General features: G+C 51.7%; 2 protein-coding genes across 2 annotated transcripts; one reads left to right on the forward strand and one right to left on the reverse strand.

Annotated features, from left to right (window-relative positions):
• Positions 1–12089: 12089 nt before the first annotated feature.
• Positions 12090–13373, reverse strand: LOC105855668 (transcription initiation factor TFIID subunit 13). The gene has a single exon (XM_012736718.3). It carries the CDS (start codon positions 13350–13352, stop codon positions 12978–12980), a length of 375 nt encoding a protein of 124 aa, XP_012592172.1. The 5' UTR covers positions 13353–13373; the 3' UTR covers positions 12090–12977.
• Positions 13374–16602: 3229 nt separating this feature from the next.
• LOC105882838 (NACHT, LRR and PYD domains-containing protein 5) lies at positions 16603–112405 on the forward strand. Its single transcript, XM_075993455.1, has 13 exons — positions 16603–16630; positions 16809–17201; positions 29936–29992; positions 32138–32194; positions 36370–37960; positions 48115–48285; positions 49544–49711; positions 52442–52603; positions 57669–57839; positions 60154–60324; positions 62867–63037; positions 71213–71383; positions 112006–112405. The coding sequence occupies exons 1-13, from the start codon at positions 16603–16605 to the stop codon at positions 112136–112138; spliced, it is 3444 nt and encodes a 1147-aa protein (XP_075849570.1). The 3' UTR covers positions 112139–112405.
• The last annotated feature ends 6406 nt before the right edge of the window (positions 112406–118811 follow it).

Genomic DNA, 118811 nt, shown 5'->3' on the forward strand with positions numbered 1-118811 from the left:
TGTTCTGGACTTGAAGAAATGAGTAACCACGTTGAAGAGTATTGAGAGCCAGCCTTCCCACTATCGGGGAATGGAATTACAAAGGCGGAAAGGAGGTTGAGTAGAAGGCACCCTGTGGTGGGTTGAGATCGAAGAAACTGGGCCAGTGTGGTGGCTCACACCTATAATTCTGGCACTTGGGGAGGCTGAGATGGGAGGATCACTTGAGGCCAGTAGTTCAAGACTGCATGTGTGGACTCATGATGGTAGACAGAGGGACATGAATGTGTGTACAGATGCACACACGTATTTCCTAGCTCTTTGTGCTACCTCTAGAAGCAATGGCATCATAGAAACAATAAGCACACTGGGCACCCCTGTATTGTTTTCTAAATATTAATATCATTCTTCACTAAAATGAACCGAAAATCTTTAGAAAAAGGATTGATTCCCAGTTGGTGCTGGGCATGTACAACATGAGACTGGAACATCTTGTGCCAGAAAGTAGCAAAGTGCTTAAAGAATGATGGGACCAGCACTGGGGACAAGGAGACTGAAGAATCGGCCCCCGCTCACCAAACCTAGGACGATCTAGCCATCAGAACAATGGTATGAATGGATTACCCTCAAATGAAAACCCATGAGTCTACAGTGACATAAATAATTTATATATTTAATTGTAGTTGAAATGGAAACGGATAAAGCTCTCCTTTATAATGGATTACCAACAACAAATGATACAAGTGAACAAATAAATGAACAAATGATGGAGTTAGAGAAGCCATCAGTAGGTGCTAAAACTGGGAGGTGGAAACTTCATGTACTTGTATAAATCTTTAAGTACCTCATCGAAGACTATGTATGAATTACAAAGGTAAAAATAGTGGAGAAACAGGGAAGATATTACCTTAAACAAGTAACGAAGTTAACATCACCAATAATGAGACAAAATGGTACCATGCACCTCCTGATATGTTGTGCTGAGAAAAACACATCACATCAGTAATACAAAAGATCAAGAACACAAGGAAAGTTGGAAGAACTATTCCAGACTGAGGGAGACCAAGCCAGGGGATGCGAAAAAATATTTGATAAAATTCAACATCAATTTGTAATTTTTAAAAACCTTTAGCAAACATATAACAGATGGCAACTTCCTTAATTTGAGAAAGAGCTTCTAAAAAATAACTGCTCACATCATATTTATTGGAGAATAGTAAAAACTCACCCCCTAAACTAAAAAGTGAGTCAAGGCAACTCACTGTCATGACTTCTATATAACATCATACTGAAAGTCCTAGTCAGTGCAACAAGGCATGAAAAGGAAATTATAAATATAAGATTGTAAAGATGGAAATAAAACTATCATTTTTACAAACAATGTGATTGCACACATAGTACCAGCAAAGAATAGACAAACATAGAATTAAGAAGTGAATTTAATAAGGTCCTCATGCACACATCAACTCTACACAAAGATAAAAGTTATTACTGTATGCTATTAGGAAGCAGTTTTTAAAAGGTTAACAAAAGTCCTCTTACACTAGTATTAAAAAACTCAAATAAGAATAAATTTAATAGAAGTGCAAGCTCTCTACACAAAGGACCCATGAATAACATTTTTAAAAATTAAAAATATCTAATAAATGAATACCAACTTCATGAATAATTAAGACTTAGTCAAAGATGATAATTTCCCTCAATTGTATCCATAGACTTACTGCAATCATCATAAAAATTCCCAAAGTACTTTCATGGAAATTTAGAAGCTAATTCTAAAATACACGTAGAAGTAAAAAGAGTTAAGAATAGCTAGCACAGTATGATATTTTCCATACATTTAAATAAAGCATAGAGAAATATATTAATGGAACAGAACAGAGTCCAGAAACAACTTCATAAATGTGATCACTTGATTTATGACAATCTGACATTGCAGAAGACTAGGGAAAAGAGGGTATTTTCAACAAATGGTGTTAAGTTGATTGGACATCCATATAAAAAAACGAAATCTTAATCCCTACTTCACACCATGTGCAAAATTAATTCCAAGTATCTTATAAATATAAATATGAAAGGACAGACGCTATGCCTCCTAAAAGTTAACTTATCAGAAGACCTTAATGATCATAGATTTCTCAAATAGAATTTTTAAATCAATTCACCATAAAAGCATAAAAAATTGATACACTGAACTTCATCAAAAGTATAAACTTCTGTTTCTCAAAAGACACCATTAATGAAGTGAAAAGGCAAGTGGAAGATTAGGAGAAAATATCTGCAATGTACACATCTGATACAGAAATTGTATCCAGAATAAATATATCGAACATCTAGAAATTAAGAAGCAGACAACTCAATTTTTAAAAATAGACGGAAGGCTTAAACAGATACTTCATGTATCTGTGAAGTATCTGTTTATCTACTGAAATATCTGCAGGGCCAATAAACCCATAAAAAGGTACTACACTGATCATTGGCAAAAGCAAATTGAAACCAAAGTAAGATACCATTGCAAAACCACTGAAATAACTGACATTAGAAAGACTGACAATGTCAAATGATGGCAAGGACATGAAGCAATTGGAACACTCATATATTGCTCTTCAAGTGTCAATTGATACAGCCACCTGACAGTCTGTTAGAATGTAATAAATAAGTTGAAGATATCAATGATGGACCCACTAACAATTCATCTCCTAAGTATGTATGTAACAAATATACATACATACATACATTCAACAAAAGACACATAGAAGAATGTGTATCAGAGCCTTATTCTTATTATACAAAAGTGGAAACACTCCAAATGCCCAATATACAATGTATAAATAGGGATGCATTCAAATACTACACAGCAGTGAAAATGAATGAAGTGCTGCAACTGCATCAGCAGAATCCATTTCACAGAGAGATGTGCAGTAAAAGAAGACAGACACCAAAGACTCTGTGATTGTTTTTATCTACATCCAAAAGCAGGTAAAACTATTGTGTGGTGGAGAAATCAGGACAGGGGTTACATTTTCAGGTGGAGGTAGGGACATGAGATTGTGAGGGGCCATGACCACAATCCTCTATTTCCTGACCTTGATGGTCACTTTAAATTCAACAAGCCATAAAAAAGTTATGATTTGCACACTTTTCTGATGTATTTATATGGACATAAAAGATTACCTTAAAATGTTAAATTGTTAATTGCAGAGTGATGAGGTTTTAAGTATGTTTTTTCTGCATTCTCCAATTTATCTGCAATGAACATAAAATCCTTTATTTTTAATGGTGCAAAACACACAAAATTTACTATCTTAACCACTTTTAAGTGCACAGTCCAGCAGTGTCACGTGCATTCCATTGTTGTGCCGTCATCACCACCATCTATCTCCAGAACTTTTTCATCCTGAAAACCTAAAACTCTATACCAATTAAACACTAACTCCCTAGTTCCTTCTTCCTCTAGCCCCTAGCAAGAACCATCTACTTTCTGTCTCTGTGAATTTGATTTTTTTTCCCAAATACCTCATGTAAGTTGACTCATACAGTATTTTTTTGTGAGTGACAATTCATTTAGCATAACGTTATCAAGATTCATCCATGCTGTAATGTGTGTCAGAATTTCCTTCCTTTTCAAGGCTGAATACTATTCCATTGTATGTGTATACCACATTTTGTTTATCTGTTCTTCCATCAATGGACATTTAGGCTGCCTCCACCATTTTGCTACCTTAAATGATGCTTCTATGAACACGGGTGTGCAAATTACTTTTATAATAGAAAAATCTGTTTTTGAACCAGCAAGTACATTTGTATATCTTCCACATAATTGCATAAAGGCATGAAGGAAATATATCAAAATGTTTACAGTTGACACAGGAAGAGTTCTTAAAAAATAAAAAAAAAAAAATGTTTACAGCGATTTTCTCCAAGCTAAGAAATTGAAGTGACTTTTTTTCTTGTTTATACTGATTTTATATAAATTTTTCAAAAAAATTATATGGTACTTTTATAGTAGAAAAATACATTTTTCTTGTTTCACACCATTTGATCTATTAATCAATCCCTGTCTAAGTACTTATCTTGTGGAAGTATGACTAAAAGGAGACATTCCTTCAACTTTATTTAAAATAATGACAAATTTAAATTAATCTAAACATACAATAGGAAGATAATTAGGTCAAATAGTAGATCCATATGATAAAGTATTATGCATCATTAAAAATAATTTTCAATGGTAAAAGTTCTTATAATATGAAAAAACCTGATTCCAATGATATAAGTATAGATATAAAGACAGATATAGATTATATGTACACTTATTAAATTTTACATGCACATATATACACACATGTAAGATAAGGGGTACATATATGTATATGTTATGCATATACTGAAATGGGTGGTTTTGATTTCTTACGTGTATGTTTTTTATTTCTTCAGTTTTCAATACTAATCATGAACTAGTAATCAAAATATTTAAAGTGACAGCAAACATACTTAGACAAAACAACCGACAAAGCTCTGCGGCGGATCACAACGGATGGCGTCAGCGAAGCTCTGCGAGGTCCCCAGGTCCCCGCGGGCGCTGGAGGCGCGGGGCGCGCTGCTGCTGTTCGCGCCCGGAGAGGGTCGCAGGGAAAGGCCGGGGAAGATTCCTTTGGTGACAAACAGGAAGGCTCCCTGCCTGCCGGGCCCACGCTGGTGTCAGGACACGAGACTCGGAATCGCACGTGTCCATTCTCACGCGCGGGGGGAGGGGGCACAGCCGCAGGTGCGTCGGGGTGGCTGAAGGTGGGATCTGGAGGGAAGGGGGAGGTTTGCTGTTAGTCGCCGGGAAGCCGATGAAAGACGGAGCAGTCAAGGCAGCTCCATGAGGCACGTTGACATGAGGGATGGGAGGCATAAAAGCAGCCCATACAAAAGACCAAGAAATAAAATCCAGCATTGAGAAGGGGCTGGGGGTTAGTTCATAGGGAATCGAGGCAAGGGAGTTTTATGGAGAAAGAAGATGGAAAAACAGCAGCAGCAACGTCAAACAGCGGTCAACAGATGCCAAGTGCCGAGGATGTGGAGAAAAGGGAACCATCGTACACGGTTGGTGGGAATGTGAGTTGGTACAGCCATTATGGAAAACTGCATGGAGATTCCTCAAAAAACTAAACATAGAATTATCGTATGATCCCAGCAATCCTACCTATACCCAAAGGCCCTTTCCATAGATCATAATGATTCTCCCAGATGACTTCCTGACTCTGGGTAGAAATAGAGCCACTAACCCAGTCAGTGCCTCCAAGCAATGGGGAAGGGGTTTGAAAGTGAGTGGGAAGGCAGTGAGGATCAGCCCACATGCGGATCAAAAACATCTCCCCATACCTTCTATGGCAAACATTCAAATTCCAGGCCCCACCCTGCTACTTTCCCCCACTAGGCCATAGGTCAAACAAAATTTAACACAATGAAACACCTCATTTAGAAATCAAAGAAAATTTAAGTCAGGGTGAGGCAATATTAGTGACTAGGCAAGAGCTGGGTAACATGACCTCTAATAACTCCATGGATAGAAAATACGAACGTGTGCCCTTTTATTTACTAATGTAAGCAAAGTTTAATGAAAAATGTACCTTATATAAAGCATTGTACTAGACACTGTAGAAAATAAAAGATTGTCAAAGACAAAAAAAATAAAAATAAAATTGTTATGTTCCAGGCATGATGGCTCATGCCTGTAATCTCACCACTTTGGAAGGCTGAAGTGGGAGGATCACTTGAGGCCAGGAGTTCAACACCAGGGCAACATAGTGAGACCCCATCTCTACAAACAATTTTAAAATTAGTGAGGCATGGTGGCATGCACCTGTAGTTCTACCTACTTGGAAAGCTGAGGCAGTAAGATCCCTTGAATCCAGGAATCCAAGGCTGTAGTGAGCTTTAATTGCACCACTGCACTCCAGCCTGAGTGACAGAGGAAGACCCTGTCTCTAAAAGAAAAAAAAAGAAAGTAATCAGTATGTCAAAGAGGTATCTACAGTCCCACATTCATTGCAGCATTATTCACAATAGCCAAGATATGGAAACAACGTAAGTGTCCACCAACAAATGAATGGATAAAGAAAACGTGGTATAGATTCACAATGGAATACTATTCAGCCTTTAAAAGGAAGGGAATCCCATCGTTTCTGACAACACAGATGAACCTGGAGGACATTGTGCTAAACGAAATAAGCAAGAGACAGAAGGATAAATGCTACATGATCTCACTTATATGTGAAATCTAAAACAATTGAATGTAAAGAAGAAGAGAGTAGAATGGTGGTTACCAGAGGCTGGGAGATGGGGAAGGAGGGGGTGGGGGGTGCCCAGTCAGAGGGTGCCCAGTCTCAGACAGGAGAAATACGTTTTGAGATCCATCGCACACCAGGGTGACTATAGTTAAAAACAATGTATTGTGTATTTCAAAATTGCTAAGAGAGTAACTTCCAAATGTTCTCACCACAAAAAAAAAAAAGTGTTCAAGGTGATGGATGGGTTAATTAGTTTGATTCAATCATCCCACATTGTGTAGATATGACATCGCATTGTACCCTATCAATATATACAATCATAATTTGTTAATTTACAATAAAATAAATTTTTTAAAATGTCAAGTACAACTTCCAGGTTGCATAATTTAAGGACATACGCACACACTCTGCTCCAGGACCACCAGGTGAATGTGGTCGCCATCCCAGGGGTCTGGTCACAGGTGTGTGAAGGGTAAGTGAGGAGTCTCCACCAGGAGCAGCAGGAGCAGCACCTGCCAGTGGTGCCTACAGGGGCAGAAAGCACCTGTTCCTCTTCTACCCAGGCCTGGCCACTCAGAGCCCGTTGCAGCCAATGGGCAGCAACAACGTCACCGGCTCCGCTCTCCCCATAGGCCACCAGCACGTGGGCGTGGAGCCGGGCAGAGCCTTTTTATGTTTCTATTGTTGCCAGTTGGTCTGGGAGTGGGATCTGATCTTGGAGGTGAGACGCGGGTCGGTATTTCTCCTGCCTCGTTCCTGCTCTCTCTCCTTTCTTTCTCTGTTGGGGATCAGAACCTATCTGCTGGGCCCCATGTTCCCCCACCCTCTCCCTTTGGGCTAGCCAGGGATCTGCTGTGCCCCATGTTCCCCCACCCTCTCCCTTTGGGCTAGCCAGGGGCCAAAGGATCCCTTCGAAGAGCAAAGTCCAATTGCCACATTTTCCTGAAAAGGCCCATCTCCAAAACCTGTTCATCTGGGTGTTTAGGTAAATCCCTCACCCTTTCCAGACTTTAGGTCTAAAACAGAGGACAGGACAGGTGCAGTAGCTGACACCTGTAATCCTAGCCCTCTGGGAAGCTGAGGAGGGAGGATCACTTGAGCTCAGGAGTTCGAGACCAGCCTGAGCCCTGAGCAAGAGTGAGACCTGGTCTCTACTAAAAATAGAAAAATTAGCCAGGCATGGTAGCATGTGCCTGTGGTCTCAGCTACTCAGGAGGCAGGAGGACCTCTTGAGCGCAGGAGTTCGAGGTTGCAGTGAGCTACAGCAACACCATTGCACTCTAGCTGGGGCAACAGAGCCAGACTGTCTCAAAATAAAAAAATAATAAAAAGGTAAAAAATAGGGGACAAAGCAGGGGGTACTGTGACTCAAATGTCAGGATCAGCTAATGCCTAGTCCATGTTTGGTGGGAGTCTAGGCTGTTACTATGTTAATTGTGTCAATAATGTTAACTATGACTCACTGAAATGTTTGTCCTGGCAAAGTGAAGAAACTGAGCCACAGGTAAGTTAAATGGCTTGTCTAGGATGGCAAGCGGCGAATCGGTATTCAAACTGGGTCTAATTGACTTCGAGCCCTATAATCTTTTTTTTATATTATGGGGGTACAGATATTGTTAGGGTTACATATATTGCCCTTGCCACCCCTCCCCCCCCCGTGCCAGAGCTTCAAGCATGTCCAGCCCCCAGGTGGTGCACACCGCACCCATTATGTAAGTACACACCCTTCCCCTCCCCCCCGCGCCCCCCACCCACCACTCAATAAAAGTTTGTTTCTTTTTTTCTTTTTTTTTGGTATTTTGGTTACCTTGTATCTTTGCCTCTTCCTAAGAAGGGTTAGAGGCATTCCCTTCCCCCCCACAATGCTCGCCACATCTCTAGGATGTGGGTCTCCCCCCACCCTGAATCCCTGGTGAGTACTACCATCATTTGAACACCATAGTTTTAATCAGTCAGTACCAATTTGATGGCGAGTACATGTAGAGCCCATTTTCCTGGTCTTGTGTTGCCTCACTTTGGATAATGCGCTTAAGCTTAATCCAGGATAGCATAAACCGTGCTAGCTCGCTGTTGTTTCTTAGAATTGAGTAGTATCCCATTGTGAGCATATACCAAATTTTAATTATCCACTCATGAATTGACGGGCACTTGGGTTGTTTCCATGACCTTGCAATAGTGAATTGTGCTGCGATAATCGTGCGGGTGCAGATGTCTTTATAATAGAATGTCTTATGCTTTTTTGGGTAGATGCCCAATAGTTCTATTGTAGGATCGAAATGGTATTTCTATATCTAGCTATTTGAGGTATCTCCAAATTCTTTCCCACAAAGGTTGCACTAATTTGCAGTCCCACCAGCAGTGTAAGAGTGTTCCTGTTTCTCCACATCCACACCAGCATTTGTTGTTTTGGGATTTTTTGATACAGGCCATTCTCACTGGGGTTAGGTGGTATCTCATTGTGGTTTCTAATCATCTCTGATGATTAGAGATGTTGAGCATTTTTTAAATATGTTTTTAGGCCATTATTCTGTCTTCTTTAGAGAAGTTTCTGTTCATTTCCATTGCTCATTTCTCGATGGGGTTGTTTGATTTTTTTTCTTGTTAATTCTTTTAAGTTCTAGATAGATTCTTGTTATTAGACCTTTATCAGAAGTGTAGAGAGCAAATATTTTCTCCCATTCTGTGGGTTGTCTATTTGCTCTAATGATAGTTTCCTTGGCTGTGCAGAAACTTTTTAATTTGATCGGATCCCATTTGTTTATTTTTGCTGCTGCGGTGATTGCCTTGGGGGGGGTCTTCCTCAAAAATTCTTTGCCAAGACCAATGTCTGATAGGGTTTTCCCAACAACTTCTAGGATTCTTAAAGTTTCATGCCTTTGGTTTAAGTCTGTTATCCATCTTGAGTGAATTTTTGTGAGAGGTAGGGAATCCTGGTTCAATCTTCTGCATGTAGTTAACCAGTTTTCCCAGCACCATTTATTGAAGAGGGATTCTTTTCCCCATTGTATGTTTTTGTCTGCTTTATCAAAGATTAGGTTACCGTATACTGAAGGTTTCATCTCTGATATCTCAGATCTATTCCAGATATCGATGCTTCTGTTCCTATGCCAGTGCCAGGCTGATTTAACTATTATTGCTTTATAGTACAGCTTGAAGTCAGGAAGACCGATGCCTCCCAGTTTGTTCTTTTTACTTAAGATTGCTTTGGCTATACGAGGTGTTTTATGGTTCCATACAAAGTGAAGAATTATTTTTTCTAGATCTGTAAAGAATGTTGGTGGTATTTTGATGGGGATTGCATTAATTCTGTAGATCACTTTAGGTAATATTGACTAAAATGTCAATATTAAAATATAAAATATTGATTCTACTGATCCATGAACAAGGTAGAATTTTCCATCTGTTTAAATCATCTGCAATTTCTTTTTCTAGTGTTTTGTAGTTCTCCTTGTATAAATCTTTCATATCTTTCATTAAGTATACTCCTAAATATTTAATTTTCTTTGGGGCTATAGTAAAGGGTATTGTTTTTGATTTGAGTTTCTGCTTGATGGTTCTTGGCATATATGCATGCTTCTGACTTGTGTATGTTGATTTTATAATCTTAACTGCTTCTTTCAAATTGTTCAAGACACTGTGGAGGCAGGTATGGCAGGAGCGGCAGGGATATAGAAGAAGCTTAGAGACAAAACAAAAGTTTAGATACGTTGTTCGTGCTCAGAAAATAACCTTAACCACCAGGCTTAATTTATGGCCCCTCGTCCTGCCTGGATTGGAATAATCTCTTTACATTCTCCCCAACCTCTCCTCCCCGCGTAGTTTTACAAGAGAAAGTGCCTATCCCAAGTTAATCCTTCCACCTGAGCTATATATAGCCCCATCCATTTGTCTTTCCTGTTTGATTTACCAGTTCCCACCACTCTGTTTGGGGGGAAAAGAAAGATGGGGCATTATAACCAGGTGTGTGGTAAAGTACTTTTTCCCCAAATGGCAACCTATTCAACTTCACGGGACCTCAGCTTTTGGACTATGAAGTAAGACCAGCAACACACTTTAAACACTGATGTGCTTACATAAAGTTTAGATGAGTTGCTGTGAGTCACCTAAGGACTGAGAAAAGAGCTTGCATTCACTGTCTCTTCTCTTTGTTTCTTCTACCTTTATTTATTCTTAGCTCTGAGAATATGAACTGGCTCATTCATCTCATCCTAAAAACAATGTTCCCTGACCATGCCGATCTTTTTTTTTTTTTTTTTAACCTACTTCTGAGGGTTTTGTGGCTTTTTACAGCCATGTTGTTTCTCTAACTCCTACAGTGGACGGTTTGGTGCAGCGAGGCAAATGTTTAATTCAAACCATGCTTATAAAAATGTTTAGATATGAGTCTCATTCTCGTTTAAATAACCTCCCCTTAATTTAGTCGATTAACCCAATATTTGGCTCTATTTGTAATCTCCATGTATCCAGGTGTTTTTAGTTAAATTTGGAGTGAGAACTACAAAATCACTTTGTGGTGAGGATGTAACCTTTTTAACATGTTCTCAATCATAAGTATTTTTCCCTTTACCAATGTTTTTTTTTTTCTAAGTATTCATAAGAATGTGTGGGAAAGCTTATTTTCTTGCTACAGTTCTGTTTTGAGCAACCAGCACATAAACCTCAATGTTCTATGGTCAATAATGTTCATCCACACATGCTTTTTTGGTCTTTGCTGGATGGGTAATGGTGAGACTATCTCAGCTGTTTTAGTGAGGTGCGTCTATGTCTATTGGTTTCTACTAGTGTTTTTTTTTTTTTCCTTTTTTTTAATGGGAAGTGCCTCTTAGTGTTAATGTGAAAAAGCAAACAATATGAGAAGGTATAAAGTGAAATGTCCTTTCCTTGTCCCCACTTAATTCCTGCTCCCCAAGATCAGTACTCATTTTCCACCCATCACCCAAGGATACCCTACACATGTGTGTGTAGCATTAAGCATCTTATGGACTGAGTCACATTCTTGGGCTGTTGAGGGTTTTTACAGATGCAGAGTACTTCATTTTTTAAATTTGCCCAGCTGTTATTGGTCAATTCTTAATCGTCTTCAGTCTCTCTGTTTAAACAAGGCTGTATCTAATGATATTTGCATTTAACACATTGGCACACTAGAAAAAATTTTTTCCTTGGGGCCACGGAGTTTTATTATGAAAATAGAATAAAAACTTCAAAAACAAAACAATCCTTACTAATTTAATGAAAAAGTTATTTTTTATTTTCTATGAGTTATATACAGCTTGAAAAACAGATCTTGCAGCTCCCTGGGTGAAGGGAAGGGATGTGTGAGTTACATATGCTTCATAAGGCTCTGGGCTCAAAACTAGTGTGAGTTAAATACAACTCACATGGCAATTAATGTGTTAAAGTGGATTAATTTTGCCAAATTGTCCTCCAAAGAGATAGCACCAGTTTGTTTCCACTGATACATGAGCATCTTCTCCTACACCCATAACAAAACAGATATAATCAAGCATTATGGACATTATGTCAAACATGTCAAACACATTTTTATTCTTATGGTATCAATTTTTTTTCCTGTTTAATTTTTCATACTTTATTCCTTGTATTAATAGGTTAAAAAAGTAAAATTTTCCCAAGCACTGACTTATAGGTAATGTTTATAAGTGGCACACAAAAAGTTCAGTTTCACAAAGAGTTAACATTCAGTGATCTATTTAAATACAATTTTAATCCTAATTTTAAGAGTAGTGCTATAATAATTTAATACAATAAGCTACATACACACAAAACCTGTATATCCTGCACTACAAAAGTAGTTTCCATCTAGTTCTGCTTCTGTGATTGGTAAAATAAAAAAAAAAAAAGACAAAAGTAGTTTCCATAGACACATATGATTTTCATCAAGTACACATTTCCAAAATGAACAATTACAAATATGTTAATAAAACACTATCCTAAATGCTTATCTTGCCATGAATGCCATTCAATTTTTAAGCAATGTCATTCTTGCTACTGAAAGCATTTATTTTTAGAAGCTTTAATCTGATCTGGGAAAATGAGTTATCCCAAAACTTAACAAATAGTATGTTATAAGCCCCAAAAAGTTTTAAATCAAAAAAGCCTTCTAACACAGAACCATTCACATGAAACTTTGTTTCTCCAAAAAAATAAAATCATTCTTGTTACCTGAAAAAAAGAATATTAAAACAAATTATCTTTTAAAACATTCTTACAAAAAACCTTTATTTTCCTGTATCTCCTTAAAAGAAACACAAAAAAGTTCACTATAATAACCTCTCAGACTAATTTTGTATAAAAACTTCAGAGTACATAAACCACGTTTCAGCTACCATAGAGTCAAAGATGCCATTTAAATTTCACATATTAGACAGCTACAGTACAGCTTACAAAGACACAAATACACAACACATAAATACTATTTCATCCTTTAGATAGTCAAAAGTCAGAAGAAATTGCATGGTTTGCAAGGTACTTTAACTTATGTGTGGTCATTAAAACCAAATAAGTAATTCAAGTATGGTCATATAAAGGCAGGCAATTAATCCAATATCACTCTAAAATCTAAGGCATGAAAATAAAGGCAGAAAACTGTGTTTCTCCACCTTTCATTTACATAGGTAGGTATCAAGACCTTACTATAGAAAATATACAATTATTATATACATTTTCCCTAGAACATAATGGGAGTTTCAGTTACTACAAAAGGTGTCAAGATCCATAGTTTGCTTCATCAAATGCTTTTCTAGCTCGTTTCAATTCTTCATTCATAGTAAGTAAGTCTTTAACCCTAGCAAACTTCCTTGGGTCCTTTCGAATCAAGAAGACGATATCTTCAACTTGTACTCGACCTTGTCTTCCAATTGACATTGCCTTGTGAGTCATTTCAGTGATGAACTCTATGACAAGGTCTTCAAGAATATCTACTGACTCAGTATAAGGATTCTGGTCATCTCCAAAGCCATACATCATACATCTCAATTCTTTAGAAAAAAGTCTCTTTCTTTTACCCTGTCCACCTTCTGCACCTCCTCCAATTTCTTCATTTTCTTCCTCAAAGGCGGGGTCTTCTTCCTCATCCGCCATCCCACCAGTCCGCAAGCCTCTATAGTATCAATTTTGACTTCAAGTACATTTAAAGGCCATATACAGGTTTTTTTGAACTTTTGAAATCCTTTTAATAAACTGAGCATTTTCATGGATTGGAAGAGCTCTTTATATAATTTCTTTGTCATATACTTCAAATTTATTTATACCAGTTGTTTTTTCTAGGGAAACTTTAAAGTTTTTTTTTTTGAATGGAGAGAGAATATGTTGAAATAATTTATTATCTTTGTCTTGTTTATACTACTAGGTTGAGACATTCTGTTCCATCTGCTAATTGGGGATTAAATATAAAGTAGGAATTCATGAGCACAAATACAAATATTTGAAAATTTAGCACATCCACTATGTTGGACCCTAAAGGTGACTTATTATAGATGTGGAAGTCTAGCTTAGTTATCAATGAAGTAAATTTCAGTTTCTTTTTCAGAATTTGGGGGTCTATTTTTGGCTTTTTATAAGAATGTTAATGAGCTGCTTGTCCCAATAAAAATACCAGCAGGACTTCTTGAATGACATACTGATTACTTTAAGGATAATTATGTTGAAAATATACTTTGTCTTAAGGTTTTTCTCTAACAGAAGTGTTTTAAAGCTTTTAAAACACATCTTTACAAACATGTTTATCTCTGTGGTGGCTATTAACCTTACATTATATTTTCTAACTGGTTATCAGAATTAGGGTGAGATTTTAGTCACATCTGTTCATAACCCCATTTAATGACTTCAAATGATTTATACTAGTTTAAGTAATTTCCTTGGCTTTATTAGCCACACACACCTACAAATGTTAATTTTTTTAAATCTACCTTTTCTACTTTTATACCTCTCATTTATCTGATTGCTTTCCTACCAGATATAAATAATGTAAATATAATAGTGGAATACAGAATATAAATACTAGTGAAGACAGTATAAGCCTGTATCAAAGCATCACATATACTTTATAAAGACATACAGCTATTATGTACTCATAATAATTAAACTTTTAAAAATGTTTAAACAACTTTTTTTTACAAAAAACCTGAACAGAAATGCTGACAGCTAGCATTCTTGTCTGATTCCCTCTGGGGGATCAGCAAACTGCGGCTTATGGGTCCAATCCAGCTCATTGCCTGTTTTTATAAATAAAGCTTTATTGGAAACAGCTTCCCTCATTTGTATATCATCTGACTGCTCTCAGCCCACCAGAGCAGAAGTGGTGGAAACTAAACAGCCCACACAGCCTAAAATACTCGGCTCCTTTAGGGAAGTTTGCTGATCCCTGCCTTTTATCCAAAACAAAAAGTTTCCCCACTAAGTATACTTGCTGCAGTTTTTTCCTTTTATTTTAGTTGATACATAATTGTATGTATTTATGGAATAAAGTGAAATTTCAGATATTTCGATATATGTACACAATATATAATGATCAAATCGGGATAATTTGCATATTTATCACCTCAAACATCATTTCTTGTGTTGTAAACATTCAAAATCCTCTTCTAGCTTTTTTAGAATATACAATAAGTTAACAATATTCACCCTACCTTGCCATAGAACACCAGACGCACTCCTATCTGGCTGTAATTTTGCATCCATTAACCATCCTCTCCCATCCTCCTCAGCCTCTAATACCCATAATTCTACTCTCTACTTCCATGAGCTCAATTTTTTTTTTTAACTTCCACATATCAGTGGGAACATACAGTATTTAACTTTCTGTGTCCAACTTATTTCACTTAACATAATATCCTCCAGGCTCATCCATGTTGCCTCAGATGATAGGATTTCCTTCCTTTTTAAATGACTGACTAGTATGCCATTGTGTATATACCACATTTTCTGTATCCATTTGTCTACTGAGGACACTTAGGTCTACTCCATATCTTGGCTACTGGGAATAGTGCAATAAAATGGGAGTGCAGGTGTCTCTTTGACGTACTGATTTCTTTTCCTTTGTATAAATACCCAGCAGTGGGATTGCTGGATCATATGATTCTATTTTTAGTTTTCTGAGAACCCTCATGCTGTTTTCCAGAATGGCTGTACTAATTTACGTTCCCACCAACAGTGTATGAGAGTTCCTTTTTCTCTGCATCCTTGCCAGTATTTATTTCTTGTCTTTTTTGCATTAGCCATTCTAACTGGGGAGAGATTATGTCTCATTGTGGTTTTAATTTGCATTTCCCTGATGATTAGTGATGCTAAGCATTTTTTATATACTTGGCCATTTTTATGTCTTTTGAAAAATGTCTATTCAAATCCTTTGTCCACTTTTTAATTACATTATTTGGTATTTTGCTATTAAGTTGTTTGAGTTCCTTGTATATTCTGGATATTAGTCCTTGTCACGTGAGTAGTTTGCAAATTTTTTCTCCTGTTCAGCAGGTTGTTTCGTCACTCTGTTGGTTGTTTTCTTTGCTGTGCAGAAGCTTTTTAGTTTGACATAATCTCATTTGTCTATTTTTGCTTTGTTGCCTATGCTTTTGAAGTCTGAGCCATAAAATCTTTGCCTAGACCAATGACCTGAAGCATTTTTCCCATGTTTCCTTCTAATGGCTTTCTAGTTTCAGGTATTAGATTTATCTTTGTTGTGAGTAGGTTTTTGTATATAGGGAGAGTTAGAGGTCCAGTTTCATTCGTCTGCATATGGATATTTGGTTTTAGCAGCACCATTTATTAAAGCAATGTGTTTCCCCCCAGCATAGATTCTCTGTGCCCCAAATCAGTTGGCTGTAAATACGTGAATTTGGGGTTCTCTATTCTGTTCCGTTGGTCTATTTGTCTGTTTGGATGCCAGTACCTTAGTGTTTGGGTTACTATATCTTTGAGTATACTTTGAAGTCAGGTAGTAGGATGCCTCCAGATTTTATTTTTTTTCCTCAGAATTGCTTTGGCTATTTTGGGTCTTTTGTGGTTACAAATTAAACAAATTTTAAGATAGTTTTTTTCTATTCACAGAATGCCATTGGTATTTTGATAGAGATTGCACTGAATCTGTAGATTGCTTTGGGCAGAATGGCCATTTTAACAATATAATTCTTCCAATCCATGTAAATTCATCATCAGATAACTTGTAAATATTAGTTTAGTCTATACCAAAATTGTTTCTTGTATTTATATAAATAATATTAGCAGGCATAATGTAAATCAACTAATCTAAAAATTAAAAGCTGGCTCTTAGTCAGTGGTGGGAACCTGCTCTCCAGCATCCTTGAGTACGATGTCCTAGCCAAGAGGATTTCACGACATGTATATGGAATCTTATTCCATGCCAGGTACTGTTTTGGCAACTAAGCATACAGACAACAAAATATCCCAGAACTTATATTCTGGTAACAGGATAGATAAGGCAACTGTGGTTTTGTCCATGAAGAATTGAAAAAGAGCAGAGAATGTTACTCATCTATCAAGTTCATTGAGGTTCACGGTATGAGCTTGAAAATTTTCTGCAAGATTCTATTCAGTGTCTTGTCACTCTTCCCACAGGTCCTGTTCGTTCCACATTACCAAAGAATCCACTTTTCCACCAAAACCTGAGCTTTCAACCTTGCATAAAGATGGTAGAAGACAAGTTACCCTCCTTTTCTATTGATGGACTGCAAACGTGTCTCAAGGAGCTAGACATGGAAGAGTTTCAGACATTTAAGGAATTACTGAAGAAAAAGTCTTCAGAATTGACAATGAGGTCTATTCCATTGGTTGAAGTAGATAACGCCGATGTGGAACGTCTAGCCTTCCTCTTGCATGAGTATTACGTAGGACCTCGTGCCTGGGAAATGTTCATTAACATCTTTGAAGAGATGAACCTGCCAACGCTCTCTGAGAAAGCAAAGGATGAGATGAAAAGTGAGTAATAATTTGGGGCAGGAGAGAAAACGGATGATCCCAAGTTCTCACGGGAATGGGGAAGGTGTCATTGTTGTGTAATTTTGCCCACCTCTGCAGCGAGAGTCTGCACTGTGAGAAGTACCTCCTTGGTCATCCTCACTGGCTGGAAATTAGTGTAGTCTCCAGCCTGTGAAATGATGCAGAAGGAGAAACAGGAAGATGATTCCTCTACACAGATGGAATTCAGTTGAAGTTAATAGGATTTGGAGCGTGAGCAGCAAGCTTGAGTTCTGGAACTGTCACTTGTTACTCCTGGCTTTGGGCCCATCTCCTCTTATTCTGACCCTCGGATTCCACATCTTGGAACAGGAGCTGTGATATCATATGTACCGTTGTAAAGGTTCGATGGGATAACATATAGAAAGTGGGTGATAAAGCTTTGTTCACTTATTGAGAACACTGATAGTTCAGTGGGGTGGCAGATGGATCTGTCACTCAGCCCTGGGCTGAAGAACTGAGGTTCAAGGCACGGATTGAAGGGCTGGCCTTGCTTAGACTGTTGGTCCCCATATTGCAGCAGTAGACTCGGACCAGATTGTGTGATAATCTTAGGGTATTTTGGAGAAAGTCCATTTAAAAAAAAAAAGCTCTAAGTAAAGTATCTAAAGAATGGGAAAATACCACATGTACTCACTATTAAGTTGGAACTAACTGATGAGCACACATGTGCATAGAGGGAAGTAAAACTCAGTGGAAATCAAGCAAGGTAGGTTTTTGCCCATCCTCCCAACAGGTATGATGAACACTACCTGGGTGACAGGCCATGTAACCAAAAACATTTTTGCCTCCACAATACTTTTAAATAAAAATAAATAAAATTTAAACATTAAAGTTATCCTTTATCAGGAGAAAGTCTCTCTTCAGCCACAGACTGAAAACTTAAAGCTTCCAATGACTGAGCGGGCAAGTCGGTCCTTAAGGCCACAGGTGTTACACACCTGCACATCAGCGGTTCAGACAGAGCTTGTGGCTTCAGCTGCGGAGGACTTGAAGGGATATTTCTTCCAAACCTTGGAGATGCCCTGTGTGGAAGGCGTGTTGGTAGTGGTCACAGGGAATGAGGGCATAAACATTGCGGTGCTAGCTCACGCTCACTGAGTCGGCGCTACTCTGAGACTCTCGCGTGCCCTGCCCCTGGTGCCAAACCCACCCAATGGAACAGGCCCCCCAGGGCAGAAGCTAAAGTAGGGGATGTTGACCAAGTCCATGAGCTAATAAGTGACAAAGATGAGATTCTTCTTTAACACTTATTTAGCATATATTTAAATGCTCATGTGTCAAATGCTGGAGACTTAAAATGGGGAATTTTAAAAATGGATATGGAGAAAAAATGTAAGGGACATTCCTATGCCAGACTAGAGGGAAGTGAAGCCCAGAATCATTTCCTAGAAGTTTGCCTTAGGCTTGGAGAGAAAAACATTTAACTTGCCAAGCTAACTGGGCACTTTGGAGTAGAAGCTTCCAAGCGTAAGGCACCGTGAAGCTTTTAAGAAGGGTTTGGCCAGACCATGGGGAATGAGCATGGGGTGAGGATGGAGGCATGGACCAAGCCCGGCACCTTGAAAGTAATCATAATAGCTAGTGTAAGCAGTTAGTAGTTTTAAAGGAGCAGAGGTAAAAATAATCAAATCCGTATTTTAGCCCTATTGGTAAAGTGTTGAGGGACCCAGAGGGAGTCTCAGATAGATGTGGGGAGACTACTTGGGGGCCACTCTAGTGTCCCATGAGGGAAATAAGGGTGGCCTGGAATAGAATGGTGATAGCAGTTAGCGAAAGAAGTAGAAATGGGATGGGAGATGGTTCAGAAGCAGACAAAACACAACCTGGTATCGAGGCTGATACCCAGGTTTCTGGAATAAGAAATGGGGTGCATGGGGTCCCTGATCTCGTCCCAGGAAACACTGGGAGAGATCTTTTGCAACAAGTCGATCATAAGCGTAGTCAGTGTTGGGCCTTGTGAATCGAAGGCATCTCGTGAGTAGTTGACTGACTAGGTCTGAACTCCGAGGTGTTGAAGATGACTCCTGACATTTAATAGCTGTAACCCACTACCTCATTACGTGACTTACCCAAGGCCACTTGGCAAAACTGTGGCTGAAAAGTACAATTACAAGTTCAAAATGAGATGTTCTCGTCCCTGGCTTGGGTAATTGCTATGACTTTGAAACCATTCTCCCTTTTTCTTTGTTGCAGAACATTCACTGGCTGAAACACCAGGAGATTCTGAGCCAATACAGACTGACCAAGGACCAAGCAAGGAAGAAGGATCGGGTGAGAATAGGCATAGTGGAAAAATGGCGAGCAGTGTACCCCTGGGAGCAGAACAGTGATTTCTGACAGTCTGGTGTTCTTTCTAGTCTAGACTCCCTGTCGTTAGCTGACTGTGTGGGTTCTGAGCGTCTAGTAATTTTGGTCTTGTTCCAAGTTCAAGAGGGTTCTGTGGTCCTTAAGGCTTTCTTACAACTCATGGGGTTCTTGTCATCGTCAGTTTCAGCAACTTTATGACCCTACTAGGATAAGCTCCTCCTAATAACCTGTTTTGGGGTTTTGGGGGGGGGAACAGATAGCATGAAACCAGATTCAATACAGTTCCCCCACAACTGAGCGGTGACCACGTGCAAGGCAGTGTTCTGTGCACTCACAATACGTCCGCGGCCAAAGTCTGTGTGAACCCCCTGCATTCCTGAAGGTCACACTCCATGGGGGCAGGAAAGGCAAAACCAATAAAAGATCAAACCAGCGAAGGCAAAACATACAGGGAGAAATGCAGGCTTGTGTAGACAACACACATTCCCCTCCGTTACCCACACTGCCACTATCTCAATAGTCTCCCAACAACCAGTGTCGACTGTGAGATCTAACACTTAGAAGGAATCTAAACCGCCTCCATTTTGACAGTTTTTTCAGGCTCTGGATAGGAAAGCACCATTCAAGGCTAAAGTCTGAGTAATTGACATCTAAGTCAGAGTCTCAGAATCATAAAGGTTATACCTTGCTGAAAGTACGATGTAAATCTAGGCTTAACAAGGTGAATGCTGGATACGAGATAAAATTGTATTTCACAGGTTTTATACGTTATTACATGGCTGCTTAGGAATGGCATGAAACGAACATACTTACAGACTGACCTTGGCAGAATTTGGGGGGGGGAGTGAAGAAAATGTTTTATTGTGAGGGTTGCACAAATCTGAATATTCTCAAAACCATGACATTGTACACTTTCGATGGGTGAATTGAGTGAGTCGCAAATTTTATTTCAGTAAAACTATTACCAAAAGAAAATTAAACATTGAGATCCATCAGAATTGAAGTCACCATTGTAACATGGATCTGACGCCCAGAGAGCCTGGTTTGCCCAAGGTGCGTCAGCCAATAGAAAGCCTGGTTTGTCATCTTTCTGTTAGATCTTCCAAATTATACGTAACTGCAGATCCTTTCATCTTACTTGACATACTAATTTAGAATCTGATATACTGAAGGTATTGTGTTGCCTAAGCCATAGCTCCTGATGTACCTCACCCCAACAAAAGCTCTCTTGCAGAGCTGTTTATATTTTTAATAGCTTTGAGGTTTAATTTACATATCATTAAAATCTTAAGGATATAATTCAATGATTTTTAATAAGTTTATAGGCGTATGAAACTGTCACCACAATCCAGTTTTAGGACACTTCTATCACCCAGAAAATATCCCTCAGGCCCATTTTATTCTTTGCATAATTTGAAATAATCATGTGGGTTTTGTCCTCGAATTTGTTAATGGAATGAATGGCATTTATAGATTGTTTTCCAGTGTTAAACCATTCTCACGTTCCCGGAATACATATGACTTAACATCATAAAACACATTTTTATACACTTCTAGATAGTTTGCTAACTTTTCGTTTAGAATTTGGCATCTGTGTTTGAGTGAATTGGCCTATAATCTTTTCTGATACTTGTCTTGATTTTTATTAAGACATAGTTACTGTTTAACTTCTTGAAGAATTGCCAAATTATTTTTCCTAAATGACTGTACCATTTTTCATCCCCACCAACAACTAATGAGACCTCCAATAACATTTGCTACTCTCTGTATCTTTTTATTATAGCCACACTAGTGGTCAAAAAGTAGTATCTCCTTGTAATGTTGTTCTTTTTTTCTCATGAAATATTTTATTGAAACATTTAACATTTATTGAGTATTTACTGTGTGCTGGTCATCATGCTGAGCCCTTGACATGTACTGTATCACTTGGTTGTAATTTTTTTTTTTTATTTTTTTTTTTTACAGCCATCACAAGATTCAACTTGGTTGTAATTTTGATTTGAATTTCCTTGATCACATTCAGAATCTTCATGTGCTTACTGGCCATTTTAAAATCTTCTTCAGAGAAAGTATATTAAAATCATTTGCCCATTTTTATTATATTATTGAGTTGTAATACTACTTTATGCTGAATGCTAGACCCTTAGCAGATACATAATTTGAAAATATATTCTCCCATTCTCTTGGTTGTCTTTTCACTTTTTTGATAGTGTTCTTTGAAGCACAAAAAGTTTTAATTTTTACAAAGCCAAATTTATTTACTTGATTTCTTGTGCTCTTGGTGCCATATCTAAAAAAGCCCCACTCAAGATCAGGTTTACACCAATATTTTTTTTAATTCAGGATCTTATAGGGGTACAAACATTTTGGTTACATGAAATGCATTTGCCTCACTCAAGCCAGGGCCACAAGTGTGTCCTTCCCCCATACAGTGAGCCCCGTCTCCATTAGCTGTGGGTTTACCCACCCCACCTGCTCTATCCGCCAGCCCCCAACCCCCTTCCTGACTGGCACCCAGTGAGTATTACCACCATGTGAGCACCTTAGTGTTGATTAGTTAGTACCAATTTGATGGAGAGTGCATGTGGTACATGTTTTTCCATCCTTGTGATATCTCATTTCAAAAGATGGGCTCAATCGGTATCCAGGATAATAGGTGCTAGATCACCATTGTTTTTTGTAGTTGAGTAGTATTCCATGGTGTACATAGACCACATTTTATTCATCCACTCATATATTGATGGGCAATTTGGGTTGTTTCCAAACCTTTGCAATTGTAAATTGTGTTGCTATAAACATTTGAGTGCAGATGTCTTTATTATAGAATGTCTTTTTTACCCTTTAGATGGATGCCCAGTAGTGGGATTGATGGATCAAATGGTATTTCTATTTTAAGCTCTTTGAGGCATCTCCAAATTACTTTCCACGGGGGTTGTACTAATTTGCAGTCCCACCAGCAGTGGATGAGTGATTCAATCTCTCCTCATCCATGCCGGCATTTGTTATTTTGGGACTTTTTGATAGAGGCCATTCTCACTGGAGTTAGGTGATATTTCATTGTGGTTTTGATTCACATTTCCCTAATGATTAGAGATGTTGAGCACTTTTTTATGTGTTTGCTGGCCATTATTCTCTCTTCTTTTGAGAAGTTTCTGTTTCTGTCCTTTGCCCATTTATTGGTGAGGTCGTGTGATTTTTTTCTTGTTGATTTTCTTAAGTCCTATATAGACTCTCGTTATCAGCCCTTTGTTGGGTGTGTAGAAAGCAAATATTTTCTCCCATTCTGTAGGTTGTCTATTTGTTCTAAGGACAGTTTCCTTAGAGCATGTGCAGAAGCTTTTTAATTTGATCAGGTCCAATTTGTTTATTTTTATTGCTGCACTGATTGCTTTGGGGGTCTTCTTCATAAATTCTTTACCTAGGCAGATGTCTAGAAGAGCCTTCCCCACATTTTCTTTGAGAATTCTTAAGGTTTCACAGCTTAGGTGTAAGTCTGTTATCTAACGTGAGTTGATTTCTGTGAGAGGTAGGGATCCAATTTTAGTCTTCCACATGTGGATATTCAGGTTTCCCAGCACCACTTATTGAATAGAGATTCTTTTCCCCCAATGTATACTTTTGTCTGCTGTGTGGAAGATTAGATGATAATATCAGAATGGTTTTACTTCTGAGATCTGCGTCCTATTCCAAAGGTCTGTATCTCTGTTCTTCTGCCAGTGCAATGCTGTTTTGATTACTATAGCCTTATAGTAAAGATTGAAGTCTGGCAGACTGATGCCTCCCAATTTTTTCTTTTTGCTTAAGATTGCTTTGGCTATATGAGATCTTCTCTGGTTTCAGATGAAGTGTAGAATTATTTTTTCTAAATCTGTAAAGAATGATGGTGGAATTTCAATAGAGATTGTATTAATTCTGTAGATCACTTTAGGTAGAATGGACATTTTAACAATATTCTGCCAATCCGTGAGCAAGGTAGGGATTTCCATCTGTGCACATCGTCTACAATTTCTTTTCTCAGTGATTCATAGTTCTCCCTATAAATATCTCTCACCTCCTTTGTTAAATATATTCCTAAATATTTAAGTTTCTTTGATGCTGTTGTGAAAGGTGTTGTGTCTTTCGTTTGATTTTAAGCCTGTTATTGGTGTATATGAATGCCACTGGTTTGTGTGTGTTTATTTTATATCCTGAAACTTTACTGAATGTATCAATTCCAAGAGTCTCTTGGCTGAATCTTGGGATTTTCAAGGTATAATAGCATATCATCAGCAAAGAGTGAGAGTTTGATCTCTTCTGCCCTCATTCAGACACCCTTAATTCCCTTCTCTTGTCTGATTGCTCTAGCAAGGATTTCCAGCACTATGTTGAATAGAAGTGGGGATGGTGGGCGACCTTGTCTGGTTCCAGTTCTAAGTGGGAATGCTTTCAATTTTTCCCCATTCAATATGATATTGGCTGTAGGTTTGTCATCTATGGCCTTAATAATTTTAAGGAATGTCCTATCTATACCTATTTTGATGAGGGTTTTTATTATAAAAGTGTGGTGGATTTTATCAAATGCTTTTTCTTCATCTATTGAGAGAATCATATGGTCTTTGTTCTTTTATTTATGTAGTAAATTACATTTATAGATTTACATATTTTGAACCAGCCTTGCATCCCTGGGATAAAGCCTACCTGGTCATGGTGAATTATTTTTTTGATGTGCTCTTGGATTCAGTTTGCTAAAATTTTGTTGAGAATTTTTGCATCTATATTCATAGGGGATATTGGTCTATAGTTTTCTTTTTTTTTCCTACATCCTTTCCTGGCTTTGGTATCAAGGTGATATTGGCTTCATAGAATGGGCTGGGGAGGATATCATCTTTCTCAGTGTTTTGCAATAATTTCTGCAGTATAGGTATGGGTGGTCCTTTGTATATTTGGTAAATTCGGGTGTGAACCCATCTCCAGGACTTTTTTTTTTTTTTTTTGGAAGGATTTTTTATTGCTGCTTCAATTTCTGTGTTTGATATTGGTATGTTCAGTTCTATTTCCTCCTGATTGAGCTTAGGGAGGTTTTGTGTTTCCAACAATTTTTCTATTTCCTCCACATTTTATAGCTTTGGGGCATATACATTTTTATAGTATTAAATGATAATGTTTTATATTTCCATGATGTCTGTAGTGACTTCTCCTTTTTCATTTCTGATTGAATTTATTAAGGTCCTTTCCTTGCTAGTGCCTGTCAATCTAGCAAGAGAGCTATCAATTTTGTTCATCTTTTTGAAAAACCAGCTTTTGGTTTTATTGATCTTCTGTATAGTTCTTTTGTTCTCAATTTCATTTAGTTTTGCTCTAATCTTAGTTATTGCCTTTCTTCTGGTAGGTTTAGAATTAATTTGATCTTCCTTTTCCAGTTCTTTGAGACAATTTATTAGTTTATTGATTTGTGAGCTTTCTGTCTTTTGGATGTGAGCATTTAATGCTATTAGTTTTCTTCTCAGGAATGCTTTTTCTGCATCCCACAGGTTTTGATAGCTTGTGTCCCCATTATCATTAAATTCAAAGAATTTTTGATCTCCATCTGAATCTTTCTTCACCCAGCAGTCATTTAGCAATACATTGTTTAATTTCCATGACTTTGTGAAGCAGCAAGTGTTTCTGTTGGAATTGATCTCTAGTTTTAGACCACTGTGGTCTGAGAAGATACATGGCACAATTTCTATTTTTTTAATTTGTTGAAGTCTGATTTGTGGCCTGGGATGTGGTCTATTTTAGAGAAAGTTCCATGAGGTGATGAGAAGAATGTATATTCCACTTTATTTGGATGGAATGTTCTGTAGATGTCTGTTAGACCCATTTGTTCTAGAGCTCTGTTTAAGTCTATTATTTTTGCTTATTTTTTGTTTGGAGGATCTGTCCATTTCAGACAATAGGATGCTGAAATCCCCTGCTACTATGGCATTACTGTTTATCATGCTATTTAGTTCATACAGAGTTTGTTTTCTATATCTAGGTGCTCCTGTTTTGGGTGCATAGATATTAAGAATTGTTAAGTCTTCTTGTTGGATTTTTTTCTTTCACCATTATATAGTAACCATCTTTGTCTTTCTTTACTTTTGCTATTTTAAAATTTATGCTGTCTGAAATCAGAATCACTACCCCCACTCTGTTTTCCATTTGCCTGAAAGTTTGTTTTCCAACTCTTGATCTTGAATCTGAAAGCATCTTTGTCGGTTAGATGCATTTCCTGGAGACAGAAGATACTCAGCTTATAACATTTTATCCATTCAGCCAGTCTATGTCTCTTCAAAGGGCAATTCAAGCCATTCACATTTATTGAGAGGATTGATATTTGGGGTAGATTTCTGTTCATATTGTTGGGTAAATTCTTATTATTTTACCTCTTGAGCCATTGTGGAATTCAGGTTCTGGTCTTTAACTCTTAAGTGTTTTTAATTTGATGGGTGTCTGTTGTGCTGTTCAGTGTATAATGCACGTCTGAGTATTTCCTACAGAGCAGGTCTGGTCTTTTCAAATTCCATCAGTGATTGCTTGTCTGAGACAGTCTTTTTTTCTCCCACATAGTTGAAGCTCAGTTTTGCCAGGTAAAGAATTCTAGGTTGACAGTGTTCTATTTAAGAAGATTGAGGATGGGTCTCCAGTCCCTTCTGAGGTTTCATTTGAGAAGTCTGCAGTTAGTCTGACTAAGTTTTCCTTTGTAGGTTATCTGTTTGTCTTACTGTGTGAAGGATTGCCTTTTTTGTGTTTACTTTGGCCAGTCTAATAATTATGTGACATGTTGTTTGCCTCTTCACATTGAGTCTCTTTAGAGTTCTTTGTGCTTCTTCTATCTGGATATCTGGGTTTCTGGCCAGGCCAGGCATATTTTCCTCCAGTATTTAAAGAAATATATTTTCCAGCCCTTGTGTATTTTCTTCTTTCTTAGGGATGCCTATAATTCTTATATTTTGTTTCTTTACTTAATCTCACATTTCTTGTATGTTCTTCTCTTGTCTCTTCTGTGTTTGTTTCTTCATCTGATTTGTTTAGCACATAGGCATTATCTTCAAGCTCTGAGATTCTTTCCTCTGTGTGATGGGATCCAGTCTATTTTTAAGGCTTTCCACTGTGTTTTGAAGTCCCTTGAATGCCTCCTTCATTTCCAAGATATGTTTGTTTTTTTCATAATATTTTAATTTCTTTAGAGAATTTTTCATTTATTTCCTGTATTGTTCTTGTGGATTCTTTGAGTTTGTATTTTCTCTTCAATTCCATTGAATTACCTGGCAATCCATATTTGAAATTCTTCCTCCATCAATTTGATTATTTCATTTAAATTAGTATCTGATTTTGAGGGTCTCATGATTTCTTTTTGGGGTGACTTTTCTCTCTGATTTTTTATATTCCCTGTGTTCTCTCTCTGGTTCTTTCTCATCAGGGTAATTGAGAACTGGGAGTACTAGAACTGGTTTGTGCCCTTAACTTGAAGCTTCCAAGGGACGTTCCTTAACAGTGGTGGGAGGAGGTGCTCTGGTCTTATATTGCCTTAGAGATATTTTGGCAAGTTGGGTTACCTCTGACCTGTTGTCTTCATCTCTTGCTGGTGGATATTAGTGAGTTTGGTCTCCCAGCTTAAGCTTCCATGTGGTGAATTGCACTTGTGTGTATAACTTCACTGACCCTATAATAGCTTGAGATGGAGGACACTGTGTTGAGCTGTGGGGTTACCCTCTCTGTCATTGGTTGTAGATTGTGTGGAGGAGCCAGTTATTGAGGTAATCTGATGCTTCTGTGTTGGTTTCTAGTCCCCAGGTGAGGAATACTAGTGCCCCAATCTTTAGGAAGGCTCTTGCCACTCCTGAGGGTTACTGGGACCCTCTTCCCTCTTAAAATGGTGGCAGGAGCAAGGCAGATTGCAGCTGCTGCCTACCAGCCTGGATGTGTGTGCTTCTATTGTTGCTTGATATGCTGCTAGGGAGAGCCACTAATATGTTATATAGGGTTCTTCCACCACACTTGGGAGGCTTCTTATGATGGGAGGCATTACTTGGTGCACCTGCCGTGGCCTCTGGCCAGGATTTTCCTTCCCTGACCATGAACTCCATGTTGGCATCCACCTGGATGTGTAGATCATGCCCTAGGGTTATGATCCTACTGGATGACCTAAGCTGGTCTGACAGGCAGAGTCACTGCACTGTCAACTATTGATCTGCACCAAAGCCCCACAGAGTCTTGCCAGTTGCACAGGGAAAGTGGCTTTTCTTGCCTCTCTCTACCTCCAGGGCTGGAACCTACCACTTTTGGTGTGAAAGTCGCTGCACTAAGGGGAAGGGTGATGCCTGAGTCTCCACCCAGTGCCCCAGCACCTGTGAATCCCATGGGTGTTAGCCTCCCACAAATGGGAAAGTACTCAAAATTCACCCATCAAAACGGGCCTGGCTAGTTGACAATAGGTCACGGAAGGGTGGAGCCTGTTGTGAGAGTCCCCAGGCTGGAGGAAGGGTGCTGCCCCAAACCATAGCACACCACAGCATCTGGTTTGTGGACCCTAAAAATGATGGCCAGCCACCCACCCACTGAACTCTAGCGCTAGGGGCTACTGTTCAGGAGTTGGTGGATGCTGGATTGGGGAGATGAGTCAACAGGACGACCTCCTTGTCATCTCTTGTGTGTCACTCTCTGACAATCTTTTGCCTGTGTGGTAGGAGGTCTTATACTTTCTGACCTGCCCATAGCCATCCTAATCACCCACAGTGGTCTCCAGAATAGAGTCCCCTTTTCAGTGTTCATCTATGTTGTTCTGGTCCCGCTGACTGCCAGAGGCAAGGTGCCTGTCTCCTAACTCCCTTGAGCAGTAGCTCAGACCAGTCCATCCCTTGCCCAGTGCAGTCCTAGCACAGAGCTCTGGGGAATTCAAGATGCTTCCTGCTATTGTCTCCTCTCCACAGAGCCCAACATCTCCTGCCATGATTTTGCACCAACTTCAGGCAGGTCCCTGTATGAATGGGTGTGGATGTCAGTGGGGAAGCAGGATGTTCTCCTGTGGGTCAAATCACACTGCACTCATTGGCTAGATGGCTGGAGCCATCCCATGCTCTATTCTCTATTGTTTATCTCACACTCTCTAGACTTTGCGATCCTATCTCCCATTCACCATTTCTTTTTCTGTGTTGTGTGTCCCATGCTGTTTCTCTGCAATGAGGGGAGCAATCCACTCATGCATAGAAGTCCTAGTTCTTCACCTTTCTCTGGGAGCAGGACACCAGGAGGTCACTTTTAGTCTACCATTTTTCCTCCTCCTCCTGCACCAGTATTTTTAAGGGTTTTATAGTCATATCTCTTAAAATCATTTAGGTCTTTGATCCATTTTGAGTTAACTTTTCTGTACGGCCTGAGGTAGAGGATCCATTTTCATTGTTTTGCATGTGGATATTCAATTGTTCCAGCAACATGTATTGAAAGGACTATTCTGTCCCATTAAATTTCCTAGGTACTCTTATGTGAAATCATAGATTATTTTCAACTCTCAATTATCTACCATTGATTTGTATGTATATTCTTATGCCAATACCACACTGACTTAATTACTGTTGCATTATAGTAAGTTTTGAAATCAGAAAGTATTATTTTCTACCTTCAACACTTTTTTTCTTTCCGTTCTTGGTCCTTTGGATTTCCATATGAATTTTACAATGATCTTGACAATAGTCTTCCAAGCCATGAACACAGGATGGTCTTTGCATTTATTTAGGATGTTCTCAATTTTTTCAATTATATTTTGTTGTCAACATACATTTCATTTTTAAATTTGTTCCTAAATATTTTCATCCTAATGTAAATGGAATTATTTTTTGTTTTTTGAGACAGTCTTGCTCTGTTGCCCTGGCTAGAGTGCAGTGGTGTCATCGTAATGCACTGCAACTTCAAACTCTTGGGCTCAAGAGATACTCCTGCCTCACCTCCTGGGTAGCTGGGACTACAGGCATGCACCATTGTGCTCTGCTAATTTTTCTATTTTTTGTAGAGAGAGGGTCTTACTCTTGCTCAGGCTAGTCTCGAACTCCCAACCTCAAGCAATCCTCCTGCCTCAGCCTCCCAGAATGCTAGGATTACAGGCGTGAGCCACCATGCCTGGCTTGGAATTGTTTTATTAATGTCATTTGTTTATCGCTAGTATATAGAGATGATTTTGATTGTGAATCCTCTGATTTTGAATCTCATGCTTGGTGTACTAGTTCACTCCTCCTTGTTGAGTTGATGGTTGCCATGTTCCAAAATGGTCAGAAGACGAAATATAACATGACAAAGCTTATCTCAGGGTTTTGTGGTGTGTCTGACATCTCTGATTAGAATAAGAAATGTAAATATGTTGAAGATTATTCTCCTCCCCTCTTTTCCAGAAATTTCACAAGCTATAAAAATAGATGATGCCACAGAGGCAGAAACAGAAAAACATGGTGAATAAAATTTATTCACTCACTTGTTGCCTTCCTGGAGGGAAGTTGAGTGAAGGAAGCCCGTGTAGTTTAGGTGGCAGGGGGTCCACTTTCCCTTTCCTCATCCTCATTCATCTCTGTCCATCCCTTCCCTAAGCGCTCTTGATTTCAGCACCATGGACAGAGCCATGCCTTCCATTGTGATTACCTAGTTTTTTACAGCTAAATTTTCAATTGGCAAATAATCGCATATATTTACAATGTGATGTTTCTATTTGTGTATACATTATACAATTATCAAATCAAGTTTATTATCACACCTATCGCCTCAAATATTTGTCATTTCTTTGTAGTGAGAATATCCAAAATCCTTTCAGCTATTTTGAAATATACATTATTAACTGTAGCCACTTTGCTGTGCACTAGACCAGAATCTATTCCTCGTAACTATAGCTTTTTACCTGTTGTCTGTCTCCCCACCCTCCCCCAGCCCTGTGTAACCACCATCCTACTCTCTGCTTCTGAGTTCTACTTTTTTAGACCCCATATATAAGTGAGATCACACAGTATTTGGTTCTCTACACCCCTCTTATTTAACTTACCATGATGTCTTCTAAGGTTCACCTGTGTTGTCACAAATGATAGAATTTTCTGGGGTTTTTTAGGCTGAATAGTATTCCACTGGGTGTATATATACCACTTTTTTAAAATAGAGCCATTGATGAATGCTTACACTGTTTCCATATTTTGGCTATTGTGAATAATGCCACAATGAACATGGAAGTGAAGACATCTCTCCCACATCCTGATTTCAGTTCCTTTCAGATACAGCCATAGTGGAATTGCTGGGTCATATGGTGATGTTTTTTAGCTTTTTGAGTAACCTCCATACTATATTCCAAAATGGTGATATGAATTTACAATACCACCAATAGTGTATAAGAGTTGTTTAATGAAAACAAATTCTAAGATCCATAATTCTAGTGCAGTAATGCACCAAGCACAAGCTTGTTTGACCACTCCTAAACATGGAGTGAAAGAAGGCAAGTGTTCAAAATTAGATTTTTTTCTTAACTCCTTCTATTAACAAGTATTTAGTGAATAACTACCACTTAAAGAACTGTGATGAAAATATACAATGAGAAAACTATTTCTTGTCTCCATCTTATAGATACTCTAGAGTTCTATATTAAGTAAACAAAAATATAAAATGATGGCATGATCCAAGGTGCTATGGCTGTATGAAATGGGATTTGAATAGTCAAGGAAGTATTAATAAGATCAGACTTCCCTGAGAAAACTTTGCTTGAGGTTTTTTAAATTGAGATATAACTCCCATACCATAAAATCTACTCTTTTAAAGTATAAAACTTGATGGATTTTGGAATATTTGTGGAGTTATCCAACCATCACCACACCTAATTTCAGAACATTTTCCTCTCCCAAAGAGAAAACTCAGACCCATTAGCAGTCACTCCCATTCCCTCTCCCACCGAGCCCTAGATGACCACTAATCTGTCATATATCTTTATGAATTAGCCTATTCTGGATATTTCATATGAATAGCATCATAACTATGTGGCCTTTTGTGACTAGCTTCTTTCATTTAGCATGTTTTCAAAGTTCATCTGTGTGAAAGCATGTCTCAGCATTTCCATTGTCGTTGCTGAGTAATATGACAGAATTCACATTTGAATCTGGTGTCTGATTCAAGATCCTTAATTTTTTTATTTTTAAGAGGGTGTCTCTGTCACCCAGGCTAGAGGGCAGTGGCTATTCACAGGCACCATCATAGCTCACTGCAGCCTCAAACTCCTGGGCTTAAGTGATCCTCCTGCCTCAGCCTCCCAAGTAGCTGGAAATACTGCATGCATCACCACACCAAGCTCTAAGATATCCTAAGATCTAAGATCTTAGGAATGTTTCCCATTCCTAAGAGTAAAGAGGATAAATAAGGCTAGAACCCATACCCTCAATGTTGAATTTTTGCCTGTTGTACTAGTACACTTTGTCCCATTTGCTGAGGCAGTGGTTGCCTTGTTCCAAACTAGCAGAAGATTAAGTATGGCATGACTAGGCTTATCTGAGAGGTTTTATGGGTGTCTGACATTTCTGGTTTAGATAATAAACTTAAGTATGTTTATTCTTCTCCTTTCTCTTTCCCAGAAACTTCCCAAGCTATAGCACAAGGTGGTGCCACAGCAGCAGAGACAAAAGAACAAGGTAAAGAAAATAGATTTTTTCATTTGTTGCCAGGAAGCTGGGTGAAAGAAATCCATGTAGTTTAGGTGGCAGGGTGGGGGTTCCACTTTCCCTGTCTTCCTCATTTGTCTCTGTCAGTTCTTTCCCTAAGAGCTCTTGATAAGTACCATGGAAAGAGCTATGTATGTTCCTTGTATTATCTCCGGCCAGATTTTATGAAATCAAATTCCAAAGAACCCATGATTCTAGTGGATTTGAGCATCAAGCACAAGCTTATTTGACTGACAGGTGCTAACCTCATAGCCAAGAGTAATCAAGTGATTTGTTCAAAGTTACTTGAGTACTAGTAGTAATTATTTTCTTAATTCTGTCTATCAACCAATGTTTAGTGAATACCTACCACCAAAGAACTGTGATAGAATCATATGGGCAAGAAAAATATATTTCTTGCCTTCATGATGTTTATAGCCCAGATTTATGTTAATTAAGCCAAAGATAAGAAATGAAGGTGCTGTGGCTGTGTGGGATGGGAGTTGAAAGGTCGAGGAAGTCGAAGCAGCCTGCCTTGAGGAAATGCTGCTTGAGGCTTTTTTTTTTTTTTTTTTTTTTTTTTTTTTTTTTTTTTTTTTTTTTTTTTTGAGACAGGGTCTCGCTTTGTTGCCTAGGCTAGAGTGATTGCTGTGGCATCATCCTAGCTCACAGCAACCTCCAACTCCTGGGCTCAAGCGATCCTCCTCCCTCAGCCTCCCGAGTAGCTGGGACTACAGGCATGCGCCACCATGCCCGGCTAAGTTTTTCTACATATATTAGTTGGCCAATTAATTTCTTTCTATTTATAGTAGAGACGGGGTCTCAATCTTGTTCAGGCTAGTTTCGAACTCCTGACCTCGAGCAATCCACCAGCCTTGGCCTCCCAAAGTGCTGGGATTACAGGTGTGAGCCACCACACCTGGCCTGAGGCTTTTTTATTGAGAGAGAATTCACATGCTGTGAAGTTCACCCTTTCGAAGTATACAATTCAGTGACTTCTAGCATATTCAGTTTTCCAACTGTTGCTACTAATTCTGAAGCATTTCTTTCTGCCAAAGAGAACCCCCATACCCACTAGCAGTCACTCCCAATTTTCTCCCTACCCCTTGAACCCTAGATAATCACTAACCTATTTTCCATCTCTAAAACTTTACCTATTCTGGACCTTTTGTGTAAATGGAATCATACGATATGTGGCTCTTTGTGACTGGCTTCCTGCACATAGCATGTTTTCAAAGTTCACTCATGGAGCAGTATGTATCGGCACCTCATTTACGTTGCTGAATAATATTCCAATGCATGGGCATCCCACATTCTCTTTATCCATTCTTCAGTTGATGGAAATTTGGGTTCTTTCTACTTTTTGGCTATGGTGAAAGATGCTGTTCTCCATGTTCATATAATTCAATTGATTTGATTTGTGTGAGATATTCAAAATATAAAACCAGGTGATGGGGTTCTGAGAAAAAGGCCTCAGGAACTGCTCCAAGACTAGTATAACTAAGTGATGGGGTTCTGAGAAAAAGGCCTCAGGAACTGCTCCCACATTTCTGCTTAAGCAATCTCTGATGGATGGTGATGCTAAAATTTCAAGCTCGGAAGTCACTTCAAGCTGGGCTTTCATTCTACCTGTACAACATGTGTTGACCTTGTGTGGGTTACTTAATCACTCATTCAACCAATATTTGAAAAACTAATAGTTTAAATTGGTATTAATAATAATAAATACAAATATTGGTGGCATTTCTAGAATACTTACCATGGGCCAGGCGCTGTTCTCCATGTCTTATGATTATGTCATAACACCTTCACACCAACCTTGTAAAAAGAGGTATTAATATCCCCATTTGATATTATGAACAAACTACCATAGAGGATTAATATGAACTAATATTAGGTTATGTAAAAAGAAATGAGCTCAACATCTCTTCCAAAGTAAGTTCATGAACATAAGCTTTCCTCTAGTTGTCATTTATAAAATCCTTAAGAAATATGTTTTTTGATGGAGATAAAAGAAACAAGTTTTTAAAGCTTTGAATTTGAGGTCCCTGTGGCCCCTTAAGGTGGTGACTTAGACATATGAGCCTGGAATTTTAGAAAAGAAGTCATCATTAGGGAGAGGTTTGGAATGCTTAAGCACCGACATAATACTTGAATCCATAGAAGAAAAAGAGGTGACTGAGGAAGGAACAAAAAACCCCAGGTTCAACTGCAGACCACCTCTCTGGGTTTCCCTCCATCTTTAAAAACCAAGTCCAAAAGAGTCCACCCCAAAAAAACCTGCAGTCCAGTCATTTAGCCAGTTGTCTGTCTGAGGGTAGCATGTCAGTCTGAGCTCAGCAAATAGAGGTTTATCTCAAGGTGTGCTCCTTGCGGCTTTAATACAGGTCTGTTCATGGCTTCCCTCTGATTTTGTTGGTTCTACACCCATGATTCAACCGACTTCAGGTTGAAAATATCTTGGGGGAAAACATTTCCACAAAGTTTAAAAAAGCAAAATTTGAATTTGCCACATGCCGAGTAGTACTACATTGAATTCGCATGAATGATCTACAGGTGTTGTGTTAGGTATTATAGGTAATCTAGATATGACTTAAAGTATATGGGAAGATTACAAATACTGCTTTATTTTATAATAAAGCATTCATGGGTTTGAACGTTTTCGGGGATCCTGGAACTAACCTCCCACATATACTGAGGATACGGTAATGAAGTATAAAGTTTAGAACTCTTACATAGAAATTTTGTATACAGTTAATAATTACACATTAGTGCAGGGAGAGTCCTACTGTCTTTTTTTTTTTTTTAATAGAGACAGGGTCTCACTATGTTGCCCAGGCTGGTCTCGAACTCCTGGGCTCAAGTAATCCACCCGCCTCAGCCTCCCAAACAGCTGGGACAACAGGTGTGTACTACCACATCTGACCACTGTCTTTTAAAAGAAAAAATAAAAGATATTGGTAGTACCAGGAAATTTAAGGTCCCAGGACATGAATCATTTTCATGCTCATTGAGAGCCTATTGGATATCAGAGACAGTTGAAGAGGCTGAAGCTACTTTTCTCATGGAGCTAATGTTGTATTCTAGGGGCTAGACAATAATTACATGCATGAAAGAATTGTGTGTGATAAATGTTGGGATAAAAGTAAAACAGGTAATGTGAAAGAATTATGGTTGTGATAATAGGCACCACTTATCATGTTTGCCAAGGTGGCAAATGTGGTTAATGAATGTTGGATGCACATTCTTAAATATTCCTCAGGCGGGGACTCTGACAGCAGCTCATCCGGGATCACACAGATACCCTAGGGTAGAGCTTGGATCCGGGCAGGGTCTGTCTGACTCGGAGGCACATGCTCCCTTTCTTTTTTCCAGACAGAGTCTTGCTCTGTTACCCAGGCTAGAGTGCAACAGTGTCATCACAGCTCTCTGTAACCTCAAACTCCTGAGCTCAAGGATCCTGCTGCCTCAGCCTCCCGAGTAGCTGGGACTACAGGCATGCGCCACCATGCCCGGCTAATTTTTTACTTTTTGTAGAGTCAGGTCTCACCATTGTCCAGGCTGGTCCTGAACTCCTAGACCCCAGTGATCCTCCTCCCTTGGCCTCCCAAGTGATAGTATCGCAGGTGTGCCCCGCGCACCCAGCCTCCCCCTCTTACGTAGCGCGGGCATCTCCCCAGTGCAGCCTGGGGAGGAGAGCGGTGCGTGCTGTGTGCCGGGCCTTCAGGCGTCTGACTGGGGCCATGGCGCACACATTCTCAGCTGCCCGGGCTTCTGTCTCTGAGACTACATACAAGTGTTCAGCATAGATTATTCATTTAATAAATACAGGAGTTCGCACAGGGTGCTCCAGGCACTGTCATAAATACTGATGATCTGCCATGAGCAAAGAAAGTCTGTGCTTAGTGTCCATTGGAGACAATAAGCTAGCAAGTATGCAGTGCGTCAGGTTGAAGGGACAGCAGACGCTCTTGAGGAAGTGGCCTTTGAGAGGGGGACGAGGCTGGGAAGTAATGAGAGACCCGTGCACAGGGCCTGTCTGGCTCGGCACACCCACTGACTCTGGGTCGGGTTTTGTCTTGTCCTATTTTTACTAAAATCCAGACTTCCTTCAAATTCTTTCCTGCTGTTTTCCTCTACCCTCTCTGGTCCAACTTTGGACCAAGGAGGTGACAGGTGGGACTACAAGCGCCACGTGATGACCAAATTCTCCATGAAGATGGATGTTGACCATGGCCCTGAAGAATCTGCTGCTGACTGCTCGGAAACGCACCGGGTGCTGGCTGGCGCGTTCGGCCCAGACCACAGGGGCCTCCGGCCCCACACCGTGGTTCTGCACGGAAGACCGGGAACTGGGAAGTCGGCTTTGGCGAGGAGGATCATGCTACGCTGGGCACAAGGCGACCTCTACGAGAGCATGTTCTCCTACGCCTTCTTTCTCCACACCAGAGATCTGCTGCGGAGGAGGGAGAGCAGTTTTGCGGAGCTGATTTCCAAGGAGTGGCCGGACTCCCAGGCCCCGGTGACGGAGATCATGTCCCGCCCCGATCGGCTCTTGTTTGTTGTTGACAGTTTCGATGCCCTGGGCTCTGACCTCAATGACGACACAAGGCTCTGTAGAGACTGGGCGGAGAGGCGGCCCCCGGCCGTCCTGATACACAGTCTGCTGAGGAAGGCCCTGCTGCCTGCGTCCTCCCTGGTGATCACCGCCGGCAGCGCGGGTGTGGACAAGCTCAAGTCGGCGGCCCTGGCTGCCCGCTACCTGCTGGTTGGCGGGATCTCGGCGGAAAAACGGTTTCAGTTATTCCTTGAGCACGTCGCGAGCGAGCACGAAAGGGCGGAGATCTTGCGTGTGATGGACAGCTGCGACCTGCGGGGCGAGTGCCAGGACGTCGCCGCGCGCTCGCTGGTGTGCGCGGCCCTGCAGCGCGGGAAGGCGGGCGGGGGGCGCGCCGCCCCCATTTCCCAGACTTTCACCGGGCTGTACGCCACCTTCGTGTTCTACCAGCTCACTCCGCGGGAGGCGGCCCCGCGCTGCCTCAACCGGGAAGAAAGGGCCGTGCTGGCCAGCCTGTGCCGCATGGCCGCGGAGGGCGTGTGGGACATGAGGTCCGCCTTCCACGGCCACGACCTCGCGGCCCACGGCCTGCGGGAGTCCGAGCTGGCCGCCGTGTTCCACATGGACGTGCTGCTCCGCGACGGCCACTGCGAGGGCTACCACTCCTTCTTCCACCTCGGCCTCCAGGAGTTCTGCGCCGCCTTGCACTACGTGCTGGAGGGGCTGGAAAGGGAGCCCGGCCTCTGCCCCGAGCCTCTGTTCGCTGAGAGGGTCGGGAGTTTGATGGAGCTTAAGCAGACGGGCGCCAACCCCCAGCTGCTCCAGACGAAGCGTTTCTTGTTTGGCCTCGTGAGCAAGGAAGCGCTGCGGGCCCTGGAGGCGCTGCTGGGCCGCCCCGTCCCCCTGGCCATAAAGCAGAGACTCCTGTACGGGGTCTCCCTGTTAGGGCTGTGGGGCCAGTATGCCGCCCCGGTGGACGTCCTGGACGCCTTCCACTGTCTGTTCGAGACACAAGATGAAGAATTCGTTCACTCGGCCTTGAGAAGCTTCCAAGATGTGTGGCTTCCCATTCACCAGAAAATGGACTTAGTAGTGTCTTCTTTCTGTCTCCAGCGTTGTTGCTATTTACGGAAACTCCGGGTGGACATCAGAAAGAGAACCTCAAAGGACGAGAAGGCCTGGCCTGTGATTCCCCGATGGTAGGTGCCCTGCGGTTTTATTCTGTACCGTCTGCCGAGCCTGTTGCTAGGGTTTGACAAGACTCCCAGAAACGTCAGGGTCCCAGGTAATTCTTTCAGGATGCATGACCCAGATGTGGTCCGGGTGGCTAGAACGACGGGCCGACTTCGGCTCCTTGTGAGCGGCCAGTAAGCTCTTTCAAACTGCCAGGCTTCGCCCACGGCTGTGCAAGGGAAGGCTCTGGGCTGGGAACCCAGGAGTATGTGGGTTTTTTTAAGGCTGCTCCTGTCAGCACGATCGTTCGTATGTCTGAACTGCTGTGCCCTGTGGGCCCAGAGCAGGGCTGTCCCACACAGCTTTCTGCGAGGAGAGAATGTTTCCTGCTCCTGTCCAGTAGCTAGCCCCCAGCCCACGCGTGCCTGCTGAGCATTCGAAATGTGACACTGAGGAGGTGAAGCCGTAATTGTATTCCCTTTCAACTTTATTTTTTTATTTTGGCCTATTATTGGGGTACAGATTTTAAGGTTTCAATAAATGCCCATTCCCACCCTCCCCCCACAAGTCTGAGTCTTCAGCATGACCATCCCCCAGATGGTGCACATCTCACTCATTATGTATGTATATACCCGCCCCCTCCCCCTCCCACCGCCCAATACCCTATTATTGTAGTACCTATGTGTCCACTTAGGTGCTGCTCAGTTAATACCAATTTGCTGGTGAGTATATGTGGTGCTTGATTTTCCATTCTTGGGAAACTTAATAGTATGGGTTCCACCTCTAACCAGGAAAATATAAGATGTGCTATATCACCATTGTTTCTTAGAGCTGAATAGTACTCCATGGTATACATATACCACATTTTATTAATCCATTCTTGGATTGATGGGCACTTGGGCTGTTTCCACAGCCTTGCAATTACGAATTGTGCTGCTATAAACATTCGAGTGCAGGGGTCTTTTTTATAGAGTGTCATTGGATCTTTTGGGTAGATGCCCAGCAGTGGGATTGCTGGATCAAATGTTAGATCCACTTGTATCGCTTTAAGGTATCTCCATATTGCTTTCCACAGAGGTTGAACTAGTTTGCAGTCCCACCAGCAGTGTAGGAGTGTTCCTCTCTCTCTGCATCCATGTCAGCATTTATTGTTTGGAGACTTTTTGATAAAGGCCATTCTCACTGGAGTTAAGTGATATCTCATTGTGGTTTCGATTTGCATTTCCCTGATGATTAGAGATGATGAGCATTTTTTCATATGTTTGTTGGCCATTCTTCTGTATTCTTTAGAAAAGTTTCTGTTCAAATCCTTTGCCCACTTTTTAATAGGGTTATTTGATTTTTTTTTCTTGCTGATTTTCGTGAGTTCTAAGTATATTCTAGTTATCAGCCCCTTATTGGATGTGTAGGATGCAAAAATTTTCTTCCATTCTGTAGGTTGTCTGTTTACTTTCATGACTATTTCTTTGGCTGTGCAGAAGCTTTTTAGTTTGATCATGTCCCATTTATTTTTGTTGCTGCTGTGATTGCCTTTGGGGACTTCTTCATAAACTCTTTGCCTAGGCCGATGTCTAGGAAACTGTTTCCAACTTTTTCCTCTAGAATTCTAATAGTTTCATACCTTAGGTTTAAGTCTGTTATCCAGCGTGAGTTGGTTTTTGTGAGAGGTGAAAGGTGTGGGTCCTGTTTTAGCCTTCTACAGGTGGCTATCCAGGTTTCCCAGCACCATTTATTGAAAAGGGATTCTTTTCCCCAGCGTATGTTTTTGTTTGCTTTGTCAAAGATTAGATGGCTATATGAGGATAGTTTTATATCAGGATTCTCACATCTCTTCCACTGGTCAATATTCCTGTTTTTGTGCCAATACCAAATTGTTTTAATTACTACAGCTTTGTAGTATAGTTTGATATCTGGCATATTAATGCCTCCCATTTTGTCTTTGTTGCCTAGAATTGCTTTTGATATTCAGGGTCTTCTTTGGTTCCATACGAAGCGTAAAATTATTTTTTCTATATCTGTGAAGAATGCTCATGGATTTTAATAGGTATTGCATTGAATCTGTAAATCAGTTTGGGTAGTATAGACATTTTAATGATGTTGAGTCTGCCAATCCACGAGCATGGAATGGATTTCCATCTGTTTACATCCTCTGCTATTTCCTTCCTCAGTGTTTCATAGTTCTCCCTGTAGAGGTCTTTTACCTCCTTGGTTAAGTATATTCCTAAGTACTTTAATTTCTTTGTTGCTATTGTGAAGGGAATTGAGTCTTTGATTTGGTTCTCAATTAGATTGTTGTTGGCATATATGAATGCCTCTGATTTCTGTGTATTGATTTTGTATCCTGAGACTTTACTAAATTCATTGATCAGTTCCAGGAGTTCTTGGTTGAATCTTTGGGGTTTTCTAGATATAATATCATATCATCAGCAAACTGAAAGTTTGATCTCTTCTGCCCCTATTTGGATACCTTTAATTCCACTTTCCTGTCTGATTGTTGTAGCCAGGACTTCCAGCACTATGTTTAACAGAAGTGAAGATAGTGGGCAGCCTTGTCTGGTTCCAGTTCCAAGTGGGAATGATTTCAATTTTCCCCATTCAGTATGATGTTGGCTATGGGTCTGTCATATATGGCTTGTATCATTTTTAGGGATGTCCCTTCTATGCCTATTTTCTTAAGTGTTCGTATCATGAAAAGGTGTTGAATTTTGTCAAAAGCTTTTTCTGCATCTATTAAAAAGAATCATGTGGTCTTTGTTTTTGCTTCTGTTTATGTGGTGAATTGCATTTATAGATTTACGTATGTTGAACCATCCCTGCATCCCTGGATGAAGCCCACTTGGTCGTGATGGATTATTTTTTTGATAAGCGTCTGGATTCGATTAGCTAAGATTTTGTTGAAAATTTTTGCATCTATATTCATTAGGGATATTGATCTGTAGTTTTCTTTTTTTGTTGCATCCTTTCCTGGTTTTGGTATCAGAGTAATATTCGCTTCATAAAATGTGTCGGGGAGGTTTCCATTCTTCTCGATGTTGTGGAATAGCTTCTGCAAGATAGGTACTAGTTCTTCTTTGTAAATGTGGTAAAATTCGGGTGTGAAACCATCTGGACCGGGACTTTTCTTTTTAGGGAGATTTTTAATTGCTGTTTTTATTTCAGCTCTTGAGATTAGTCTGTTCAGGGAATCTATTTCTACCTGGTTGAGCCTAGGGAAGCTGTGTGTTTCTAGAAATTTGTCCATTTCCTCCAAATTTTCCAGTTTGTGTGCATAAAGATTTTTGTAATCTTCATAAATTATATCTTGTATCTCTTTGGTATCAGTTGTGATATCTCCTTTTTTGTTCCTGATGGAGCTTATTAGAGATTTCTTTTTTCTGCTTTTCGTTAGCTTAGCCAGTGGCGTGTCAATTGTGTTTATTTTTTCAAAGAACCAACTTTTTGTTTTATTCATCTCCTGAATAGCTTCCCTGTTTTCAATTTCATTTAGTTCTGATTTGATCTTGTTGATTTCACTTCTGCTGGGTTTGGGGTTGGTCTGTTCTTCTTTTTCCAGCTCTTTGAGTGGTTTCATGAGATTGTCTATTTGTGATCTTTTTGACTTTTGGTTATAGGCATTTATGGAGATAAACTTTCCTCTCAGAACTGCTTTAGCTGTGTCCCAGAGGAGTTGATAACTTGTCTCTCCACTGTCATTTTCTTCATAGAATTTTCTTATTTCCATCTTGATTTCTTCATTGATGAAGTAATCATTTAGTAGGAGGTTGTTTAATTTCCATGTTTTTGTGTAGAAATGTGTGTTTCTGTTAGGGTTGATTTCTACTTTTATTCCACTGTGATCTGAGAAGGTACATAGTATGATTTCTATTTTTTAAAATTTCTTGAGATTTACTTTGTGTCCTAGGATATGGTCAATCTTAGAGAGTGTCCCTCGAGCTGATGAGAAGAACGTATATTCTGTGGATTTTGGGTAGAATGTCCTGTAAATGTCAGTCAGACCCAATTGTTCAAGAGTTTTGTTTAAGCCCATTATTTCTTTATTAATTTTCTGTTTGGAGGATCTGTCTTGTGCCATCAGTAGGGTGTTGAAATCTCCGGTGATTATGGAGTTGCTATTAATCCATTTGCTTAGATCCAGTAAGGTTTGCTTTATGAAACTGGGTGCACCTAAGTTGGGTACATATATATTTAAAATTGTTATCTCTTCTTGTTGAAGTGTGCCCTTCACCATTATATAATGACCCTCTTTGTCTTTCACTCCTTTTGTTGCTTTAAAAACTAAATCGTCTGAAATTAGAACTGCCACGCCAGCCTTCTTTTGGCTTCCACTTGCCTGGAATACTGATCTCCACCCTTTTACTTTTCATCTCTATGCATCCTTGCAGGTTAGATGTGTTTCCTGAAGACAGCATATACTTGGCCTATATTTTCTTATCCATTCAGCCAGCCTATGTCTCTTGAGTGGAGAGTTTAAGCCATTCACATTTATTGAGAGAACTGATAGGTAAGGTAGATTATTGTTCATTCTGTTGGGTTGGATGTTGTTGCTTTGATTTCTCTCTTAAGCCATTGTATTATCTGGCCTTTAATCTTTGGGTTTTGGTTGTTTTTATATTCGTGAGTTTTTATTATGGCGTTCTGTGCGTAACACTGTTTTGAGTACTTCTTGTAGGGCTGGTCTTGTCTTGGTGAATTCTCTGAGCCTTTATTGTCTGGGAATGTCTTTATTTCTCCTTCATATATGAAGCTTAGTTTTGCAGGGAATAAGATTCTCGGCTGGGCATTGTTTTGTTTCAGAAGAGTGAGAATGGGGCCTCATTCTCTCCTTGCTTGTAAAGTCTCATTAGAGAAGTCTGGTGTTATTCGAATTGGCTTTCCCTTGTATGTTACTTGCTTCTTCCGTGTTACAGGTGTTAGAAGGGCCTCTTTAGTTGATATTTTGATCAGTCTGATGACTGCATGTCGTGATGTCTTCCTGTTTGCATTGAATCTCCCAAGGGTCCTCTGAGCTTCTTAAACTTGTATATCGAGATTGTGAGCAAGGCCTGGGAAATTTTCCTCTATTATATCTTCAAATAGCTTGTCCAACCCGTGAGTGTTGTCTTCTTCCCCTTCTGGTAATCCTATGACCCTCACATTAGGTTTCTTCACATAATCCCACATCTCTTGTAGGCTTTGCTCTTTTCTCTTGTTTCTCTGCTCTATTTCTGTGACTGATTTGCTTAATTGGGGGTGTTACCTTCAAGCTCTGAGATTCTTTCTTCTGTTTGATCTACCCTATTCTTGAGACTTTCCACTGTATTTTGTAGTTCCCTGAATTGATTCTTCATTTCCAGGTGTTCGGTTAAACTTTTCTTCATTGTGTCTATTCCTTTAGTGAACTTTTTTCCCCGATCCTGGAGGCTTTTTGTGGTTTCTTTGTGTTGGTTATTGAGTTGTTCTTGCAGGTCAGTGAGTGTTCTTATGATCCATGTACGACATTCCTCTTCTGTCATTTTGGTTGCCTGATTTTTGTTGGTGTCCGTTTCTAGGGGGCTGGTGCTCCTCTTTAGGGGTGTCGTTTCCGTTTGGTTCTTCATATTTCCTGAGTTCCTTCGCTGATTTCTTCCCATGTTGATCAGTTGTGTCTTTTCTTTAGGTTTTTGTTTGGGTATTCACATGCCTTGTTTAGTTTCTGAGCTGGTAGGTGGTGTCTGTGGGTGAGATTCGACCACTCCCTGTATGAGTCAGTAGGTGCCGTGAAAAGGGTGTGCAGGATGTCCTCCCTGTCAGTAGGTGGTGCTTGCTTGGAGGAACAGGCTACGCTGTTTTTGTGTCCTGTTATCAGCTCTTGTTCCTGTAGGGAGGCACTCTAGTGCCTCAGGTGGTGGGTGGGGCCCTGGGACTTCCAGGTGTGTCCTTTTCTCCCCCTCAGTGAGGGCTGGTCTAGGAGAGAGTCTGGGCGGAGCTGGGTTGAGTAAGACTGCCCTCAGGCACCACTAATGCCGTTAGCAGGGGTCAAAGTTCTGTTCTCTGCTTCCAGGAAAAGCTGTCAGGGCGTGGCTGGAATGGTCCTGCTCAGCCAGAGAGTCTGCGTGTGGGGGTGGGGTTGTCTGAGACCCGCAGTCTGGAGTGGGCTTCGCTTCTTTCCACCCTCCCCAACTCCGCAGCTACTCCTGGGCCTCTGCCAGCAGGCCAGACCTCACGTCACCGGGCCTCCCCGGACTGTGATGCAGGCGGGGAGGTTCCCTGCGCAGGTATGCCACCTGGGCTGGGCGTACAGCCTCCTTTTGGGAGGAGGGTTGCCCTCTAGGACGCTGATCTGCCCCTGAAGGCATACACACCTCAGTAGGCTGTTCACGTATATCCCTTCTGTGCCCTGGGCAATGCTAGACCTCGCTGCATGGGATCTGGTCTGCAGGTCTGACCTCTGGGTCCCAGAGTTCAAACTGTATCCCCACCAGGGAGAGGAGTCCCAGTCCCAATTCACCCACAGGGAGCCCAAGCTGGGTCTATGTCTGTCAGCCTCAGGGTCTGCCCCGTTCTCCTGGGATCACCGTGCCAGCAGCACCTGGGAGGGCTGGTGGGTAGGGAGCTCACCGTCTGAGTTCCCCTTAGTCAGCTGTAGGGTCCCAAAAGGGAAGGTCCTGTTCCCTGTAGGTGCCTCCGGTTTGTGGCTGTATTGTCTCTCTGGGCAGCCTCGGGTAGGGTCGGGGGAGGGAAGAAGGAGACAATATGGCACCTGCTGTGCGGCTCTCGGGTCTGTGCCCACGGAGGTGCCCGAGGGAGTTGGGAGCCTGGTGCCGCGTCCGCTACTGGCTTACCGATCATTGGCAGTGGCCGTCTCTGGGCTGGTGTCTGCATGTCTCTCCACCCCCTGGGGAGCCCACCCGCAGTCCCAAATGCAGGGGAGGAGAATTGGCCAAGACACTTACCCTTCCCGCTGGTCTCCAGGCTGCTCCGGCGGTCTCAGCTTCCAGTTCTCCTCTGTGACCTCCTCCCGTGGAGTCTGCCGGGGTCTCAGGTACCCCTCCTTCCGGCCCTCGTCCGCTGTATGCTCGTCTTCTTGCTTCTTTTTTCTAATTTCTGCTAGAATCTCTTTTCTGCAGAGACTCTCTGTCTGGCGGTGTTTCTCGTCCGCCTCTTGATCTTTTTTCCCCTTTCAACTTATATATATCTAAATAGCCCCACGTAGCTGGTGCACACTAAAGAGTGCAGGTCTGGAAAATGCCCTCCCCGGGGCTGCCTGAACGCCCGTCATTTCCCGCCATAGCACACCAGCCAAGAATGTGAGCTAGCCCCGAGCAGTGGCACGGACCTATAGCTCAAGCTTCTTGGGAGACTGAGACAGGAGGATGGCTCGAGCCCAGGAGTTCGAGGCTGCAGTGCATTATGATCCTGTCTGTGAATAGCCACCGTACCCCAGCCTCCTGGGCAACATGGTGAAAACCTCATCTCTTGAAAAAAACAAACAAAAAAATAACAACAAAAAAATAAAACAGAACAACTTAGCCAGGTGTGGTGGCATGCACTGGTAGTCCCAGCTACTTGGGAGGCTGAGAATCACTTTAGCCCTGGAGCTGGAGTCCAGCCTGGGCAACATAGCAAGACCCCAGTCTCAAATATATATATATACACATACATATATGGATATTGCTACCCCTCTATCAGTATCTAAATCCCAGGCCTGCTACTTCTAAGCAGTGAGACCTCAGGATAGTTGCTTAACTGTTCTGTGCCTCAGTTTCTTCATCTGTAAAACAGCAGTAATGGCATCTCCCTACCAGGTTGTCAGGAGCTAAAGCACGTAGGAGGCACGCCTGGCACTTAACACAGAGAGTGGCTGAAGATGCCATCATAGCTAAACCAGCTGCCAGTATGCATTGGCAAAGGACACTGGAAAAACCCGATTTGTAATTTTAGCTCTGCTGCCTACAAGCCTTGTGGCCATCTAAAATAAGGGGGAAATGGCGCCACCCTCGGGTTTAAAACAGCATCAAATTCTACACAGATGGAGTCGGCACAGCAAGAGTGAAACAGAACAGCTTAGCAGGTGTGGCGGCATGCAGTGGCGGTCCCAGCTACTTGGGGGGCTGAGAGTCACTTGAGCTGGGAGCTGGAGTCCAGCCTGGGCAGGGAGAGGCCACTGCTGCTCCCTGGTAGGGGGCAGGGGTCTTGCTATGTTGCCCAGGCTGGACTCCAGCTCCTGGGCTCAAGTGATTCTCAGCCTGGTATGCGCCAAGGCCTTGGTAAAACGACAGTGACTCTTGGTCAGAAAACAGTTACACGCTGAAGCCCTCTCTGTTAGAGGAGGAGCTTATGTCAGTGCAGAAAGAAAACACCTGCCTGTCGCGTTGTTCTGTCCTGTCCATAGCCAGGGGAGGCCACAACCTGGCCATTTTCCTGTAGATTGGCCGAAAATGTGCACAAATACAGGCTAAACCCTGAGCTGGCTATATTTGCATACAATCACAAAAATCACGGCCACTGTGTGTTAATGAGCACTGTTACACACTTACCACTGTTTTCTTTTTTGTTTTTAATTGACAAATATATTTATTTATGGGGTACTCGCCTTTGCAGAAGATTTTTGTTATGAGAACATTTTTAAACTGCCCTTTTAGCGATTTTAAGATAATACACTGTTACATTGCACAGCACACTGGTCCTACCATGTTTCCCCCAAAATAAGCCCTACCCATACAATAAGCCCTAGCAGGATTTCTAAGCATTTGCACAATAGAAGCCCCACCCTGAAAATAAGCCCCAGTGACGGGCGTGGCCACGCGGCGCATCTGCACAGCCCATGCATTTCTTTGCCGAGCAGTAAAGACCAGCAGCCCTTCTCATCTGCCCCATCGTGACAGCTGCTGTCCCAGAGGTGACCCGAAAGGTGCAGGCAGCCCCACCAACAAGGTCGGCTCCCCCTGTCAGGTCCCGGCCATCCTGTGCGTGCTGCAAGCTGAGGCTTTGAGGGGAAAATAACACATCCCCTGAAAATAAGCCCTAGGGTGTCTTCTTGAGGAAAAATAAATATAAGACTCTGTCTTATTTTCTGGGAAACACGGTAGCTAATATCACTAAAACTTGTTCCTCCTAGCTGAAACTCTGTACACTTCAACCAGTATCTCCCCACTCTGCCCTTCCCAGCCTCTGGCAACTGCTGTCCACTCTCTGCTTCTGAGAGTTTGACACTTTTAGATTCTACATATAAATGAGATCGTGCAATGTTGGTTTCTCTGCGTACCTGGTTGAGTTCACTTGGCCTGCTGTACTCTAGTTTCATTTTGATTTATTCTCAGGGCAAACCTGTGAGACAGGTCAGCACTGTTCGCAGACGTGGGAACGCGCACGCTCAGGTGGCGTGGCAGCCGGCGAGCAGGAGCCCGACGCTCGCGTGTGCAGCACGGCACTGACCCCGGTGCCGCGTGCGGAGAGCTCTGCAGCTGTCCCGCCCTGCGCCACCGAAACCCTGTGCCCACTGAACGTGACTGAGCCCCCTCCCCCCTGGAAACCCACATTCTACTTTCTGCCTCTATGAGTTTGACCATTTCAGACATTTCACATAAAGAGAATCATGCAGTATTTGCCCTTCGATGACTGGCTGGTGTCACTGAGCATGGCGTCCTCCAGACTGGATCGTGTTGTCAGAAATGGAGGCCTTCCCTCGTTAAGGCTGAGTAACGTTCCACTGTGGCGCCCCATTTTCCTCCTCCATTCATGCGCCGGCGGACCTTGGGTTGCTTCCACGTCTGAGCTGTTGTGAATATCACGCAACGGACGTGGCAGAGCAATATCCCTTTAGCCTTCTGATTTCAGTTCTTTGGGGTTTATGCACAGAAGTGGGGTCGCTGGGTCCTGTGGTAGTTCTGTTTTAAATTACCTGAGGAAGCGCCATACTGTCTCCCATAGTGGTCGCACCACTTTACATTCAGGGGTGAGCTAGAGTTTAAGCAAGAAACTGATTCAAGAGCTGGCAGCCCCTAGCGTGCTAGTGCACCTCCTGGGGCATCAGGACGTTCACGATGTAGGGTGGCTGCAGAGCCAGCCATGTGGGGCGCAGCGTGGTGCCCACCAGATGGGCCTCAGAGCCGCTAAAGCATCTGTGTGTGTCTTCTGTAGGCTGGTCCCCCCCTAACACGGAAGCAGCTCGTGTTACAGTCCCCTCCACGGAAGCACACGTTTGTTTCTCTCCCTGACGCAGGGTGTCGGGTAAGGTCTTCGCCGATCAGCAGTGGGAAATTTTCTGCCGTGTGCTCTGCAACCACCCAAGCCTGCAGCAACTGGACCTGGGCACCAGCGTCCTGAGTGAGTGGACCATGAAGAAACTCTGCGCCATGCTGAAGAGTCCAACCTGTGCAATACAGAATCTAATGTAAGAAAATCCCTTCCTGTCATTCACCCCTCCCCCACAGCCCCTCCCCACCTATTGAGGGAAGACCCATCTACACCCCCTCAAACATGTTCTATGAAAGATACAGGAATAAAGTTTCCAAAAGCACAGAATGGAAAGTGACTAAAGACCCTGTGAAGGGATAACGGAAGCAGGTTCATTGACTCAGGGTTTTAAAGGATGAGTAGGAGTTGGCTGGTAGGGAAAAGGTGAGGGAAGTTCATCTCAGGCAAACAGTAGAACATGAGGCAATAACAAGATCAAAATGCATGATCCGTGTGATGCTTTTAGGCTAATTAATAAGGTAGCAAATATATGAACCCAGGACACTGCGCCAGGCCCCTGGAGCAGGAGGTATGGCGTGCTGGTTCTACTTCATGCAAAAGTTCTACTCTTTACTTCTCCCTCCAAGACCAAGTGAAGTCCATGTGATGCCCAAGAGTAGAGCAAGTCAAGTTCTTGGTTACAAACACCTTCCCCTCCTTGCCCTTCTTTCTCTAAGCAGTTTCCTTAAGCTGAGATGTACCAAGAAACTTGGTGATCCCAGGGTAACAACTCCCTGTCCGCCTTAAATCTTACACCAAACGTAATTTCTCTTTGTCATCTTAAATGTTTTCCCCTACCCGACAGCTTCCACTCCATTAGCTGTCCGGTTTTAGCTCCTATTGTACACTGTGATTTGCCTTAATCTGTGTCTTCCCTGTATTTGATACAATAGTATTAATAATTAATACATGATAATGGTCAAAATAGTCAGAAAGTACAAAGGGATTTAAGTCATTCATCTCATAATGACTTTTTGGTCAATGATGGACATAAGACTGCAGTGGTCACGTAAGCTTATCGTACGGCATTTGTACTGCAGCTTTTGTATGTTTGGACACACGAGCGCCGCCGTGGTAGGCTTGCCTGCGGCACTCAATGCGGTCACTGACTGTGTCTCTGTGGTTCTGCCCCATTCTCAATGGACTCTCTATCTCATGCTCACACATAATTCTTTTGTTCTCCTTATCAAATGTCTCTCCCACTAGATTAGGCTCCACAAAGGCAGGGAGTGGTTGTTCGTATTGTCCAATAGTCTGTTCTCAGTGCCTTGCACGTCCTAGGTGCCCAAACATTTGTTGCTTTAAGATTCAATACAAATAATTGGAAACTTGAAAAGAACGAAAAGGAACGATAAGGATGCAACTAGCTGTCACCACCAGTAAGGCGTCTCCTCGGTGCCCTGCGCCTCCCACAGATTCAGACACACCCAGGTCACAGCCGGCCTCCAGCACCTCTGGCCCGCTCTTACCAGCAACTGCCACATAAAGTGCCTCAGCTTGGGCAGCGCCCACCTGAGCGACAGAGCTGTGAAAGAAGCATGTGAGACGTTAAAACACCCGAATTGTTTCCTGGAGTCTTTGAGGTGAGTCTTGGGTAGGGTTTATGCTTTTTGTTCATTTGCTTGTTTTTACTTTTTATTTCGAAATAATTACAGAAAGTTGTGAAAACACTAGAGTTGGGAAGGCGGAAAAGCTCTGGTGGTGATGGTTGCATGACAGTGAGTTCAATGCCACTGGACTGTAGACTTAAAAATAGTTAAAACAGTAAATTTTGTTGTGAGTGTTTTATCACCATAAATAACTTGCAACATTTCGTAAAAATTAAAATATTTCAGAGAGGTCACATGTACCCTCCGGGCAGTTCCTCCCAATGGCCACATCTTGCATAACTACCACACAAGCTACAAACCAGGCCATGGACACTGGCACAGTGCCTGTACTTCATTCTGTGCCATTTTATCATGTGCGTAGACTTGTGTAATGTGCACAGTATCACAAGATACCGTGATGTCACCCTCATGCTGTCTCTTTGTAGTCGCACCATTCCTAATCCCGGCCACCTCGCATGTTTTCCATCTCTGCGATTTTGTCATTTTGACAATGCTATAAAAATAGAGTCAATACAGTGCATCACTACTCTAGACTGGCTTCGTGCAATCAGCCCTTGGATCCATCCGAGCTGTGCATGTGTCGGTTCGTTCCTTTCCATACTGAGAGCTATTCCAGAGTATGGATACGCCACAGTTAGTCTAACAATTCGCCTATCCAGGGAGATTTTGGTAGGTTGTTTCCAGTCTGGGGTTCTTACTGCAGTTTGCAAACCCTGGGCATGCGCTTGGTCAATTAGATTAGCTTGGTCTAAAGACACTTCTCCTCAATGTTTATGGTAATCCAAGACAAGCAGGGACCCCTGCTTGGAGCTTCCTTAGCTGACACGTCAACTGTTGAGGAATACTTTGCTTTGCACCATGTGTGCTTTTGCCTGGTGACTGGGAAACTGCACTTCCAGAAATGTAACTCGAGGGAGTGAGCCAAAGCATAGGTGTCCCTGAAGGATGGAAACACACGTTTGCACAACCTCATGAGGGTTTTACGTCTTCCCTGGGAACAAACAGGATGGCTGCCACCCCCTCCCTGTCTCCCACTCTCTCCCTGCTTCACAAATAGAATAACTGAAAGTTGTATTCAAAGAATAAAGAAGACACACGTGTCAGAAGAGAGAGAGGGGCTATTTGGGGCCAAGAAGGGGAGTGAGTGCAGGGTCACCTGGTGGGAGGTGCCTGCCAGTGTCCCAGAGTGTGTGTTTAACTTCTAATGATTCATAAGGGTAAGAGTATCGGTCTATTTCCCTCATTACTACGTTCCTAGGACCTAGAACTGCTCTTGGCTGGAGGGATGGAATAATTGGCTAACCCTCCAAATGGGAGATGGCTTTGAAAGATAGATCTGGCCACATGGTGGGGGGTTTCAACTGAGTATCACATTGGGGAGTTGGCATTTTCTTTCATTCAGCAAGTGCAGGGATCTATAATGTTCATAGCACTCTAACAGGTTCCAGGGATGTGCTAGCCAATGAGTCAGGGTTCCTGCTCTCTTGGGCTCACAGGCCACACCGGGAGATAAAACAAATTCTTGCCTGTGCATACACACACACACACACCATGAGCATGTATGTTTGGAGGACCCTAAAGGTTCTGTCTGGAATGCAACACAGCAAATTACATTGTTTCCATGTGCTAGCATATTATTAGTTGGGTCCTGCAACAAACACAGCTGATGACGTATGACGGTTCTGAAGCAAGAGAAGTTTTTCTCGCCTATGTAAGAAGATGGTTTGAGGCCAGTGGGGCTGGGGCTGGTCCTATGCTCAGGCTAGCGGGGGTTCTAGTGTTAACACACAGCTTCCAGATCCTGCATGTTAGAGGTTCAGCTCAAAAGAGCAGAGTTTTATGAGCCTGGCATGGAGGTAGCAAATCCCTCACTCGGATTCCCTTCACATTCTCTTAGCTGGCACTGGGTCATGTGACCATGCCCACTGCAAGGCAGGCTGGACAACGTAGTCCAGCTCTGTGTCCCGGCGGAAGCAAACACAGGCTCACACTGTCAGCCTCTGCCCCTCCCCCCATGGCGGCGTTGCCCGAGTGCCTGGTGGGAGTTCTAATGTTCCCGTCCTCACAAGCAGCACTGAGGTCGGTAGCAGCGCTAGCCCCATCTTCCAGATGGCAAGCTGAGTCTCAGAGATGTTAACCTACTTGCTTCATAGAAGCTTAAGGCTTAAGGGTAGAATTGCTGGCTCGTGAGGTGCATCCACACTCAGCTCTTATACACACTGCCAGTTGCTGCAGGAGGTTGTGCCCGTCAGCAAATGCTGAGTGCCTGCTGTGTACCGGCACTGCCGTGGCTGCTAAAGCTGCAGCAGGCGCCAGGCCAGCCGGGCCTCCCCCTCGCAGAGGTGCCGTGTTCTAGGCGGGAAGACGGGCAGTGAACAAGCGTAAATATAGACGAGTGTTAGCTGGTGATCGGGCTATGAACGTAGTAATGTTGAATAAGGATGGAGTGAGGCAGGTGGGCACCGTTCAAGGCAGTAAGTCCAGCTTACTCCATAAAGGTGACAGTTGACAAACCTGAATGTGGAAATGAACGGCATGAAGACGGGGGCGGGTAGGCCGGCGCCGGTGGGGGAAGCTCAGGCCCTGAGGCAGCGGGTGGTGTGGCCTGGAGGCCCGGGAGGAGGCGGCACAGCTGGGCGCGGAGCGGAGCGGGCTGCTCTGGCCGGGCGGGCGGGGCTGGCGTCACGCTGCCTGTCTCCGCAGGTTGGATCACTGTGAACTGCACCACGCAGGTTACCTGATGCTCTCCCAAGTCCTCACCAGCCTAAACTACCTCGGCCTGTCGGGGAACAAGGTGACGGACGAGGGTGTGAAGCCTCTCTTCCAGGCCTTGGAGGACTCGGAGTGCGCCCTGGAGAAGCTGACGTGAGTCCCACTCTGCCGCTGGGCTGTCTCGGCTGAGGCCCGCGAGCCGTGAGGGAGGGGGGATTGGCAGGTGTGTATGCCAGGGCAGGAGTTGGGCTGGCGGGGGCCGGTGCTGAGAGCAGGATACCCACAGAACTCAGCTGTCCTCGCTGCTGAACTCTGAGTGTAAAGCTGGGAGCAGGAGGCAGTGACCGGAAATCAAACGGTGACCTTCCAAGATGAAGCTGTCTTGGAGTACAAGGCCGGCACGTGTGGCCACGCAGACTACTGAGTGCTCCACCCCACCATCGCACAGGCTGGGGTGCTCCACCCCACCATCAGACAGGCTGGAGTGCTCCACCCCACCATCATTGCACAGGCTGGGGTGCTCCACCCCACCATCGCACAGGCTGGAGTGCTCCACCCCACCATCATTGCACAGGCTGGGGTGCTCCACCCCACCATCATTGCACAGGCTGGGGTGCTCCACCCCACCATCGCACAGGCTGGGGTCTCCACCCCACCATAGGACAGGCTGGGGTGCTCCACCCCACCATCGGACGGGCTGGGGTGCTCCACCCCACCATCGCACGGGCTGGAGTGCTCCACCCCACCATCGGACGGGCTGGGGTGCTCCGCCCCACCATCGCACAGGCCGGAGTGCTCCACCCCACCGTCGGACAGGCCGGAGTGCTCCACCCCACCGTCGGACAGGCCGGGGTGCTCCGCCCCACCGTCGCACAGGCCGGGGTGCTCCGCCCCACCGTCGCACAGGCCGGAGTGCTCCGCCCCACCATCAGACAGGCCGGAGTGCTCCGCCCCACCATCGGACAGGCCGGAGTGCTCCGCCCCACCATCGGACAGGCCGGGGTGCTCCGCCCCACCATCGCACAGGCCGGGGTGCTCCGCCCCACCGTCGCACAGGCCGGGGTGCTCCGCCCCACCGTCGCACAGGCCGGGGTGCTCCGCCCCACCGTCGCACAGGCCGGGGTGCTCCGCCCCACCGTCGCACAGGCCGGGGTGCTCCGCCCCACCGTCGCACAGGCCGGGGTGCTCCACCCCACCGTCGCACAGGCCGGGGTGCTCCACCCCACCATCGGACAGGCCGGGGTGCTCCACCCCACCATCGCACAGGCTGGGGTGCTCCACCCCACCGTCGCACAGGCTGGGGTGCTCCGCCCCACCGTCGCACAGGCTGGGGTGCTCCGCCCCACCGTCGGACAGGCTGGGGTGCTCCACCCCACCATCGCACAGGCTGGGGTGCTCCGCCCCACCATCGCACAGGCTTGCCCACCCGGTCACTCGGAGAACTCAGTGGCAAAGCCAAGTTCTGCCCAGCAAAGTGCAGACCGGAGCAGGTGCGTTCTGGTCCTCTGGGCGCAGACTGGCCACCAAGGAGGGTCTGAGCAGAGCCTCACCCAGAAAGCGGATCAGAAAACTCCTACCTGCTCCTGCGGAGAAGGGGCAGCCGGGCGGGACAGCCCCAGGCTCCTCATCTGGCTCCTCATCTGGCTCTGCGTCTCTACACCTGGCAGTTCGGGAGGATGTCACTTTCTCACTGATAGCCCAGATGGAGGCGGGGAGGAAGAAGCAGCCACTGCGGAGCCCTGTAACCGATGCTCCTGAGCCCGGCCCACTGCGTGGCCCGCCTGCGACCCCACTCAGGAGAGCTGCCCACAGGGCCCGTCGGGAGCCCCGCGACACAGGGGACGTGCCAGAGAGCCTCACTCCTGCACAGGGCGGTCGTAGGTGGTGTGGACGTGGGAGAGAGCGAGTCACTGGGGACAGGGAGGTCGCAGGTGGCCCACGGGACTCGCAGCACGGCCCCGTCGCTGAGCTGGGTCGCATTGCCGCCCCGTCGGGCTGGCTGTGGAGACGTGAACTCCTGCTCAGCGTCTGGATCCCGCCGGCCGACGCCGGTGACCAGCTGAGGGAGCAGCCTGTCCGCACGCGCAGCCCCGGCCGACTTTGACCTTGGCCCCACACCAGAGTGCTGGTGTCACTAAAGCATTTTAAGAAGGCAGCCGTCACTTTGCTCCAGGAGATCGGGCTTTTCTTTAAGTGTCCCTTGGAATTTGGGTTATTTGGGTGAGTTTTCTGGCATTTTAAGTATTTCCCCGTAACTGAAACATTTTTTTGAGAATACTTCACGACTCAAAATATATGTGACGCTGTCTGGGAAGTGCCCAGCCATGGGTCATATAAAGAGGATGGGTGGCTGGCTGGCTACTTTCCGGTGGCCCTCGTGACCCTGAGCGTGGCTTAGCCCGTGGCTCCAGTTCTCACCTGGCTGAATGTGGTTGACGTTTAATGCTGGCGCCACCAGCCACGTGTGGCTGTTTAGATGTCAAGGTAAGGAGATGCATGAAATTAGAACTTCCTTCATTGCCTTAGCCGTATGCCATTTGCTCAGTAGCCTTGTGGCTAGTGGCTGCCATAGTGGACAGCATAGATCATCTAGAATATTCCATCACCACTAGACGTTCTGTTGGAAGCACCGTGTCTGTCTAACTCGGGCTCTAGGTGTTTTGGAGCCCAGTAGTTGGGGTCAGTAACTCACATGTGGTAGGACATAAGGCACAACACGACGTTCTTTCAGGGAAGAGCGAGTTCACTCCGTGTTCTTATCACAACAAAACATATGTCATTCACGTCACCAACTATGAGTGTTTGAAACCCTCTCAAAGCTGCATAACAAACTGTCTAAAGGACCCAGAGTCGGCTCCATACACTGGGCGAGACCATTCCATACCCTATTTGGGTCATTAATGAATACGTTTTCATACATGTTTCTGTCTTCCATCCTTTTTCTATTCTCACCTGTTTGGACCCAGTATCTACATGGTTTTGGTCTCCCTTAATTTCTTGAAGCCAGTGCTGAAATCCCAGAGTCATAGCTTGCGATTCGGCATCCTTGCGCCCCGGGCTCTGCCGAGTGCTCTAATCCCATCAACGCCGACGCCACAAGCCACCTGCCAGGTGCGCCTTTGCTCAGCCCATTTGCGGAAGAGGAAAGCCCAGTGCAGAGGAAGGAAGTCTGTTGTCTGAGGTCCCACAGTGAGAAAAAGGGGAGCTAAAGGCGAGCTGCAGTGTGCTACCCGAGGGACTGAGCCGTCACCTGCGAACTTCCCTCCTGACGCCCCCGGTCCGGGCAAAGCTGCTCTCCCACGCTCCGGGGCATGCTGTGGCAGGCGCATGTCTCATTAGTTCTGAAGTCATGGCAACAGTTGAAAAACAAGGACTGGTTGAGCATCCCTCATCTGAAAATCTGAAATGCTCCAAAACAGGAGACTTTTTGAGCACTGACGTGACGCTCAATGGACGTGATTTTCAGACGAGGGATGCTCAGCCAGTGAATATAGCACAAATATTACAACCCCCCCCAAAAAAAAAAAGCCTGAAATCTAAAATGCTTCTGGTCCCAAGCATTTCAGACAGGGAATGCTCAACCTGCAGCACAAATTACCCTTTAAAGGAGGGCGGTGGTGGCAGCGGGAATCTCTCTAGAAGTCAGCTCGCCTTTCTCTCCGTCTGGCCCGGCCAGCGCGTCCTCATCGGAAGAAATCGCTGCCGCGGCGCCAACCGTGCTGCGTGTGCTGTTTGCAGCGTGTTGTGCTGAGGCTTCACCTGTGCTGATGCGTTCAACGTTGCCGCGACCCTGGCAGAGGCTCGCTCGACCTGTTTTCAAGTACATAGCTCTGTTTTGTGTGCCTACAAGAGGGAGACGATCAAAGTATGATTCCACAAGTCAGTCGATTGCCACACAAAGAATTTTTTCCCTTAGGCTCGCAATGCTTAAAGGGAGGAGGAGGACCAGAACAAACTCCCCGGAACACACTCGATGGGCGTGGTATTAGCCCCACACGGCGAGTGAGCTCAAAAACCATTAAAGTCGAGTCGCTCAACCGGGGTGTGAGCGCACTGCGGAGCGCGCCGTCTAACGCAGCCGCACGGTGGGCGCGGGCGGCTCTCGGAGAAACTGGCTCGCCTGACGCGGTGGAGACCCGTGACGACCCTGGGGTCCCCGCACACCGGAGTGGGGCCCTGGTGTTGGCCGTGAGGCTTCTGAGCGGAGCGGCAACGGCGTTCGGCCTGGCCCGTCCCGGCCTGGTGTCCTCCTCGGAGCGGCCGACAGCGCGGCCCGCCGCGGCCCGAGCCCCCGCGGTTGTCGAGCTCAGGCCTGTGTGTGTTTTGGAGTCCTGGTCACGTTCTCACGGCAGGAGGGGTCGCCGGGGAGAGTTCGCTCCAAGTTCTTGTCGCAGCAAATGTCACTCGTGCAGCAAACTGTGTGAGTGCTTGGATCGTTTCGAGCTGCGTAAAAAGCTTCTCAAGCTTTGGCGAAACAGTGGAGCTTATGTCTGGCGTATGTCCAAGGGTCGTGATGTGTTAAATGTCATTCTTTTATTTTTTATTTTGTTTCCTTTTCTTTTTTCTTTTTTGAGACAGAGTCTCACTCTGTTGCCCAGGCTAGAGTGAGTGCCGTGGCCTCAGCCTAGCTCGCAGCAACCTCAATCTCCTGGGCTCAAGCGATCCTCCTGCCTCAGCCTCCTGAGTAGCTGGGACTACAGGCATGTGCCACCATGCCCGGCTAATTTTTTCCTATATATATTAGTTGGCCAATTAATTTCTTTCTATTTATAGTAGAGATGGGGTCTGGCTCTTGCTCAGGCTGGTTTCAAACTTCTGACCTCGAGCAATCCACCCGCCTCGGCCTCCCAGAGTGCTAGGATTACAGCCCTGAGCCACTGTGCCCAGCCGAATGTCATACTTTTAAATAGGAAACTCACTCTTTTGGGCAAAGCCCGCCATCACCGGCCATGTGGGTGGCAGAAGCAGCGGAGAGCAGGTGCACGCCGCCCACCGTCCCCCGCGTGACTGGCAGACGCCAGCACCCAGGATACGACTTAGGGTATTTGGGGGCTGGAGCTCTGGAGCTGTTTGCAAGTTAGAGGCAGACATGCTGTGACCGCGCCATCCATCTGCAAGGACGGGTCAGCGTGGGTGATGTTTCTTCCCCTCCTGGCAGAGGAGGGGGGGTGAGACCCCCCTCATTTCCTCATTTCCCCTCGGGGCTCTCTTCCTGCAGGTTGGAGAGCTGCAGCCTCACAGGTGTGGGCTGCCGTGCCCTGTCCACAGCCCTGGCCAGAAACCGGAGCCTGACGCACCTGTGCCTGTCCAACAACCACCTGGGGGACGAGGCCGTGGCCCTGCTGTGCCAGTCCATAAGGCTGCCCAGCTGCGGTCTGCGGAAGCTGATGTGAGTCACGCTTGCTTCACGGGGAGGGGGGGGGGGGGCTTCGTCACTTTCCAGCAAATAGCATGGTCTTGTGCTAAAGCTCAAAGCGGGGGAGCGTGGAAATCACCTGGAGGGACTGGGTGTGTGCTGGACCCTGTCCTGGTGATCAGCTCCCAGATCTCATCCTACCTTGGAAATTCCACCTCTGCCTTTATGTTTCCCTGTTTGTTTTTTATTTTTAGTTTTTCTTTTTTTGAGATGGAGTCTCTCTCTGTTGCCCTAGGTAGAATGTCATGGCATCATCATAACTCACTGCAACCTCCAACTTCTAGGCTCAAGTGATCCTCCTGCCTCAGCCTCCTGAGTAGCTGGGATTGCAGGGGTGTGTCACCACGCCCGGCTAATTTTTTATATTTTTTGTAGAGATGAGGGTCTCACTTTTGCACAGGCTGGTCTGAAAGGATCCTCCCACCTTGGCCTCCCAGAGTGCTCCCAGGATTACAGGTGTGAGCCACCGCACCCAACCTGCATTTGTGTTTTCTTACAGTGGGAAGTTGTCATTCGAACAACCAATTCTCGTAATTTGAGGATATCGTGTTCTGTAAAGTCTCCCCAAACACTGAATTAGCCGACACTGAGCCGCTGCCCTGGGTGATGTGGGGTTAGGTTTCCGTGAGCCTCCGGTCACGTTGTCATCGACTGATCAAATACTTCACACTTGTCACGGTGTGAGCCGAACAAGCTCAGCCCCAGCCGGAACACGAGAGACTGGAGACTGCCTGCTCTGCGCTCGGGCGTGTCGGAAGGCCCGGAGTGCCACCAGTGGCGACTTTGGGGGGTTACCAATAAAGTTTAGCAAGTAGGAAAACTCCCCAACACAGAGTCCGTGGACAACGAGGACCGGACGTATTTCCTGAGCACCTGCTGTGGGTACACACTGAGCCGCCAGTGACGCGGAGGCGAAAGACTGACGCGGTTCCTATTTCTACGTAGCTTAAATCCTGGGGTGGGGGGATAGTAAATGAGACTTTTGGGTGACGGCGGTGGCCCAGGCCACAGCCACAGACTGTGCGTGACTCCAAGGGGCGCCCCCCACACACACACAGACGACGTGACCCGCGTCCTCCTGCTGCTGTAAAACAAGGCGCCCGCGTAGCTGCTGCAGATCTGCCTCTGTGTGCTGCCAAGTCGCTTTTATCGTGAATCTTTGGCTTGTGAGACAGACTTTTGTTCCTGTTCAATGCAGTTTTCCCTCTTTATCTGTGAGGGTTGATTCCAGGACGCCCCACGGTACCAGATCCCTCCACGGACGCTCACGCCCCTCGTGTGAGGTGTCTGCACGCGACCACGCGCGTCCTCCCGTGCACCGTGAGCCGGCTCTGGATCGCTGCTGCTGCCACCTGGGGCAGTGTCGGCGCTGAGCAAATGGCTACACTGTGCTTTTGCTTGTGCTGTCTTTACTGTCATATTTTGGGGTTTTTAAAAAATACTCTTGATGCACAGTTGGGTGAACCTGCAGATGCAGAGGGCCAGCTAGCCCGCCCACTTACTCCGCCTGGGCTCACTTCGCTTTCTTGAGCAGTGACATGCTAATGTGTGGCCAGAAATTGCGTTAAAGACCTAACCCGAGTGTGTGTGGCTCCCCGACAATCAGCTCCAGGGTCCCCAGTGAGGGCAGGGCAGGGAGATGCTGGGTTTTTATGGGGAGAACAGTGACGCGCCCCCAAGACAGGTCCATGTCCTGATGCCCCAATCTGTAACTGTGATCCGACACGGCAGAAGGGCCGAGTGGATGTGGTTAAGCGTGCCGAGGGGCAGTTACCCTGGCGGATTCTCTGGGTGGCCAGTGCAGTCACCGGGTCCTCCTAGGGAAAGCAAAGCGGCAGGGGACGTGGCCGTGGAGCTCGGCGAGGCCCTGCAGGCTGGGGCCAGGCGTCAGGGCTGCGGGGCCCCTCGAGGCTGGAGAGGGCAGGAAACAGTCCCCAGAGGAAGGCGGCCCTGCGACGCCGTGACTCACCTCTGACCTCCGGAACCGCAAGATAACAAATACCTGTTGTGAGCAACTGGGTTTGTGGCCATTTGTTATGGCAGCCGTAGGAACGTTGTCGTGGGGACAAGAAGGTCCGAGGACCTTGACGAGCATCCAGCCGGGTCTCATGCCAGTCACCGTGCCAGGTGCTTTGTGACCGGCCCGTTGTCTGAGCCCATAGCACCTTAAACACACGCGACCCCCCCCTCCCCCAGCCCGGGAGCAGCCTGGCCGGGAGAAGTCGAGCGTCTGCCCAGGTCGCCCTGGGGAGCTGGCGTGACCCTCTCCTCCCCCGTGTGCCCACAGACTGAACCAGTGCCACCTGGACGTGGACAGCTGCGACTTTGTCGCGGTCACGGTGTTGGAGAGCCCACGCCTGACGCACCTGACCCTGAACTGGAACCCGCTGCAGGACGAGGGCGTGAGCCTGCTGTGCAAGGCCATGCTGGAGCCGCGGTGCCCGCTGCAGGACCTGGAGTGAGTTCCCCGTGGGGCTGGGGCTTCCGCACCGGGCCGGGGGGCCTGGAAGGTCAACAGGATGGAACCAAAAGCTAGTCCCAGGGTCCGTGGGTGGCGGCATGCCAGGGGACGCTGTGGGTGAGCTGACGTGCTGGCGTTGCCACGGGCGTGGGGAAGGAACCCTGAGTTCCGAATCACCCTTGGTGCCCAAGCCTGCCGGTTGTCGGGGGAGGTCTTGCTGCCGCTGACCGCCAGCTGCTCCTCTGCACGTGGAATGGGGCCCTTGTCTCGCTCTTCACCTCTTTCCCTCTGGGCTCAAATTTCTTCACCCCTCTTTGGAATTCGTCTGTCCAATAGGAGTGTCCCACCCTCCCACAGACCACAGAAAAGCTGGACGATCTCAATGAGCAGGACATGTCGCTAGCCTCTCAGTCATCGCTGTCTGTAGGCTGGGTGTCCCCTGGGGTTGTTCCTAGATGTACACGTGCATTTAATGTTTTACGAAGGAGCCACGGTGGGCGACGGGCAGGTCAACTTGCCGTGTGGCAGGCACAGGGCTCTGAACAGTGCGTGTGTGATCTCCTGTGGTCACCCCACCACCAGTCGTACCTAGCAGGGAACTAGGACTCCCAGAGACCAAAGCCTTGGCTTCAATATCGCATTCCGTCTGAGGATGCGCAGATTATACTAAATGAAACACAGATGGTGTTCCACAAAATGGTGTTCCATGATGCCAAACACCTCCAGCCGGACGCTCGGCGGGCGTCCAGTGTGCTAGTCACGTGTGCCTTGGCACCCCTTGTGTGCTCGGTAGTCCTCTTATCAGTCACAAAGACAGGCTTGACGGACCGAAGCATGGGGCCGTTCTGAGATCGCTCCCTTCCCAGTAATACAGGAGTTGAATGTCGATCGCAGTCCAGACTTGCGAGTGCCCCCAGGGACTGACTCCCCTTTGTTCTAACTACTCTGGCATTCCCCGCCCTGTTCCGCATGGCCGAGAAGCAGTCTGTCAGTCGGGTGTCCTTTCTTTGGGGTTGCATTCAAACGTGAGACTCTTTCCCTCAGGAAAGGGCTGAGCGTGGAGGTGGGGGATGTTGGGTGTGACCGGCGGTGTCTTTGGAGAAAGAAAGGAGCACCCAGAGCCTGTGTTCCGCCTGGCTTTGCGCCGTGGCCTCGTGACGGGTGGGAAGAGGGACATGCTCTGAGACTGCTCCGCCCCGGGACACGGGGCTTGCCACCCCGCCCCGCCTGGGAGGAGAGCGGAGACCCCCGCCGTCAGCCCCAGGCCCCTCTGTGTCTCGGGGCTCCCCGGCGCCGCTCTCCCGTCGGCTCTGCCGCTTGGCCAGGGCCGAGCAGCTTCCACTCGCTCACGCTGCGTTCCTCTCTTCCTCCCGTCGGAGATCTTGGCGCAAACTCCAGGCGGGAAACAAACTCTGGGGGCTCGTTTCTTTGTCTGAAGATACTATCCATCACATCTAACATTTCCCCGCCCTCCACCACCACCCTTTCCTGACCCAATAGATACCACGCAGTCTGAGACTCACAGGGAGGGCCAGGGATGTCCTCGGTCAGGGAGGGACAGGGGTGTCCTCGGTCAGGGAGGGCCAGGGGAGTCCCCCGGTCAGGGAGGGCCAGGGGAGTCCCCCGGTCAGGGAGGGACAGGGGTGTCCCCCGGTCAGGGAGGGCCAGGGGAGTCCCCCGGTCAGGGAGGGACAGGGGTGTCCCCCGGTCAGGGAGGGCCAGGGGAGTCCCCCGGTCAGGGAGGGCCAGGGGAGTCCCCGGTCAGGGAGGGACGGGTGTCCCCCGGTCAGGGAGGGCCAGGGGAGTCCCCCGGTCAGGGAGGGCCAGGGGAGTCCCCGGTCAGGGAGGGCCAGGGGAGTCCCCCGGTCAGGGAGGGACAGGGGAGTCCCCGGTCAGGGAGGGACAGGGGTGTCCCCCGGTCAGGGAGGGCCAGGGGAGTCCCCCGGTCAGGGAGGGCCAGGGGAGTCCCCGGTCAGGGAGGGACGGGTGTCCCCCGGTCAGGGAGGGCCAGGGGAGTCCCCCGGTCAGGGAGGGCCAGGGGAGTCCCCCGGTCAGGGAGGGCCAGGGGAGTCCCCCGGTCAGGGAGGGCCAGGGGAGTCCCCGGTCAGGGAGGGCCAGGGGAGTCCCCCGGTCAGGGAGGGCCAGGGGTGTCCCCTTGTCAGGGAGGGCCAGGGGAGTCCCCCCGGTCAGGGAGGGACAGGGGTGTCCCCCGGTCAGGGAGGGACAGGGGTGTCCCCCCGGTCAGGGAGGGACAGGGGTGCCCCCCCGTCAGGGAGGGCCAGGGGAGTCCCCCCGTCAGGGAGGGCCAGGGGAGTCCCCCCGTCAGGGAGGGCCAGGGGAGTCCCCCCGTCAGGGAGGGCCAGGGGTGTCCCCCCGTCAGGGAGGGCCAGGGGTGCCCCCCCGTCAGGGAGGGCCAGGGGAGTCCCCCGGTCAGGGAGGGACAGGGATGTCCCCCGGTCAGGGAGGGACAGGGGAGTCCCCGTCAGCGGTCCTGGCGTGCCCCACTGCAGCACATGCCTCACAGGTGCCGTGTGCGCAGGTTGGTGGGGTGCCGCCTCACCGCCGCCTGCTGCAGGGACCTGTCCTGCGTGGTCGCGAGAAGCAAACACCTGAAGAGTCTGGACCTGGCCGTCAACGCCGTGGGCGACAGTGGGGTTGCGGCGCTCTGCGAAGGACTGAGGCCCGGGACGGGCGCTCTGAGGAGACTCGGGTAACCGCGGGGTCACCTGCGAGGGCTGGGCGGGGCGGGGTCCCGAGCGTGAAGCTGCCTGGACAAGGTCGACGTTCTGGAGACTCCCTCACGCTAGGCGGGACACGCCCTGGCAGAGCCGGGTCTGGGCACGAGTCCCAGCTCCACGCCTGCGTGTGACGGGAGCGGGACAGCAGGTGCCCGGGCGGGAGCGAGGTCTGGAGTAGAGAGCCCTCAGGTCCTCGTCGCACAGCCCGTGTGCTGGGCGTGGTGCTGGCTGGCACAGCGTGGTGAGGGTGGCATGTTCGGCCCGTGGGGGGAGGGGCAGAAGCAGCGATTGCACAGACGGTTCTCGAGCCGCACTGAGCGTCAGAATCACCCGGCCCGTACGCTGGGCTGTGGCTCAGCCACAAAGAGGAATGGCGCGAGCACACGCGACAACACGGCCGACCCTTGAAAATGCGGTGCTAAGGGGAAGAAGCCAGACACAGAGTCACATAGTGCGTGACTCCGTTTCTGTGAAAACATCCAGAATGGTCCAATCCATGGAGACAGTAGATGAGGGGTTGCCAGGGCCGGAGGAGGGACAGCTTAAGGGGTATGGGCTTCCTTTCGGGGTGACAGAATGTTCTGGAACTAGACAGAGGCGGTGGCTGCGCAGTGTTGTGAACTACTCTAGAAGGCGACGCTCGCTGCCACGCGCCGAGTGCTGCCCCTGCACCCCGCGTGCGCGGCCTGTGCACCCCGAGTGCTGCCCGTGCACCCCGCGTGCTGCCCCTGCACCCCAAGTGCTGCCCCTGCACCCCAAGTGCTGCCCCTGCACCCCGCGTGCGCGGCTCGTGCGCCTCCCGACACCCGGGAAGGTCGTGGGCGCAGGGCCTGCTCTGAGGACCATTTCCTTCTGAGTCGCACGTGGTCCAAGCTCCCGGCCACGTTCCGTGTCCCCCACATCTCTCCACGGGCCACGTCCCGTCCCTAGCTTCTGTCTGTTTCTCTTGCTTCGTGCTCTGCTATCTCTACCAGTCTTGTAGGTGCCGTCTGCTCTCAGCGCTCTGCCCGGCGCCACCCACGAGTCCTCCAAGGCCGGAGCGCCGCCTCCCCCTCCCTCCTAGGCGGCTGAGGGGCCGGGCACAACTACGCAGGTGCGGTGGCTCGCGCGGTCAGCCCTCACTGACGTACGGCTGCTTCCCCGGCGCCACGTCCTCCCAGCTTGTTTCCACTCCCTGAAACCATGGCTTCAAACGGCCACACCCTCTGGAGACGTTCGGGGCCCACCTTCTTCTTCCTGGCACGTACGAGTGGCCCTGCCCCTTTGAATTAATCTGAAGCCATTTACAGGAAAGCCCTACGCTTTCCATCACGAAGCCGACTGTCATCTGCGCCAGCATGCCCCTCTGCACCACGGAAGCGTCCCTGCCGCCATAACGTCACCCCTCTGGACTCCCACAGCCCCTGTCTGCGCAGCACCTTGTACTGTCCCTGCCGTCACTAACGTCACCCCTCTGGACTCCCACTGCCCCTGTCTGCATAGCACCTTGTACTGTCCCTGCCGTCACTAACGTCACCCCTCTGGTCTCCCACTGCCTGTCTGCACAGCACCTTGTACTGTCCCTGCCGTCACTAACGTCACCCCTCTGGACTCCCACAGCCCTTGTCTGTGCAGCACCTAGTACTGTCCCTGCATCACTAACGTCACCCCTCTGGACTCCCACTGCCCCTGTCTGCGCAGCACCTTGTACTGTCCCTGCATCACTAACGTCACCCCTCTGGTCTCCCACTGCCCCTGTCTGCGCAGCACCTTGTACTGTCCCTGCATCACTAACGTCACCCCTCTGGACTCCCACTGCCCCTGTCTGCGCAGCACCTAGTACTGTCCCTGCATCACTAACGTCACCCCTCTGGTCTCCCACTGCCCCTGTCTGCGCAGCACCTTGTACTGTCCCTGCCGTCACTAACGTCACCCCTCTGGACTCCCACAGCCTGTCTGTGTAGCACCTTGTACTGTCCCTGCCGTCACTAACGTCACCCCTCTGGACTCCCACTGCCCCCTGTCTGCGCAGCACCTTGTACTGTCCCTGCCATCACTAACGTCACCCCTCTGGTCTCCCACTGCCCCCTGTCTGCGCAGCACCTTGTACTGTCCCTGCCGTCACTAACGTCACCCCTCTGGACTCCCACAGCCTGTCTGTGTAGCACCTAGTACTGTCCCTGCCGTCACTAACGTCACCCCTCTGGACTCCCACAGCCTGTCTGTGTAGCACCTTGTACTGTCCCTGCCGTCATAACGTCACCCCTCTGGACTCCCACAGCCTGTCTGTGCAGCACCTAGTACTGTCCCTGCCGTCACTAACGTCACCCCTCTGGACTCCCACAGCCTGTCTGTGCAGCACCTAGTACTGTCCCTGCCGTCACTAACGTCACCCCTCTGGACTCCCACAGCCCCTGTCTGCCCAGCACCTAGTACTGTCCCTGCCGTCACTAACGTCACCCCTCTGGACTCCCACAGCCTGCCTGCGCAGCACCTTGTACTGTCCCTGCCGTCACTAACGTCACCCCTCTGGACTCCCACAGCTTGTCTGTGTAGCACCTTGTACTGTCCCTGCCGTCACTAACGTCACCCCTCTGGACTCCCACAGCTTGTCTGTGTAGCACCTTGTACTGTCCCTGCCGTCACTAACGTCACCCCTCTGGACTCCCACAGCTTATCTGTGCAGCACCTTGTACTGTCCCTGCCGTCACTAACGTCACCCCTCTGGACTCCCACAGCCCCTGTCTGCCCAGCACCTTGTACTGTCCCTGCCGTCACTAACGTCACCCCTCTGGACTCCCCCGGCCCTGTCTGTGCAGCAACTTGTACTGTCCCTGCCGTCACTAACGTCACCCCTCTGGACTCACAGCCCCTGTCTGCGCAGCACCTTGTACTGTCCCTACCGTCACTAACGTCACCCATCTGGACTCTCACAGCCCCTGTCTGCGCAGCAACTTGTACTGTCCCTGCCGTCACTAACGTCACCCCTCTGGACTCCCACTGCCCCTGTCTGTGCAGCACCTTGTACTGTCCCTGCCGTCATAACGTCACCCCTCTGGACTCCCACAGCCCTGACTGCGCAGCACCTTGTACTGTCCCTGCCGTCACTAACGTCACCCCTCTGGACTCCCACAGCCTGTCTGTGTAGCACCTTGTACTGTCCCTGCCGTCACTAACGTCACCCCTCTGGACTCCCACAGCCTGTCTGTGTAGCACCTTGTACTGTCCCTGCCGTCACTAACGTCACCCCTCTGGACTCCCACAGCCTGTCTGTGTAGCACCTTGTACTGTCCCTGCCGTCATAACGTCACCCCTCTGGACTCCCACTGCCCCCTGTCTGCGCAGCACCTTGTACTGTCCCTGCCGTCACTAACGTCACCCCTCTGGACTCCCACAGCCTGTCTGTGTAGCACCTTGTACTGTCCCTGCCGTCATAACGTCACCCCTCTGGTCTCCCACTGCCCCCTGTCTGCGCAGCACCTTGTACTGTCCCTGCCGTCACTAACGTCACCCCTCTGGACTCCCACAGCCTGTCTGTGTAGCACCTTGTACTGTCCCTGCCGTCACTAACGTCACCCCTCTGGACTCCCACAGCCTGTCTGTGCAGCACCTAGTACTGTCCCTGCCGTCACTAACGTCACCCCTCTGGACTCCCACAGCCTGTCTGTGCAGCACCTAGTACTGTCCCTGCCGTCATAACGTCACCCCTCTGGACTCCCACAGCCCCTGTCTGCCCAGCACCTAGTACTGTCCCTGCCGTCACTAACGTCACCCCTCTGGACTCCCACAGCCTGCCTGCGCAGCACCTTGTACTGTCCCTGCCGTCATAAAGTCACCCCTCTGGACTCCCACAGCTTGTCTGTGTAGCACCTTGTACTGTCCCTGCCGTCACTAACGTCACCCCTCTGGACTCCCACAGCTTGTCTGTGTAGCACCTTGTACTGTCCCTGCCGTCACTAACGTCACCCCTCTGGACTCCCACAGCTTATCTGTGCAGCACCTTGTACTGTCCCTGCCGTCACTAACGTCACCCCTCTGGACTCCCACAGCCCCTGTCTGTGCAGCACCTTGTACTGTCCCTGCCGTCACTAACGTCACCCCTCTGGACTCCCACAGCCCCTGTCTGCCCAGCACCTTGTACTGTCCCTGCCGTCACTAACGTCACCCCTCTGGACTCCCACGGCCCTGTCTGTGCAGCAACTTGTACTGTCCCTGCCGTCACTAACGTCACCCCTCTGGACTCCCACAGCCCCTGTCTGTGCAGCACCTTGTACTGTCCCTGCCGTCACTAACGTCACCCCTCTGGACTCCCACAGCCCCTGTCTGCCCAGCACCTTGTACTGTCCCTGCCGTCACTAACGTCACCCCTCTGGACTGCCACGGCCCTGTCTGTGCAGCAACTTGTACTGTCCCTGCCGTCACTAACGTCACCCCTCTGGACTCCCACAGCCCCTGTCTGCGCAGCACCTTGTACTGTCCCTACCGTCACTAACGTCACCCATCTGGACTCTCACAGCCCCTGTCTGCGCAGCAACTTGTACTGTCCCTGCCGTCACTAACGTCACCCCTCTGGACTCCCACAGCCCCTGTCTGCCCAGCACCTAGTACTGTCCCTGCCGTCACTAACGTCACCCCTCTGGACTCCCACAGCCTGCCTGCGCAGCACCTTGTACTGTCCCTGCCGTCACTAACGTCACCCCTCTGGACTCCCACAGCTTGTCTGTGTAGCACCTTGTACTGTCCCTGCCGTCACTAACGTCACCCCTCTGGACTCCCACAGCTTGTCTGTGTAGCACCTTGTACTGTCCCTGCCGTCACTAACGTCACCCCTCTGGACTCCCACAGCTTATCTGTGCAGCACCTTGTACTGTCCCTGCCGTCACTAACGTCACCCCTCTGGACTCCCACAGCCCCTGTCTGCCCAGCACCTTGTACTGTCCCTGCCGTCACTAACGTCACCCCTCTGGACTCCCACGGCCCTGTCTGTGCAGCAACTTGTACTGTCCCTGCCGTCACTAACGTCACCCCTCTGGACTCACAGCCCCTGTCTGCGCAGCACCTTGTACTGTCCCTACCGTCACTAACGTCACCCATCTGGACTCTCACAGCCCCTGTCTGCGCAGCAACTTGTACTGTCCCTGCCGTCACTAACGTCACCCCTCTGGACTCCCACTGCCCCTGTCTGTGCAGCACCTTGTACTGTCCCTGCCGTCATAACGTCACCCCTCTGGACTCCCACAGCCCTGACTGCGCAGCACCTTGTACTGTCCCTGCCGTCACTAACGTCACCCCTCTGGACTCCCACAGCCTGTCTGTGTAGCACCTTGTACTGTCCCTGCCGTCACTAACGTCACCCCTCTGGACTCCCACAGCCTGTCTGTGTAGCACCTTGTACTGTCCCTGCCGTCACTAACGTCACCCCTCTGGACTCCCACAGCCTGTCTGTGTAGCACCTTGTACTGTCCCTGCCGTCATAACGTCACCCCTCTGGACTCCCACTGCCCCCTGTCTGCGCAGCACCTTGTACTGTCCCTGCCGTCACTAACGTCACCCCTCTGGACTCCCACAGCCTGTCTGTGTAGCACCTTGTACTGTCCCTGCCGTCATAACGTCACCCCTCTGGTCTCCCACTGCCCCCTGTCTGCGCAGCACCTTGTACTGTCCCTGCCGTCACTAACGTCACCCCTCTGGACTCCCACAGCCTGTCTGTGTAGCACCTTGTACTGTCCCTGCCGTCACTAACGTCACCCCTCTGGTCTCCCACTGCCCCCTGTCTGCGCAGCACCTAGTACTGTCCCTGCCGTCACTAACGTCACCCCTCTGGACTCCCACAGCCTGTCTGTGCAGCACCTAGTACTGTCCCTGCCGTCATAACGTCACCCCTCTGGACTCCCACAGCCCCTGTCTGCCCAGCACCTAGTACTGTCCCTGCCGTCACTAACGTCACCCCTCTGGACTCCCACAGCCTGCCTGCGCAGCACCTTGTACTGTCCCTGCCGTCATAAAGTCACCCCTCTGGACTCCCACAGCTTGTCTGTGTAGCACCTTGTACTGTCCCTGCCGTCACTAACGTCACCCCTCTGGACTCCCACAGCTTGTCTGTGTAGCACCTTGTACTGTCCCTGCCGTCACTAACGTCACCCCTCTGGACTCCCACAGCTTATCTGTGCAGCACCTTGTACTGTCCCTGCCGTCACTAACGTCACCCCTCTGGACTCCCACAGCCCCTGTCTGTGCAGCACCTTGTACTGTCCCTGCCGTCACTAACGTCACCCCTCTGGACTCCCACAGCCCCTGTCTGCCCAGCACCTTGTACTGTCCCTGCCGTCACTAACGTCACCCCTCTGGACTCCCACGGCCCTGTCTGTGCAGCAACTTGTACTGTCCCTGCCGTCACTAACGTCACCCCTCTGGACTCCCACAGCCCCTGTCTGTGCAGCACCTTGTACTGTCCCTGCCGTCACTAACGTCACCCCTCTGGACTCCCACAGCCCCTGTCTGCCCAGCACCTTGTACTGTCCCTGCCGTCACTAACGTCACCCCTCTGGACTGCCACGGCCCTGTCTGTGCAGCAACTTGTACTGTCCCTGCCGTCACTGACGTCACCCCTCTGGACTCCCACAGCCCCTGTCTGCGCAGCACCTTGTACTGTCCCTACCGTCACTAACGTCACCCATCTGGACTCTCACAGCCCCTGTCTGCGCAGCAATTTGTACTGTCCCTGCCGTCACTAACGTCACCCCTCTGGACTCCCACTGCCCCTGTCTGTGCAGCACCTTGTACTGTCCCTGCCGTCATAACGTCACCCCTCTGGACTCCCACAGCCCTGACTGCGCAGCACCTTGTACTGTCCCTGCCATCACTAAGGTCACCCCTCTGGACTCTCACAGCCCCTGTCTGCGCAGCACCTTGTACTGTCCCTGCCGTCACTAACGTCACCCCTCTGGACTCCCACTGCCCGTCTGTTCAGCACCTTGTACTGTCCCTGCCGTCACTAACGTCACCCCTCTGGACTCCCACAGCTTATCTGTGCAGCACCTTGTACTGTCCCTGCCGTCACTAACGTCACCCCTCTGGACTCTCACAGCCCCTGTCTGCGCAGCACCTTGTACTGTCCCTGCCGTCACTAATGTCACCCCTCTGGGACTCTCGCAGCCCCTGTCTGTTCAGCACCTTGTACCATCATTGGTTTACCTGCCCCTTGCCTAGATCCTCAGCCCTCCCTACTGGGCGTGTTCTGTCTCTACAAATGCTTCGACGTTATTTTAGAAGCAAAACTGAAAAGCAAGCAAGCGAGCCTCCGTTCAGTCCCATCGCGCCGCCCAGCTACAGGTGGCTGAAACGGCTTGAGCTGCCTCTCCCCAGCTTCTCACTCTGCCGTGAGAATTGCAAAATGCACAGCCCTAAACAACCAAGACACTTAAACCTGTACGTCCACCACCTAGTTTACATGCTCATCGGTATGTTTTCTCTCTGGTCAACTATTTCATAGCAAGTTATGTATTTTTGACATTCTGCCCCGAAAATATCTCCACACACATCTCCAAAAATAGCAGAACACTCCTCTAGAATGCCATTATTGCATGTAATGTCATCCCTTGGCTTTCTGTTGCTCTTCAGATAAAACCCTAAATCCTTAATACGGCCTGAAATGTCCAACCTCGCTCCATACCACTGCCTCGGACTGCGCTCTGGCGTCCGGTCGGTTTGTTTCTCAGCTGTGCCCCTCCGCTCCGTCCACAGCCTGGGGTGGTGCAATTTTGCACGTCGGTGTATACAGTGGGATATCCCTTCTCCTAGCCTACTTCTCCTTGTCTTTGAGTTTCAGAAACAATGTCACTTTCTCAGCAAGTCTTTCCCCACATTCCTTGTTGCATTCCTTTGTTACAAGCATTCTTAGCCTTTATCTTTCATTCTTTCCACAACCATAATTTGAGGCATCCAGCTCTCAAAGTGAGAACCAAGAGCAGTGGTGTCACCTGGGAATGCATTAGGAATGCAAATATGTGAGTCCCTCCCCGGAAATTCCTAAACCAGAAACTCTAGGGATGGAGCCTACCACTTTATTTTTTTAATTTTTTTAAACATCGAGGTGAAATTCATTTGGGTCGAATAAAGGTGCCATCCTTGCTCTTTGGGGTCATTTTCTGGGTGTCCTGACCCTGCAGGTTGCAGTCGTGTAGTTTGACCTCCGACTGCTGCGAGGCGCTCTCCGCCACCCTCACCTGCAACCAGAGCCTGACCAGTCTGAACTTGGCGCAGAACAGCTTCAGTCCCGAAGGAATGGTGAAGCTGTGCTCAGCCTTTGCACACCCCATCTGCAATCTGCAGTTAATTGGGTAAGTCCCAGGCAGTTGTCCTTGGAGACGCAAACCTTCTCTTACGGTCGTGTTAGTTGGTGGAGAAGCGGTTTATGAGAGCAGCTGAGGGGGGCTTTGCAACCAGATCTTTGTACAACCAACGAGTGCCCACTGTGTGCTGAGCACTGCTGGGTGCTGGGGAGACCAGGGTTTGGGAGATAGAGGCAGGGTGCCTGGTACCATGGAGCTTGCTTTCTTGGGTGGGTTGGGGGCTGTGGACAGACAGGAAGTGAAAGCAACCAGGTGTTCATGCACAAATGAATAAACTGAATGTAGTATATGCATATAATGGAATTTTATTCAGCCTTAAAAAGAAAGGAGATTATGACACACGCTGCAATATATATGATCTTTGAGGGTCATTATGCCAAGTGAAATAAGCCAGTCATAAAAAGGCATATACTGTGTGAATTCCACATGTATATGAGGTACCTACAATAGTCAAATTCATAGAGACAAAGTAGAATGGCAGTTTCCAGGGGATGGGGGGAGGGATTAGGGGATTGCTGTTTAGTGAGTACAGAGTGTTAGTTTCACAGATGAATGGTGGTGATGGCTGCACAACACGTGACTGTAATTAACACTACTGAACTATACACTTAATCACCGTTAGTGGCCAGGTGTGGTGGCTCACACCTGTAATCTCAATACTTTGAGAGGGCAAGACAGGAAGATCACTGGAGCCCAGGAATTCATAGACCAGGCTGGGCAACATAGCAAAACCCTGTCTCTATAAAAAATTAAATTGGCCAGGTGTGCCTGCAGTCCCAGCTACTCAGGAGGCTGACAGAGGAGGGTACCCTTGAGCCCAGGAATTCAAAGTTACAGTGAGCTATGATTGCCAACGTGGGAGAAAAAGAGAGATGCTGTCCCTCCCCCAGAAAAATGGTAAAGATAGTCAATTTTATGTTATATATTTTATCACAACTAAAAACTTACCTTTAGCATAACCACAGGTGGTAAGTACTCAGAAAGAAACTAAATAGTATGAGGGCATGATCAATGCAGGATGGCTTTAGATCGCGCGGTCAGAGTTCTCACTAAGAAACAGGTATTTGACCCGAGTCCTGGAGAGCAAGGCAGCTGCCTGAAGACCAGGCAGGCCCTTTTCTGTCTGAGGGATTCGAGGGCAAAGACTCCCAGAGCCGCCGGCCGGAGCGAGGGAAGGAGCAGTGACAGAAGACGAGGTTGATGAGACAATTACAATTCCACACTTACGTAGATGTCCCGAAGAACGGTGAAGGGACAGTCAAGTGCAAATGTGTGTGTGTTCACAATATGCAAAAAGTGAAATCCAGCCACCCTGCCACGAGGGGGTGTGTGAGTGAACAGGCAGAGCGCCGTCTGTCCACACGGGGGCGCCACTCAGGATGGGAGGAGCCAAGCAGAGGCGGGCTGCAGCCAGGACAGACAGGCACAGGTCACGGGCTCCACGAGTCCGTCCCCATGAAACGTCCAGAGTACACAGCCCCATGGGGCTGCAGAGGGGCAGGGACAGCAACAGCGGTTGGGGGGCGCAAGTTCCTCGTGGGAAGCCGAGATTGTTGGGAGCCAGGAGGTGGTGGCTGTGCGACACGCAGTGAACGTGAGAACCGGGAGGAGGAGGTGGGTGTGTGACACGCAGTGAACGTGAGAACCGGGAGGAGGAGGTGGCTGTGGAACACGCAGTGAATGTGAGAACCGGGAGGAGGAGGTGGCTGTGCGACACGCAGTGAACGTGAGAACCGGGAGGAGGTGGTGGCTGTGGGACACGCAGTGAACGTGAGAACCGGGAGGAGGAGGGGGCTGTGTGACACACAGTGAACGTGAGAACCGGGAGGAGGAGGTGGCTGTGTGACACGCAGTGAACATGAGAACCGGGAGGAGGAGGTGGCTGTGTGACACGCAGTGAACGTGAGAACCGGGAGGAGGAGGTGGCTGTGTGACACGCAGTGAACGTGAGAACCAGGAGGAGGAGGTGGCTGTGTGACACGCAGTGAACGTGAGAACCAGGAGGAGGAGGTGGGTGTGTGACACGCAGTGAACGTGAGAACCAGGAGGAGGAGGTGGCTCTGTGACACGCAGTGAACGTGAGAACCAGGAGGAGGAGGTGGGTGTGTGACACGCAGTGAACGTGAGAACCGGGAGGAGGAGGTGGCTGTGCGACACGCAGTGAACGTGAGAACCGGGAGGAGGAGGTGGGTGTGTGACACGCAGTGAACGTGAGAACCAGGAGGAGGAGGTGGCTGTGTGACACGCAGTGAATGTGAGAACCAGGAGGAGGAGGGGGCTGTGGGACACGCAGTGAACGTGAGAACCGGGAGGAGGAGGTGGCTGTGCGACACGCAGTGAACGTGAGAACCAGGAGGAGGAGGTGGGTGTGTGACACGCAGTGAATGTGAGAACCAGGAGGAGGAGGGGGCTGTGGGACACGCAGTGAACGTGAGAACCGGGAGGAGGAGGGGGCTGTGGGACACACAGTGAACGTGAGAACCGGGAGGAGGAGGTGGGTGTGTGACACGCAGTGAACGTGAGAACCGGGAGGAGGAGGGGGCTGTGTGACACGCAGTGAACGTGAGAACCGGGAGGAGGAGGTGGCTGTGTGACACGCAGTGAACGTGAGAACCGGGAGGAGGAGGTGGGTGTGTGACACGCAGTGAACGTGAGAACCAGGAGGAGGAGGTGGGTGTGTGACACGCAGTGAACGTGAGAACCAGGAGGAGGAGGTGGCTGTGTGACACGCAGTGAATGTGAGAACCAGGAGGAGGAGGGGGCTGTGGGACACGCAGTGAACGTGAGAACCGGGAGGAGGAGGTGGCTGTGCGACACGCAGTGAACGTGAGAACCGGGAGGAGGAGGTGGCTGTGTGACACGCAGTGAACGTGAGAACCGGGAGGAGGAGGTGGCTGTGCGACACGCAGTGAATGTGAGAACCAGGAGGAGGAGGGGGCTGTGTGACACGCAGTGAACGTGAGAACCGGGAGGAGGAGGTGACTGTGCGACACGCAGTGAAAGTGAGAACCGGGAGGAGGAGGTGGGTGTGTGACACGCAGTGAACGTGAGAACCGGGAGGAGGAGGTGGCTGTGCGACACGCAGTGAACGTGAGAACCAGGAGGAGGAGGTGGCTGTGTGACACGCAGTGAACGTGAGAACCGGGAGGAGGAGGTGGGTGTGCGACACGCAGTGAAAGTGAGAACCGGGAGGAGGAGGTGGGTGTGTGACACGCAGTGAACGTGAGAACCGGGAGGAGGAGGTGGCTGTGTGACACGCAGTGAACGTGAGAACCGGGAGGAGGAGGTGGCTGTGCGACACGCAGTGAAAGTGAGAACCGGGAGGAGGAGGTGGGTGTGTGACACGCAGTGAACGTGAGAACCGGGAGGAGGAGGTGGCTGTGCGACACGCAGTGAACGTGAGAACCAGGAGGAGGAGGTGGCTGTGTGACACGCAGTGAACGTGAGAACCGGGAGGAGGAGGTGGCTGTGCGACACGCAGTGAAAGTGAGAACCGGGAGGAGGAGGTGGGTGTGTGACACGCAGTGAAAGTGAGAACCGGGAGGAGGAGGTGGCTGTGTGACACGCAGTGAACGTGAGAACCAGGAGGAGGAGGTGGCTGTGTGACACGCAGTGAACGTGAGAACCGGGAGGAGGAGGTGGCTGTGTGACACACAGTGAACGTGAGTACCAGGAGGAGGAGGTGGCTGTGTGACACACAGTGAACGTGAGAACCGGGAGGAGGAGGTGGGTGTGTGACACGCAGTGAATGTGAGAACCGGGAGGAGGAGGTGGCTGTGTGACACGCAGTGAACGTGAGAACCGGGAGGAGGAGGTGGCTGTGTGACACGCAGTGAACGTGAGAACCGGGAGGAGGAGGTGGGTGTGTGACACACAGTGAACGTGAGAACCGGGAGGAGGTGGTGGGTGTGTGACACACAGTGAACTTGAGAACCGGGAGGAGGAGGTGGGTGTGTGACACACAGTGAACGTGAGAACCGGGAGGAGGAGGTGGCTGTGTGACACGCAGTGAACGTGAGAACCGGGAGGAGGTGGCTCTGCGACACGCAGTGAACGTGAGAACCGGGAGGAGGAGGTGGCTGTGTGACACGCAGTGAACGTGAGAACCGGGAGGAGGAGGTGGCTTTGTGACACGCAGTGAACGTGAGAACCGGGAGGAGGAGGTGGCTGTGTGACACGCAGTGAACGTGAGAACCGGGAGGAGGAGGTGGCTGTGTGACACACAGTGAACGTGAGAACCAGGAGGAGGAGGTGGCTGTGTGACACGCAGTGAATGTGAGAACCAGGAGGAGGAGGTGGCTGTGTGACACGCAGTGAACGTGAGAACCGGGAGAAGGAGGTGGCTGTGTGACACGCAGTGAATGTGAGAACCGGGAGGAGGAGGTGGCTGTGCGACACGCAGTGAACGTGAGAACCGGGAGGAGGAGGTGGGTGTGTGACACGCAGTGAACGTGAGAACCCAGAGGAGGAGGTGGCTGTGCGACACGCAGTGAACGTGAGAACCAGGAGGAGGAGGTGGCTGTGTGACACGCAGTGAACGTGAGAACCGGGAGGAGGAGGGGGCTGTGTGATACGCAGTGAACGTGAGAACCGGGAGGAGGAGGTGGCTGTGGGACACGCAGTGAACGTGAGAACCAGGAGGAGGAGGGGGCTGTGTGACACGCAGTGAACGTGAGAACCAGGAGGAGGAGGGGGCTGTGTGATACGCAGTGAACGTGAGAACCGGGAGGAGGTGGTGGCTGTGTGACACGCAGTGAACGTGAGAACCAGGAGGAGGAGGTGGCTGTGTGACACGCAGTGAACGTGAGAACCGGGAGGAGGAGGTGGCTGTGGGACACGCAGTGAACGTGAGAACCAGGAGGAGGAGGGGGCTGTGTGACACGCAGTGAACGTGAGAACCGGGAGGAGGAGGTGGCTGTGTGACACGCAGTGAACGTGAGAACCGGGAGGAGGAGGTGGCTGTGTGACACGCAGTGAACGTGAGAACCGGGAGGAGGAGGTGGCTGTGTGACACGCAGTGAACGTGAGAACCGGGAGGAGGAGGTGGCTGTGTGACACGCAGTGAACGTGAGAACCAGGAGGAGGAGGTGGCTGTGTGACACACAGTGAACGTGAGAACCGGGAGGAGGAGGTGGCTGTGTGACACGCAGTGAACGTGAGAACCAGGAGGAGGAGGGGGCTGTGTGACACGCAGTGAATGTGAGAACCGGGAGGAGGAGGTGGCTGTGTGACACACAGTGAACGTGAGAACCGGGAGGAGGAGGTGGGTGTGTGACACGCAGTGAATGTGAGAACCAGGAGGAGGAGGTGGCTGTGTGACACGCAGTGAACGAGAGAACCGGGAGGAGGAGGTGGGTGTGTGACACACAGTGAACGTGAGAACCAGGAGGAGGAGGTGGCTGTGTGACACGCAGTGAACGTGAGAACCGGGAGGAGGAGGGGGCTGTGTGACACGCAGTGAACGTGAGAACCGGGAGGAGGAGGTGGCTGTGTGACACGCAGTGAATGTGAGAACCAGGAGGAGGAGGTGGCTGTGTGACACGCAGTGAATGTGAGAACCGGGAGGAGGAGGTGGCTGTGTGACACGCAGTGAACGTGAGAACCGGGAGGAGGAGGTGGGTGTGTGACACGCAGTGAACGTGAGAACCGGGAGGAGGAGGTGACTGTGCGACACGCAGTGAACTTGAGAACCGGGAGGAGGAGGTGGCTGTGTGACACACAGTGAACGTGAGAACCGGGAGGAGGAGGTGGCTGTGTGACACGCAGTGAACGTGAGAACCGGGAGGAGGTGGCTCTGCGACACGCAGTGAACTTGAGAACCGGGAGGAGGAGGTGGCTGTGTGACACACAGTGAACGTGAGAACCAGGAGGAGGAGGTGGGTGTGTGACACGCAGTGAACGTGAGAACCGGGAGGAGGAGGTGGGTGTGTGACACACAGTGAACGTGAGAACCAGGAGGAGGAGGTGGGTGTGTGACACGCAGTGAACGTGAGAACCGGGAGGAGGAGGTGGGTGTGTGACACACAGTGAACGTGAGAACCAGGAGGAGGAGGTGGGTGTGTGACACGCAGTGAACGTGAGAACCGGGAGGAGGAGGTGGCTGTGCGACACGCAGTGAACGTGAGAACCAGGAGGAGGAGGTGGCTGTGTGACACGCAGTGAACGTGAGAACCAGGAGGAGGAGGTGGCTGTGTGACACGCAGTGAACGTGAGAACCGGGAGGAGGAGGGGGCTGTGTGACACACAGTGAACTTGAGAACCGGGAGGAGGAGGTGGCTGTGTGACACGCAGTGAACGTGAGAACCGGGAAAAGGAGGGGGCTGTGTGACACACAGTGAACTTGAGAACCGGGAGGAGGAGGTGGCTGTGGGACACGCAGTGAACTTGAGAACCAGGAGGAGGAGGTGGCTGTGTGACACGCAGTGAACGTGAGAACCGGGAGGAGGAGGTGGGTGTGTGACACGCAGTGAACGTGAGAACCGGGAGGAGGAGGTGGCTGTGTGACACGCAGTGAACGTGAGAACCGGGAGGAGGAGGTGGGTGTGTGACACGCAGTGAACGTGAGAACCGGGAGGAGGAGGTGGCTGTGTGACACGCAGTGAACGTGAGAACCGGGAGGAGGAGGTGGGTGTGTGACACACAGTGAACGTGAGAACCGGGAGGAGGTGGTGGGTGTGTGACACACAGTGAACTTGAGAACCGGGAGGAGGAGGTGGGTGTGTGACACGCAGTGAACGTGAGAACCGGGAGGAGGTGGCTCTGCGACACGCAGTGAACGTGAGAACCGGGAGGAGGAGGTGGCTGTGTGACACGCAGTGAACGTGAGAACCGGGAGGAGGAGGTGGCTGTGTGACACGCAGTGAACGTGAGAACCGGGAGGAGGAGGTGGCTGTGCGACACGCAGTGAACGTGAGAACCGGGAGGAGGAGGTGGGTGTGTGACACGCAGTGAACGTGAGAACCGGGAGGAGGAGGTGGCTGTGGGACACGCAGTGAACGTGAGAACCAGGAGGAGGAGGTGGCTGTGCGACACGCAGTGAACGTGAGAACCAGGAGGAGGAGGTGGCTGTGTGACACGCAGTGAACGTGAGAACCGGGAGGAGGAGGTGGCTGTGTGATACGCAGTGAACGTGAGAACCGGGAGGAGGAGGTGGCTGTGTGACACGCAGTGAACGTGAGAACCGGGAGGAGGAGGTGGCTGTGGGACACGCAGTGAACGTGAGAACCGGGAGGAGGAGGTGGCTGTGTGACACGCAGTGAACGTGAGAACCGGGAGGAGGTAGTGGCTGTGTGACACGCAGTGAACGTGAGAACCGGGAGGAGGAGGTGGCTGTGTGACACGCAGTGAACGTGAGAACCAGAAGGAGGAGGTGGGTGTGTGACACACAGTGAACGTGAGAACCGGGAGGAGGAGGTGGGTGTGTGACACGCAGTGAACGTGAGAACCGGGAGGAGGAGGTGGCTGTGTGACACGCAGTGAACGTGAGAACCGGGAGGAGGAGGTGGGTGTGTGACACGCAGTGAATGTGAGAACCGGGAGGAGGAGGTGGGTGTGTGACACGCAGTGAACGTGAGAACCAGGAGGAGGAGGTGGCTGTGCGACACACAGTGAACGTGAGAACCAGGAGGAGGAGGTGGCTGTGTGACACGCAGTGAATGTGAGAACCGGGAGGAGGAGGTGGGTGTGTGACACGCAGTGAACGTGAGAACCGGGAGGAGGAGGTGGCTGTGTGACACGCAGTGAACGTGAGAACCGGGAGGAGGAGGTGGGTGTGTGACACACAGTGAACGTGAGAACCGGGAGGAGGAGGTGGCTGTGTGACACACAGTGAACGTGAGAACCAGGAGGAGGAGGGGGCTGTGTGACACGCAGTGAACGTGAGAACCAGGAGGAGGTGGTGGGTGTGTGACACACAGTGAATGTGAGAACCGGGAGGAGGAGGTGGCTGTGTGACACGCAGTGAACGTGAGAACCAGGAGGAGGAGGTGGCTGTGGGACACGCAGTGAACGTGAGAACCGGGAGGAGGAGGTGGCTGTGTGACACACAGTGACTGTGAGAACCAGGAGGAGGAGGGAGCTGTGTGACACACAGTGAACGTGAGAACCGGGAGGAGGAGGGGGCTGTGTGACACGCAGTGAACGTGAGAACCGGGAGGAGGAGGTGGCTGTGTGACACGCAGTGAACGTGAGAACCGGGAGGAGGAGGTGGGTGTGTGACACGCAGTGAACGTGAGAACCAGGAGGAGGAGGTGGCTGTGTGACACGCAGTGAACGTGAGAACCGGGAGGAGGAGGTGGCTGTGCGACACGCAGTGAACGTGAGAACCGGGAGGAGGAGGTGGGTGTGTGACACGCAGTGAACGTGAGAACCGGGAGGAGGAGGTGGGTGTGGGACACGCAGTGAATGTGAGAACCGGGAGGAGGAGGTGGCTGTGCGACACGCAGTGAACGTGAGAACCAGGAGGAGGAGGTGGCTGTGCGACACGCAGTGAACGTGAGAACCAGGAGGAGGAGGGGGCTGTGGGACACGCAGTGAACGTGAGAACCAGGAGGAGGAGGGGGCTGTGGGACACACAGTGAACGTGAGAACCGGGAGGAGGAGGTGGGTGTGTGACACGCAGTGAACGTGAGAACCGGGAGGAGGAGGGGGCTGTGTGACACACAGTGAACGTGAGAACCGGGAGGAGGAGGGGGCTGTGTGACACGCAGTGAACGTGAGAAACGGGAGGAGGAGGTGGCTGTGTGACACGCAGTGAACGTGAGAACCGGGAGGAGGAGGTGGGTGTGTGACACGCAGTGAACGTGAGAACCAGGAGGAGGAGGTGGGTGTGTGACACGCAGTGAACGTGAGAACCAGGAGGAGGAGGTGGCTCTGTGACACGCAGTGAACGTGAGAACCAGGAGGAGGAGGTGGCTGTGTGACACGCAGTGAATGTGAGAACCAGGAGGAGGAGGGGGCTGTGGGACACGCAGTGAACGTGAGAACCGGGAGGAGGAGGTGGCTGTGTGACACGCAGTGAACGTGAGAACCGGGAGGAGGAGGTGGCTGTGCGAAACGCAGTGAACGTGAGAACCGGGAGGAGGAGGTGGCTGTGTGACACGCAGTGAACGTGAGAACCGGGAGGAGGAGGTGGCTGTGCGACACGCAGTGAATGTGAGAACCAGGAGGAGGAGGGGGCTGTGTGACACGCAGTGAACGTGAGAACCGGGAGGAGGAGGTGGCTGTGCGACACGCAGTGAAAGTCAGAACCGGGAGGAGGAGGTGGGTGTGTGACACGCAGTGAACGTGAGAACCGGGAGGAGGAGGTGGCTGTGTGACACGCAGTGAACGTGAGAACCGGGAGGAGGAGGTGGGTGTGCGACACGCAGTGAAAGTGAGAACCGGGAGGAGGAGGTGGGTGTGTGACACGCAGTGAACGTGAGAACCAGGAGGAGGAGGTGGCTGTGTGACACGCAGTGAACGTGAGAACCGGGAGGAGGAGGTGGCTGTGCGACACGCAGTGAAAGTGAGAACCGGGAGGAGGAGGTGGGTGTGTGACACGCAGTGAAAGTGAGAACCGGGAGGAGGAGGTGGCTGTGCGACACGCAGTGAACGTGAGAACCAGGAGGAGGAGTTGGCTGTGTGACACGCAGTGAACGTGAGAACCGGGAGGAGGAGGTGGCTGTGTGACACACAGTGAACGTGAGTACCAGGAGGAGGAGGTGGCTGTGTGACACACAGTGAACGTGAGAACCGGGAGGAGGAGGTGGGTGTGTGACACACAGTGAACGTGAGAACCGGGAGGAGGAGGTGGCTGTGCGACACGCAGTGAACGTGAGAACCGGGAGGAGGAGGTGGCTGTGTGACACGCAGTGAACGTGAGAACAGGGAGGAGGAGGTGGCTGTGCGACACGCAGTGAACGTGAGAACCGGGAGGAGGAGGTGGGTGTGTGACACGCAGTGAACGTGAGAACCAGGAGGAGGAGGTGGCTGTGCGACACGCAGTGAACGTGAGAACCAGGAGGAGGAGGTGGCTGTGTGACACGCAGTGAACGTGAGAACCAGGAGGAGGTGGTGGGTGTGTGACACACAGTGAATGTGAGAACCGGGAGGAGGAGGTGGCTGTGTGACACGCAGTGAACGTGAGAACCAGGAGGAGGTGGTGGGTGTGTGACACGCAGTGAACGTGAGAACCGGGAGGAGGAGGTGGCTGTGGGACACGCAGTGAACGTGAGAACCAGGAGGAGGAGGTGGCTGTGGGACACGCAGTGAACGTGAGAACCGGGAGGAGGAGGTGGCTGTGTGACACGCAGTGAACGTGAGAACCGGGAGGAGGAGGTGGCTGTGCGACACGCAGTGAACGTGAGAACCGGGAGGAGGAGGTGGCTGTGTGACACACAGTGAACGTGAGAACCGGGAGGAGGAGGTGGCTGTGTGACACGCAGTGAACGTGAGAACCGGGAGGAGGAGGGGGCTGTGTGACACGCAGTGAACGTGAGAACCAGGAGGAGGTAATGGCTGTGCGACACGCAGTGAACGTGAGAACCAAGAGGAGGAGGTGGCTTTGTGACACGCAGTGAACGTGAGAACCGGGAGGAGGAGGTGGCTGTGTGACACGCAGTGAACGTGAGAACCGGGAGGAGGAGGTGGCTGTGTGACACGCAGTGAACGTGAGAACCGGGAGGAGGAGGTGGCTGTGTGACACGCAGTGAACGTGAGAACCAAGAGGAGGAGGTGGCTGTGTGACACGCAGTGAACGTGAGAACCGGGAGGAGGAGGTGGCTGTGTGACACGCAGTGAACCTGAGAACCAGGAGGAGGTGGTGGGTGTGTGACACACAGTGAACGTGAGAACCAGGAGGAGGAGGTGGCTGTGTGACACGCAGTGAACGTGAGAACCGGGAGGAGGAGGGGGCTGTGTGACACGCAGTGAACGTGAGAACCAGGAGGAGGTGGTGGGTGTGTGACACACAGTGAACGTGAGAACCAGGAGGAGGTGGTGGCTGTGTGACACACAGTGAACGTGAGAACCAGGAGGAGGAGGTGGCTGTGTGACACGCAGTGAACCTGAGAACCAGGAGGAGGTGGTGGGTGTGTGACACACAGTGAACGTGAGAACCAGGAGGAGGTGGTGGCTGTGTGACACACAGTGAACGTGAGAACCAGGAGGAGGAGGGGGCTGTGGGACACGCAGTGAACGTGAGAACCAGGAGGAGGAGGTGGCTGTGGGACACGCAGTGAACATGAGAACCGGGAGGAGGAGGTGGCTGTGGGACACGCAGTGAACGTGAGAACCGGGAGGAGGAGGTGGCTGTGTGACACGCAGTGAACGTGAGAACCGGGAGGAGGAGGTGGCTGTGCGACACGCAGTGAACGTGAGAACCAGGAGGAGGAGGTGGCTGTGCGACACGCAGTGAACGTGAGAACCAGGAGGAGGAGGTGGCTGTGCGACACGCAGTGAACGTGAGAACCGGGAGGAGGAGGGGGCTGTGTGACACGCAGTGAACGTGAGAACCGGGAGGAGGAGGTGGCTGTGCGACACGCAGTGAACGTAGAACCGGGAGGAGGAGGGGGCTGTGTGACACGCAGTGAACGTGAGAACCAGGAGGAGGAGGTGGCTGTGCGACACGCAGTGAACGTGAGAACCGGGAGGAGGAGGGGGCTGTGTGACACGCAGTGAACGTGAGAACCGGGAGGAGGAGGTGGGTGTGTGACACGCAGTGAACGTGAGAACCGGGAGGAGGAGGTGGCTGTGTGACACGCAGTGAACGTGAGAACCAGGAGGAGGTAGCGGCTGTGTGACACGCAGTGAACGTGAGAACCAGGAGGAGGAGGTGGCTGTGTGACACGCAGTGAACGTGAGAACCGGGAGGAGAAGGTGGGTGTGTGACACGCAGTGAACGTGATAAACGGGAGGAGGAGGTGGGTGTGTGACACGCAGTGAACGTGAGAACCGGGAGGAGGAGGTGGGTGTGTGACACGCAGTGAACGTGAGAACCGGGAGGAGGAGGTGGGTGTGTGACACGCAGTGAACGTGAGAACCGGGAGGAGGAGGTGGCTGTGTGACACGCAGTGAACGTGAGAACCGGGAGGAGGAGGTGGCTGTGTGACACGCAGTGAACGTGAGAACCGGGAGGAGGTGGTGGCTGTGTGACACGCAGTGAACGTGAGAACCGGGAGGAGGAGGTGGCTGTGTGACACGCAGTGAACGTGAGAACCGGGAGGAGGAGGTGGCTGTGTGACACGCAGTGAACGTGAGAACCGGGAGGAGGAGGTGGCTGTGTGACACGCAGTGAACGTGATAACCGGGAGGAGGTGGTGGCTGTGTGACACGCAGTGAACGTGAGAACCGGGAGGAGGAGGTGGGTGTGTGACACGCAGTGAACGTGAGAACCGGGAGGAGGAGGTGGCTGTGTGACACGCCGTGAACGTGATAACCGGGAGGAGGAGGTGGCTGTGTGACACGCAGTGAACGTGAGAACCGGGAGGAGGTGGTGGGTGTGTGACACGCAGAGAGCGTGAGAACCGGGAGGAGGAGGTGGCTGTGTGACACGCAGTGAACGTGAGAACCGGGAGGAGGAGGTGGGTGTGTGACACACAGTGAACGTGAGAACCGGGAGGAGGAGGTGGCTGTGTGACACGCAGTGAACGTGAGAACCGGGAGGAGGAGGTGGGTGTGTGACACGCAGTGAACGTGAGAACCAGGAGGAGGAGGTGGCTGTGTGACACGCAGTGAACGTGAGAACCGGGAGGAGGAGGTGGGTGTGCGACACGCAGTGAACGTGAGAACCGGGAGGAGGAGGTGGGTGTGCGACACGCAGTGAACGTGAGAACCGGGAGGAGGAGGTGGCTGTGTGACACGCAATGAACGTGAGAACCGGGAGGAGGAGGTGGCTGTGCGACACGCAGTGAATGTGAGAACCAGGAGGAGGAGGTGGCTGTGCGACACGCCGTGAACGTGTGAACCAGGAGGAGGAGGTGGCTGTGTGACACGCAGTGAATGTGAGAACCAGGAGGAGGAGGTGGCTGTGCGACACGCAGTGAACGTGAGAACCGGGAGGAGGAGGTGGCTGTGTGACACGCAGTGAACGTGAGAACCGGGAGGAGGAGGTGGCTGTGTGACACGCAGTGAACGTGAGAACCGGGAAGAGGAGGGGGCTGTGTGACACGCAGTGAACGTGAGAACCGGGAGGAGGAGGTGGCTGTGTGACACGCAGTGAACGTGAGAACCGGGAGGAGGAGGTGGCTGTGTGACAAGCAGTGAACGTGAGAACCGGGAGGAGGAGGGGGCTGTGTGACACGCAGTGAACGTGAGAACCGGGAGGAGGAGGTGGCTGTGTGACACGCAGTGAACATGAGAACCAGGAGGAGGAGGTGGCTGTGTGACACGCAGTGAACGTGAGAACCAGGAGGAGGAGGTGGGTGTGTGACACGCAGTGAACGTGAGAACCAGGAGGAGGAGGTGGCTGTGTGACACGCAGTGAACGTGAGAACCGGGAGGAGGAGGTGGCTGTGTGACACGCAGTGAACGTGAGAACCGGGAGGAGGAGGTGGCTCTGTGACACCCAGTGAACGTGAGAACCGGGAGGAGGAGGTGGCTGTGTGACACGCAGTGAACGTGAGAACCGGGAGGAGGAGGTGGCTGTGCGACACGCAGTGAACGTGAGAACCAGGAGGAGGAGGTGGCTGTGTGACACACAGTGAACGTGAGAACCGGGAGGAGGAGGTGGCTGTACGACACGCAGTGAACGTGAGAACCGGGAGGAGGAGGTGGCTCTGTGACACGCAGTGAACGTGAGAACCGGGAGGAGGAGGTGGCTGTGTGACACGCAGTGAACGTGAGAACCGGGAGGAGGAGGTGGGTGTGTGACACGCAGTGAACGTGAGAACCGGGAGGAGGAGGTGGCTGTGTGACACGCCGTGAACGTGATAACCAGGAGGAGGAGGTGGCTGTGTGACACGCAGTGAACGTGAGAACCGGGAGGAGGTGGTGGGTGTGTGACACGCAGAGAGCGTGAGAACCGGGAGGAGGAGGTGGGTGTGTGACACACAGTGAACGTGAGAACCGGGAGGAGGAGGTGGCTGTGTGACACGCAGTGAACGTGAGAACCGGGAGGAGGAGGTGGGTGTGTGACACGCAGTGAACGTGAGAACCAGGAGGAGGAGGTGGCTGTGTGACACGCAGTGAACGTGAGAACCGGGAGGAGGAGGTGGGTGTGCGACACGCAGTGAACGTGAGAACCGGGAGGAGGAGGTGGGTGTGCGACACGCAGTGAACGTGAGAACCGGGAGGAGGAGGTGGCTGTGTGACACGCAGTGAACGTGAGAACCAGGAGGAGGTAATGGCTGTGCGACACGCAGTGAACGTGAGAACCAAGAGGAGGAGGTGGCTGTGTGACACGCAGTGAACGTGAGAACCGGGAGGAGGAGGTGGCTGTGTGACACGCAGTGAACGTGAGAACCGGGAGGAGGAGGTGGCTGTGTGACACGCAGTGAACATGAGAACCGGGAGGAGGAGGTGGCTGTGTGACACGCAGTGAACGTGAGAACCAAGAGGAGGAGGTGGCTGTGTGACACGCAGTGAACGTGAGAACCTGGAGGAGGAGGTGGCTGTGTGACACACAGTGAACGTGAGAACCGTGAGGAGGTGGTGGGTGTGTGACACACAGTGAACGTGAGAACCAGGAGGAGGTGGTGGCTGTGTGACACACAGTGAACGTGAGAACCAGGAGGAGGAGGGGGCTGTGGGACACGCAGTGAACGTGAGAACCAGGAGGAGGAGGTGTCTGTGGGACACGCAGTGAACATGAGAACCGGGAGGAGGAGGTGGCTGTGGGACACGCAGTGAACGTGAGAACCGGGAGGAGGAGGTGGCTCTGTGACACGCAGTGAACGTGAGAACCGGGAGGAGGAGGTGGCTGTGCGACACGCAGTGAACGTGAGAACCAGGAGGAGGAGGTGGCTGTGTGACACACAGTGAACGTGAGAACCGGGAGGAGGAGGTGGGTGTGTGACACGCAGTGAACGTGAGAACCAGGAGGAGGAGGTGGCTGTGCGACACGCAGTGAACGTGAGAACCAGGAGGAGGAGGTGGCTGTGCGACACGCAGTGAACGTGAGAACCGGGAGGAGGAGGGGGCTGTGTGACACGCAGTGAACTTGAGAACCAGGAGGAGGAGGTGGCTGTGCGACACGCAGTGAACGTGAGAACCGGGAGGAGGAGGGGGCTGTGTGACACGCAGTGAACGTGAGAACCGGGAGGAGGATGTGGCTGTGCGACACGCAGTGAACGTGAGAACCGGGAGGAGGAGGTGGCTGTGCGACACGCAGTGAACGTGAGAACCAGGAGGAGGAGGTGGCTGTGCGACACGCAGTGAACGTGAGAACCGGGAGGAGGAGGGGGCTGTGTGACACGCAGTGAACGTGAGAACCGGGAGGAGGAGGTGGCTGTGCGACACGCAGTGAACGTGAGAACCGGGAGGAGGAGGTGGGTGTGCGACACGCAGTGAACGTGAGAACCGGGAGGAGGAGGTGGGTGTGCGACACGCAGTGAACGTGAGAACCGGGAGGAGGAGGTGGCTGTGTGACACGCAATGAACGTGAGAACCGGGAGGAGGAGGTGGCTGTGCGACACGCAGTGAATGTGAGAACCAGGAGGAGGAGGTGGCTGTGCGACACGCAGTGAACGTGTGAACCAGGAGGAGGAGGTGGCTGTGCGACACGCAGTGAACCTGAGAACCGGGAGGAGGAGGTGGCTGTGTGACACGCAGTGAACGTGAGAACCGGGAGGAGGAGGTGGCTGTGTTACACGCAGTGAACGTGAGAACCGGGAGGAGGAGGTGGCTGTGTGACACGCAGTGAACGTGAGAACCGGGAGGAGGAGGGGGCTGTGTGACACGCAGTGAACGTGAGAACCGGGAGGAGGAGGTGGCTGTGTGACACGCAGTGAACGTGAGAACCGGGAGGAGGAGGTGGCTGTGTGACACGCAGTGAACGGGAGAACCGGGAGGAGGAGGGGGCTGTGTGACACGCAGTGAACGTGAGAACCGGGAGGAGGAGGTGGCTGTGTGACACGCAGTGAACATGAGAACCGGGAGGAGGAGGTGGCTGTGTGACACGCAGTGAACGTGAGAACCAGGAGGAGGAGGTGGGTGTGTGACACGCAGTGAACGTGAGAACCAGGAGGAGGAGGTGGCTGTGTGACACGCAGTGAACGTGAGAACCGGGAGGAGGAGGGGGCTGTGGGACACGCAGTGAACGTGAGAACCAGGAGGAGGAGGTGGCTGTGTGACACGCAGTGAACGTGAGAACCGGGAGGAGGAGGTGGCTCTGTGACACGCAGTGAACGTGAGAACCGGGAGGAGGAGGTGGCTGTGTGACACGCAGTGAATGTGAGAACCGGGAGGAGGAGGTGGCTGTGCGACACGCAGTGAACGTGAGAACCAAGAGGAGGAGGTGGCTGTGTGACACACAGTGAACGTGAGAACCGGGAGGAGGAGGTGGCTGTACGACACGCAGTGAACGTGAGAACCGGGAGGAGGAGGTGGCTGTACGACACGCAGTGAACGTGAGAACCGGGAGGAGGAGGTGGCTCTGTGACACGCAGTGAACGTGAGAACCGGGAGGAGGAGATGGCTGTGTGACACGCAGTGAACGTGAGAACCGGGAGGAGGAGGTGGCTGTGTGACACGCAGTGAACGTGAGAACCGGGAGGAGGAGGTGGGTGTGTGACACGCAGTGAACGTGAGAACCGGGAGGAGGAGGTGGCTGTGTGACACGCCGTGAACGTGATAACCAGGAGGAGGAGGTGGCTGTGTGACACGCAGTGAACGTGAGAACCGGGAGGAGGTGGTGGGTGTGTGACACGCAGAGAGCGTGAGAACCGGGAGGAGGAGGTGGGTGTGTGACACACAGTGAACGTGAGAACCGGGAGGAGGAGGTGGCTGTGTGACACGCAGTGAACGTGAGAACCGGGAGGAGGAGGTGGCTGTGCGACACACAGTGAACGTGAGAACCAGGAGGAGGAGGGGGCTGTGTGACACGCAGTGAACGTGAGAACCAGGAGGAGGAGGTGGCTGTGTGACACGCAGTGAACGTGAGAACCGGGAGGAGGAGGTGGCTGTGTGACACGCAGTGAACGTGAGAACCAGGAGGAGGAGGTGGCTCTGTGACACGCAGTGAACGTGAGAACCAGGAGGAGGAGGTGGCTGTGTGACACGCAGTGAATGTGAGAACCAGGAGGAGGAGGGGGCTGTGGGACACGCAGTGAACGTGAGAACCGGGAGGAGGAGGTGGCTGTGTGACACGCAGTGAACGTGAGAACCGGGAGGAGGAGGTGGCTGTGCGACACGCAGTGAACGTGAGAACCGGGAGGAGGAGGTGGCTGTGTGACACGCAGTGAACGTGAGAACCGGGAGGAGGAGGTGGCTGTGCGACACGCAGTGAATGTGAGAACCAGGAGGAGGAGGGGGCTGTGTGACACGCAGTGAACGTGAGAACCGGGAGGAGGAGGTGGCTGTGCGACACGCAGTGAATGTGAGAACCGGGAGGAGGAGGTGGGTGTGTGACACGCAGTGAACGTGAGAACCGGGAGGAGGAGGTGGCTGTGCGACACGCAGTGAACGTGAGAACCAGGAGGAGGAGGTGGCTGTGTGACATGCAGTGAACGTGAGAACCGGGAGGAGGAGGTGGGTGTGCGACACGCAGTGAAAGTGAGAACCGGGAGGAGGAGGTGGGTGTGTGACACGCAGTGAACGTGAGAACCAGGAGGAGGAGGTGGCTGTGTGACACGCAGTGAACGTGAGAACCGGGAGGAGGAGGTGGCTGTGCGACACGCAGTGAAAGTGAGAACCGGGAGGAGGAGGTGGGTGTGTGACACGCAGTGAACGTGAGAACCGGGAGGAGGAGGTGGCTGTGCGACACGCAGTGAACGTGAGAACCAGGAGGAGGAGGTGGCTGTGTGACACGCAGTGAACGTGAGAACCGGGAGGAGGAGGTGGCTGTGCGACACGCAGTGAAAGTGAGAACCGGGAGGAGGAGGTGGGTGTGTGACACGCAGTGAAAGTGAGAACCGGGAGGAGGAGGTGGCTGTGTGACACGCAGTGAACGTGAGAACCAGGAGGAGGAGGTGGCTGTGTGACACGCAGTGAACGTGAGAACCGGGAGGAGGAGGTGGCTGTGTGACACACAGTGAACGTGAGTACCAGGAGGAGGAGGTGGCTGTGTGACACACAGTGAACGTGAGAACCGGGAGGAGGAGGTGGGTGTGTGACACGCAGTGAATGTGAGAACCGGGAGGAGGAGGTGGCTGTGTGACACGCAGTGAACGTGAGAACCGGGAGGAGGAGGTGGCTGTGTGACACGCAGTGAACGTGAGAACCGGGAGGAGGAGGTGGGTGTGTGACACACAGTGAACGTGAGAACCGGGAGGAGGTGGTGGGTGTGTGACACACAGTGAACTTGAGAACCGGGAGGAGGAGGTGGGTGTGTGACACACAGTGAACGTGAGAACCGGGAGGAGGAGGTGGCTGTGTGACACGCAGTGAACGTGAGAACCGGGAGGAGGTGGCTCTGGGACACGCAGTGAACGTGAGAACCGGGAGGAGGAGGTTGCTGTGTGACACGCAGTGAACGTGAGAACCGGGAGGAGGAGGTGGCTGTGTGACACGCAGTGAACGTGAGAACCGGGAGGAGGAGGTGGCTGTGTGACACGCAGTGAACGTGAGAACCGGGAGGAGGAGGTGGCTGTGTGACACACAGTGAACGTGAGAACCAGGAGGAGGAGGTGGCTGTGTGACACGCAGTGAATGTGAGAACCAGGAGGAGGAGGTGGCTGTGTGACACGCAGTGAACGTGAGAACCGGGAGAAGGAGGTGGCTGTGTGACACGCAGTGAATGTGAGAACCGGGAGGAGGAGGTGGCTGTGCGACACGCAGTGAACGTGAGAACCGGGAGGAGGAGGTGGGTGTGTGACACGCAGTGAACGTGAGAACCCGGAGGAGGAGGTGGCTGTGCGACACGCAGTGAACGTGAGAACCAGGAGGAGGAGGTGGCTGTGTGACACGCAGTGAACGTGAGAACCGGGAGGAGGAGGGGGCTGTGTGATACGCAGTGAACGTGAGAACCGGGAGGAGGAGGTGGCTGTGTGACACGCAGTGAACGTGAGAACCGGGAGGAGGAGGTGGCTGTGGGACACGCAGTGAACGTGAGAACCAGGAGGAGGAGGGGGCTGTGTGACACGCAGTGAACGTGAGAACCGGGAGGAGGAGGTGGCTGTGTGACACGCAGTGAACGTGAGAACCGGGAGGAGGAGGTGGCTGTGTGACACGCAGTGAACGTGAGAACCGGGAGGAGGAGGTGGCTGTGTGACACGCAGTGAACGTGAGAACCGGGAGGAGGAGGTGGCTGTGTGACACGCAGTGAACGTGAGAACCAGGAGGAGGAGGTGGCTGTGTGACACACAGTGAACGTGAGAACCGGGAGGAGGAGGTGGCTGTGTGACACGCAGTGAACGTGAGAACCAGGAGGAGGAGGGGGCTGTGTGACACGCAGTGAATGTGAGAACCGGGAGGAGGAGGTGGCTGTGTGACACACAGTGAACGTGAGAACCGGGAGGAGGAGGTGGGTGTGTGACACGCAGTGAATGTGAGAACCAGGAGGAGGAGGTGGCTGTGTGACACGCAGTGAACGAGAGAACCGGGAGGAGGAGGGGGCTGTGTGACACGCAGTGAACGTGAGAACCGGGAGGAGGAGGTGGCTGTGTGACACGCAGTGAATGTGAGAACCAGGAGGAGGAGGTGGCTGTGTGACACGCAGTGAATGTGAGAACCGGGAGGAGGAGGTGGCTGTGTGACACGCAGTGAACGTGAGAACCGGGAGGAGGAGGTGGCTGTGCGACACGCAGTGAACGTGAGAACCGGGAGGAGGAGGTGACTGTGCGACACGCAGTGAACTTGAGAACCGGGAGGAGGAGGTGGCTGTGTGACACGCAGTGAACGTGAGAACCGGAAGGAGGTGGCTCTGCGACACGCAGTGAACGTGAGAACCGGGAGGAGGAGGTGGGTGTGTGACACACAGTGAACGTGAGAACCAGGAGGAGGAGGTGGGTGTGTGACACGCAGTGAATGTGAGAACCGGGAGGAGGAGGTGGCTGTGTGACACACAGTGAACGTGAGAACCAGGAGGAGGAGGTGGGTGTGTGACACGCAGTGAACGTGAGAACCGGGAGGAGGAGGTGGGTGTGTGACACACAGTGAACGTGAGAACCGGGAGGAGGAGGTGGGTGTGTGACACGCAGTGAACGTGAGAACCGGGAGGAGGAGGTGGCTGTGTGACACGCAGTGAACGTGAGAACCGGGAGGAGGAGGTGGCTGTGCGACACGCAGTGAACGTGAGAACCGGGAGGAGGAGGTGGCTGTGGAACACGCAGTGAACGTGAGAACCGGGAGGAGGAGGTGGGTGTGTGACACGCAGTGAACGTGAGAACCAGGAGGAGGAGGTGGCTGTGTGACACACAGTGAACGTGAGAACCGGGAGGAGGTGGTGGGTGTGTGACACGCAGTGAACGTGAGAACCGGGAGGAGGAGGTGGCTGTGTGACACGCAGTGAACGTGAGAACCAGGAGGAGGAGGTGGCTGTGTGACACACAGTGAACGTGAGAACCGGGAGGAGGTGGTGGGTGTGTGACACGCAGTGAACGTGAGAACCGGGAGGAGGAGGTGGCTGTGTGACACGCAGTGAACGTGAGAACCAGGAGGAGGAGGTGGCTGTGTGACACGCAGTGAACGTGAGAACCGGGAGGAGGAGGTGTCTGTGGGACACGCAGTGAACATGAGAACCGGGAGGAGGAGGTGGCTGTGGGACACGCAGTGAACGTGAGAACCGGGAGGAGGAGGTGGCTGTGTGACACGCAGTGAACGTGAGAACCGGGAGGAGGAGGTGGCTGTGTGACACACAGTGAACGTGAGTACCAGGAGGAAGAGGTGGCTGTGTGACACACAGTGAACGTGAGAACCGGGAGGAGGAGGTGGGTGTGTGACACGCAGTGAATGTGAGAACCGGGAGGAGGAGGTGGCTGTGTGACACGCAGTGAACGTGAGAACCGGGAGGAGGAGGTGGCTGTGTGACACGCAGTGAACGTGAGAACCGGGAGGAGGAGGTGGGTGTGTGACACACAGTGAACGTGAGAACCGGGAGGAGGTGGTGGGTGTGTGACACACAGTGAACTTGAGAACCGGGAGGAGGAGGTGGGTGTGTGACACACAGTGAACGTGAGAACCGGGAGGAGGAGGTGGCTGTGTGACACGCAGTGAACGTGAGAACCGGGAGGAGGTGGCTCTGGGACACGCAGTGAACGTGAGAACCGGGAGGAGGAGGTTGCTGTGTGACACGCAGTGAACGTGAGAACCGGGAGGAGGAGGTGGCTGTGTGACACGCAGTGAACGTGAGAACCGGGAGGAGGAGGTGGCTGTGTGACACGCAGTGAACGTGAGAACCGGGAGGAGGAGGTGGCTGTGTGACACGCAGTGAACGTGAGAACCAGGAGGAGGAGGTGGCTGTGTGACACGCAGTGAATGTGAGAACCAGGAGGAGGAGGTGGCTGTGTGACACGCAGTGAACGTGAGAACCGGGAGAAGGAGGTGGCTGTGTGACACGCAGTGAATGTGAGAACCGGGAGGAGGAGGTGGCTGTGCGACACGCAGTGAACGTGAGAACCGGGAGGAGGAGGTGGGTGTGTGACACGCAGTGAACGTGAGAACCCGGAGGAGGAGGTGGCTGTGCGACACGCAGTGAACGTGAGAACCAGGAGGAGGAGGTGGCTGTGTGACACGCAGTGAACGTGAGAACCGGGAGGAGGAGGGGGCTGTGTGATACGCAGTGAACGTGAGAACCGGGAGGAGGAGGTGGCTGTGTGACACGCAGTGAACGTGAGAACCGGGAGGAGGAGGTGGCTGTGGGACACGCAGTGAACGTGAGAACCAGGAGGAGGAGGGGGCTGTGTGACACGCAGTGAACGTGAGAACCGGGAGGAGGAGGTGGCTGTGTGACACGCAGTGAACGTGAGAACCGGGAGGAGGAGGTGGCTGTGTGACACGCAGTGAACGTGAGAACCGGGAGGAGGAGGTGGCTGTGTGACACGCAGTGAACGTGAGAACCGGGAGGAGGAGGTGGCTGTGTGACACGCAGTGAACGTGAGAACCAGGAGGAGGAGGTGGCTGTGTGACACACAGTGAACGTGAGAACCGGGAGGAGGAGGTGGCTGTGTGACACGCAGTGAACGTGAGAACCAGGAGGAGGAGGGGGCTGTGTGACACGCAGTGAATGTGAGAACCGGGAGGAGGAGGTGGCTGTGTGACACACAGTGAACGTGAGAACCGGGAGGAGGAGGTGGGTGTGTGACACGCAGTGAATGTGAGAACCAGGAGGAGGAGGTGGCTGTGTGACACGCAGTGAACGAGAGAACCGGGAGGAGGAGGTGGGTGTGTGACACACAGTGAACGTGAGAACCAGGAGGAGGAGGTGGCTGTGTGACACGCAGTGAACGTGAGAACCGGGAGGAGGAGGGGGCTGTGTGACACGCAGTGAACGTGAGAACCGGGAGGAGGAGGTGGCTGTGTGACACGCAGTGAATGTGAGAACCAGGAGGAGGAGGTGGCTGTGTGACACGCAGTGAATGTGAGAACCGGGAGGAGGAGGTGGCTGTGTGACACGCAGTGAACGTGAGAACCGGGAGGAGGAGGTGGCTGTGCGACACGCAGTGAACGTGAGAACCGGGAGGAGGAGGTGACTGTGCGACACGCAGTGAACTTGAGAACCGGGAGGAGGAGGTGGCTGTGTGACACGCAGTGAACGTGAGAACCGGGAGGAGGTGGCTCTGCGACACGCAGTGAACGTGAGAACCGGGAGGAGGAGGTGGGTGTGTGACACACAGTGAACGTGAGAACCAGGAGGAGGAGGTGGGTGTGTGACACGCAGTGAATGTGAGAACCGGGAGGAGGAGGTGGCTGTGTGACACACAGTGAACGTGAGAACCAGGAGGAGGAGGTGGGTGTGTGACACGCAGTGAACGTGAGAACCGGGAGGAGGAGGTGGGTGTGTGACACACAGTGAACGTGAGAACCGGGAGGAGGAGGTGGGTGTGTGACACGCAGTGAACGTGAGAACCAGGAGGAGGAGGTGGCTGTGTGACACACAGTGAACGTGAGAACCGGGAGGAGGTGGTGGGTGTGTGACACGCAGTGAACGTGAGAACCGGGAGGAGGAGGTGGCTGTGTGACACGCAGTGAACGTGAGAACCAGGAGGAGGAGGTGGCTGTGTGACACGCAGTGAACGTGAGAACCGGGAGGAGGAGGTGTCTGTGGGACACGCAGTGAACATGAGAACCGGGAGGAGGAGGTGGCTGTGGGACACGCAGTGAACGTGAGAACCGGGAGGAGGAGGTGGCTGTGTGACACGCAGTGAACGTGAGAACCGGGAGGAGGAGGTGGCTGTGCGACACGCAGTGAACGTGAGAACCAGGAGGAGGAGGTGGCTGTGTGACACACAGTGAACGTGAGAACCGGGAGGAGGAGGTGGGTGTGTGACACGCAGTGAACGTGAGAACCGGGAGGAGGAGGTGGCTGTGTGACACGCAGTGAACGTGAGAACCAGGAGGAGGAGGTGGCTGTGTGACACGCAGTGAACGTGAGAACCGGGAGGAGGAGGTGTCTGTGGGACACGCAGTGAACATGAGAACCGGGAGGAGGAGGTGGCTGTGGGACACGCAGTGAACGTGAGAACCGGGAGGAGGAGGTGGCTGTGTGACACGCAGTGAACGTGAGAACCGGGAGGAGGAGGTGGCTGTGTGACACACAGTGAACGTGAGTACCAGGAGGAAGAGGTGGCTGTGTGACACACAGTGAACGTGAGAACCGGGAGGAGGAGGTGGGTGTGTGACACGCAGTGAATGTGAGAACCGGGAGGAGGAGGTGGCTGTGTGACACGCAGTGAACGTGAGAACCGGGAGGAGGAGGTGGCTGTGTGACACGCAGTGAACGTGAGAACCGGGAGGAGGAGGTGGGTGTGTGACACACAGTGAACGTGAGAACCGGGAGGAGGTGGTGGGTGTGTGACACACAGTGAACTTGAGAACCGGGAGGAGGAGGTGGGTGTGTGACACACAGTGAACGTGAGAACCGGGAGGAGGAGGTGGCTGTGTGACACGCAGTGAACGTGAGAACCGGGAGGAGGTGGCTCTGGGACACGCAGTGAACGTGAGAACCGGGAGGAGGAGGTTGCTGTGTGACACGCAGTGAACGTGAGAACCGGGAGGAGGAGGTGGCTGTGTGACACGCAGTGAACGTGAGAACCGGGAGGAGGAGGTGGCTGTGTGACACGCAGTGAACGTGAGAACCGGGAGGAGGAGGTGGCTGTGTGACACGCAGTGAACGTGAGAACCAGGAGGAGGAGGTGGCTGTGTGACACGCAGTGAATGTGAGAACCAGGAGGAGGAGGTGGCTGTGTGACACGCAGTGAACGTGAGAACCGGGAGAAGGAGGTGGCTGTGTGACACGCAGTGAATGTGAGAACCGGGAGGAGGAGGTGGCTGTGCGACACGCAGTGAACGTGAGAACCGGGAGGAGGAGGTGGGTGTGTGACACGCAGTGAACGTGAGAACCCGGAGGAGGAGGTGGCTGTGCGACACGCAGTGAACGTGAGAACCAGGAGGAGGAGGTGGCTGTGTGACACGCAGTGAACGTGAGAACCGGGAGGAGGAGGGGGCTGTGTGATACGCAGTGAACGTGAGAACCGGGAGGAGGAGGTGGCTGTGTGACACGCAGTGAACGTGAGAACCGGGAGGAGGAGGTGGCTGTGGGACACGCAGTGAACGTGAGAACCAGGAGGAGGAGGGGGCTGTGTGACACGCAGTGAACGTGAGAACCGGGAGGAGGAGGTGGCTGTGTGACACGCAGTGAACGTGAGAACCGGGAGGAGGAGGTGGCTGTGTGACACGCAGTGAACGTGAGAACCGGGAGGAGGAGGTGGCTGTGTGACACGCAGTGAACGTGAGAACCGGGAGGAGGAGGTGGCTGTGTGACACGCAGTGAACGTGAGAACCAGGAGGAGGAGGTGGCTGTGTGACACACAGTGAACGTGAGAACCGGGAGGAGGAGGTGGCTGTGTGACACGCAGTGAACGTGAGAACCAGGAGGAGGAGGGGGCTGTGTGACACGCAGTGAATGTGAGAACCGGGAGGAGGAGGTGGCTGTGTGACACACAGTGAACGTGAGAACCGGGAGGAGGAGGTGGGTGTGTGACACGCAGTGAATGTGAGAACCAGGAGGAGGAGGTGGCTGTGTGACACGCAGTGAACGAGAGAACCGGGAGGAGGAGGTGGGTGTGTGACACACAGTGAACGTGAGAACCAGGAGGAGGAGGTGGCTGTGTGACACGCAGTGAACGTGAGAACCGGGAGGAGGAGGGGGCTGTGTGACACGCAGTGAACGTGAGAACCGGGAGGAGGAGGTGGCTGTGTGACACGCAGTGAATGTGAGAACCAGGAGGAGGAGGTGGCTGTGTGACACGCAGTGAATGTGAGAACCGGGAGGAGGAGGTGGCTGTGTGACACGCAGTGAACGTGAGAACCGGGAGGAGGAGGTGGCTGTGCGACACGCAGTGAACGTGAGAACCGGGAGGAGGAGGTGACTGTGCGACACGCAGTGAACTTGAGAACCGGGAGGAGGAGGTGGCTGTGTGACACGCAGTGAACGTGAGAACCGGGAGGAGGTGGCTCTGCGACACGCAGTGAACGTGAGAACCGGGAGGAGGAGGTGGGTGTGTGACACACAGTGAACGTGAGAACCAGGAGGAGGAGGTGGGTGTGTGACACGCAGTGAATGTGAGAACCGGGAGGAGGAGGTGGCTGTGTGACACACAGTGAACGTGAGAACCAGGAGGAGGAGGTGGGTGTGTGACACGCAGTGAACGTGAGAACCGGGAGGAGGAGGTGGGTGTGTGACACACAGTGAACGTGAGAACCGGGAGGAGGAGGTGGGTGTGTGACACGCAGTGAACGTGAGAACCAGGAGGAGGAGGTGGCTGTGTGACACACAGTGAACGTGAGAACCGGGAGGAGGTGGTGGGTGTGTGACACGCAGTGAACGTGAGAACCGGGAGGAGGAGGGGGCTGTGTGACACACAGTGAACGTGAGAACCAGGAGGAGGAGGTGGCTGTGTGACACACAGTGAACGTGAGAACCGGGAGGAGGTGGTGGGTGTGTGACACGCAGTGAACGTGAGAACCGGGAGGAGGAGGTGGCTGTGTGACACGCAGTGAACGTGAGAACCAGGAGGAGGAGGTGGCTGTGTGACACGCAGTGAACGTGAGAACCGGGAGGAGGAGGTGTCTGTGGGACACGCAGTGAACATGAGAACCGGGAGGAGGAGGTGGCTGTGGGACACGCAGTGAACGTGAGAACCGGGAGGAGGAGGTGGCTGTGTGACACGCAGTGAACGTGAGAACCGGGAGGAGGAGGTGGCTGTGCGACACGCAGTGAACGTGAGAACCAGGAGGAGGAGGTGGCTGTGTGACACACAGTGAACGTGAGAACCGGGAGGAGGAGGTGGGTGTGTGACACGCAGTGAACGTGAGAACCAGGAGGAGGAGGTGGCTGTGCGACACGCAGTGAACGTGAGAACCAGGAGGAGGAGGTGGCTGTGCGACACGCAGTGAACGTGAGAACCGGGAGGAGGAGGGGGCTGTGTGACACGCAGTGAACTTGAGAACCAGGAGGAGGAGGTGGCTGTGCGACACGCAGTGAACGTGAGAACCGGGAGGAGGAGGGGGCTGTGTGACACGCAGTGAACGTGAGAACCGGGAGGAGGATGTGGCTGTGCGACACGCAGTGAACGTGAGAACCGGGAGGAGGAGGTGGCTGTGCGACACGCAGTGAACGTGAGAACCAGGAGGAGGAGGTGGCTGTGCGACACGCAGTGAACGTGAGAACCGGGAGGAGGAGGGGGCTGTGTGACACGCAGTGAACGTGAGAACCGGGAGGAGGAGGTGGCTGTGCGACACGCAGTGAACGTGAGAACCGGGAGGAGGAGGTGGGTGTGCGACACGCAGTGAACGTGAGAACCGGGAGGAGGAGGTGGGTGTGCGACACGCAGTGAACGTGAGAACCGGGAGGAGGAGGTGGCTGTGTGACACGCAATGAACGTGAGAACCGGGAGGAGGAGGTGGCTGTGCGACACGCAGTGAATGTGAGAACCAGGAGGAGGAGGTGGCTGTGCGACACGCAGTGAACGTGTGAACCAGGAGGAGGAGGTGGCTGTGCGACACGCAGTGAACCTGAGAACCGGGAGGAGGAGGTGGCTGTGTGACACGCAGTGAACGTGAGAACCGGGAGGAGGAGGTGGCTGTGTGACACGCAGTGAACGTGAGAACCGGGAGGAGGAGGTGGCTGTGTGACACGCAGTGAACGTGAGAACCGGGAGGAGGAGGGGGCTGTGTGACACGCAGTGAACGTGAGAACCGGGAGGAGGAGGTGGCTGTGTGACACGCAGTGAACGTGAGAACCGGGAGGAGGAGGTGGCTGTGTGACACGCAGTGAACGGGAGAACCGGGAGGAGGAGGGGGCTGTGTGACACGCAGTGAACGTGAGAACCGGGAGGAGGAGGTGGCTGTGTGACACGCAGTGAACATGAGAACCGGGAGGAGGAGGTGGCTGTGTGACACGCAGTGAACGTGAGAACCAGGAGGAGGAGGTGGGTGTGTGACACGCAGTGAACGTGAGAACCAGGAGGAGGAGGTGGCTGTGTGACACGCAGTGAACGTGAGAACCGGGAGGAGGAGGGGGCTGTGGGACACGCAGTGAACGTGAGAACCAGGAGGAGGAGGTGGCTGTGTGACACGCAGTGAACGTGAGAACCGGGAGGAGGAGGTGGCTCTGTGACACGCAGTGAACGTGAGAACCGGGAGGAGGAGGTGGCTGTGTGACACGCAGTGAACGTGAGAACCGGGAGGAGGAGGTGGCTGTGCGACACGCAGTGAACGTGAGAACCAGGAGGAGGAGGTGGCTGTGTGACACACAGTGAACGTGAGAACCGGGAGGAGGAGGTGGCTGTACGACACGCAGTGAACGTGAGAACCGGGAGGAGGAGGTGGCTGTACGACACGCAGTGAACGTGAGAACCGGGAGGAGGAGGTGGCTCTGTGACACGCAGTGAACGTGAGAACCGGGAGGAGGAGATGGCTGTGTGACACGCAGTGAACGTGAGAACCGGGAGGAGGAGGTGGCTGTGTGACACGCAGTGAACGTGAGAACCGGGAGGAGGAGGTGGGTGTGTGACACGCAGTGAACGTGAGAACCGGGAGGAGGAGGTGGCTGTGTGACACGCCGTGAACGTGATAACCAGGAGGAGGAGGTGGCTGTGTGACACGCAGTGAACGTGAGAACCGGGAGGAGGTGGTGGGTGTGTGACACGCAGAGAGCGTGAGAACCGGGAGGAGGAGGTGGGTGTGTGACACACAGTGAACGTGAGAACCGGGAGGAGGAGGTGGCTGTGTGACACGCAGTGAACGTGAGAACCGGGAGGAGGAGGTGGCTGTGCGACACACAGTGAACGTGAGAACCAGGAGGAGGAGGGGGCTGTGTGACACGCAGTGAACGTGAGAACCAGGAGGAGGAGGTGGCTGTGTGACACGCAGTGAACGTGAGAACCGGGAGGAGGAGGTGGCTGTGTGACACGCAGTGAACGTGAGAACCAGGAGGAGGAGGTGGCTCTGTGACACGCAGTGAACGTGAGAACCAGGAGGAGGAGGTGGCTGTGTGACACGCAGTGAATGTGAGAACCAGGAGGAGGAGGGGGCTGTGGGACACGCAGTGAACGTGAGAACCGGGAGGAGGAGGTGGCTGTGTGACACGCAGTGAACGTGAGAACCGGGAGGAGGAGGTGGCTGTGCGACACGCAGTGAACGTGAGAACCGGGAGGAGGAGGTGGCTGTGTGACACACAGTGAACGTGAGAACCGGGAGGAGGAGGTGGCTGTGCGACACGCAGTGAATGTGAGAACCAGGAGGAGGAGGGGGCTGTGTGACACGCAGTGAACGTGAGAACCGGGAGGAGGAGGTGGCTGTGCGACACGCAGTGAATGTGAGAACCGGGAGGAGGAGGTGGGTGTGTGACACGCAGTGAACGTGAGAACCGGGAGGAGGAGGTGGCTGTGCGACACGCAGTGAACGTGAGAACCAGGAGGAGGAGGTGGGTGTGTGACATGCAGTGAACGTGAGAACCGGGAGGAGGAGGTGGGTGTGCGACACGCAGTGAAAGTGAGAACCGGGAGGAGGAGGTGGGTGTGTGACACGCAGTGAACGTGAGAACCAGGAGGAGGAGGTGGCTGTGTGACACGCAGTGAACGTGAGAACCGGGAGGAGGAGGTGGCTGTGCGACACGCAGTGAAAGTGAGAACCGGGAGGAGGAGGTGGGTGTGTGACACGCAGTGAACGTGAGAACCGGGAGGAGGAGGTGGCTGTGCGACACGCAGTGAACGTGAGAACCAGGAGAGGAGGTGGCTGTGTGACACGCAGTGAACGTGAGAACCGGGAGGAGGAGGTGGCTGTGCGACACGCAGTGAAAGTGAGAACCGGGAGGAGGAGGTGGGTGTGTGACACGCAGTGAAAGTGAGAACCGGGAGGAGGAGGTGGCTGTGTGACACGCAGTGAACGTGAGAACCAGGAGGAGGAGGTGGCTGTGTGACACGCAGTGAACGTGAGAACCGGGAGGAGGAGGTGGCTGTGTGACACACAGTGAACGTGAGTACCAGGAGGAGGAGGTGGCTGTGTGACACACAGTGAACGTGAGAACCGGGAGGAGGAGGTGGGTGTGTGACACGCAGTGAATGTGAGAACCGGGAGGAGGAGGTGGCTGTGTGACACGCAGTGAACGTGAGAACCGGGAGGAGGAGGTGGCTGTGTGACACGCAGTGAACGTGAGAACCGGGAGGAGGAGGTGGGTGTGTGACACACAGTGAACGTGAGAACCGGGAGGAGGTGGTGGGTGTGTGACACACAGTGAACTTGAGAACCGGGAGGAGGAGGTGGGTGTGTGACACACAGTGAACGTGAGAACCGGGAGGAGGAGGTGGCTGTGTGACACGCAGTGAACGTGAGAACCGGGAGGAGGTGGCTCTGGGACACGCAGTGAACGTGAGAACCGGGAGGAGGAGGTTGCTGTGTGACACGCAGTGAACGTGAGAACCGGGAGGAGGAGGTGGCTGTGTGACACGCAGTGAACGTGAGAACCGGGAGGAGGAGGTGGCTGTGTGACACGCAGTGAACGTGAGAACCGGGAGGAGGAGGTGGCTGTGTGACACACAGTGAACGTGAGAACCAGGAGGAGGAGGTGGCTGTGTGACACGCAGTGAATGTGAGAACCAGGAGGAGGAGGTGGCTGTGTGACACGCAGTGAACGTGAGAACCGGGAGAAGGAGGTGGCTGTGTGACACGCAGTGAATGTGAGAACCGGGAGGAGGAGGTGGCTGTGCGACACGCAGTGAACGTGAGAACCGGGAGGAGGTGGTGGGTGTGTGACACGCAGTGAACGTGAGAACCAGGAGGAGGAGGTGGCTGTGTGACACACAGTGAACGTGAGAACCGGGAGGAGGAGGTGGCTGTGTGACACGCAGTGAACGTGAGAACCGGGAGGAGGAGGTGGGTGTGTGACACACAGTGAACGTGAGAACCAGGAGGAGGAGGTGGCTGTGTGACACGCAGTGAACGTGAGAACCGGGAGGAGGAGGTGGGTGTGTGACACACAGTGAACGTGAGAACCAGGAGGAGGAGGTGGCTGTGTGACACGCAGTGAACGTGAGAACCGGGAGGAGGAGGGGGCTGTGTGACACGCAGTGAACGTGAGAACCGAGAGGAGGAGGTGGCTGTGTGACACGCAGTGAACGTGAGAACCAGGAGGAGGAGGTGGCTGTGTGACACGCAGTGAATGTGAGAACCGGGAGGAGGAGGTGGCTGTGTGACACGCAGTGAACGTGAGAACCGGGAGGAGGAGGTGGCTGTGCGACACGCAGTGAACGTGAGAACCGGGAGGAGGATGTGACTGTGCGACACGCAGTGAACTTGAGAACCGGGAGGAGGAGGTGGCTGTGTGACACGCAGTGAACGTGAGAACAGGGAGGAGGTGGCTCTGCGACACGCAGTGAACGTGAGAACCGGGAGGAGGAGGTGGGTGTGTGACACACAGTGAACGTGAGAACCAGGAGGAGGAGGTGGGTGTGTGACACGCAGTGAATGTGAGAACCGGGAGGAGGAGGTGGCTGTGTGACACACAGTGAACGTGAGAACCAGGAGGAGGAGGTGGGTGTGTGACACGCAGTGAACGTGAGAACCGGGAGGAGGAGGTGGGTGTGTGACACACAATGAACGTGAGAACCAGGAGGAGGAGGTGGGTGTGTGACACGCAGTGAACGTGAGAACCGGGAGGAGGAGGTGGCTGTGTGACACGCAGTGAACGTGAGAACCGGGAGGAGGAGGTGGCTGTGCGACACGCAGTGAACGTGAGAACCAGGAGGAGGAGGGGGCTGTGGGACACGCAGTGAACGTGAGAACCGGGAGGAGGAGGTGGCTGTGCGACACGCAGTGAACGTGAGAACCGGGAGGAGGAGGTGGCTGTGCGACACGCAGTGAACGTGAGAACCGGGAGGAGGAGGTGGCTGTGTGACACGCAGTGAACGTGAGAACCGGGAGGAGGAGGTGGCTGTGTGACACGCAGTGAACGTGAGAACCGGGAGGAGGAGGTGGCTGTGTGACACGCAGTGAACGTGAGAACCGGGAGGAGGAGGTGGCTGTGTGACACGCAGTGAACGTGAGAACCGGGAGGAGGAGGTGGCTGTGTGACACGCAGTGAACGTGAGAACCGGGAGGAGGAGGTGGCTGTGTGACACGCAGTGAACGTGAGAACCGGGAGGAGGAGGTGGCTGTGTGACACACAGTGAACGTGAGAACCGGGAGGAGGAGGTGGCTGTGTGACACGCAGTGAACGTGAGAACCGGGAGGAGGAGGTGGCTGTGTGACACGCAGTGAACGTGAGAACCAGGAGGAGGAGGGGGCTGTGTGACACGCAGTGAACGTGAGAACCGGGAGGAGGAGGTGGCTGTGTGACACACAGTGAACGTGAGAACCGGGAGGAGGAGGTGGGTGTGTGACACGCAGTGAATGTGAGAACCAGGAGGAGGAGGTGGCTGTGTGACACGCAGTGAACGTGAGAACCGGGAGGAGGAGGTGGGTGTGTGACACACAGTGAACGTGAGAACCAGGAGGAGGAGGTGGCTGTGTGACACGCAGTGAACGTGAGAACCGGGAGGAGGAGGGGGCTGTGTGACACGCAGTGAACGTGAGAACCGAGAGGAGGAGGTGGCTGTGTGACACGCAGTGAACGTGAGAACCAGGAGGAGGAGGTGGCTGTGTGACACGCAGTGAATGTGAGAACCGGGAGGAGGAGGTGGCTGTGTGACACGCAGTGAACGTGAGAACCGGGAGGAGGAGGTGGCTGTGCGACACGCAGTGAACGTGAGAACCGGGAGGAGGATGTGACTGTGCGACACGCAGTGAACTTGAGAACCGGGAGGAGGAGGTGGCTGTGTGACACGCAGTGAACGTGAGAACAGGGAGGAGGTGGCTCTGCGACACGCAGTGAACGTGAGAACCGGGAGGAGGAGGTGGGTGTGTGACACACAGTGAACGTGAGAACCAGGAGGAGGAGGTGGGTGTGTGACACGCAGTGAACGTGAGAACCGGGAGGAGGAGGTGGGTGTGTGACACACAATGAACGTGAGAACCAGGAGGAGGAGGTGGGTGTGTGACACGCAGTGAACGTGAGAACCGGGAGGAGGAGGTGGCTGTGTGACACGCAGTGAACGTGAGAACCGGGAGGAGGAGGTGGCTGTGCGACACGCAGTGAACGTGAGAACCAGGAGGAGGAGGGGGCTGTGGGACACGCAGTGAACGTGAGAACCGGGAGGAGGAGGTGGCTGTGCGACACGCAGTGAACGTGAGAACCGGGAGGAGGAGGTGGCTGTGCGACACGCAGTGAACGTGAGAACCGGGAGGAGGAGGTGGCTGTGTGACACGCAGTGAACGTGAGAACCGGGAGGAGGAGGTGGCTGTGTGACACGCAGTGAACGTGAGAACCGGGAGGAGGAGGTGGCTGTGTGACACGCAGTGAACGTGAGAACCGGGAGGAGGAGGTGGCTGTGTGACACGCAGTGAACGTGAGAACCGGGAGGAGGAGGTGGCTGTGTGACACGCAGTGAACGTGAGAACCGGGAGGAGGAGGTGGCTGTGTGACACGCAGTGAACGTGAGAACCGGGAGGAGGAGGTGGCTGTGTGACACACAGTGAACGTGAGAACCGGGAGGAGGAGGTGGCTGTGTGACACGCAGTGAACGTGAGAACCGGGAGGAGGAGGTGGCTGTGTGACACACAGTGAACGTGAGAACCGGGAGGAGGAGGTGGCTGTGTGACACGCAGTGAACGTGAGAACCAGGAGGAGGTGGTGGCTGTGTGACACGCAGTGAACGTGAGAACCGGGAGGAGGAGGTGGCTGTGTGACACACAGTGAACGTGAGAACCGGGAGGAGGAGGTGGGTGTGTGACACGCAGTGAACGTGAGAACCGGGAGGAGGAGGTGGCTGTGTGACACACAGTGAACGTGAGAACCAGGAGGAGGAGGTGGCTGTGTGACACGCAGTGAACGTGAGAACCGGGAGCAGGAGGGGGCTGTGTGACACGCAGTGAACGTGAGAACCGGGAGGAGGAGGTGGCTGTGTGACACGCAGTGAACGTGAGAACCGGGAGGAGGAAGTGGCTGTGTGACACGCAGTGAACGTGAGAACCAGGAGGAGGAGGTGGCTGTGTGACACGCAGTGAATGTGAGAACCGGGAGGAGGAGGTGGCTGTGTGACACGCAGTGAACGTGAGAACCGGGAGGAGGAGGTGGCTGTGCGACACGCAGTGAACGTGAGAACCGGGAGGAGGAGGTGACTGTGCGACACGCAGTGAACTTGAGAACCGGGAGGAGGAAGTGGCTGTGTGACACGCAGTGAACGTGAGAACCGGGAGGAGGTGGCTCTGCGACACGCAGTGAACGTGAGAACCGGGAGGAGGAGGTGGGTGTGTGACACACAGTGAACGTGAGAACCAGGAGGAGGAGGTGGGTGTGTGACACGCAGTGAATGTGAGAACCGGGAGGAGGAGGTGGCTGTGTGACACACAGTGAACGTGAGAACCAGGAGGAGGAGGTGGGTGTGTGACACGCAGTGAACGTGAGAACCGGGAGGAGGAGGTGGGTGTGTGACACACAGTGAACGTGAGAACCAGGAGGAGGAGGTGGGTGTGTGACACGCAGTGAACGTGAGAACCGGGAGGAGGAGGTGGCTGTGTGACACGCAGTGAACGTGAGAACCGGGAGGAGGAGGGGGCTGTGTGACACGCAGTGAACGTGAGAACCGGGAGGAGGAGGTGGCTGTGTGACACGCAGTGAACGTGAGAACCAGGAGGAGGAGGTGGGTGTGTGACACGCAGTGAACGTGAGAACCGGGAGGAGGAGGTGGCTGTGTGACACGCAGTGAACGTGAGAACCGGGAGGAGGAGGTGGCTGTGTGACACGCAGTGAACGTGAGAACCAGGAGGAGGAGGTGGGTGTGTGACACGCAGTGAACGTGAGAACCGGGAGGAGGAGGTGGGTGTGTGACACGCAGTGAACGTGAGAACCGGGAGGAGGAGGTGGCTGTGTGACACGCAGTGAACATGAGAACCGGGAGGAGGAGGTGGCTGTGTGACACGCAGTGAACGTGATAACCGGGAGGAGGTGGTGGCTGTGTGACACGCAGTGAACGTGAGAACCGGGAGGAGGTGGTGGCTGTGTGACACGCAGTGAACGTGATAACCGGGAGGAGGTGGTGGCTGTGTGACACGCAGAGAGCGTGAGAACCGGGAGGAGGAGGTGGCTGTGTGACACGCAGTGAACGTGAGAACCGGGAGGAGGAGGTGGGTGTGTGACACACAGTGAACGTGAGAACCGGGAGGAGGAGGTGGCTGTGTGACACGCAGTGAACGTGAGAACCGGGAGGAGGAGGTGGGTGTGTGACACGCAGTGAACGTGAGAACCGGGAGGAGGAGGTGGCTGTGTGACACGCAGTGAACGTGATAACCAGGAGGAGGAGGTGGCTGTGTGACACGCAGTGAACGTGAGAACCGGGAGGAGGTGGTGGGTGTGTGACACGCAGAGAGCGTGAGAACCGGGAGGAGGAGGTGGCTGTGTGACACGCAGTGAACGTGAGAACCGGGAGGAGGAGGTGGGTGTGTGACACGCAGTGAACGTGAGAACCGGGAGGAGGAGGTGGGTGTGCGACACACAGTGAACGTGAGAACCGGGAGGAGGAGGTGGCTGTGTGACACGCAGTGAACGTGAGAACTGGGAGGAGGAGGTGGCTGTGCGACACGCAGTGAATGTGAGAACCGGGAGGAGGAGGTGGCTGTGCGACACGCAGTGAACGTGTGAACCAGGAGGAGGAGGTGGCTGTGTGACACGCAGTGAACGTGAGAACCGGGAGGAGGAGGTGGCTGTGTGACACGCAGTGAACGTGAGAACCGGGAGGAGGAGGTGGCTGTGTGACACGCAGTGAACGTGAGAACCGGGAGGAGGAGGTGGCTGTGTGACACGCAGTGAACGTGAGAACCGGGAGGAGGAGGTGGCTGTGTGACACGCAGTGAACGTGAGAACCGGGAGGAGGAGGTGGCTGTGTGACACGCAGTGAACGTGAGAACCGGGAGGAGGAGGTGGCTGTGTGACACGCAGTGAACGTGAGAACCGGGAGGAGGAGGGGGCTGTGTGACACGCAGTGAACGTGAGAACCGGGAGGAGGAGGTGGCTGTGTGACACGCAGTGAACATGAGAACCGGGAGGAGGAGGTGGCTGTGTGACACGCAGTGAACGTGAGAACCGGGAGGAGGAGGTGGGTGTGTGACACGCAGTGAACGTGAGAACCAGGAGGAGGAGGTGGCTGTGTGACACGCAGTGAACGTGAGAACCGGGAGGAGGGGGGGGCTGTGGGACACGCAGTGGACGTGAGAACCGGGAGGAGGAGGTGGCTGTGTGACACGCAGTGAACGTGAGAACCGGGAGGAGGAGGTGGCTCTGTGACACGCAGTGAACGTGAGAACCGGGAGGAGGAGGTGGCTGTGTGACACGCAGTGAACGTGAGAACCGGGAGGAGGAGGTGTCTGTGGGACACGCAGTGAACGTGAGAACCAGGAGGAGGAGGTGGCTGTGTGACACGCAGTGAACGTGAGAACCAGGAGGAGGAGGTGGCTGTGTGACACGCAGTGAACGTGAGAACCAGGAGGAGCAGGGGGCTGTGTGACACACAGTGAACATGAGAACCGGGAGGAGGAGGTGGCTGTGTGACACGCAGTGAACGTGAGAACCGGTAGGAGGAGGTGGCTGTGTGACACGCAGTGAACGTGAGAACCGGGAGGAGGAGGTGGCTGTGTGACACGCAGTGAACGTGAGATCCGGGAGGAGGAGGTGGCTGTGTGACACGCAGTGAACGTGAGAACCGGGAGGAGGAGGTGGCTGTGTGTCACGCAGTGAACATGAGAACCGGGAGGAGGAGGAGGTGGGTGTGTGACACACAGTGAACGTGAGAACCGGGTGGCAAGGCAGGCAGGGCTGCCGTCGCGTGTGTCAGGCCAAGCAGGGCCCCCGGCGTGGTGGGATCTGCCGGTGCGGTGACGCAGCAGGGCAGAGCACGTGGCCAGTTGCTGGGGGTCGACGGTGGCTCCCTGGTGGAGGGTGACCTGCTGGAGTTGAGGCAGGTGGGCCTGCGAGGACGCCGTCCCCATAACCCAGGGCAGGGGCGGTCTGCCCGAGCTGGGGCCCGTGGCGGCAGCTGTGGCAGGGGCGGGTGGCGGGCGGGACTGTCGGGTGGGTGCGGCGGTCCCCGCGGAGGGCGTCAGCACACGGCACACGGGTGCCCGGTGTAGCAGGAGGAGGACGGAGGTGCCGTCGCCGAAGTAGAACACGCGGGAGAGGCAGACGTTAGGCTTTATATGGCTCCAAAGTGAGTTTTGTTTTTTGTTTTTTTTTTTTTTGAAACTTCAAAGCAAGTTTTATTTTGGAAGAGTTTCTCATTTTGTTAAAGCTGCAAGCAAGATCTTTTACAATTACAGTTCTAGAGATCTAGCAGTTTCCGAGATCCCAGTGTTCAAAAGTAAATTTCAAAATTAATAACAAAGCCAAGCCCACACGAAAAGGAAACAGCTCTTGGATTGGTTTGGAATGTACAGCGATTGAGTTCAGCTGTTCTCAGAAACAGGCCCACCTCTTCCTTGGAGAACAGGGAAGGTGGAGTCAATGCCCACAGAAGGAAATGTCTTTAAATAAGTTAGTCATTTGGACAAGATCATTCACTCCTTAGAAAACACAGCAAGGTAGCAAGACCTAGCTGGCGGGGTGTGTGGGACAGCACCAAAGTGAGTTTTGAAAAGTTGAGATGTCTATTCTTCTAAGAAGAGGTTTTTATTTTTGTGTTTTTATTTATTTTGAGACAGAGTCTCACTCTGTTGCCCAGGCTGGAGTGCTGTGGTGTCATGGCCAGCCTCGCTCACAGCAACCTCACACTCCTGGGCTCAAGCGATCCTCCTGCCTCAGCCTCCCGCGTAGCTGGGACTACAGGCATGCGCCACCATGCCCGGCTAATCTTTTTCTATATATTTTAAGCTGTCCAATTAAGTTCTTTCTATTTTTAGTAGAGACGGGGTCTTGCTCTTGCTCAAGCTGGTCTCGAAGTCCTGACCTTGAGCGATCCCCCGCCTCGGCCTCCCAGAGTGCTAGGATGAGAGGCGTGCGCCACCGCGCCTGGGCAAGGAAGAGGACTGTAAGTGGCTAAGATATAACTCCTGGTGTGCACAGCCCTGCTCGGGCCCAAGCTAGAGATACGAGTTTTGGCGCCGTCAGCATACGCGGACAGGCTTCTAAAGCCGTCGGTGGCGATGCCTGGAAGCAGGGATTATTGGCGAGGCTGACTGCGGCCCCGGAAGCTCAGAGTTGAGGGCCACGTGAGGCAGCGGTCAGCGCTGGACCCGCACTGGCCGGCCGGGCCGTGTGCACTTCGTGCTCTGCTGCGGGCACAGCTCCCAGGCCGGCCGCGAGAACGACAGGCCGCCGCGCTACCCGCGACAGTGCCCGTCTGGTCCTGGGGAGGCGAGGGCAGGGGCCCGCGGCAGGGCGGGCAGCAGCCGGGTCGAGGCCCAGGCCGGCGGGGCGGGGGTGGCGCGGGGTGAGGGGCTGACGGTGGTGCCTCGGCTCGGTGCCCGCGGTCCTGGCGGGCGGTGAGGAGCAGGAGTCGGGCTGCGCGGCGTGGAAACGTGGGTGTGAGCTATCCGAGAAAGTTCTGCAGGGGGGAGGAGGGCCTGCGCGGGGCTGCAGGGCGGCGGAGGCGCAAGCCAGGGGGCTGCTGTCGAGGCGGCGCCAGCACTGGCGGGCTGAGGGCGCGGCCGACGAGAGGCCGCCGCCCCGTTGAGCAGCGCGGGCCGGTGCAGTTCGCAGGAAGGGGACCAGGACTGTCCTTTAAGAATAGGGTTTCCTTCCTAGGAAACAATGGTTCCTCCACTGGTTTCCATGTTAAAGGGCAAAGTATTTGTCATTTACCCTGTTTCCCCGAAAATAAGACCTACCCAGGAACTAAGCCCCAGCAGGATGTCTGAGCATGCGCGATAGAAGCCCCAGCCCGAAAATGAGCCCTGGTGACGGGCGTGGCCACGCGGCGCGTCTGCACAGCGCATGCGTGTCGGCGCGGGGCGGGAAGACGCCGAGCAGCCCTTCTCATCCGCCCGTGACAGCTCTGTGGCTCCACGGGAGAGATGGGGCCGGTGGGTCTAAAGGAAACAGAGTCGCAAGACATTGAAGATGGGATTCGGGGTTTGGAGAGTGAGGATGATGCTCCAGAAGAAGACGACTTCACTATATTTGAATCCATGTAGACTGTTGTACCGTACTTAAAAAAACAACACATCCCCTGAAAATAAACCCTAGTGTGTCTTCTTGAGGAAAAATAAATACAAGGCCCTGTTTCATTTTCGGGGAAACACGGTAGTGCCTCACGCTCATAGTTAAAATACAAGTTAAGGGCGCCGTCTAGAGCGGGGCAGTGTAGCTATAACTGGGTTGTCATAAAACGCGGCTCGGGAGACGGGAGGCGGCAGCGTCGGCAGCCCAGCCCGTTGGAGGTTGCTCGAGGGACGTTCGTGTCGATGGCAGTTTTCTCGGTCGTGACTGCTGTGTCCAGGGAGGTCAGCTTGCGGCGGCCGGGTTCATCCAGGGTTCAAGTGTTGGCACGTGGTGTAGCCAGGAAGGACCCCAGCGTGGTTGCGGGGGACCCTGGGGTCCGAGAGGGGCAGGAGGGTGGGAAAGGCGAGGGTGGGAAGGGGAGACGCACTGGGCAACGTGGCTCGATGGATTTGAGATGGCGACACGGCACAGGACCGTCACGGCGACCAGCGGAGCGGAGAAGGCAGGGCGCTGTGCCGGAGGGGCGCGTTTGGAACAGCGGCTCCTGAGGCCGCGTGGCAGGAGGAAGGGCCAGGCGGTGGCCCCAGACTTGGAGGTCGAAGTAGGGCAGAAGCAGCCCTGGGTTTTCTGACTGACATTCCCTGGGCGTGTGTCCCCATCTGTAAAACGAGCATGATCCTGTGTGTCCCCTTCAGCACCGCTCCCTTCTGCTCCTCTAGAATGTGAGCTTGGCGAGGGCGGGGCTTGGCCTCGCCTGTCGCTGCACAGCAAGCCTCCCTCAACGTCGCCATAGGCTCTGGGGAACTGCGGTTTTACGCAAAACCATGCATAACACAGCCAAATAAGTTTGTATGAAAAGAAACTCCAGTGTTTTATTCTACTGGCGTACTTTGTAAAATCTGGGGTATTTAAAACATTAAATCCCGAGTAGAATAAAGGAATCGAGAAAAAAGCAAGCAAGTGCAAAGGGTTAATATGTGTAAATGTGGGTGATGCTTGACCAGGTAGTATATGGTAAAAAGTTACAAAATTTTAAGTTAAAAATATGTATGTATATACCTTTAATATATACTTTATACTATATAAACACATATATATGTGCCTATAAATATCTATGTAGTAAAAGATAGTAAAAGATCTATGTAGTAAAAGAAAGTTTTTCCTCATGACAAAACAACTCTAAGGAAATACTACTGGAGAACCTGCTGTATGTTGCTTTGCTTAAATTCACAGTCCCCAAGAACATGTCAACTGTGTTAAGTTAGGACCCACTGTACCTCCAAACCCCGTCTCAGGACCCTTCGGAATGAAGGCGACTCTCGGGAAGGAATTCGCACGCCTGCTGCGGTGGTTGTGGGGAGCAGGTGCCCAGCAAGGCTCGATGGGTGCCTGGCGCACCTGAGAGTGCCTTTGCTCGCGGGGATTCGCTCTTATTCTGTTGGGGATGTGCTGCTGCCCCGTAACAGTACAAGAAAAGGTTTTAGATCCTCGACGGGGGTCTCCAGGAACATAGCGGAAGGGAGAGGAGTGCAAAGCAAAGCCATGGAATAATGTCATCTTCTTCCCTCCCCAGGCTGTGCAAGACCCAGTACCCTGTGCAGGTGCAAAAGCTGCTGGAGGAGCTGCAGCTGCTCAAGCCCCGACTCCTGATTAGTAGCCATTGGTACGATTTTGACGAAGAGACCCGGTATTGGTGGAAATACTGAAGACACGAAACCCTCCCCCCCCCTTCTGATGGAGGAACCGTAAAAGCTGCCTTCTCGGGCAAGCTCTGGGAGTTCCTTCTCCGAGACGGAAATGAGTCCTGATTCTCTCAGAGCCCCAGCGGCAGTGATGACACTGTGTCCAGCGTAGCTTGGTCGCCGAATTCATGGCTGGCGTGACCCTCAAGACACAGACCTCAGTCTCTGTGACATGTCCGTCCTGCCTCGGAGCATGGAGAATCAGACCAAATAAACACTGAGCGCATCTGGAAAAGGGTCAAGTGGTCTTCCTGACTAGTGGGGTGCAACTGACGATCAAGGAGGTTGGGAGGGCCCCAGGTTTGGAGAGCACTCCTGCTGGTGTCAAAGCACACACCTAAAGTATCAAAGGGATGGTGTGACTGTCACTCAATGTCTCAACTACAAGCACGGAGCTGAATTCATTGTTTAGTGTAATAAAGGGCTGGTTGTTTGGGGAAAATCCCAGGACAGTGCAGGAAAACCACCCCAAACCGAGAGGGAGTGGAGAGACCAAGGAATGACCCGGCAAGTCCAGCTGGACGAGTTAGATGAGGTTGTCTAGAGGTCACCTACAAGGGCATGTACTCCTGGGGGTCACAGGAATTGCTTCCGCAGGCGCTTGCTTTGTGCGGGATCCGCCTCTGCCCACCCGGTGGCGCTGCCCTGACTCCCTTCCCAGTGAACGGCTCAGGGCTTTGCGTTGTGTCCTTGCTTGCTCACAGGGAAACAAATCGCACGCACCTGCGAGCACTGCCGTCCTGCACCTCCCCCCACGCAGCCAAGCCACGGCAAGACGTCGGCTTTCCCCTAGGTGGGGGTTTCAGTGTTCCAGCGCAGCAAAGGGCGGCCACGGCAGTTTTAAAGCAGTCAGATCTGGTCTGAGCCGGCCACTGCAAGACAAACTCCTGGGCAACCCCCCCCCCCAGCTGTCTTGGCACCTGCCTCGTCTACTCTGTGACAACGCTGCTGGGCGCTCCGGCCGGCACAGCGTCTCCCCTCGCTGGCCCACCAGTCTGAGCAGAACACACTTCTGGTCTTCGCAGGCAGGGATGTGGGGGAGTGGGCGGGTCAGGGACTGAACCTGCAGTTACTCGGGTGAGGCTGAGCGGCACTCGCAGCGTCTTCATCGCGGTGAATCCCTCCCCGACTGGCTGAGCTTCAGGAGCAAGGGGCGGCCGTGGGTGCCCTGAGAGCACGCTCACCGAGCAAGCGGTCTGGGCCCGCTGGATGCACTCACGTCCGTCTGGGCGGCCACCTGTTACCACGGCTGCAGGGCAACCCGTCTGTTCCTAGAAGAGTGAAAAGTTGTGTTCTTGCCAACATGGCCTTTTTATGATTCCGTGTACTTATTCCCCTACTCCGTGATGACGTGTCATGATAGCTAACGCACATAGTCCTTGTGTGCCAGGCTGAGCGCCACCTGCAATTAGCCCACTTCGTCTTCACAACACCCTAAAAAGAGGTACCATCTTCTTGTACCTTATTGAGGTACAAGAAGCTTAAAATGCACAGCCAAGAAGCAGCAGAGCTGACATTCAAACCCAGGAAATCCACTACTGGGGCCTGTTCTCCTTTTTTTTAGCTCTTTATTTGTATATGGATATGTACATTGTACATATGTAGAGTGCGTGTGAGATTTTGACACAAGCATACAATGTGTAATGACATAGCCGTGACCACAAGCATTTATCTGTTTGTGTTGGGAACATTCCAACTCCTCTTTCAGTCACTTTGAAACATACAATGAATTTTTACCGGTCGCCATATTGTGCCACGAAACACTAGATCTTGGCTGGAGCCCGTTCTCTTAACTGCGGTGCTACCTTTCTACCACAAAGACTGCCAGGTGCCACTCACTGGACCGCATGCACATCCTTAATTCAAGCATCGTTTTCTAAACCTGGAATACGTTTTAGGCTTATTCTCCATCAGAACACATTAGATGAGACTGGTCCACCTCCTTCCCCATCACTTGTGATGATGAAGTTTGTCAGGTGCAGGAGAGATGTCAGCCCTGCAGTTGACTTGTGCTTATATTACCAGCGTTATCATCCTGTTTTCTTTGCGGGAACGCTTGCATGGTCTGGGGAGTTAGTTTGTGTAATGCTTGGACACGGGACCAGCGTGCTGTGGCTTGTGAGGTACAGCGGGAGGGTGCCAAAGTCCTTCCAAGTGAGAGAAGCCTCCCTCTCCCTTCAGAGTGGCTTTTCTCTCACTGGGATGTGTGACTGTCTCATGCAGATGGGGTGAGACAGCCACCATCAATGCTTGTGCTAAGTACCAGTTAAGCATTACTATTCTAGTCTTTTAAAAGATACATCGCCTTGCATATAGCTGAAAACAGTGCCTGCCTCTGTGCCCTGTGGATTATCTTAAGCACTGCCCAGCCACCCCACCCCCCAACAGTTACATGTATCCCCCTTTGTAAAACTAGAGCATAAAAGGGAAGGACAAAGGAAGAAGCCACGTTTTTCAAAGTTTTTATTTAGAGACAGTCCTGCTACGTTGCCCAGGCTGGTCTCGAGACCCTGCCGAGTCGCTGGGACCACAGGTGTGCACCACCACACCCGGCCTTGCAGTTTTTGTTCAGACCCGTGCTCACATCTTGGCTTTTCTACTAAATGATTTTTGTGACACTAAACAACTGTCAACCTCCATGGGCTTCCGATTTCTTATCTGTAAAATAGGAAAAGCCATACCCACACCTCACAGGGTCAGTTGGAGCGGAGGTGGATTGCTGTAGAGTAGCTCCCAGCGTACTGAGCACCGACTTGTATTGGTTGTCTTGCTGTTTGTGACGTTACGACACACAGCAGTTTCAAACAACACACACTTGTTAGCTTTTGAGCTAACAGGCGTGACTGAGCCGGACCCTCTGCCTCAGGGTCTCACAAGGCTACCGTGAAGGTGTTGTCGTGGGCGGTGGTCTCATCTGAGACCCAGCCAGAGAGGGAGCCTCTTCCAAGTGTGTGTGGTTTCTGGGGGCGCCTATTTCTTTGTGGCAGGCAGACTGAGGGCCTCGGTTTCTCGGCTGCCAGCCCCAGGCACCCTCAGCTCTGTGCAGCCCAGACCTTTTCCGTGCCCGATGGCTTCAAGGCCAGCAGGAGAGGGTCAGTCTCTCAGCAAGACTTACAATCTCATGTACCATGGAAGTGAGGTCACATCCACTTTGCCATGTTCCGTTTGGCCAGAAGTCAGTCACGAGAGGCTCCCACACTCAAGGGGAGGGGGTCCCACGAGGGCAGGGACACCAGGAGGGGGTCATGGGCCCTGGAGTCTGTGCGAGGCACTACTGCATACCGGGGAAAGCCCTTCTTTATTCACACCTGCCTGTCAGAAGGGACAGTTTGTCCCTGGTGCCCCTCAGCCACCATCCCCAAGGGCAGAGGAGGGAGTGAGCCCCTGGCTGGTGGAGGGAGAGGCTGGACCGGCGTGTCTCAGCCCCTGCCGGGCGCACTTTCCAAGCCGCCTGTGTTGGGGTGTGTGCAAGCGCCCCTCCTCCAGGCGGCTGGAAGACTTTGACTACGGAAAAGTGTTGGGAAGCTGCAGGTGCAGGCTGCCAGCCACAAGGGAGCTCTCCGCAACAGAGATAATGTCTGGGTTTATATCTAACTCCTTATTTCTTACTTGGTTCTGAATGCCAAAAGTGCACAGTAAGGTGACGATTCTGTACAGCCCAGCCCTGTGCTGGCCTCTGGTACCAGTACCGGAGAGACGACGGCCCTGCTCTCAAAGTCACCACGTTCTGGTGGGGGACAGACACATGGACTGAAAATGCTCACAGATGAAAAGACGTTAGCAAGAGAGCGGGGCAGCTCTTTTTGACCACAGGGTCTGAGGCCATGTTTCTCGGCACTGCTCATATTCTCAAATCGCGCTTGGGGTATAACTTAGGTAAAAATATCCCCTCGTCAGTGCACAGGTCTGGGTGCTGACAACACTTGGGCAGACATCACAAAAAGGCACAAAACAGTCCACCTTCTCCCCAAATCCCCTCATCCCGTTTGTAGTCAACTCCTCCCGCTTACCCCTTGCCGCCGATGGTCTGGGGGAGCTGCTCTTAGGGAGTGACGCTCAGGCCGAGCCCCAGACGGCCATGAGGAGGAGCGGCGGGCGGAGCGGCGGGAGGCGGCGCAGGCGCAGGCGCATGCGCAGACACAGCCCGTGCGCGCGGAAGCGGGCTGGGCGGCGGGCGACTCGGCGCATGCGCGGACAGGCGCTCTGGCCGCTCTGAGCGCCGCGCTAGGCGAGGGCCGAGTCGGGCAAGGGAGCGGCTCGCAGGCCGGTCAGGGGCGTGCGGAGGGTGCAGAGGGAATTGAGATTCCGGCAGTCATCCAAGCCCCCCAGAACTAGAGCAGTGTGCCCACGTGGCGGTGGAGGAGGACGGACGCACAGAGGGTGGCTGTCCCCCAGGTCCCGCGGTCCTGCCCGCGGGCGGAATCCGGTTGCGCCCTGAGTCGTTTCCAAGGCCGCAGAGCCCGGCGGGGCACGGTGAGAGTGGAGCCCTCGCCCGGGCTGGCGTTCTCAGCGCTTAAGCCTCTTCCCGCCTGTCCGTGGGGGCCGAGTGGGTGTCGCAAGGGGACCGGAAGCCCGCCTGCCCGGCCGGCTCTGCATCCCCAACCCCCACGGGAGCAGGAATCCTCCCCCGCAGCCAAGACCGACTGCTGAACGGCAACTGGGGTTCTGGGGAACCTCCCAGGCGCTGGTGTCTGCACCCGGACGGCTCTGCTTACGCCGGGTCTTCATTCCCCAGGGGCACGTTTATATCTTTACGTGTGTGCCTTGGGGGGTAGGAGCGGCAGGAAGACAAGGGGACCTGGTCCTGGAGGGTGACCTTGGCGAGTTCAAGGGCACGGCCCTGGCCTGGCACACCCCGCATGGGGAGCGGGGGTGCACCTGTCTGCCCCTGCCATCCTCCACAGCAGTTCCGTCTCCTTCCACAAGGAATGGTGCCGAATCCCCTGCCCTGCCCGCAAGGTGCTGTGTGGGAGGCCCTGTCGTTCCCGATGCTTTCAGCTGCCTGTGACAGTGATGCGGGAAATGTCAGGTGCCAGGACGCAGCCAACTGCAGCCTCCCCATAGTTCCGCATCTCCGGGGGCCAGTGCTGTGCCTGGCCAGTTAGAGGCACGCTGCTGGGGCCCCCTCGGCACACAGCCCCCCTGATGCCCACATGCCAGGGACCCTGCCCTGCTGCCAGGACCCCAGGCCCACCTGCCGCTGCCTGTTTCTGGCCAGCTGTGTCCGTGATCCTGATTGGGTAATTTTTGAATCCCACTGTTTTTGATTGGATGTTAAAGCTGTTGCTGATTGGATGTTAAAGGTTGTAGTTGATTGGATGCTTCTTGAGCCCTACCAAGGGTATAAAAGCAGGGGCAGAAGGGCAGGAAGGGGGAGAACATCAGAAGACATGAGGAGAGCTGTGACACTAGGTGTGCTGAACCTGCTGTAGAAGAGTGAAGGCTGTTCTCCGACTCTTCTGTGCGGCTCGGTTCTTTCCCCGGCCAAACAGATAAGAGCTGTAACACTAGCTGCACACACTGCCACAACAACAGAGCCCCCGACTTGGACAGGCAGTTCAGGGCCAGTTAACTCTGCGGCTGGAGGATTCTGCGTCTCTGTGACACCCTCGCGTCTGCCCTGGTGCTTGACGGGACCACAGCACATGGTGTCTCCAGTGGGGGAGGCGACTCCCGACCGAGTCCCAGGCTGCTCGTCCCATCCCCCGTGCTGCTGGCGTCCGGGGCCATCCTGTGCACTGTAGGGTGTTGAGCAGCGACCCGGGCTTCTACCCACACCCTCTCCTCGTCTAGACAATCAAAAATGTCTCCAGACATAGCCAGATGCTACCGAGGCATACGGCACCCGGGCTGTGAGCCGCTGGCCTACCTTCCGCAGGGGACCCTCCCTCAGGAGCACCCCCGAGGCTTTCCCCTCACCCCCTGGACAGGACTGGCTGACACACAGTCCCGGTCAGCATGCGGCTTTGAAAAGCTGCTTCTGCAACTTCCTGGTTTTATATTCTTGGCACAGCGACATCATGAGAATCCCTTTCCCAATCAGCGTACCTGGGGATGACTCTAAGGGGCACTGGGCCCACAACCCCCTGAAGGGTGCCTGTGGGCCCACAGCTGTGTCTGCGGCCGTCCACCTCCCCAGCCGCCATAACTGGGGGCGGCTGTGTGGAGCCAGGTGTGAAATGAACATCCAGCTGCTTTGTTGAGAGTTTCAAGGTGAGGACAGCAAGTCATCAGAGCTCGAGGTCCTCCTGAGCCTGGGCCCTGGGTGACTCCCACGGTGAACACCCAAGAAGCTAGGCCTGGCCCCCACGGACCGGGCCAGAACAAGAACTGGATTCAAGGACGGCCAGCCCTGAGGCTGCTGAATGCCCTGCGGGGGTGATGGCCAGGTTAAAAGGTGAAGTAGGTGTCATCGTTCACAGCAGCCAAAATGGGCAAACCACGCAAATGCCCATCCGTGGAATATTATCAAGCCGTGAAAAGGGACGTAGCAGTGATACGTGCTACAACGGGGATCAGCCTCACAAACATCATGCTACGTGAAGAAGCCGGGCACACAAGGCCACTTATGACAGGATTCCACTGACATGAAATGTCCAGAACAGGCAGATCCACAGAGACAAAGCAGGTCAGAGGT

The sequence above is a fragment of the Microcebus murinus genome, chromosome 16, assembly GCF_040939455.1.
Source record: "Microcebus murinus isolate Inina chromosome 16, M.murinus_Inina_mat1.0, whole genome shotgun sequence".
Lineage (NCBI taxonomy): Eukaryota > Metazoa > Chordata > Mammalia > Primates > Cheirogaleidae > Microcebus > Microcebus murinus.

Coding starts and splice junctions, on each gene's coding strand:
- LOC105855668 (XM_012736718.3), bottom strand. CDS start 13,352: ATGGCGGATGAGGAAGAAGACCCCGCCTTTGAGGAAGAAAATGAAGAA.
- LOC105882838 (XM_075993455.1), top strand. CDS start 16,603: ATGTATATGGAATCTTATTCCATGCCAG. Junction 37,961..48,114: donor TGGCCTGTGATTCCCCGATG/GTAGGTGCCCTG, acceptor TCCCTGACGCAG/GGTGTCGGGTAAGGTCTTCG. Junction 49,712..52,441: donor TGTTTCCTGGAGTCTTTGAG/GTGAGTCTTGGG, acceptor CTGTCTCCGCAG/GTTGGATCACTGTGAACTGC.